Source organism: Myodes glareolus, chromosome 25 (genome assembly GCF_982192425.1).
Source record: "Myodes glareolus chromosome 25, mMyoGla1.1, whole genome shotgun sequence".
Taxonomy (NCBI): Eukaryota; Metazoa; Chordata; class Mammalia; order Rodentia; family Cricetidae; genus Myodes; species Myodes glareolus.
The window spans coordinates 15,546,446-15,690,624 of NC_142050.1; the positions used below are offsets into that span (position 1 = coordinate 15,546,446).

At 42.8% G+C, this 144,179-nt stretch overlaps 1 protein-coding gene and 1 long non-coding RNA gene across 6 annotated transcripts; one reads left to right on the forward strand and one right to left on the reverse strand.

Moving 5' to 3' along the window:
* The first annotated feature begins 6,901 nt into the window (after window positions 1-6,901).
* Window positions 6,902-119,777, forward strand: Met (MET proto-oncogene, receptor tyrosine kinase). 5 transcript variants are annotated; one of them, XM_085683709.2, is made up of 22 exons: window positions 6,902-6,922; window positions 34,402-34,450; window positions 37,803-39,019; window positions 59,293-59,484; window positions 68,544-68,678; window positions 69,921-70,094; window positions 74,718-74,878; window positions 76,938-77,040; window positions 77,148-77,284; window positions 77,962-78,123; window positions 78,893-78,992; window positions 82,915-83,133; window positions 92,223-92,369; window positions 93,982-94,138; window positions 94,314-94,454; window positions 98,699-98,929; window positions 100,731-100,811; window positions 104,371-104,552; window positions 106,682-106,791; window positions 107,954-108,119; window positions 117,183-117,319; window positions 117,420-119,777. In XM_085683709.2, exons 3-22 carry the CDS (start codon window positions 37,817-37,819, stop codon window positions 117,628-117,630), a joined length of 4,149 nt encoding a protein of 1,382 aa, XP_085539835.2. In that variant the 5' UTR covers window positions 6,902-6,922; window positions 34,402-34,450; window positions 37,803-37,816; the 3' UTR covers window positions 117,631-119,777. The 5 variants fall into 5 exon arrangements, with proteins under 5 accessions (XP_085539835.2, XP_048304951.3, XP_048304952.3 ...); XM_048448991.3 differs by lacking the exon at window positions 6,902-6,922 and adding an exon at window positions 7,434-7,747; XM_048448993.3 differs by lacking the exon at window positions 6,902-6,922 and adding an exon at window positions 7,434-7,638.
* LOC146889709 (uncharacterized) lies at window positions 33,715-35,116 on the reverse strand. Its single transcript, XR_014999920.2, has 2 exons — window positions 34,722-35,116; window positions 33,715-34,408 (listed from the first exon to the last, which is right to left on the reverse strand). It is a non-coding gene; the product is annotated as an uncharacterized LOC146889709 (long non-coding RNA).
* Window positions 119,778-144,179: the final 24,402 nt, after the last annotated feature.

Consider the following 144,179-nt stretch of genomic DNA (forward strand, 5'->3'; position numbering starts at 1 on the left):
CCGATGTGTAGGGAAAGCGTTAACGAGATGTCTTTGCTAATTCAGGTTACACACTCCTTGAAAGTTCCCTCAGCATACGCTTCGAAGTTTGCAGATGATTCTAATCGCAGCTGACGGTTTCGTCTCGAGGTTAGCTTGCAGTTGCCTCCCTTGTGTAGCTTGGTTGGATTCTGCTGGATTTTGTTGGAAAGGCAAGGGTGTTTACAATAGGCCAGTGAGCGCGACGTGCTGTGTCACTGCCAACTTTCTGCTCCTGACCCTTGCTTGTGGACTTATTTCTTTAATTCATCATTGACGACCCAAGGTTAATCCGGAGGTACTGCCATTTCTCTTGTGTGTTTGAGTATACATTAATGGTAATTATGTTTACACTCTAAGGCTGTTAAACAAAAGGCCAAACTCTTGCCAATGTAAAAGAGTTGGAAAGCCTTCTCGACACAACCATGTTTATTATATTTCAGAACATATCAATCACGTGCATTAGTTTCAGTAATTCTAACCAAACCCTTCAAACATTCTACCATTTTTCAATTCCATAAGACTTACATAATTCCCCTTAAACTGTTCAGCTTTGTAGCCATTTTTGAATTGCCTAATTTACTTTTGGACTCATCAAAAATATTCGATCCCTAAGTTGATTATTTAATTATTTGTATTGGAAGGAAAATGGGATTTTATCATATTTGGACTGGACAGTAGTTAATAAGAACCATGCATTGAAGTGCTTTGTTTCTCATAGATGTTCTCATTCTCCTCAACAGAATTCATACAGGAACTGATCTCTTTGCTCCATATGAAGTGGCTTCTATAAAGTTTGGATTGGAACTGAATATTTTAAATATCATTTTCATCAGGATTTAGTACCAGGTTTATAGTTGAAGAAGCTGATCCTTGGGGGATTTAACTGCCCAAACATTCGTGTTAGCAATAAAATCCAGAACTGCAGTAATTATGCAACGACACAGAGACATATTTTTAAAAGACTAACGATAAATAAATGCTGATCCACAAATGAAATATCTGTTTGTGTGGAAGGTGGGTGCACTGCATATAGAGGGCAGAGGTTGAGGCCAGAATTCTTTCTCAATTATTTTTACACCTTGTTTTTTGAAGCAAAGGGTCCCACTGAATTTCAAGCTCACTTACTTCGTTAGGTTGAGCAGCCAGGAAGCCAAATATCTGCCTCTCTTCAGTTGCTCAGTGGTAGGAATATAAGTGTACGCTGCCACACTCCGTCTTTTCCATAGGTCTAAACTCAGGTCCTACAACTGCACAGAAAGCTCTTCACTAATTCTCCGTATTTATTATAATTGCTACATTATTTTCTTAACTAAACCCTTTATGTAAGTACTGAAGTTCTAAAAGATCATTTATTTTTGAAAATGTCTGAGAATCTGCGCGTGCAATATATTTTAATATCCACCTGCTCCCCATCTCCAGCTCCTCCCAAATCCCTCCATATAGCTGTCCCAATTTCATATTTTTTTTTCATTTTTTAGTAAAATACCCATGAAGTCTGAATAGTGCTACCTATATGTGCATGGGTGTATGGCCACTGACAAGAGCATTGACAACCAGGAGCTACATTACCGAGGAAAACTGACTCTCCATATCCCCCCCTCACTCCAGCAGCCATCAATGACTTCTCACCTAGGGATGGGATGTTAGGAGTCCTCTCATACTGGTACTGGAGTGTTGACTGGCTTGATCTTATGCAGGTCTTGTGCAAGCAACCTCAGCTGCTAAGAGCTCATGAGTACAGCAGCAGTATCATGTCCAAAAGACACTGTTTTGCAGCAGGCCTTCCTAACCTCCGGCCCTTCCAATCCTTCTACACCATGGTGCTTCCTGAGGAGGGTGAGGAGGATGCGAAATGTGGGGTTTGTGGCTGAGTGTTCCATTCTCTTCTCTTTGACCAGTTATGAGTCTCCATTTTAATCATCATCCACCGCTAAATAAATAAATAATTAAATAATAAAATATAAAAAGAGAGAGCTTCTATGATGAGGTTTACTACTCCTTGGGCATAAGGATTAATTAGTATTTAGAAAGCAGTTTGATACTCTGTGTATTTAGCAAAACAGTAGTAGTAAGTTCTTCCCCAAGGACTGTGAGTTTCCCGGCATAGGTTCTTGGTTAAATTTATAGTACCGGGCGGGAGTGAGGAGTTTTAAATCAACTGGTGGATCGCATGGACTAATTAGGAAATGAACATTCTCTAGTGCTGCACTGGATAAAAATGAAAACAGTCCTTTCCAAAAACACCTTCACCCATTCACCACAAAGTAGAAGAGAAAAGAGAAAAGAAAAGAAGTGACTATGGTTTTGAAGTGGGAGGTAATGACAGGAGAAAGGATTGTTGGAGCTTCTTTCCAGGGCTGTTTCCAAGTCTTGGCCTTCATTTCTGATCTGCTAGAGGACAGACTGGCCAAAGGCCCCCTAGTCAGGGCTCCCAAGTCTGCCATGTGGTCCTTTCTTTCCTCTCCCGTTCCTTGTGTCCTTGCTGCAGTTCATGTTCAGTTTGTCACTTACAGATCCATGAACTAGAAACCTGGTCTCAGGGTTGTGGCTGTGCTACACTGTGCAACCTTTGGGAAATATCGCTTCCCTCTGGTGCTTAGTTACTGGAGCACTAGCTCCAGAAGGGATTAATACCTAATTTACAGGAATTAATACCTAATTTTCTCGAGAGTGGACTGTTATAAACCGGGCCATATCATGTATTTGATGCACCTTTTGCATGATGTCTGATCCCTGTGAATTTCTCTGCCAGATTGTGATACACAGTCAAGATGTCCAAAGTTGAGACCACCCAGTCTTGAAGTTTTAGCTTTTCAACTTTGATAAAAAGCAAGCTTTCATTTTTATAAGGTAGGAAGCCTCCCATGTTTTGACACAGCAATAGAAAGTGTGCTAATACAGCCTCCAAAGGAGAACTCAGAATTGATAGGAACAAAGGCCCAGGAGGAAAACAGTCCTCTTCTTTCTCACATTCAAGTCATCCCTGCCCTCGGCCTGACCGCCCAGGACCTCTGCTCCAGTCTGTGAAGTGTTGTTCAGACAGACAGCATGGAGGAACCAGCACCTTTGGTCCTCACTCTAACCTCAGCCCAGTATGATCAGGCAAGTGGCAGAGGGCTGGTCTTGTCCTGAGTTGCAGCTGACTTCGTGGCCAGAGAAGAAAGGAAATTAAGAAGAAACGGTAGGCTAGGAGTAAAATGGCTGCATTATTCACCAGCATCCTCACAGTTTCTATTCATTACAATGGGAAGCACAGTCATGAAAACAGCAGCTTGGGCCAATTGTGTAACTTTGGTTGGGCTACGGGAGCTCTCTGAGGCTTGATTTCCTAAGTGTAAGGCAAGGATGATGCATGGTCTGGAGTCTATCATGAAGACATCAGAGAAAAAAAAAACCCAAGTATATGACAGACACATTGAGGACTATTGGGAAATGAAATACCTGCTCGGCAGAGGCAGAGTCTTTATGTTAAAATGAATACATCAAACCACTAACAAAATGTGCGCACCCCGTTGGTTGGAAATTCTCACTTTGAGCTTTCCTACCTAGAGTTTGCTCAGTTTTCTGCTTAAAACTGAGACACTTGCTGCTTGTCACCACACAGTCTTTTTGTCCTCAATATTGAAGAGACTCACTCATATCCTTAGATGACTAAACAGGGAGCATTTTTAGAGATGCGGGCATCGGTAGATGACCAACGCAAAGCCACTCCAAAGCATTCCGTATCTCACTGCAGCCCGCAGTCGAAGGCATAGCCCTCCCTCTGCTTACCTGGCATTGCCTTTTCCTTAAAGTCAGGTTTCTCAAAATATGTTATCTAGTGAACTAATTTCATAGGAAATTATCTCTGAGGCTATTAAGAGCAGAGGAAGCAATCCGCAGTGAGCTAAGTTTGGAATGTGATGGGGGAAGTGAAGCTAAGAAGGATTTTTCTCTTTGTTTTGTTCTCTTTTCTCACATGCGAATTTTCAGAACTTTTATTATTCTGATGTGCAATGTATATGTCCCACAGATAATAGAAGCTCCACATTCCTGAATTTTATTTGCCCTCAGAAATAACACAAATGGGCTGTCATCTAAATCTTCTATTGGTTTTGGCGTAAATGTATTTTTTTAGACGCAGCAGCAGAAACAGCAGGGCAGGGAGGTGTAGAACTGAAGGGGCAGGAATGCAGGGACACTTAGCTACCACTGCCAACAGCAGAGCGTGACGTCACGAGCAGAACTCAGGATGCAGTACAGGAGATGATGGTAGGTTGGTGAGACAGACGGGAGAACTCATGGCTTCCCTCCTGTGATTTGTCTTGCAAAACAAAACTGCGGTAACTTTTTATAAGCCCACATGTGTCTGTGAGCCCTGCTCATAACTCGTGAGTAGTAAGTCCTTATGCTAAAGAATTACCTCCATTTCTACTTCAAAAGGCATACCATTTAACATTGAGCTCGATGCTATCTTAAGATCCAAATTTTGATTAATGAAAATAGGGCAGAAAGAGCGTAGCACAGTTAGAGCAAGAGACGGCTTTCACCATCTCCCTTGACCAAAGCCACCAATAGGCCCAGTTCAAGACTGATATATGAGTTTAGCAGCTTGGCTTTGTGCTTTGTGTATTTTTTTTTCTTTTTTTGCCTAAAAACACTCAGACAAAGGTAGTTCAGTTCTTTTGTCTACTTACGTTTTGCCAGATGCTGGGGCACATGCTTTGTTTCTGGCTCCATGTTTAATCCTCTTTTAGCCAAGAGTTAGCTAGCAGCAGAGAAGGGACCGAATTCTTGACTCCAGACCACTGTGCGGACAGTTTAGGGACACCTTGTCCCCCATTTCAAGGGTGTATCCATTTTGAGTTCTTCGAAGACTACGGGTGACAGAAACCCTGGCTGTTTGTGTCTGGTTGAAGGGCTTTCCCCACAAGCATGAAGTCTGGGAGCAAGCATGTGTGGGTCAGTGTCAGCACCAACTTCTTTCCCGGTGACAGAATGACTCGCTCTCTTTTAGACGTCACTTTCGAACTCAAGAAAGCAAGGAAAAGAGGAGGTGGACCCAGCTTATTCCTTCCCTTTACAGAAGACATTAACCCCCTTTCCAAAGGTAGCATCAGATTTCTCTTGTATTTCATTACCAGAGTGACAGATAGCTTCCATCCACATCTGGCTGCAAAGGATTCTGGGACATTTTTTCAAGCCTGTGGGCCCAGTGCAGGGAAGGGAAATGTGCTTGGGAACAGGTGCTGGCTTAGCCAGTCAATAATATTGGCCACAGTGGTTTGGTATGGTTAGGAAAATACCAGGAGAACTTCATCATGCTGTGTGTCAGCCAGCCTCAGACCCTAAGAAAGTAAAGGAACAATTAGTTTGCTTCCAAAGAATGGAATTATGGAAGTTCTGTAATCTTTAGGAAGTATCTGCTCCCATCGTTCTAAAGATGGGACATAATTTTCCTAATAGGCCAGTCCAGGCAGTGTGTAAGTTCCACAGTGACAATGCTCACGGTCATTCTTTTAATCGTGTTATTCTTAGCTCCCTTTACAAATTATTATATCCTGGTTTATGGTTAGTATGTCAAAATAATAATTTCAATTCAGTTTAGAAACTGAATTGGAATTTGCTCTTGAGTAGAAAAAAAATGAAAATCCAATTCTTAAAAGCATAATATATTGCTTGCACGTATAATCTAGTTTTCAGTTTGTTTGTACTGCCTTTTCTGGGTCTTTATACAACTTTAATTGTTTTTGTTGTTGTTGCTCTGTTTTTCTATTTTTATCATAGCACTCAAACTCGGAAAACCTGTTAAGGCAACTACATGTGATGTAAAAAATCCAGTTAACATATTGCTATGGAAACCAGGAAATAGAAACAGCACTCTAATCATTCATTTAGACAACTGTGGTTGTGTGTGTGTGTGTGTGTGCGCATGTGTGTGTGTGCACGTGTGTGTGTGTGTATAAGTCATCTATGCACTTTCCTTTGTGAGATGTTATACACTTTGAAGCTAATCAGGATGCCCTTTTACAAGTCCAGTGTCCGGTAACCTGGAACACCGGAGGTTTAGAGTGAGCTCCAGCCTGCACTAATGACACATGATATTTAGAAGGGCCGTGTTGAATCAGGCTTGCCTGAACTGGAGCTGCTGTAGACCCTTGAAGGAGATTCGAGAACTGAGTTTTGTTCTAACTCTGGGTTTCTTAAGCTCTGTGGCCTTGCGAGGAACTTGTACGAACTGTTTTATTCATCTGCAAAATGATTCCATGCAGGACTCCAAAAATGTAATAGGAACTTTCCTTTTCCATCAAACTGAAGAGCCGTGAGGTAAACAGCTCTGGGGACTGAAATAGCTCTGTCTACTGTCTGCTAACATACGGGGCTCATAGTGCAGCAATAAGAAATGTTTGAGACAAGGGCGTGTTACTTTCCCAGTCTTCATTCTGTGTGTAGTAGGTGCCACCTGTCAGTGGAGTGGCTGGCGGTGACTAGCGAATCCCTACCTGTTTCCGTTGTCAAACCAGCTCTTAGAACAGTCCTAAAGGAAGAACTGGAGTCCTAAAAGGCAATGATTCCTTAGATTATTTCACCTTACTGTATTCTGGTAGGTAAATGTGAATTCTCATAAGTTGACTGTTGCCCCAAACCCTTCTCAACGATCTGAGACTTGAACTTTCGTGTTGGTTTTGTTAATTGCTATTTGTCTATTTAATCACCCTATGTCCGGCTATGAGAAAAAGTGAAAGTTAAACGGAAGCCTCTGCTGGGTTAAACTCCTGGGGTTCTTCCTCTAGAAATCTCGAGTTATTATAGTAGGGGATAATGGTTGCAAAATGAAATCACTGGGACAATCCGCCCATGCACTCCCACCAGCGTCTGTGACAAAGAGCGCCTTGTTTCAGCCCAGATTTCTGTCTCGCGGGTGAGTGCGTGGCCGCCACCGCGGGCGGGAGTGGGAGAGGCTGCATCGCCCGGGTGCGCCTGGGGTGCGTGCGCTCAGTGCGGGTGACACTCGCTGCGGGAGCACCAGGAGGGGGAGACTCGGGGCCGCTGATCTCCCGCTGTGTTTGCTTCAGACTCCAGAGCGGGGGAAGGAGGAGAAAACAAGTAGCCAGAGAGAGGGAAACTTTGCCACCTAGAAAGTTTCACCTTGTCGAGGGCGGAGGTGGGGCGGGGCTTGAGAAAGCGCGACCCCCCCTTCCCCCCAAGGCCAGGCGCACGGGCGGCGGGAAGGGCGGAGACGGTGTCCCCCACCCACCCCGAGGGTGGTGCCAGTTCCCACCTCGGCCCCTCGAGGGACCGGTGGGACAGACCGAGAGCGACAGGGACGAACGGACACGTGCTGGGGCGGGTGCCTGGGTCTCATCGCCTCCAGCCCGGACGCGCCGGGGCGCCGCCAATGCCCGGCTGAGTCACGGGCCGGGCAGGGCGCGTGTGGGAAGGGGCGGAGCAGTCCGAGGGCGCTCGGCGGGGTTCGGCCCGGGCCGCAGGTGACCGGGACAGCCTCGCCGCCCACAGCTCCCGATCCCGGGTGACCTGGTGCCGAGCCAGATGCGGGGCGACCGCTGACTCGCCGGAGAAGGGCGGAGCGCGCGGGTGGTCCCGGCCGGCTGACTTCGCGCTCCCGGGCACCGCAAGGTACAAACTCCAGCCGCGTCAATCCCGCACCCACCCTCTCCCAGCACCTCCGCTTTCTTTGTTCCACTAAAGCGAACTGGTTGCCGCTCCGCAGGGCAAGACCACCGAGGTGGGTGCGAGCTCCGGGGGCTTGGGAAACTGAAGGGATAGGGTCGGGGAAGGTGCAAACTAGAATTGAGCTTGTCGCCTTAGGAGAGTGTTGTTCACGGCCACCTGTGTGACTCAGGGCGCTGGGAGCAGTGGGTGCTCAGGGACTGCTGTGGCTCTGCAAGTTTTACCGTCGTGATTTGACTCAGCCCTTACAAAAGGGATCCGGTCACCCTGTCCAGGGTGATGTAGCCTTCAAGGTTTGAGCTCAGCTATTTCCTTGTTCCCAGCCCTGCTTTATCTGCCTTGTGCGGGGCGGGGGTGGGGGGGGCGTCTTTCCAAAGGGCAGGTGTTTCTGGGATGGTCTGAATTTTTTATTCCTGGCAAACACGCAGAGTGTGTGATCCATCATTTTTGATCCTACTTGATCTTTCTGCTGGGTCTCTGTGGAGGTGAAATACATTATAACCAGAGGTCAGGCTGTCTGGCTAGTACTGGTATAATTACTAAAACACTAATGAAAGTACAATGCAGAATTTATTCCAAACTGTGGTTTTCCATTTCCTATCTTTTTATGTTGTAGAAAAGCCATTTGCTAATTTGGCAGTTGACAAGGGTTTCAGGGGTTCACGCATGAATGCTTGTCCGTGGGTTTTTGCCTTATCACAGGCTGTGTTCAAAGCAGCACTCAGGCAGAATGAAATATTGTCAACTTTTTTAGGCGAAAGAATCAGGAATCTCTAATTGCCAAGTTAAAACGGTCCATGAATATGAGGAGATTGTAAAAGCTGTAACTGGAGAGAATATAGACCGCATGTTAAGAAGACTGTTCGCATTTTGTAGCACTGGGTGGAGGTTTGTTCTGTCGCTTCCAGCAGCCAGCCACACACACATTGCGATGCAAATGGATTCAGAAGAACATTATTTTCCTTTACAGCTCAACTATTATAGCTGACTAATGAATTTTTTCTGCATGAAGATGATCTGAAAATGATGTGCGTGGTGTTTTCCTTTGCTACTGGGATATAAATTGTGCTTTTATGGGAACCCTGTTAATGTTGCTCAGATTAGTTACAGGTATATAGCTTTCCTCTCCATCTGGAAGCCGACTCGGCTTTGTTCTCAAGGGTAAACTTCCATTGTGGAACAGAAATGAGGTGCTGTGCTCTCTGCCATTGCAGACCGTGAGATAGCCAGTGTTTCCCTCATTTGAACAGATAAATAACACGCATGATATGTACATCTTCGATAAGAAGTTTTATGGCACCGAAAAATGTGTTCCTACAAAGTGTAATAGGTGCTTTAAATCTCGTGGTCAGTTTCCAGACTCGGCAGGGCGCTCGTCAATAGTTATTAACTTAGGCATAGTCCACTGCAAACAAGATGAATTTAGAGCGTGTCGAGGATGATCAGGCTACTGCTGCCTTTTCCCATACTGCTTTGTTCTTGATCATGTGCAGCAAGGGGTTTACACTGGGGATGCACTACAGGCTCTGAGAACCTAGGGCAAGCTTTATCTGTAAAATAGAAAAGTAAAACTGGCGACAGGCCGTTAACATGAAAGTTTAATATTGTGTTATTTTTTAAGTCTATAGTGAGAGGAAAATAATTTTCTCAACAAGGTAAATAGCTACAACTTACGATTTCTAAGACCATATGAGCAAATTCCCTGTGTTTGTCCTGAACTTTTTAAAAAAATGGTTTCAATGAGGACTGCACTTAGAAATACACTTTAAAGGTCAATTTGCAGCACTGATAATAGAAATAAATAGTTTACAGTAGAGTTAGTCGGGTTTTTTTGTTGTTGTTTTTTTTTTTAGCAAGTCTGTGTAATAACCGCAGGTACAGGTTTTCTCAGATGTGGTTTTCTCAGAACAAAGAGAAGAACTCAGGGGCTGGCACTGTGTGGCTGTCCGAGTGTCCCTCTCTGGTTCACACCCATGGTCAGGCTTGGCTAACCACGCATCCAGACTCCCTCTCGCTTCTGTCCCCCTTGGCTTTTCATCTCGATCCCTTGGCTTCACCCCCATTTCACACAGTTTCCTGGTTTCTTCCTCACTGGCATTCGGCTTGGTGATCGTCAGCAGAGCCATCTCTCCCGGTTTTTCCCTATCACTGCAGGGGAAAATGTGTACAGGTGTTTTACCTGTGTGCGTATCTCTGCACCATGTGTGTGCCTGGCGCCCATGGAGGCCAGAAGAGCACATCAGCTCTCCTGGAAGTGAAGTTACAGGTAATTGTCAGCGTCCTCTGATGGAGCAGTCGCTGCCCTTAAAGGCGGAGCTATTTCTCCAGCGTCCCTTTGATACCCTGTGGCCTACTGTGTTTGCGCCTGGGATACCTAAAGTCCTTAGCATTCTCCCTGCAGGGACAAAGTGAATACAGACTCTCAAGTGCGGGAAGTCCTTTCCTGCATGGTTAGTTGCAACTCTTGTCTGATACTGGGCCCTCAGGACAGAGTTTCATGTTGTTTTCTTAGTGCAAAACAACAGCCAACTCTCAGTAATATGCAGTAGACACCGTGATCAGTGTCTGTTTGGGATCATGTTAGTTATGAGCTCCTCACACTTACTGACTCACTACCGAACTCAGATTTTTCTCACCAAAACGAGCAAAGAAGCTTACTGTGATCATTATCTGTGTTGGTTCTAGGAGACTATCCAAAAGTGGAGGAGGGAAATAAAAATGTGTCTGCCCTTGAGAAATTTACAGTCTAAGGGTGTAGCCAGATATCACGCATACAAAGTGAAGCTCGAATCCGTAATTAATAAGGAAATGTTACATGAAAAAGACATTCAGTCATCTCACTTGCTGAAGACTGAAACGTCAAGGACTTCAGATGCCTAAGGTGCTTCTGCTAACTTCCTTCTTCACGTCCTCCACGTTGGGCACAGCTCATCTTCAGGCCTTCACAGCCCCACAGTATAGACTAGGGCTGGCTTGAGCCAGCTGGTCAACCCCCTCCCAGCCAGCAGCAGAGGTGATCTCCTGCAGGACTTTCCACCGCGGCACTGGTTAGAGACCAAGACGAGTGTACTATTTCTACGCTCTGGTAATACACCCAGTCCCCACCCCCCCCTCTCCCCACCTCCCTCTTTGCCTCTCAATTTCCTTTTTTACTTTTCTCTTAACTCCAAAAAAATAAAAAGCCTTTCTTGATATGTGTGGGGTCTTCTGCCCGTGATCAGATTAAGAGCGGTGAGTGGCTTTGTAATCTGCCCAGTCCATCAGAAAGCCCGTCCTCAGATATTTCTTCAGCTGTGCTAAATTGTTTAATGTTTATATTCCCCTTGGGTTTGGCTTTAATAAAAACACCCAGTAAAATCAGATTCCTTTGCCTTTCAAGGGACAAAATGAAGAACGTTTTTATAAGCTATAAAACATAATTGAGAGAGAAGAATCACACGTGTGGCGTATGTAACAGGAGGTGTGAGCACTGTGAAATGGGGGACCATCAACTTTGTAATCACAGACCCCGGCATATGTATTCTTTCTGTGCTTGTGTAGACGTGTGCAAGTATGTTTAGACAGGTCTCCGGTAGCCGCAGGGCCATAGAATAATGTGTGAAAAGCTATGGTTCATATAGATGATATCATAAGGGTGAGAACCTGACAGTGTACCACTTATGAGATGGGGAAAACAGTTGTGGGATATGGCCAGAGGGCCACAGGTGCTCAGGAAAGCCAAGTTCCTTGTCTCTTAATAATGTGGCTGGGGAGTTAGTACTTCACTGAGCATCTACTAGGCATTGCTCTAGTGTGTGTAGTTTCTATAGGGGAAGAAGCCTTCCAAGACTGTGACCTCACGACCCCCTGTTCTGTTGAGGGAAGCAAAAAAGAAATTGTAATAAAATGCTTGTTGTATGCTAGTGAGGAGAAGAATGGGCACTGTTGAAGGTAAGCCGGATAGGAATGGAGATTGAAACCCAGCAGTGAGATGAGGGAAGGACCTCTCATCAAGGATAACCTTAGCCGGAACCTTAAGGAGTGTGAGATCACCGAGAGTCCCCTTCATAGTATCCTTGTGTCTTCTGTTTTTCTGAAAGTTTGCACTGCCCAGCTGGCAGAGTCTCTCATTTAGAAGGGGTTGGTCTTTAAAAAGTAAAATTAAAAGGCCTCTGTGGGTCGCTCCATTCTCAAAGGCAAAGGTACAAAGGTATCCAGGACCTTTTGTTTATAACATGCAAACAGATTCATGGCAGCTCCCTACAGTCCTCAGGTTCAACAGCAGAGCTATTGGCCATTAGGCTATGCAGGCTTCTTACCTTCTACCCTGAGTCTGGCTCAGCGGAATTTGTGAGCAATAAAACCCACATAGTCATCCGGAGGTCCTCTCCAGGGTGTCAAGTGGGTGCCAGCAAGTAAGGCAATTAATTGCTATAGTGTAGAGTCTGTGTGCTGGGCACTTGTGTCTCCCCCTCTCTCTGTGTCCTTCTGCCTTCTGTGCGAAGACACCATGCTGATCTCTCTCCTTCTCCTTTTCTGTTCTGCATGTGTCCTATAGAAATATTTGCCAACAAGTATCTTAGATGAATGAAGCTAACCATTTTTTCCCAGGGGCTGGCAGACGTTCACCAGAGAGGGGACAGTCATCACTTGGTATCCAACATTGGAGCTGTCATGTGGCCTTTCTGTGTGTCATGAACCAATGTGGCAGCTGTCCTGTAAATTTTCAAAAGAACCCACGCAGATCCCAAGTTTGAATTGTTAACTTGGTATAATTAAAGCACTATACATCCAAGAGGGACTCAGAATCTGCAAGTTAGATTTGTGGCCTTGACAGTTTGTGCACGTGGTGTGGGTCCTCAGGGTACTGTCCAGTGGAGCAGCACACACAGTCAGACTGTCTTAGACGACCTTCTAAACAAAGCACTTAGTTTTTCTAGAATTCTCAAAAAAAAAAAATCTGCTGTGGAAAGTTAAGTCAAAAAAGAAAAGGTTGTTTTATCATCCATCACTTATTAGAATATGCTTCTCGAAACCGGCCGCTCCACATGCTTTGCATCAGGCTGTGAACGTTTCTAAGTAGCAGGATAATCTAGTTATTTCATTCTTACACTGAGGCGCTGATTTTCTGAAAGCCGAATCCATCATAAGTTTGTGTGTGAACTTCATTTCCAAGTTCTCCCCTTCAGACCAGGCTCTCTTCTTGGAATATTGTCTCTTTATTTTGGATCTGGTTGAGCCTTCCCCCTTTGTTTTTTCTTTCCCTACTATTGAAACTCAAAACGTGTGCTGCCCTGCTGGCCTTGGTGGCTTTGCGTGCCCTTCCAACGCAACGAGCTCTGTGTTGCAGTCTAGTTTTCCAAAGGAAGAAAGGCTCACAGGTTATGTACGGACATGTTTCCTCTAATCCTAGAAACTAGCTAAAGTGCCCAAGCTAGCAGCCTTCCGGAAAGCTATTGTGTACAGAAGGAAGATTGTGTACTATGTGTTTCCCTACTATTTTAAATACAAACGTAATCGTGCACCATAAAGCAGTGCATACATTAAGATCGCAGACCTTTTCCTGCTGTGAAATGATGAGGTGTTGCCTGCAAGTAGGAAATCTGAGATAGCACCTAGGATTGAAGTTGTATATTACAACAGAATCTCTTGGAGATCCAGAAATGACTCCAACTGCTGACTGTTGACATAAGGTAGTTGTCCAAACTCTGAGAGAGAAAAAGAAAGAGAGAGAGAGAGAGAGAGAGAGAGAGAGAGAGAGAGAGAGTAAATGTCTGTAGCCAAGCTGCTTATGTGGGAAAGAGAAGCCCAGCCAAGTGCTGGGTCCATAAGACTACTCAAACTGACTTTAAAAACTAAGTCTTGGCTTAGCTTGAGGCCAGAGTATTTTCTCTCTTTGAGTTTTAAACCTAGGGGTCTTTTAAGGGAAATTTAATCCATGTGTTTTTGATTCCCTAAACCTTAAACCATTACCCATAAACTGAATGTCCCTCGTAGCTCTTTGATGTCTACAAATTCTTTGAAACCATGAAAGTACCCACTGATTTTGGGGGGAAATATGACGTTGGTTTTTGCTAAGAGTAAATCTTTTAAAAATCTGGAATAGGTGTAAACTATCAACAAAACTCAGTGAACGGACACTAACACAATGTGAAAACTCTTGGTACCAAAGAAATATTTTTGACACCCCCTCTTGCTAACATTTTATTTATATACCAAATATTCATCTCTTTCTCTTTTATCACAGAGTAGGTATCCAGCAAATACTTACTTGAGTGTTAAGTGAATGACTTTCTTCAGCCCGGAACCTTTTACCTAATGCCAATCTTTATATCCAATATCAATATTCATCTGTCATGTCTTAGAACAAGATCTATTCTGAGTGTGTTGACCTGTTTCGGCAACTTTCAAATATAAGCCATCTAACTAAATATATGACATTTATTGAAATTCATTTTGTGCCGTGAAGCAAATGCCTTGCAAAGAGTTCTGAAAATAGGAAGGAATTTCTAGGCTAATTTGATTAAATATTCTGGTGTTACCATATGCTTTCTGAAAATTGATTTTCCCTCTTTTACTATTCCTGTCTTCCCTCCACCCACCTTGACACACTTGCTGATTGAAAGCTATTCCCAGAAAGGGGAAGGTATACGTATGCCTAGGAAGAGCAGCGAGTTCAAAGAGGCTTAGGAAACATATACTATAGGTATGAACTCCTATCATGTACAAGGGTATGAGGGACGCCCAATGGTAATGGTACCATTGGGTTTTACTCCAAATAACATTGAACTCCATTGTGTGGAGAAAAACACTTCCTTGCTGGTAGCTGTGTTTGTGTGTGATTATCTGCTGACTCTGCTTCCCAGTTGGACTCAACACAAGCATGTCGCTTTCCATGCAGCTGAGATGCAAATGCATAGAATGCATGGTTGCTTTGCAGAGAGTGGAGGCGCAGAACTGGAACGGGCCATGTGGTCGGTTTTGATGCCAGACTTAGATTTCTAATTGCCCATCGTATCCTATCCTCAGAAACACTTCCTCATTCAGAGCATGCAGCATGTGAAGTAGCAACGATTGGTCATTTCTTATATTTGGGGAGATGGCAAAAAGGGGGAAATTCTGTTATTACAATTATAGATCTCTTTCCGTTGACTCTGAACATTCACTGCATCCAAACATCTTCAGTAAGGCTTGTTTTGACATTTCATTACAGATAACTTTGTAGAATGAGCAACTTATTTATATAGCTTAAAATACTCTGATGTTTTCGGGCTTGGCTTAATCATTAATTAAAAATGATGCATTTTGTTTTTCTTTTTGTTTTACACAACTGTGTTGCAAGCGTTTTAAAATTCCAGTTAAAGGGCCTTGTAGCTTGATAAATGAAGGAAGTTCCTTTGAGAGAAAATGTAAGACTGTTCAGTTCAAGACATTTTTTTTTTTGGTGTGGTAACTTTTATGCCACAGACACAGACAATCAATACTACCTGGAGGTTTTGATGGGTGTTGGGTCAGTGAGAAAACAGAGGTGAATGATAGGAAAACACTTGAAGGGTCAAGGTTCACTGTAAGTCAGTGTCCAACGAGGAACAAGCTGCCTGCTCGCTTGCTTGCCTTTCCTGCAAAGGTATTTTTATTCTTGATAATTTCAATGTATTTTAATCATGTTCAGCCCCTACTCTTCCTCTTAACGCCTTACAGATCCACGTCCACCTCTTCATACCCTACTTCATGTCCTTTCTTTAAAAAAAAAAAAACAAAGCAAAACAAAACAAAAAAAGCTAACAGTGCATCAATTCTGACGTGTGGTATCAGCGTACTAGAAGCCAGACCCTTAAAGAAAATGGACTTTTCCTCCACCAGAGCCTGTGAACTGGTCATAGCCCTCCCCGCTAGGAATGGAGCACATAGACCCCTCCCTTTCCATCTAGAATGACTGGCTTGGTCTTCTGCAGGTTTTGCGCAGGCAACCATAGCTGTTCTGAGCTCCTGGGTCTAGTGTCCTCTCATGTCCAGAGGAGACTGTTTTGTTCTGGTGCTCCCCACCTCTGGCTCTTAGAATAGTTCACCTGTGTCTTCCACTGTGGTTCCTGAGCCTTAGGGTAGGGGTGTGGTATCGATGTCCTATTTGTGACTGGGCACTTCCTAGGCACTTTGGATGATTGTGTTACATTATTACCCACCATCCACTGTACTAATCCATAGGGTAGAGAGATGTCAATTTAGAGGGAAATTTGATACTATGACCATTTATTAAAAACAATAACAGTTGGTTCAGTGGTTGAGGCTTCACAGGGTGAAGGATCCACAGCCATGGGTTCTTGGCCGGATCTGCAGTTAGCAAGCATGTGTTTCCTCCTCTAGAGTGAGCCTTCAGTGCAATCAGAAAGCAGTTGTTTACCCCCGGAACGTGCATTGCGCTCGTGACTCTGTCTTGCTGGTCACTGTTGTGGCTCGCAGGGTTCACAGATGGGGAACTCTGATGACGTTTTTCTCCCCCAATCAAAAGTAATGGCAATAGCGTAAATTATTTGGGGGTCTTTGGGACTTCTCTGACCAACAACACAAGGGGAGGTATCTCATACCTGGCACTGGGATTTCTATTTGACAACATAGGTCTTCTGGGATGAGAATGCTCTGCTGTGTAACTCCCACAACCTTGTTGTATGAATACATACATGTACTACGAAGCTTACAAAATAGATTTCTACGTAACTGTCTCAAACATCCCCAGAGTTATTTGTCCCACCCCACTGCCCTCTCCCGCTCTACCCTCCCATCCCTCTCTTCACTTAAAACTTCCTCCCCGTTGTTAACCCTTTCCCCCTCCATATGGTCTCTGTTCTGTTAGCCCTCCTCCCTTGGGATCTTTCTTTGCCCTTCCACATCAACAGCCCCTTTCTTGTTTCCTTATTAGATAGGTACTCCAAAGTCAACACAGAAATCTAAAGATTTGACACTAGAGTCCGCGTATCGGTGAGAACATGCAGCATTGTCTTTCTAGGTTTACCTCATTCAGCATTCTGTATTCTGGATCCATGCATTTACCTGCAAATTTCATCCTTTCATATTTCCTTCAAAGCTAAAGAAAATTCCATCTTAATACAGGCATCACCTTTCCTCACTCCTTCCTTCGTCACTTGGTCGACATGCCGGCTGCTGTCATGTTCCAGACACTGAGTAAAGCGGCCACGAATGAGCAGGTATCTCTGCAGCAGGAAGCGGGGCCCTTCTGATAGACGCCTGGCAGTGGTCCGGTCGGGTCAAATAGCCGAGCTGCTGCTGCACTGAGGCCCACAGCTGCTCCGTCAGTTTTCCCTCTCACAGCAGCGCACGAGCGCATTCTCCTTTCCCACAGCCTTGCCAGCACCCATTGTCTTTGGTTTCCTTAATCTTAGCCTTTCTGACTGGGGTAAGATGAAATCTCAAAGAACATTTAATGTGCATGCCTCGGAGATCGCTAAAGATAATGAGGCCTTATCAAATTATTTCATAACTATTTGCATTTCTTCTTTTGACAACTTTGTAAGGTTCCATAGCCCACTGTTGAATTGTTGACTTCATTCTAAATGGGAAAGAGGCAGCTCAAAGTGGGAAATCAACAGTGGAAGCCCCCCCTCTCTCTTGCACACACACACACACACACACACACACACACACACAAAGTCAGGCTGTGGGCAAAGCCTCCTCTTCTCTTCCATCACACACACTTTTCTTATTACAGAAGGGAGACTATCACCCGCATTATTGTTTGAACATGGCTGTGTCACCAAAGAAGCCCATGGATAAGGTGTAAGCAAGTGGAGGTGACGGAGATCTTTAAAGGGTGGCTAGCAGGAAGAAATGTGTTGCACACTGGAGCCTTATGGGACACCACTAACCCTCTCATCCCTGACTTCAGACGTGAGCACGCAGCTTAGTATACCCTAGCCACTGCCATCTGCTGCTCACCATGACTCCCGGCCCACGAGGCTCCAAAGCTACGAGCCGAGTAAACCTTTGCTCTGTGAAATCGGCTGCCTCCCATATTTCATTGCAAAGCTTACTAATAGAGCCATCCAGATGTAAACCGGCCTCCACGTTTACCCTGTCTTTGTCTACTAGTGGGAATCGCAGGGATGTAAGACAGAAACTCGGCTTTTGTTGTCCGTGGCATGTTCTAAGCACTCTGCAGCCAGCTCTCGTACACTGTGTCAAGTTCAGCTTTTCAGAGACAGTTGTGACATTAAACCCAACAAGTTTGTAAGGTTTTTGTTCCATTTTCACAGAAAATTTTTCTATCATACATAATCACTATAATATAAAAATTATTATTGTGAACAAAAGCTATGGTCTTAAGAACTATATCAGTAATCATTTTCCACTGAAAAATCTCTGTTGTGGGTATGAATTAGCTTCCCTTGAGGATGTATCTTGAAGTCTTTCTTTGGATGTTCACTACAATGGAATCCATGCTAGAGTGAATCTGGAATTAAAATTTCATATTTTCAATAAACTTAGACCTTGATCTAAAGATTTGAGCAAAATGCATTACTTCCTGTCTTTTTGTCTTTACTTCCTGTATTTTTGTTCATCTGAGATTGTAAACTAGGCAGCTATCATCTGACCTGGCTTCATGTTTGGGCATGACCCTCTCTTTCCACCTCCAAGTGGAGGCCACAAAGTCCAAAGAGAGCCTGTGGCTTACACAATATCTGGCAAACACAAGGACAGCAAACAAGCACATATCATTTAAAAGCTAGAAGCATCTTTAGGTTTAACCATTCATTAGCTATTGTTGGCTGACGAGGGAAGAACTTCAGGCAGAAATGAATGTGCATTTTGGACTTCTTAGAACTGTTTTTCTGTCATGTCAAAATTAAGAGACTTGTCAATTTTATTGCAGTCTGATTAGCATATAGATTGTCCATTGAAATCTGTGTGTCAAGGCCCATTGACTTTTAAGCACTCTTCAGGTCTTTACGGAACTTTTTAAAAATACTCTCTAAGTCGCCAGAAAAGTACAGATAAAATCCCAGGCAGTTTCGCTAATGGCACTGAAAGGTTACAGCCCTTGGATCCGTGCTATAAGATGATTAATTACTTTCCAACTCCTATTAAACATTCTTAGTGAATAACTAGACTGGAATTCAGGACCAAGGCTCCCTCACAGTTCCTAAAAGGGCTTTACTTTTCGGAGTTAGATGATCATTATTTTTGATTCATTTCTTCAACATCTTTATGTCATTGGCTTTATTGAAGAGAGAAGTGTATCTGTTTTTGATGTGTTTTCTTTCCCCCAGAAGTTATTTCTTCCAGATTTCAATAAATCTCATTCTGAAATAATAATAATCAGAGCCCGGCATTTCCTCTTAATAGGCCCATATATCTGATGAATTATGTAAACATTATGAGGAATTTGCTACAGAGGTCATAATCGTGTAGCCATCTGCTCCTCAACTCAACCTTGCTCTCTCTGGAGAAGCTCAATGGAAGCAGGCACTACGTGCTTTAAGATGGGAGCATCATGAGACATAGTTTTGTTCTTGGTCCTTCCATCTTTGACCCGTCCACAGTGAGTCCTCCCCCTACAGATCTCTATTCCATCTTTCCCCAGGCCCGCTTCAATGACTCAAACTCTCACCATTTTCTCAAGCTCTCAGCTGCCTCTGGCTTTCTTTATTCTCGATGTAAGGTCTCCTTTCAGATGTAGAGAGTAGCAGAAGCCCATCTGGTCTCCACGTCACTCATTATTACCTCCTTGGGTATGTCTCAGAGAGGGAAGTGGTCTTTCCAACCTGAAATCCTGATCCCTGATTTGCCTGCATCTTTGATCACCTTATTCTGCCTGCCCTGCCGTCGTTTTGGCTCCTCCCCTCCCGTCTTTAAAGTCTCCTTAACCATTTTTCATTCAGCCCTTAAGCAACCAGCTGCCTCTTCAAGAAAGAAAGAAAACACAGATGTAAGGCGTGCTGATAGGATCTTAAATACACAGTTGCCTAAGAAGTTGCTCAGATTTGTCTTATCTTTCAGTAAGAGTTCTTGAAAATGTATGCCTAACCTGTTTTCTCCGCTTTCTTTTTTTCCTATTTATTGCCTAACTCATTTGATTCAAGTAGTCACCTCCATATACCAAGAAAGTCTCCTTGTTACCAAAGATAATGGACATTTGTTTTATTCCCGCTGTCTCCCCCTGTGGAATACACTCTGATCCACGATGTATGTCTAATTTCTTCCCCCACTTCTTGACAGTTCTGCCTTAGCTTTCAAAACCCATCCAAACTCAGCCTCTTGTATCTCCGCGTTTCCTTTGTTTACAACTTTTATTTATACCTTTGCAATAAAGGCAGTGCTAGCCCCTATCTGAAATGCTGGGGTCAGAAAAGTTTCAAAATTTAGAGGTTTTTTCCATCATTTTTTTTCCATCACGCAGATACTAGAATATCTAGTAATATGGGCCGTAATAAATATCCAAAATAAAAAATGCTCCAGAACTCACAACTTTTTAAGTGTGCAGGTACTCAAAAGATGACAGACAATAGAGGACTTTGCGTTCTTGGTTTTTAGATTATGGGTGTTTATCCTGCAGAACGTTTAAATGCATTGCTCTCCAACAGTGAAGACAACAGCTTTTGAAGTTCAGATGAACCAATGGAGCGCAAATTTCTGTCTTTGACTCCATCTTTTCCTTAGACTACCATCTCAGGTTGGAAGGTACTTCCACCTGAATGATCAGCAGGTGCCTTTGAGGTAGTAATTAAACTATCTTGACGTGTCAGTCTCTCTATTGATCAACAACTATGCTAAATCATTAGCACATAAGTGTTTTCTCTCTCTCTCTAGTATCTTCCTAGTCCTGTCATCACTTTCGATCTAAATTTATGAACTCTTTTTGGGGGATCATTCTTTCAGATATTAACTTAATTGTCATTTATTTTTTTGACATATGTGTTTACTAAGTGCCATGTAATGACAATAATTTAGTAGTTGACAGCCAAGCACCCGGGCTAGTAGGAAACACACATTGCAATGCAGTGTGATGAGGGCGAGATGAGAGGAAGACACCTGAGAGAGCCCCTGTTTCCCTCTGGAAGACGAGAGAGGCATCAAGATTTCCCAGACGGATCTCCTAAGGCGAGACTGAGAGTTATTCAGGTGAAGCAACTCAAGACTGCTCAAAAAAAAAAAAAAAAAAAAAAAAACGCATATGCCAACACCCAAAGTGAGAATTGAATGGTTAGTCCAGCAATTGCAGTAGTAAGTCTGGAGAGATCACACGTGTCTTTCAAGATTTCCTAAGGTGGTGACTCTTTGTTCAGTTCAGAAACAGCATAATCAGATTTTCCGTTCAGAAGAAAAAAAAATGTCTCTTGTACTTTGGAGAACATATCATGAAGACAACAGTGGAGAGGGGAAACCAGGTAGAAAACTGTAGCAATGCAGGTAAGAGGTGACACTGAGCAATGAGACAGGCATGTCTGCCATTCCTGCAAAGGGGAGTGGGAATGTGGGAGATGTGAGGCACAGATAAGATGCCGGTGGGAGAGCAGGTGTCCGGAGAGAGAGTGCAGGTTCCACAAGGATCTCCATCTGTTCTTTTGGCTACACTTCCTCCTCCTGCTCTTCCAGCCTGTTAGCTTAGTTGGCCTTGCTTCTACACTTCTTGTCGTCTCCTTTCTTTTTCTTTTAGGTTGTATTAATTCTTTACTCGTTGTTGTAACAAAATGCATAACAAGAAGCAACTTAAGGGAGTGTTGGGCTCAAAGTTCGCTCAGGTCATTGTGCTACGGCTGCAGGTCTGCCGAGGCCTGCCTGGTTCTCTCAGGAGAAGGGGATTATTTTGGGTGGTGGTTAGTGGTTTGCAACAAAATAGCCCATCGTGGCAAAGAAAGCATGGTGGTAGAACATGAGACTGATCGATTGTCACATTGTGTCCATAATCAAGAAGCAAAAAAGCCTTGAATGCCCGGTGTGCAACTTGCTTTCTCCCCTTTCCCTTTCTATTTAATCTGTAACACTTTTGAGGTAGATCTTTCTGGAAACATGCTCCCAGACATATTCAGAGGTGTACCTCCTAGGTAATTCCAAACCCAATCAAAAGGACCCAGACGATTAACCATCATGGTGATCTCACCCAACTTCCTATCTTTCCACACCATGTACATGCTGATTGCTTCTTAATTTAAATCTTTGCTCTAGACCTTTATTCTTTATTCTAAGACCCAAATATTTCACCACATGCCCAACAACTCTTGACTGTGTAAGTAGTACGCCAACTGTGAACACAACCAAACTGGTTTCTTCACATCCCCTGATCTTCAAAACTCCTGGTCATAAACCCTACTGGTTGTGCTAACCCTTTGCATCACCGTATCTTCAACTGGGAAGACCATTTTCCTTATTATAAAACCTTTAGTTTTATTTCCCTTTTAAACCACACACCTGATATTTTAATTCCATTCTCTCCATCATCAAACTACAGCCACAGTTCAGCCATTTCAACCCGAAGGAAATTCCTTATTTCCTTCTAGCCCGGGCCAGTCCATCAGGTGGGATCGCTTCAGCAGTCTGCCACTGACTCCATTGCCTCCCCGTTGGGCCACGCTAACCCCTACTATGGGTGATCTTCCTTCACACATTCAAAGGGATTCCATTCTTCTTACCCCTGCTCAGAAATCTCTTTCCACATTTCATTTGTCTGAGTTCTCCTCCCTCAACCTTTTTCTCAAAAGTCACCTCCACAGATTTTCAAAGCCACAGATTTCTCCCTGTACCTTCTCTTGAGACAGTTCAGATCTCCAGACGCTGTCAACTTCTAATATACCCTACGTCCTGCTTGTTTATATATCTTGAGGGAAGTAAGTGCTTCCCACAAGAACTGGAGTGTTTGTCTGTTTACTGATGTAGTTCAAGCATAGTAGGGCCTGATGAACATGTGCTGTATTCAGGCTAAGTAGCTGTTGATAGACAGAACTAATGCAGAGAGATGGATTTTTATACTCCCTGCTGATGAAGGTAAAACGATACTGATCCAGGGAGTCCCCACTTTTTTCTCCTTGAGATCCTCACTCTTGTGCTGAAGCAAGCTTTATCGTCAGCACCACCAGCCTGCAAATAACACAGAGATTTATTAACTTATCATAGCTTGACTTTAGCTTATACTTGTTTTTAACTAGCTCTTATAACTTAAATTAACCCATTTTTAATAGTCTATGTTCTGTCATGTACCGCCCACTCTGCTTCCTTCCTGTCTCCTAGTGTCTCTCTCCAGCCTAGATTTCTTCTTCTTCTTCTTCTTCTTCTTCTTCTTCTTCTTCTTCTTCTTCTTCTTCTTCTTCTTCTTCTTCTTCTTCTTCTTCTTCTCCTCCTCCTCCTCCTCCTCCTCCTCCTCCTCCTCCTCCTCCTCCTTCTTCTCTTCCTCCTCCTCCCCCCCACTCTCTCTCAGTACCTCCTGCCTAGCTATTGACAATCGACTTTTTATTACACCAATCACAGCAAATACATCTTCACACAGTGTACAAATATCCTACAACAATGTGCCTAGGTGGTTGAATGACCCTCTGCACTGTTTTATACTTTGTCTCCTTCCCACTTCGGTGTGCTCACCCCATGGTCTCCAAAATGGGATGTATCTACTAACTTCCATATCCATTGGCTCCCAACAACACACAGAATGCAGAGCCTTCAACAGAATGCACGAGGCTTTCTGTGAATGTGATTTGACAGTTTCAACCATGTGAGCCCCTCCCATCCAGCCTCTCTACTGCTGTATTTAGAAAAGCTATGTACCTTGTCCTCCAAGTGTCTGCATCTAGCTTAGCTGTTCTAAGACCTAGCTGAGGCCATCCCTGCTTTCTGGGATGCCTTTAGCGGCCCTTCTCTTTGTGTTCCTCCTATGACGGCGCTACTAGGAGTGGGTGGGGAATACGGCACCTAGTCCTCTTGGCAGTGATTCTTTAAGTGAAAAGGGTCATTTAAAAAGGCCATTCCCTCTTCTTACACTTCTTCTTCCTCAAACATACATCTTACACATAAGCAGGAGCCTGTGTGAGTAACACACACACACACACACATACACACACACACACACACACACACACACACACACAGTCCTGAGCTGTTTTCTCTTCAATTGATCAGTTGTATAAATGCAATGCTGAGCACTGTTATTTTTATGTTGTCCTAACCTTTAGGTTTATTGATTTTTTTTTTCAAGCATCCAGGGTGTTTACTGAATGTTAGAAATAGGGTCCCATACTTACTCTTCTGCCCGCTCCTATTTTCATAGGGTTTGACTCGTTTAAAGGCATTTAATTTTTATTTTGTAGAAAATGTGCTTAGTTCTTTATTTTCTGATGATATATTGATCGCAACATGTTTTTTTATGCTTTTGATTTTTCTACCAACATAATTGCTTTATGTTCACCCATGAAAATCCTCACCTGTAGAAAATAACAGCCAAGTCTGGTCATTCCATTCATTCACAGTAGTACTGCAATTTCTACTCTGCCTAGAGAAGAAACATTTGTGTAATTCAGTCTCAAAAGGGAGACGTCACTCATTCAGTTTCAGAGGCGGCTTGCTAGTGTCAGCTTCCTAGATGTTCTCGGAGTTGAGAACCAAGTGAAAAGAGTCCTAGAACAAAATGTCCACCCGGTGTGACACCTTGTGTCCCCTTTCTTGCTAGATAGTGGTTTCCTTCCTTATGGCACAGCCACCATGACAAAAATGGACCTACTCACTGCCTGTTTCCCTGCGCAGCTGTTTAATTTTTGCCCTGTGCCAACCCAGAGGAAATGGACCAATCAGTAGTGTGACCTGCCTTTAACCCTAGCACTAGGAAACAGAGACAAAAAGAAGACCCTTTGAGACCAGCCTGAACAACATACAAGATCTTGTCTTATTCCAGTGATAATGAAGGGAGGAAAAGGAGTGAGGAAAGAAATGGATTAACCCACTCCTGAGCACAGATTCCCCCCATTTGGAACCAGAACATGCCTTGTGCCCAGGACATTTTCCACCTCCACCCGCAGACAGGAGGGGATGTCTGATTCACTAGTGAGCAATGTAGCAGCTTCCTTTCCTCTGGATGTGTCTCCCTCTCGGCTCCCATTCTGACTGCCCAGTCAGGTTCATGCTTTCCAAACTCTGCGGATGGATGGAGCAGGAAAGGGTTGCTAAACTTAGTTTATTTTAACTTGCATGTAGAAAGATGTAATCTGTGAATTTATTTTATTCAGTGTTCCTGGCTTAATTGAACAAAATCTGGTAGAAAGTCTACACAATCTGAATGACAAACTCCCATTCATCTATGAGGCTGAATAAAAAAACTACTTTTGATTTCAAGCCTTTTAGTATGGTCTTAACAATGAGGAAGTTCAACCTCCACATATCCAAGGATAGCAAAATGTTCTTGTTTGAGCTACCATTTATTAATGGGGTATATGCCTGTCCATCAGTCAGGACTCTGACAGTTCAATGAATGCTCTGAATGGTATTTTATTTTTGCAACATGCACAATAGTAAAACAAATGTCCATTTATCCTTTTTTCCCAGAAGTTGGATGTTTTCAGCCATTCTTAAAAGAACAAAGATGTTTGCTAACGGTTTATGAATTTATGAGACAAAAATCTTGAGGCTAGAATGCATTCTGTTCTCTTAATCTTTACTCTTGCCATATCAGGCCTGAACAAAGATCTTAATCATATATTGAAAGTGGAAAATGCACAATTCGCTTTTTGTTAGGCTAAATGTCTGTCATTTTCAACTTCTAATATGATGGTCAGGAGAAAGACTGAGATAGCCACATAAGAATGAGAACAAAAGCACTATATATCTTTAAAGAAGCGTTTGTGTGATGCCAAGCAAGTGCTTAGAGCCACCCCTAGTCCATTCATTGTAACACATGTACTTTATTGTAGTGCTAAGTTTAGCATGTTCTTCTATAGCCATCTGTATCTGAATCTTTAATAAATATGCAGATCTACGTTTTTTATGAAATTTCATGTAATGTGTAAGTTGTTATCTTCATTATAACTTTTTTCTAGAAAAAATGTTCATGCCCTTTGACAGTTACACATTCATATGTATTTAAAATCACTTGATGAACTCAGTTGCCCTACTGATCACATTTAAAACAATGTTTTAGATATATGACAGGAACAAAACAAAAATAAAAATAAGAAATTGTTCACAGTTTGCAAAGATAGATAGATAGATAGATAGATAGATAGATAGATAGATAGATGTGTGAGAGTGTGCGTGTGCGTGTGCGTGTGCGTGTGCGTGTGTGTGTGTGTGTTGGGAAAACAAACCCTTAAAAAAAAACATTGAATCAGGCCCGGTGATGCATGCCTTACTCCTAGCTACTGTAGCTACTGAGAAAACTGGAATAGAAAGATCCTAAATTTAAGGTATGCCTGGACCACAGAGGAAGTTCAGCAAGACTGTCTTGTTAGCAAATAAAGGGCTAGGAGTGTAGCTACATAGTAGAGCACTTGCCTACTAAGGCATTTGGTTCAAATCCCAGTATAAATAAATAGATCAATAAATAAGGAGGAAATAAGGGAAAGAAGAAAGCAGGCAAGCACAAGACAGAAAATAGTTTGACTCCCAAGATAAATAGATTCCATCCAAGTCTATTCATTCCAGGTTCTGTTTTTTTCCAGAAGGTGGCCCCTCCCTTATTTTTCTCTTTCCGCTTTACAACTAGGATTGTCATTTGAATGCATTCCTGGAACATACTTACGCTAAAAAAAGAACCCCATATTTAAGATTCAAAGTTAACTGGGTCTCCTACACCTTCACTTCCTAAATCTCTGTGGGGATATGGGCTTACTCTTTAAACTAATGGTTCCTGTTTGGCCCTTACTGTGGCCTCTGTCTTAGAAGAACTTTAAGGGTTTCAAGGACTTGAAAGTGAGTTCAAGGAAAACCACAAGATGACCAAGGGTGGGGAAATAACAAATAGCTCTATTTAAACTGCAGGGAGAAATAAAGGAATGAAACACTAGGCAGGTATTCGGAGTAGTCTTTCCCAGAGCACTGGCCAACTTCCTCATTTCTGTGGAGAGCACGCTGAACTGGCTAACGCATGGTTCAGGATAATAAGCAGGGGTATTGCATTTATTAGATGTCAGTGTGTGCTGCATAGATGGGTGCCAGTCCATCCCATAATTTATTTAAGACCTTCATTGGTGCGGGAGAATTATCTGTATTCTGTCAATCATATTTTAATAAAACGCTGATTGGCCAGGCAGGCAGTATAGGCAGGAAAGTCAGACAGGAAGTAGGGGTGGAGCAAAGAGACTGGGAGTATTCTGGAAGCAGAAGCTCTCTCTCAGCCACTCCTGCACAGACCACCGAAGAGGCAACATGTAAGCTGTCACACTGAGAAAGGTACTGAGCCCATGTGGCTAAAATAGATAAGGATAATGGGGTAACATAAGTTATAAGAGCTAATAAGTAGCCTGACCAAATGGGCCAATCAGTTTATAACCTTATGGAGTCCTGTGTGTAATTTCTCTTTGGGATTTGCCGGCTGTTGGGGTACCGGGCGGGACGGAAACCCCAACAAGCCGGCCCTCATGTTACATATGGCGCCCAGACGTGGATAGGTGAGTCCACGGAAGGCCTGGGAGAGTTTGGGAAAGAGTAGAGTGGGGTATGTTTTCTTGGTGGCAGCAGTTTTTCGGTTCTGCTCTGCTTGCTAGAGGCGGGCAAGTGCTCTCATCTAGGAGAGGCTTCTTGACTCAGCCTTGGCTGCAAAACCTTGCAGCTCATTGGGAGGTCCTGCCACGAAACACTTGGATGCTGTTGGTGGAGAGCTGAGCGCATGCTTTTCGGTCGTAGCAGGAAAAAAGCTGTGCTGTTTTGAAGTGCCGGCTTTCTGGGCTGTCCTGCCAGGACAAACTCTGACTCTTGCAGGCAGGCAGTCCGACTGAGTGTGGTCTGTGAGCAGAATGATGCAGCTTGCTTGCTAGCAAGGACCTTGAAACACGACAAGTTGTGGCAGTGAACACAGCTGTGGCTGGTATCTCAGCTATGAGTCTGGAAAGCTAAGGAATGAGCTGGATCTAGCTGTCAAAGCCACGGCTTCCCATATTGCTTTGTAAATTAAAGGCTCATGTGGTCAGAAAAAGAGAGATAAACAGTAAAGAGAGATTCAAAGATGAAGAAAACCTCTAAATGGTTTACAGTGTGTATATGCAGGCTAAAAGTTAAAATTCTTAAAGTTAAAAGGAAAGAAAGAGAGTAGTTGGGTGTGGTGGTACACACCTTTAATCCCAATGCCTGGGAGGCAGAGGCATATTGACCTCTGTGACTTCAAGGGGTAGAGGTAGATTGACCTCTGTGACCTCAAGGTGTGGTAGTACACGCCTTTAATCCCAATGCCTGGGAGGCAGAGACAGATCTCTGTGAGTTCAAGGTGTGGTAGCATACACCTTTAATCCCAGCACTGGGGAGGCAGAGACAGGAGGATCTCTGTGAGTTCAAAGACAGCCTGGTCTACAGAGTTATTCCAGGACAAAGATATACAGAGAACCTGTCTCAAAAAGTAAAAGTAAAAATAAAAGAAATAGAAGTTAAAATAAAGATGGAAAATACACAGAGAATCTTGATACCGTATGTTATTATGCTCTCTTTGAATTGTTTGAATGCTGAGGAAGGAGCAACAGCTGCTAAAAGACTTTTGTTTATAAATGCTGCTGAATTAATCCAATATAGATATTTTGAAAATACCTTGGCTTCAAAACTGAAGTCAAAAGGTATGTTACTTTGGAGAAGAGATTTTGTTTTGTTTCCACAGAAAACGAGAGGCTTTGGATTTATTCTGAGTTAAGAAAAATCCAGTATGATCAAGGAAGGCCACCTGAGAAATCTCCGACAGGAATAGATGGCCCAGATGTCTGAGTTCTTCATCCAGAACAGGTTCAAGACTGCTGCCTGAGATGATCAAGACTCACAGGATACTCCAGTCAGGACTTGATGATAATTCTAAATTTTCTTTAGGTCCCCTTAAGACTATCAGCGCCCCCAACCAGCAGGAAGTAGCCTGAAATACTACGCCCACATTCCCAACAAATGGATTATGGGTATTTTCCTTTGTTTTAAAAAAAAAAAGAGGGAAATGGTGCGGGAGAATTATCTGTATTCTGTCAATCATATTTTAATAAAACGCTGATTGGCCAGGCAGGCAGTATAGGCAGGAAAGTCAGACAGGAAGTAGGGGTGGAGCAAAGAGACTGGGAGTATTCTGGAAGCAGAAGCTCTCTCTCAGCCACTCCTGCACAGACCACCGAAGAGGCAACATGTAAGCTGTCACACTGAGAAAGGTACTGAGCCCATGTGGCTAAAATAGATAAGGATAATGGGATAACATAAGTTATAAGAGCTAATAAGTAGCCTGACCAAATGGGCCAATCAGTTTATAACCTTATGGAGTCCTGTGTGTAATTTCTCTTTGGGATTTGCCGGCTGTTGGGGTACCGGGCGGGACGGAAACCCCAACAAGCCGGCCCTCATGTTACACTTCATGGCTAGCCCGCAAGGTAGAAACAAGAGTCTGACCCTAGGGCCAGTCTCTATGAAGGGGTAAAGCACATCCATATTGACCTATGGCCTAAGCCTCCTCCCACTCCTTTCACTACCTCCCACCTCTTTTCCAGAAAGTTCTATATGGTATTAGAGTGCCAGAACTCTAATTGGTACTCTGGGACCAATTAATCTGTATGTGTTAAAAGTAAGATTGTCTTATGGGAACTCTGGATTGTTTAAATATGATCATACAAAAGAGCAGTTGGGTGGGCTGAAGAGTCTGGATGCTTCCTTCTATCCCTTCAACCCATCATTGGAAATCGCTGTTGTGAGAGCTGTGAGAGGCTCTTGGACTTGGGATGTAGGTCTCTGGTAGATCAGTTGCCTAGCATGGTAAAGGCCTTGGGTTTGACCTCTTGTGTGGAAAGGATGGAAAAGTAAATAGGGGAGAAGAAGGGAAGAAAGAAAAGAGTAGGTGGGGTGGGGGGAGGAAGGATCTAACTGCATTGAAAAAGATTTTGATGTGGTGTATTGTCTTTATTATTATGTAGACCATGGCTAATATGGAGGCCTAGGGAAAAAATTCAGAAGAATAATTGTAAATTTTTATTTCTTTGCCTTTTTGTTGTTGTTGTTGTTTTGTTTTGTTTTGTTTTGTGTGTGTATGTTTGTGTTTGTTTGTTTTTTGAGATAGGGTTTCTCTGTAGTTTTGGAGCCTGTTCTGGAACTAGTTATTGTAGAACTGGTGGGCCTTGAACTCACAGGTAAACTGCTTTCTTAACAGTCCTGTGGTTTCATTTATGTTTTAATTTTGGCTGCAGGCTTAAGGTATAGAGTTTATCCTGCTGTCTCCAAGTCAACAGAAGTTCTCAGTATCTAGACTTCAAAGATCTGTTCCATGTTCTGTAACACCATGTACTGTGGCTGTTTACAAATCCAGCACTAGAGATGTCGTCAGAAACTGCTTATTGGAATCTTGCTGCTGTAACTTGATTATTATGGTCCACCTTTTTTTATCTGGTGAAGCAGGCTCTTGCGTGATGATCGCACAGGGGTTGGCAGCCAACCCTGGACCTGATCCTAATCTTCGCTCTTCTTTGAAGAGGGTCTCTGTTGTCCATCGCTGTGTATCCCAGGCTAGCTGGTCACCCACTTCGGAATAGTCTCCAGGTTCTGCCTCCTGTCTTGCAGCAGAGGCTCTGGTAATTACAGACATGCACGTTACCTCGCCACTTCATATGAGTTCCATGGACTCCCCTAGGGTCCTCAAACACCTACATCTAAGTACTTTACCTACTGGACCATCTTAAAGGTATAGTCCTACCTTTCCTACTTTTAAAGCTAATGGAAAGGTGTAGAATTTTCCTTAGAATATCATTTTTGCACACCCCCTTATATGAGACAGTGACTGGTTTTTTGGTTTAGCTTCCTCAATATGGCATCTCAGCCATTTTCCAGAATTATAAATTCCCTTTTACATACAAATGTATTGTTGAAATCTTTTATAGTTTTTTTTATTTTAACTCACCACTTAGGTACATTATTTTCACCTTGAGTTCATGCTAAATGTTATAATTGACTTCAGAAATATGCAATAGGAGAAAGAAAAAAAACAGCAAACCACCTCAAGAATTTCAGTTAATGAATATATTCCCAGGTGTCACGTGAAATATTTACAAGTAATTGTTGAAGAACACAAAGAAACTATTTTGTCCCACTTTATTTGAATATTTTATGTACCATACTGAGCATGTCTGATCTTTTCCATTTCATGTAAAGTTGGGGTATTTTTGTATTTGATCTTGTGTATGAACTCACAAGTTCATATTTTTCTTCCTGGATATGATTTGCTTGTGGTTTGCAAGGAGTAAAGGAATCATTATGAAATGGCTGACAAAAAGGAAGAAGGAAGGAAACAATTTCGTTGGCTCCTATAAGCTTAAACTATGGTGGGAGTCAGATTGCCAAACGACAGTGAGAACCTCCCTCCCTCCAAGTCCGAGCTCCTCTGCCCACAGCATCCGCTTCAGCTCTGGCTGGCTCGGCCCACATGGTAGCGAAGATGGCCCTCAGAATGCTCCAGGTGGTATCATCTGTATGTCTGGAATCTCTGAACATGAGCCATTCTCGGCCAGCATCCATATGGTTGTCCTTGCTTTGGTCACGTGCGCTCCCTGACTGAGCACTGGCTCAGAGGAGTGGAGCTCCTCGACAAGCCAGTCTGGTGCGCATACTCTCCCTGCAGTGAGACTTGGGCAATATGATTGATAGGCAGTCTCAGTAGACGGGGCAGAGAGAGTTCTCAAAAGAGCTTCCGGGGAAGAAATAATGGGTGCTAAGCAAGTGTAAATAAGTGTTCGTGTGTCTTCTGAATGAAGTCTTTGCCCTAGAAATGCAACTCATGAGAAACACTTCAAATACGCATCATATATTTTAAAAATTAGAAATACCGAGGAGACCTTGATATTTTTTGTGTGCATTTAGCTAACATTTTATTCTCTTTACACATATGTCCTCGAAACAAGATGAGAATAATGTTTACCTTATGATTACAATTAGAAAAGATGGTATAACTGAGTGTATCTCGCCAACTGGAAAGTGTTTTCAACATAGCTGTACATCATTGAGACTTTTGAGAAGAATCAGTTCCTAAAGCAAAATTAATTGTGTCAAAATTTACAAAGTCTTCCTCTTTAAGAAGTGTGTCATTGTGCCTGCTGTGATTGACCCCGAGGAACCAATCTTTGAGGACAACACTATGCTTCTCTTGCTGGTACAGTTGCTGGGCGGCACAGATGCTACTCAACAAAAGCCTGAGAACCTACCCCATTGCCAGGTTTGGGAGGGTATTTTCATGAGAAAACTCAAAGCCGAGAAGTGGCAGAGAAGAGTTGAATGGCAACTTGGAAGGTTGGGTGAGCCTGAACTCATAGTTAACAGGCTGTCTCTAATACCACAGGTTTATGACCAAGATGGCACCGAGGTGCTCATTTACAGGAAATGCTTGTTTAGTGAGAGTATCCTTGCTACCAACGGCAGGGATCTAAAGAAATGCTTTATAGGTGACTCAGTGCCATCTGCTATGTGCAGAGACTTCAGGAGAATGAATTAGTCAGTCTGTTTGAATCATCTTTATCTGTTCCATTTAATAAAAAGAAAAAAAACGTGAAATGACTAGCACTATTTCAAAAGGAAAAATGGGGCAGAAGTGGTGAAAAGACATTCTGTGTTGAAAGTCTCATGCAGACACATCACGGGGATAAATGTATCAAGACAAAAATAGATGGGAAGTGAGTGTGTCTGGAGTCACTGCCGTTATAAACATTACAATTTCAGGCATAGCCAGATCTGGCATAGACCTGGGAAGCAAGAGTAATAGGGGCAAGTTGGTGGCACCGGCGTGACAGGTAACTGCAGCAAAAATGTCCCTGAGATGAGAATTGTGACCCTCAGAACATACTTTAGAGTTCAGTAGTTGAGTTCAGGAGTGCCAGTAAATATTTAATAACCATCCCTACGTGGGAGGACAGAGCTCTAGCCTGCAGTAGTTGCCAATTCCTATTCTAGCAGTCCCATCATGCTGATTTTGGTTGTCAAGATAAGGTCACTGAAACAGAAACTAGGAAGAGACACACAAAATAGGTGTCCTAAGCCAGTACCAGGGGACCCTAGCATGCTGCTGGCTCAAAACTCATTTGACAAATTAGGAAGCTGCCGAAGTGGAAGAAACTGAGTGACTTGTTTGGGGTCACATAGCTTAACTCTATTGCCACAACTTTATTCTGCTTCTCAAAATTATGAATGCATAAGGAGGAAAGGATGGTAATTGATTGCCAGGCCCATTTAACTCCATAGCCAGGCTACGTTTCTCTTCTGTGAACTTCTTGCCTTGAGTTTAAACTATTGTGTGATTGCCTACCTCTCCTACTAGCTTCTGTTCCCACTGACAACTGGAAAGTAATTTAATAATCTTTGAATCGTCAGCCCTCTTCTTGGTATCTTGCACATTCTAGGTGCCCATCTATGTTTTCTGGGACTATGCACAAGTAAGGATAATATAGAATAATCGTTGACCTACCGTGGGCTAGGCACTGCATTAACCTGCCTCTGTCATCAAATTCACAGAGTCATCCTCACAAATGGGCTGAGTCCCACAATGCACCTGGCCAGAGTATGTGGTTGTACATTTGGCACCAGAGTCTGTGCTTGGCACTCTGGTCTCATCAACACACCGCTTTGTAAACAGAGACTAGTCTTAATTAACTGGATGGTTACGAAAGTGGGATGTATTAAATGATTAATTACAGTCTTCTTCACTTCTGCATTTCTTTTGCCTTGCTGTCCCACCCAGTGAGATAACAGAACGTTCCCTTGTACATTTGCTGAGTTCTCGCGAGTTCAGCTGTAGCGCAGAGAGTGACATTGGTATAGACCTTAGAACGTGATTCTTATTTCTAGAACATTACTTAATCCCTCAGAGTGTATAAAATAAAGATCATTTTGAAGTTTCTTTCTCAAGAGAAAAGCTAGAAGCCAGGCACACTCAGTGCAGCTTTAATGGGCATCAACTTGGATGCAAATGAATTACAGTGTTGTTTGGACTTCCTTTTGGAAAAATGCATTCATTTATTTCCCTCGCATCATACTTTTTGGAGAAAATAAAGAAACAGTGTTCCCATTCTTGGAAGACATACTGATATATGTCATGTTGAGAAAACATTTAATTTTTCATATAGCACACTCTGGACTGGTGAGACAATTTATCCATAATCCTTTCTTTTTGTTCATTCTTGTTCCTTTCATTGGCCCCCAAAATGTTCTAGTATATTTCAAAACAACTGAGAAGTATATGTTAAAATAGTAAGTTCAATTCCCAGTCTTTCTACATATACTTTAAAATGGTCATATATCTTCAAAATATCTTCTCTTGTTGATACTTAAGAACAATCACATGAGGGTATTGGACAGTGGCCACCGAGGTAGATGGATGGCCTTAAGTCACATGGCTAGACAGGGAAGGGCCAGGGTCAGAAACGTGATGCTGAAACTTCTGCTCCACTCTGACCCCTCTGTTCTGGAGGCTGCTTCAGTGCTGAGGAAGCATCCGAGGGTGGCTGCTCTTCTGCTAGGCGTGGAACTGGGTGTCACACTGGGTGACTCCTGACAGACATGCTCATCCAGAGGAGGAGGCTAACCATTCTTCCTTCTTCACAGGATGTTTCTGAAGAGAATTGAGACGGTTTAACAGAATGCCCAGCACGTGGTAAGCACACAATGCATGTTAGTGTTGCTTTTATGATTCTGTGGCTTATACCTCTCCCAGTAATTTATCTTATTGAGGCTTTGCTTTGCTCTCTGGCACATCAGTGATACTCTGGCTTTGCAAAAAAAAAAAAAAAAAAAAAAAAAGCCTGTATCCTCAACCAGATCCCTTAGTGTGGACCCTGAAGACAACTGTTTTCAACTGTCTGCACCAGGTTTCTTCTCTTTCCTGAATGTGAAGAGGTAGTCAGAGAATGTTGATTGTATCTTACCTTAAAGGAGCGCTGGGGCTCAAAGGAACCCTCAGAGCTGTTCTTTCGTTAATTTCTTACGGATCTCAGTTTACAGGCTCCGCTTTGTTATTTTGAAGCTCTTCATCCAGCTGAAGTCCTTAGTCCCTCCTCTCCATCCATTCTTGAAACACATGTCTGTGCACTCTGATTTGCTTTTCAAACACGGGGGTATCGTGTTCTGAACCTCTTGCTGTTCCTGTACTGTCATGTGACTTCTCCTCTCTGGTTGTATGGGAAAACATGACCTCTTTTATGTTCCGGGAATCTTAGAAATACCTGTTTGGAATATTGCATCATCAGCTTTGTCTCTCCCTTGTGCCTGTCACCCCCCTTCACAGAGTCTAGTACTTGCCACTGTCCTGCCCACACCTTGTGCTCTCCACCGGGTCTCTACTGTGCACAAAACTGGCTGTCTGTGAGGCATCTCCATTCACTCTCGCCTTGAGGACTGATTCTAGCCTCATTTGCTGTCTGGTTTCCTTTCTACTCACACTCATTGCCTCTGCCAAGGCACCTTGAGCTTTCCATGTGTCTTTCTACTGTGTCTTTGTAGGCAACCAAATCAGTGTTAGTAGAGGAGAAGCTCTTGCAAATAAGCACACATCTTTCTAATTTAACGATGAACAACTGCCGTTGCCTTCTGCTAGTCCTTGCTTAAGTGGACAATCTACTTCCTCAAAACACAGATTCCCTGACACCTTAACCGTATTGGAAGCTACTGCTAATTCTATTGAAACCTCTCTTGAAGGTCAACAAGTAGGTCTCACCTTTCCAGACTGTGTTCTTCTTGAGACCTTTGCCTGGCCTCTGTAACAGTGAAGCAGTGCTGGCTCTTGATGCCTCAATGCCTTCTTGACTCTGTCAGTTCTTTTAATATAGGTCTTTGCCCCGATATAATTCACTGGCCACCTCTTTTCCTTCTAGTCCTACCACAAGCACACCAACCTAGGTCTTAACTCTCACTTCTATGCATACACCTGAAGTTTATTTCACTTGTGCTAAATGAAGTACCAAGTACCCCGAGTTTTGGATTTGCATTTCTTCCTCATTCTGCCGGCTACTACTGTGTCACCGGAAGCAGATGTGTCTCCCCTGCCAGGCATGCTCTCATCTATAAAGGCAGCTTTCCTCCGAAGCTTTCATTATTCACCTCTCTTCCTTGGCATAATGCTCCGTCTGCTCAGAAATTCCATTCGTCACGTATTCCAAGCATCTGCTTCCTGATGAATGACGAGAGCCCTCCCAGCCATTCCTACAGCAGAACCTTTGCTCAGTTCCCATCACTTAATTATACTCAGCAGGCTTAGAAACCATCTCTCTCAGCCAGCTTCCTATTGCTGCCTGCTGCATAACTCCTTCTACCTCGGCCCAGATGACTCCCGATCGTCCCCACCTCCCCTTTCTTCCGTCTAGCCAGGTGGCAAGTCTTACTTACTGAATTGTGCCTCTCACTGCCTCCTTCTGTTCCTGGGGCCACCATCTTGCTGATTACCCTCCTTTGCTTCATGCGAGGCCACCGTAGTTACTGGCCAACCATCTCTTTAAAGCTCCCAATTTTAAGATTCTTATTAGAACCAAAGTCGAAACGTTAGGACCCGGGTTCTTGTTTTTGAACCTGCTGCAGAGCTTCTGCTTACACACAGGTTCAGTATATATCTGTGGAATGCCAGCTGCGTTCCAGGCTCCCCAGCATCCAGTTCTTGGAGTACAGTAATGATTGAGTCAGACAGCCGCTGTCCTCCTAATTGACCTCCTAACGTAAGGAGTATGCTCTGTGTCTCATGTCATGGTCCCATACAGAAGCCGTCTCTCCCTTTCTGGATGCAGGTAGCTTGGGGGTTGTGCTATGTGGGGTGCTGTAATGACAGGTAGTTTAGTCATCGGTCTCTGTGTGTTAATTATTAGCCATTTCTTAGGCTCACTGAAAGGCAGGAACCATGTCCCATTTTCCATTTTCCTTAGTGTAAACACAGAGCCAACTACATATTAGTTGCTTGGTGATATTGGATGTAGTTTCAGAGATCCAAGGTTAGTCTTTGTCATAGCCATAATGCCAAATGTAGTTTTAAACACCCTTCAGTCCTGTCAGAAAACACAAGTGTTAGGTAATTAGTTGCTTTCATCCTAAGTACTCTCTTTGCAAAACAATACCCTACCACTGCCCTTAGCTATTATTAGCAGAGTTTGCACATCTTTAGCCTGAATAACAAGCCAGTCATGCTTCCTGGGAGAAATACTGGTCCATGTGTATACCACGGAATGCTGAAATAATGTTCTTGGGACTAAAGAGCTTTTTTGACTTGATAATGAACAATATGTTGTTTTTTCTCCTGGGAAATAGTTCTAAAACTTTAGTTCCGAAGATTAAATTTGACTTCACACATTCCAGTCGGCTGTTTTTTGAAGTCCTAGTGATCTGGCATCAAGCATTTGTCTGTCTGAAACAATAGGTTAGCCATAGCCAATTATAACCATACCTTTTCCTCGCACACAAAACCCTATAAACAGCATGTGACCGCGCGCTGCTAGGATTTATGATTGGTTTCTTCCACAAGGAAGCTAAATTTAGCCTAGTAATTCTACATGCTCCCGAGGAAACAAGCCTGCTGTGATTTCTAGAATAAGTGACTCTGAACCACAGTTCCTTTCCTTGACTAACCAAGAAAGTTTAAGCGTCAGCCTAGTCATTAGCCACAGATATGAAACCACATTAAGCAACCAGCAAGGGGTTAAGAAAGAATGTGTTGCGTTTCTTATTCAGCTGCTGAAAGGCTCTCGGTTGCCGCATGGGCCTCAACACAGAACATTGTTCGCATCCTATAATGGCCCTTGAAAACTATTCGCTCGTGGCATGACTTCTAAAATTAAACTATGTGGAGTCATGTCCAGTCCTACAATGCGTCTTTATGAGAAGCTAGCTGGCAGTTTTTGTTTCCATTCTATGTAAAAATTCCAAGGAGGAAATGTTATTTCTGCCAGCGAAGCTGGAGCAGGGCTTCCATTTTTCTTCTTTGTTTCTCATGACGACTAAGCAACTCCTGCTTGAATGTGTCTTGGCAGATCAGCATCTCACAATGAAGGCCCCCACCGCGCGATCACCCGGCATCCTGGTGCTGCTGTTGACCTTGGTGCAGAGGAGCCATGGGGAGTGCAAGGAGGCCCTCGTCAAGTCCGGGATGAACGTGAACATGAAGTACCAGCTTCCCAACTTCACCTCAGAAACCCCCATCCAGAACGTCGTTCTGCACGGGCATCACATTTACCTCGGAGCCACAAACTTCATTTACGTTCTAAATGACAAAGACCTTCAGAAGGTATCGCAGTACCAGACTGGGCCCGTGTTGGAACACCCAGATTGTTTTCCATGTCAGGACTGCAGCAGCAAAGCCAATTCATCGGGAGGCGTCTGGAAAGACAACGTCAACATGGCTCTGCTCGTTGACACGTACTATGACGATCAGCTCATTAGCTGTGGCAGCGTCAGCAGAGGTACCTGCCAGCGGCATGTCCTTCCTCCTGACAACCCGGCTGACATACAGTCCGAGGTTCACTGCATGTTCTCCCCAGATGTGGATGAAGAGTCAGGTCAGTGTCCCGACTGCGTAGTGAGTGCCCTGGGAGCCAAAGTCCTCCTGTCTGAAAAGGACAGGTTCATCAATTTCTTTGTGGGGAATACGATCAATTCTACCTACCTTCCTGATCATTCATTGCATTCGATATCGGTGAGACGGCTGAAGGAAACCCTGGATGGTTTTAAGTTTTTGACAGACCAGTCCTATATTGATGTCTTACCTGAATTCCAGGAGTCCTACCCAATAAAGTACATACATGCCTTCGAAAGCAAACATTTCATTTACTTTCTGACTGTCCAAAAGGAAACCCTAGACGCTCAGACTTTCCACACAAGGATAATCAGGTTCTGCTCTGTAGACTCCGGGTTGCACTCCTACATGGAAATGCCTCTGGAGTGTATTCTCACAGAAAAAAGAAGGAAGAGATCCACAAGGGAGGAGGTGTTCAATATCCTCCAAGCTGCATATGTCGGGAAGCCTGGGGCCAATCTTGCTAAGCAGATAGGTGCCAGCCCGAATGATGACATTCTCTATGGTGTGTTCGCACAAAGCAAGCCGGATTCTGCTGAACCCATGAATCGATCGGCAGTCTGCGCGTTCCCCATCAAATACGTCAATGAATTCTTCAACAAGATTGTCAACAAAAACAATGTGAGATGTCTCCAGCATTTTTATGGACCCAACCATGAGCACTGTTTCAACAGGGTAAGTCTTAAAATTATGTGTAAAGCAGAAGAAACGCCAATCTAAAACTGGGGAGGGGGATACCAAGGCATTTCTGTGGTTAGCCAATGATTTGTATTCAAAATATTTACAAATTCTTTGTTAGGAAATTGATCTTCATTACTGATTAAAATAGTATCTTATGAAATTTATGTGGGGCTGGGGAGGTAGCTTGCTCAGTGAAATGTTTTTTGTGTAAGCATGGGGAGTGGAGATCAATTCCAAGAACCCATCTGAAGAAAACAGGTGTGGCGGTCCATGCTTGTAGCCTCAGCACTAATAATAGAAATGTCTTGGGTTCACTGTTCAGCCAGTTTAGCCTAATTGGAACTCTCTAGGTCAATAAGAAAGACCTTGCCTCAAATAAGTAAATTAAAAAAACAAACAGGAACTGAGGAGTGCTACCCAAGGTTCCCTTCTGGTCCCCATGTACCCACACAAGAAATGCATCCAAGAATGTATGGATGCGGGCGTGCACGCACACACACACTGGGGGGGAGGCGATAATATAACTAAAAGAAAAAATAGTTTTAACACTTAGATGTGCATTCCTGCATAGCTCTTTTTGTTTTGGGTTGATGATCACTAAAAATGGTGCTTTCACAGAAAAGCATAGGAAAACCACTGGTGTTTTAATTAAATAAAGTAGAATTTTTTTCTGCTAGTCATTTGACAGAGGGCGAGCGCCAACCTAGGGAGTCCATTGCCTCCTTGGAAGTTGTGGTCAGCCTAGATTTGCACATATAGCATGGTTGTGCCTCCTAACTTCGTGACCCCCAGTGACCATAACTGAACAGATAGTGTTCTGCTGAATCCTGTCTAAAGACATTTGGGTTTTGGAAACGTGTGTCTTGTCCGGACAGCTTTCACTCTAAGAATTAAAGGTTCTAACTGCAACTAGGAGAAACATAAATGTACTTGATAAGAGAAAGCATATAATTCTACCACAGCACAACCAGGGCATATGCATTCACAACATCAGGTTGGCTCTTGATGGGACACCTGAGATACCTCCCTTCGTGTAAAATTGCTTACCTGTTTTATGGAACGCAGAAAATACATTCTTTGCTGAAACAAAGACGAAACATCCCTCCTTTCCCCTCCAAAGTCTGATAATGCATATAACACGCCCATGCCGGTCCCAACTAAGACATATTGCCCCCTCGTGTTGAATAAACATTGTCAACTCTGTAAGACCCAATGGAGTTCTTCATCGGGTTGCCCTTTTCTTCAATGGAAAATACTGCAAAAGAAGAGAAGAAAGCCGGAGGGCTTTCAGAAACCTGGGATGCCAAAGTGCAAGTGTGATATTCAGGGCATCTCAGAGAGCACACTTTCCCTGCATCCAGCAAGCTAGCTGAGCATCGTGACGTTAAAGAGCCTATCGGGAGTTCCTCCAGGGCTTCCAGGGCTGCTGGTCTTGATGCTTGGATTTTGTCCTGGAAAAGCTAAAAAAGACAGTCGACTTTGTAGGGGCATACTGGTATCTTATCTCGTTGTTTTATTTTGTGCATTTCAGCCTCCCAGTTGTAAATGTTCTTACTCACTTTAAAAAGTCTCAAAACTTCCTGAACTTTATCTTACCTGCTTTGACATTTTTTAGTTTTCCAGAGGGAACCAAAAGGCAAGGTTATCCAATAAAATGCAGGCTAGTTTTATCACGCAGGAAAAATGCCCCAAAAGCCACACCTGAAACCATTATCACTCCCATCTCAAAAATTCTTGTGGGAAACGAGATGTAACTTGCCAACAGTCTCCTTGTAAGGGGAGCCAAGTTTTGCACTGGCCAAATTCCATAAAGACAAATACCTGCGAAGCTCCATTCTTTATTTGCCTGTTCATCTTCTCCGCTTACTAACGGCTTAAATTCTTCTGAAACCGAAATACTCCCTGCTCTCACACACTGGTTCACAGAAAGGGTTCCAGTGAGCAACGTGCAGTCATATCCCAGCTTTGTCCTCAAATGAGGGTGGCAACATGAGAAAGATTTACAGGACCTGAACAGTTAGGGAGTCTTTAAGACGTAAGACAAGTCTGCTTTGGTTGGACTGGATTAACTTGGTCAGATATCAGATGACCATTCTCATGAGATCTTGGAATTGAGTCTTTATTTTAGCATGAAGCTTCATTACTAGACACACATTGAGGAGTTTTGATATTAATATCTCTAATATTGCATGGACAGACTTAAGTGTTCTTTGGACAAGCTGAAGTATGCTATGGTGCTGGAGTTTTGATAATATCTCGAATATTGCATGGACAGACTTAAGCGTTCTTTGGACAAGCTGAAGTATGCTATGGTGCTACTTTTCTCCTTAGGTTCCTGCCCAGTCCCCAGTTTGTGTGATAAGGTCCATCAGAGCGGCTTTTACCCTGCTATCTCCCCAGCGTATATAAAACATATCTCTACTGCAGGATAAGCACTGGGTACCAGGAAAGACTGTTGTTTGGGGGATACAGCAGGTGTTTCGGGCTTAACTTGCTTATTGATGACGTTCTGCAGCTTTATCTCCGCCCACATGTCATGAATGTATCTAGTCACGGTCTTTCCAGGCATCTTCTCACATCTGCAACAGGAAGGCCCCTTGGAGTCATCCGACAATTCTGAGAGAGAGAACACATCATTTTCACGCGTGCCTTATTTGTACTTCTGAGCTAGTTTCTACCTATAGTTCCGTTTCTGGGAGCTTATCTCAAGCCACAGGGGCCCATCCATGGAATACTAGTGCTGCTGGCTATAATAGACCTTCTATAAGAATATAGTCTTAGGCCAAACAGCAGTGGTGCATGCCTTTAATCCCAGCGCTCCGGAGGCGGATTTCTGAGTTCAAGGCCAGTCTGGTCTACAGTATGAGTTCCAAGACAGCCGGGGCCAAGAATATAGTCTTGATTTGCGCTTTATTTTTGTTTAGTTTGAATGTGGCTTTTAAAGGACTTATTTTTTAATCAATGTGTATTTAATGTTGTTTTTATGTCTAATTTTTTTTGCCTTAAAAATCTAGTGACATCCTATGAAAGGTTTAGAAGCACTTAAAATACCAAATATTAAGTTTTTTACTAAATATATCAGTAAATTCAACAACAGACAATAAAGGGCTTATTTATGACATCTAACTGTGAATTCTATTAGTTTGCCCATCCACAATAAGTTCAAATTCATTTGAAATATTTTTCTTGCCTTTTTTACCCATTCATTGATAAATCTTTATAAACATCTCAATATAGTATGGATTCATGTTGTCTTAGGCTAATGCATATACTCTTAGCTATTATTGAGCAAAATACAATCATTGAGAAAATGCCCCTGTAATATGGAAACTTTGTAATGACCCAACTTTAGGAGGAAAAACACCCTCTTCCTTCTATTTGGAGATAAATGGCATTATAAATCCCTTAATCTACTTCAAATTACTAGAATCCCCACCAATCATGCATAAGGAACTCATTAACTTGCAAGTCCAGGGAAAAAAGTAGTTTAGTGAGCTTTACTGAGACAATTGCTGCAAATGTAAGTGAGTGTTGAGCAGGAGAACCATTTAAAAATCGCACAATCAGCAGCAGTCTCATTCTGTGAGGATGCTGTGGGTTTCAGCTGGAGACTTGTAATACTACATTTTAGAAAAGATTCTTAATGCATGTTGAGATGGGAAAGTTTCTTTATATAAAATTCCCTTACTGCCTTGCACTCTTTAGAGTCCATTATCAAAGTTTTTCTATATTGTGTAAACATCTGAAAAAGTTAACATGTAGTAAATATTTCCCCAACATCTTGGTCATCCTTTTTTTTTTTAGTTTTTTTTTATTAAAATTGTTTTCATACAATATGTTTGATCTTATTATTTCCCCTTTCCCAAATCATTCCAGATCCTCCCCACTTCCCTACCCTCTCAACCTCATGTTCTCTGCCTCCACTCTCTCTTCCTCAAGATAAAAACGAGGAAAAGCAAGATGTAAAAATAAAAAGCAGTAAGATAAAATATACCAGAGCAAAACAAAATCACACATTAAAAAAAAAAAAACAAACGAATATAACATAGAGTCTGTTTTGTACTCGCCAACCGCTGCTGGGCATGAGGATCTGTCCTGGATGTGGGTGATGTGCTCAGTGGCATCTTGGTCGTCTTAGTAATGAATAGTAGGGTCCGCTGTGGGGGTAGCAGGTGAGATTTGGTACCAGACAGTCCTGGGTGGCAGGCCTGGTGTGCAGAACATGTGTGTAACTTCCACCTGCTGTTAACTTCTGGCAATCTGGATTTCACCGGCAATGTGTAAGCAGCACAACCTTTTCACAGGTGTTCACAAAATGTTCAGTGATTCCATCATCGGCCTGGCACCATAAGATGACTAGAAAATGAGCTCCTTAGAAATCAGTATAACCTCATAGAAGGAGCCTTAGGTCCAGGTTCCAGGTTCGGTCTCCGACCTGGTGTCCTTGAGAACTTTCTTTACATTCTCTAGACGGTCTAGCCTCATGTGGAACCTATCACATGGGCAAGCACAACAGTCCCAACAGTCCTGGCTTGGTCCCGGTCTCCTATTAAATAGTAGCTTTACTATAAAATGCTTATGTCAAATGATATATCAGATGATCAGTTTCTTTTTTAAACAGGGCATATTGTGGTTCTGATTCTCATGAGAGGCTTCACTTCTTTCTATACGTTATGAGTGATCAGACTCCACACATTAATTACTGTCTAGTGGGCTGACGCTAATGGGGACAACAACCGAATCAAATTGCATGGCCCTTAGGAAAATCTGCTTCATTCTCTGACTTAAATTTTAAACCGGCTTTGATACAGCAAGATATCCTGCTTATATACTTAGAGTCAAATTCTGCATTAAGAACTTGTCTGTTTGTGGGACCCCTGGCGTGGAACCAGGATACTATCCCTGGTACATGAGCTAGCTTTTTGAAGCCTACACCATATGGTAGGATGCCTTGCTCAACCTTGATGCAGAGGGGAGGGCCTTGGTCCTGCCTCAACCGAATGTGGCAGGCCTGTTGACTCCCCATGGGAGGCCTTGTCCTTTCTGAGGAATGATGGGGCTGAGTTGGGGGGAAGTGGGGCGCAGCAGGAGGAGGGGAGGAAGGGGGAACTGTGGTTGGTATGTAAAATGAATTTTAAAAAGTAAATATATATTGAAAAGTATTAGGCAATACAGCTCCAGAAAAAGTCGGCCAAGTAGGTTGTTTTTATTGAGCTTCCTTGTTTCTCAAATATCACTTGTCCTCCAATTCAAAGAGTAGCCAACTGCTTCCCAAAATAAAGGAAGCTAAAGGTAGTAATTTTCCATCTCCGCTCTTGAGTGCCAGAGCTAAAGGGTCACCACTCCAGGCAGTCAGAGGGAGAAAGGAAAGGGACTGCAACAGTTTTCAATAAGAAGGAATAGCGAAACATGATGCAAACAAGGAATTAGGCATGAGCAGAAAAGCAAACATTCAAGGATGTTTCTTCTCACTATCATAAAGATGATAGATGGGTAAAATTGAGTTACATTTAAGTTGTAATGGAAGAAAATAATTGCAGCATTCCATCAGGAAACCACAAGGTCCATTATTGATCTGTCCTCCTCAGGGCATGTCTTGTAATATTTAATAAAATAAACAGAGATTTATAACTCTCTATAGGCCATGTATCTGTAATCTCCCACACTATTCAAATTGTAGATGTGGAGTCAGCATTAGAACTAACAATCTGATCGGTTTGCCATGGCTCATTTAGACAGCGTAGTGCTCTCAAGAGAATGCATTTTATATTAGGAGTGAAACGTGTAAAGTCACATTCCAAAGTTGTTTTCTTACTTCCTGTGTCCAGAAGTGAGGGAACATTACCCTTAGTGTACTGTTACTGAAGAGTCTTCATTCTGGATATTCAACGTTACTCCAAAGCAAATCTTTTAAGAAAAAAAACTCTTGAGGCACAAGGATTTGATGTATTTTACTTAAAAAAATAATTAACTAAAACTGTACTAATTTTCACCTGCTTCTTTTCCATAGCTGTTGACTCCATTCTCTTCCAGACTGGGCGAGTTGCTGCTTCCTGGCTTGTCTGAATTCTCCTTGCTGTCCATTGCATACAAAATGGCACAGTGCGTTTTTTTTTTTTAATCTAAGAGAAACTTAAAATGAATTTCTTTCCAAAATTTCATAATATTCTCTGAGTTCACTGGGCACACCCCAGGGGTGTTTTTAAAAAGTGGCAAATGAGCCATTAGTGCCTCCTGCCTTTTCCTCATTCCTGCTAACCCCATTAAACCATCACATGCCTGTCCCCCAACCCATCCCCAAAAAGACTCTAAAATGTCACCGTATAACGCTTTCATAAACTAAAAGCAAAAGGTCACAGTTCAAGTTGGAACTCTGGTGATCAATGCAGGTAGCCTTTACCTGGGGAGGGTACTTCCTCAGGATATGAGTAACAGCATCTCCCATGTGTCAGGTAGCTGAGGTTAACCACGTCCCTGCATTTTAAAGGTTCTTCCTGTTCATACTCTCGTTTAAAGCATGGCATGACTGTGTTAAGTTGCTGATCCCTACGTGGTGATTCATTTGAGGAAACTGCTGTATTACTTATTGGATAATAAGTCCAACAGGAGAAGAAATGGATTTTAAAGGTGACTATTGAAAAAGGTAAAATTCTGAAGCCAAGGCACCCCTATGTGATGATTCCAGTCCCACATTCCTTAGTAACAGATTACTGGAACATGAGGAGCCCCATATGTTGATAAGGATAATAGCCTATTGAGTAATAACATTTTTTTTAACTTACTGTAGTATTTCAAATTTTGGGTGTTGCCCCCTTTCTCCAGACTTTGGTCTTATCAGTGGCCATCCCTCCCTGTTTCCTTATCTCCTCTTTCAAACAAGAAAAACAAGGATCTGCCAGAATGTAGAGAGGACTTACCAGGAATCTCTGCTGGTACTTGTCTGTGCACTGGCACAAATATCGATAAAGTGGACACAGAATGACCAAGTGCTCATGTTTGTGCTGTAAGTCACACCCCAGTGCCCATGGAGGACTCAGAAGTATCAGAGAAAAGAAACCAAAGGCTTAACCACTCTTGGAGTCAAAACTCCCTTCCCTTGACTTTTTTTTGTATAGATGTGGTAACTGATTCTAGGATCCTGGATACATTCCAATCTGCTAATTATATTTTTTTCAAACTAAAACGTTCCAGGAGGGCTCATTCGCATCTGACTCACTGGCTGAGCAGTATTGACTTCCTATTCTATAAGCCAGGCTTTTCCTTGGGGAAGCAGTTTCTGCACTTACCTGGGACCTAGGCTAATGTGATAGCAGATGGAGTATGTGTACCCAGCCCTTGAGGAAGATTGACCCATCTTTCAGAAAGCAAAGGAAAGGGGAATGTCTGACTAGTGCATGCGAACATAGAATAAGAGTTTGTTTTAATCGTTCTCCGTGTTCACACGTGGGGAAAGATGGTTTCCAAGTCATCTATGTATAAAGTAAACAGATGCACTGCTGTACCTCACTTATCCCATTTGGACATATTGTCAAAACGTTCATCAGTCAGAGACCATTAAATGTCAGGTGACACTGCAGACTGCACTCCAGGTAAAAGGGGTGAATCAAGGTCCTGTGGGGCTTGGAAAGCCTCCTATTGTAGAGCCGACTTTATGGAAATTCCGTTTGTCATGTTGTCAGGACAGAATACAGAGATGATTTACGGTGGCCTAGAATGCAGGTCTGCATACCAGAAAAGTAGACATCCGAAGGCTAAATTTCCTGCTGATAGTTTACATCTGAAATGTCTGATTAGCACATAGCATCTCACGAGCAGCCTGCTCGCACTGAAGGTGAAGAGGCACTCGGTTTGGGGGCAAAGTGGGACTGAACTGTCCCACCAGCTCTGAGTGAATCAATAGTGTTCAGCACTAATGCACTAAACAGGTTACAAGCACTAATGCAGCGGGAGTCAATAGCAAAAAATGAATGTCTCTGAAAATTACCTTGACAACAAAATGTGTAATATTTTCCATTTATTTTCAGCTAATTACGTTGCAAGCTTGTTCTTTCGTCTTATTAGTTTAAGCTAAGTGCCAGAGTCTAACTGTTTTATTTAGGGCATAAGATGGGCAGATTCTTGTAAACACTCTTTTCAGCAAGAGTCAAAAGCAAAGGAGTTTTTGTGCCACCAGGATTCAGTAGGAAGCCCAATAATTACTTACTGAGTATTCACTCTTGATAGGAGGGCAACAGGAAGCTAACTGTACCTGACACTTTCCTCCCTGCAGCCCTGGATTAGTGGAGAAGACAGTAAATGACCGAGTCACTCTGTAGACAAGGTGTCCTGTAATTCATGAAATATGACATAATTTGTGAATATAAATGAAAGGCAGTATTTTTTACAGTTTAATCTTAAAAGACTGCTCTAGAGTGATAAAAGTTAACTTTTACATGAAAGTTAACTATAACTAACTTATATATAGTTAACTTATATATAGATAACTTTATAAATAGTTAAAGTTATCTCTAAGACTATAGATAAAGCATTATATCTTTAATATGTTTACTTTTGGGCAAACATATGCCAAGTGCCTAATACGCTAATAATCAAGAGCCATTTCATAGCCTTGTGTCTGAACCATAAACTGCCACATTTAATTTTAACTTTTTAAAGTAGGTTGGGGCCATGAAAGCACATTATTTTGTACTTAACAAAAATATTAGAAGGTCCAGTGCCCTGTTGAGAGTTTAACTTTTTTAAAATACATCCTGTTATACAAAATTGTCGATGTGTTTTAATAAAGATTAGCATGAAGTAGGTAATGTGTGCATGGCTAGGAGCTACAGCAATGGTTTCAGCTGTGCTTGCCCACTGCCTCTCCTAGCCTAGCACCCCATCAGCTTCTTTGGAAGTAGATAGGTTTTCTGTTGGGCTGGATTACTTCTTCCTTGGTTCCCTGCCTCTCTTTGGTGTCAACACTCTGTATTTCTGGAGATATTTCTTCTGCACATGAAAAGGGCTCTCCCATTACTCATGAGTCCTGTGACGAAGAATCATGCAACTCAGAGCACACGAAAATAAGTCCCTTTGAAAACCTCAGCATTATGCACATTAATGGAATCCAAGGCAGTGTGGTGCTGAGGTGGCCCGAGTCACATTGTCCTTCTGAGTCGGCAGAATGTACCCTTCATAATTATATCCCTTTTCAGTGTTTCCTGCTCATGAGGATCATGTGACTGAGAGGCCAAGTGGGAGCCAAGTTCTCCCAGGACTCATGCTTGTCTCATGGGCACCTCCTGGATGTCCTCCCAGTACCCATGCCCACCTCATGAGCACCTCCTGGATGTCCTCCCAGGACCCATGCCCAACTCATGAGCACCTCCTGGATGTCCTTCCAGGACCCATGCCCAACTCATGAGCACCTCCTGGATGTCCTCCCAGGACCTGTGCCCAACTCATGAGCACCTCCTGAATGTCCCCGTGTGTGCTTTCAGACCAGGACCACCTTTGTGTTGTCGATCCCTTCATCTTTGCTGCACACACATGAAACCTTTCTCTTCCATGTTAAGCATCTGCATCTGCTTGTGTGTATTTAATTGTGCAGATATCTAAATGAGGTAAGGTCTCAGAAGGGAGGCTTCTGCCATGTGTTACTACCAAGCATCTGCATCATAGATCACAGACAAAAATAGTGTTGATTTGATCTCAGAAGTCTCCAGAAATGAATCTATATATTTAAACAGTAAAGAAAGAACATAGGAATCAAAGGCGTATAAGATCTTGGGCAAATTTGTGCAAGTATTTTTATGAATAAATCGCAAACAATGTTGTTTTCATCATCTGCACAAGCCGCGACGGTCTGAAGTGCAGGTGTAAAAATATGTCTGAGGGACCCAAAGAAACCTCACCTTTTTTCTGTGCTTGTTTGTTCGCTTTTGTTCGTCCAACAAAGACGTGGTGTTTACCAAGGGAATAGGAGGCATTTAATCTTCGGAGCTTGGTCCTGTGCCTACAAGTCAGCGAGGTCACTGGCTTGTCCCTTCCTGCAGCTGGTAATTACAGGCAGAGGACTTCTGTTTTCCAGTAAAGTCACCACTGTTGAGTGTAACAGACTGTTTATAAGAGCAAGTGGATGTCAGAAGTATACACACTTTGGGAAAGGATAATAGGAAAGTGAAACTGTTTTCTTCATATTTTCAACAATACGAGACAGACTAAGTGTCTGGAGATGTCTTAAAGTACAATAAGAGAGGTGAACCTCGGGTCACATTAGGTAATCCCGGGACTTAGCAACTTGAATTACTATGGGGAGTTTGCAATGGGATGGAATACAGCTGATAATTTATTAAGAAGAAACCAATTTCTGGCTCCACCATCATGGCAAACAAGAAGCAGTAGCTATATTAGTAAGAGTGATTGAGAAATAATTTTACTTTGACGAAAAGCAATTACATTGGATTTATCTGGAGACATTGTGGAGAAAGAATTAGCTGTTTCCTACTCTCGACTAAACTCAGACTTTTTTTAAGTATAATTGCTGTGAAAGTGGTTACTTCAGGTAGAGCTAGGCATATAACATACAATTTCAACTCTATTATTGTCCCGACGGTAGGAATGTCCGTCGGGATTTGAAAACATGTTATCTAAGCGGTAGTTTAAAAGAAGTAGGTGAAATTTGTAATCGATGTTAAAGGTCGAAAGTTTAAGTTTTCAGTTGGTGACAGATACACAAAGAACTTAAACGCATTCCAGCCTTACAGGTGGTGTCGTGTGAGACAATTTTCCCACCCACTGAAAAGGAAGTTCCTTGATGAAAAAGGAAAAACAACCCTTCCAGTTTTTCTACTTCCAGTTTTCATAGGCTCTAGGGTAGCAATGGTGAAGGCCATTGCTGTCAGGCGGCAGGAGACTCAGCGGGTGGGGGGGGAGACAACAATCAGACTGAGCGCTCCTCAGTCCATGGAGAGAAGCATTGGGGAATACTGGGAAAGTGAATGCCTACAGTTCCATAAAAAAGCATTGCTTTTGACTAAAGCTTTCCCTGCATTTTTGGCCCCAAGAAGCCCCTGTTATAACCCCCAGAACAGGATTTAATGCTCTATATATTAGGGGTTCAAGAACTAGCTGAGAAACAGTCACATTTTCTATCTTGTCTGGGAATATAAACTAAGATCTCCTTTCCAGTTATTGGGTGGATAATTACTTTACTCATGATGGCAGGATGGCTGCTTTTACCTGTCTTGCTTTAGTGAGGCTTTGTTTCCTACTCTGAGCTGCAGGCAAATCACAGAAGAAATCGAACTATTGTTTGCTTAATGTTCTGTTTCCTCCTAACCTTGTTCTTGTCTATCAACCTCAGCCCAGTTCCCCAGTGGCTCAGGAAACCCTCCCCTGGGATTAAGTAATCGTTTACACAACCTCTCTCATTCATTAATCCATGTTGACATTCTCCCGCAGTCCAGCCTTGCTTAAGGATTCCTTAAGCACCTTATCCAGCTGCTAGTGTGTATGCAAACAACACCTATTTAATCAAGAAATTTAATATGTCCAAGGAATCATTTGGCCTGCCTCAGCCTTCTTCATGAACAGTCTCTTATTTTCTCTCTTTCTATGCATTCATAAAGCAGAAATAGAAAGTGTTATTGTTTATGTCAGATTTGTTGTTGTTGTTGTGTTAAAAATGATGCCAATAAGATAAAATTAGATCACCCTGGATCTGTCCTCACCTCTACTGAATCTGTCTCCAGAATGATGTGGTAATCTTTCTAGAAATCAGCCTGTTTTTATAGCTGCAACCCTAGCAACACTCCAGGGAGTCCTCAGTGGCGTAGGGTAAAGTCCACACTCATTAGGATGATGGTCAAGGAATCCCTTGCTTGGGTCCTGGTTTCCCTCACATGTAGTAATATGCCAAGAACGAACTCTTGGTAGGAGACAGTAGACGCCCCCAGCTTTCACTGCTGGCCAGTTTCTGGAATTTCAGTATCCCATCCCACCTATGCCAAGTTATCACAGAAATAGATTTGGCCATTGAGTACAACTAGGAAGAAAATTGCGTAAATGGCTCCGTGAGCTGGTACAAACTGGCTCACGGACATTGCTGAACTCTGTCCTACACCCTCCATCAAAGCCGTAGCCCGTAGGGTCTGTGAATCTCCCGCCTAACCCAGTCTTCCACTACCTGTTCCGCGAGCAGTCTCGGGTTTCCTTCAGCACCCGTTTGTCAGATTCACACTGCTTCTCCATTTCTTTTTAACTCTCCTATTCTCCAGCTTCCCTCCCGTTCCTTCTCCTCTGTGTAGTCTTAAATGTCATGGCAACTTCCATTACCCATTTCAAGCACATCTCTTACTACTTGTGGAGAGATATATTTTCCACTCATATTGCTATCCCTTGATATGGAATGGATGATAGCACCATATAGCTGGTACTTAATATAATCACTTGAACAAAATACATACTTATCAAATAAATGACTATAACACAGATCCGTGTTTCAAATCAGCTATTAAAATGTTTATTTGTAAAAGCACCATGTTCTGTAAACTACCTTTTACAAATAAACATTTCCAATCTCAGAAACCTAATTTATAGAGTAGTGGTTTTTGCAGAGTTAACAGGGAGGAGAAACGAAAAAGTTCTGTTTCTTCTAGCCTATGTTTCCTCCTTACTTTAATAGACGTATGTGCACTGTGATCTCAACACACTTTGGGAAAATGATGAATCAAAGACAGGAAAAATGAAAGGAGATGAAGAGAAAGATGAGGAAGGTGGGCACCCGGACAGAAGTTACTGAACTTGGTAGTTAATTGAAACCAGAAACAGAGAGTTAAAAGCAGTAGGAGGCTTCGGGGGGAGGACATCTCTTCCTTCGGACCTTCTGGAACATTCCCGGAACTGAGTGATACTGCTGGGGAGAGGAACGTTGACTGTAGTGGCTGTGGCTTTAGCAGTGATAGTCACAGTGGTGCCCGCCCTTGGCATTTGCCTTTGAAATCCACAGGTTTTCACTCCTAGATTCCAGTCGCGGTGTCACATTTAAACAAAAAGAATAAATGTCTTCATCAGTACCATCTTTCACGGCCACAGGATTCCCCTCACTTAGCATCACTTGACATGAAGTACATGAAAGGCAGAGAAACACTCTCCTGAACAGGATAGACCCAACTGGATACGAGAGATTTGGCTTTGGGCTTAGGACTTGGAATGCTTTGCCCACTCGCGAAGTCTCTGATAAGTAGTTCACATCTGAAACCAGATGAGAAAACATGAAATGAGTCTCACTCCTTAGTGCTAAGATGGCAAAGGGGGATAAGAGCTATTGACAGGCAGATGAATGGCGGCCTAGAGTGTAGTCATGTGCTTCAACAGTACACCAGGGCATGACTGAGCCCTTCCATTTTACCAATCTTTTGGCTCCTCTGGTCTTCTGCTAAGACAGTCATTTGTACTCCTTGCTGAAAGGCAGCCTCCCCTTTGATTGGTTAATGTAGTATAGCGATTGGCTTTGTGACTTCTGGTCTTCTAATTTCTCTATGAAATGAATGCATTTCAATTTGGCTTCTCTTAGCCAAATAGAGAAGGACAGAAAAACCTCCTCACAGCATCAAAATCTGCCATCCTTGGAACGGGTTTATGAATCCCTGCCACTCCTTGCTGAGACTGAAGCTCACCATGAAGACTGCTAAGCAAAACCACATGGGCTCAGCCTGTTTTATATCTGGTTCACCTTAGGAAATGATAAAGAAGCAAAAGCTTTCACCTGTCCAATTCCAAAGACCATGTCATTGTAGACATTTGAGTGTTCCAATCCCGAGCAGATTTATATTTATGTATGAATGCAAGCATTTGTACACATGCAAATGAAAAATCATACACACGTGTACATAAAGTATAATCTGTTTCAAGAATTTTCTCCTCCTGTAGTCCCACTTCTGTCCAGACCTCCTCGCCATCCGTGTCTGCTGCGGGGTTGCACAGCTGCAGAAGCCCACACGCTCTCACCCGCACTCCTCTCCACACTTACAGCCCTCGGGCCAGGGCAGTTTTCACCCGCAGGTCTGCTGAGTTCTTCCTTGTGCATGACGAGCTCCCTGTTTTCATGTGTCAGTCTCTTGTCTCCCGATGAGCACGGTACCTTCAGAAGATGGGTTGGGAAGACATTTTGGCTCCTGTGTCAAGAATGGATTTTTCCATTTTTAAAGAGTTACGTATGTACGCGAAAAGTAAAATATGCCACAAGGATTCTATGACCTTCAAAGCCTAATGCATTTATTACGTTTCTTACAAATTCTTTGAAAACTTCATAAATACATGCAGTGCATCCTATCAAACCCAGCCCCTGCCCCCACACTCTAGGCCCCCCTCCCCCAGCTTAGATCCCTTTTGGCTCCATGTCCTTTTACTTTTATATATAACCCATTGAGTCTGTTTAGTGCGGTTTTATATGGAATGGGTGTGGATCATCCATGAAGGCATGAACACAGTCTCCTTCTAGTTTCCTTCAAAATAAAAGGACTCAGCTAAGGGCTGGCTTTATGAGCCCCTCCCCTCTCCGTGCTGGAATCTTGACAGGCTTAGTCTTGAGCAGGTAACTATAGTAAAAACGCAATACTTTCTTGATAAAACTATGACTGGGGTGTGGTTTGGCCGGAGAATATGTGCTTGGTGTTTGCAGACCTTTGGGTTCAATATTCAGCAGCAGAGGTGGCAGGGGCTGGATGAAATGATTTATGGAATTCCGACACTCAAGCAGAGAAAAGCTGCCCTCCCAAATGGGGAAGAAAAAATGATGGGTTTGAATCAGGCCTATCCACATATAGCCTGCAGGCAGATGTGGAGCCGTGCTGGCCCTGAAGGGTACAAATCCAGTATGTGTGTTGAATTAGGTCATCACGGCTCGCGACTCTGGCTGCGGCATTGTCACCTGGTGACTCACCAGTGCTGAGCCAGCAGCAGGCCAACCAGAGGCCTGTTTGTGCTGTGTTGGTGGCTGGCCATGTTGGTGACCGGCCAGACTGAAAGGGTGTCTTTGGCCAGCTTGCCTTCAGCTCTGCACCCAGCTTTGCTCTTCTGCTACACTCGCAGCTAGACTAGGCTTCAGGCGGACATGATCCCAGGGCCGGTGAAGCCACATTTCGGGATGTCTTCATCTAGGGAAGTCAGCGGAAGCAGAACTAGTGGGAAAGCATCTTCCTTTCACGCTGTGCCCTGAGAAAAGCAGGCTTGAGTTCTCTTCTTAGCACAGGACAGGGTTCAGACAACACCAGCTTTGGGCATTAAAGACTACCTGCTCTGCCCGGAAGCCATTCTTCTGCACTATACAGGAAGCCCTAGCTGTAGTGTTGATCACTGAGAAGTTCAAGTGACTGGGGAGTTAAACTTCATTTGTAAGAAGCATAGCCAGACACTGAAGTCCAGAGCCCTGTGCATCTGCCGGCAGCAGTCCCCACAGGAGTGGCACTCAGGGAAGAGAACTGAGCAGAGCTCCTGACACTAGCACAGTTGAATGTTTAGCCAACTGGCAAAAAAGTCTAAGAAAGAACACTTTGCATTTTGAAAGTTGAGTCTCCCACAAAGCCATTACTAGAACTAATGCAAAATATGGCTATGCATAACCTTTATATTCAAGTCTTTTGTTGACTAACTTGCCATGGTCAGGGATGAAAGCATTGGTATGAGTAAGCTGGAATGATTTTACAAAGCTACATTTAAAAAAAAAAATCTACATGACTAATTTAAATTATCTATAGGCGAGCTAAATCTGTCCTATCGATCAATTAAAGGAATCACTATTTTAAATATATCACATCCTTAATTACACTGAATTAAAGATAATTGCTTACTCGCTGCATATATCACAGTGTTAATTGGGGGAAACATTTTGAATCAAACCTATTGAGGTTTCTAGAACTTCAATTTTCTTTTTATAAAAAAGAAAAAAAATCATATGTCTGAGTCAGGCAAAAAGAAAAATACCTGGCAAGTACTCATGATAATCAACACACGCACACTAATAAAACAAAACACTGAATTAATTAGGTATAGTGCAGAGTAACTGCTGTAATCTCTGGGATGAGATGTAAGACAAGAGCTAGGTAAGGGAGTTTACAACAAGTTTTGTGTGTGTGCATGTGCACACATGCATGTATATACGTGTGTCTGTGTGTGTGTGTTGTTGAGGTCAGACTGAGAGTTATCTCTCTTTGCATATTGTTTTGCAATATGCAGAGCTTAAACCAAGGCTCATTATCAAACTTCCATTGCTAAGGCTTAAATAGCATGCAGTTCTGCAGGCCTGCCCCAATCTCTGGGTTGCCCAAGGCTCTCAGCAGGAAGAGAGATAAGAAGAGACCTCTCTCCTACAGTGAATGTTGGCACATCACTTCTTTCTGGAAACCAGTGTTCTTATTACCTATAGCTTTCTGCTATGGGAAAAGATGAAAAAGAAGTAGACATGGATCCATGCATTGTGAAACCTAGAATGTTCTCGCCCCTGTTTATTCCTTAGCTCCAAATTGCGCAATCTTTTGAGATCAAGGCGTCCTGCAGATCCTGTCCTAGCATTGTGCAACGTCTCCACAGAGCAGTTTTACTGGGGAGAGACAGAGACATAACTCCTTGTTAGTAATCCTTACAGTCATGAGTTTTAAAGACTGGTTTCCCAAAGAAAGAGCCTTGAAGTTCACAACATAGATCCTACAGCAAGGTTGATGCAGATTTACATTTAACCTTTACATCGGTGGAAACGGGTATATAGGGGCTGAAGTCTGGGTTGCAGCACCCTCATTCCACTGAATAAACAGTAAGCAGGCTTCTGTCAGCCTGCAAACGTTCCGGGAACGTTGCAGAGATCACCTGTCCCAATGCCCTGCTCGCCCCACCCAGCAAGGTGTACCTTAAAGCCAGCTGCTGCAGAGAAGGGCCTTATCGCTAGTGGGTTTTGCAGATACAGATACAAGGCTTATCACCTAGGCAGGAGGGAGAGCACTGGGGACAACAGATAATGAGAACTCCTGGGTCTTGATGACAGAAAGCTGACAATAGTTTATGATCCACGATGACTCCACACCCTACGCCTTGTGTTTATATCCCAGAAAACACATTAAGTAACTCTGTGCCCTATGTCAAGTTGGAGATTTTCAAGTTCCCAGATATAGAGGAGGGAGCGGAGCCTAAGAGAAAAAATAAGGCAGCCCCAGAAGCCTGGCCCTGCAACAGCCTCTCTTCCAGTAGATGGCCTAAGAGTTTAAACTGTTCGCTGCCGCTTTAAGCAGCCTCCCTCAGCTGCGGCTGTCTCTACAAAATGTGATCATCGGTAGAAACTCAATTATCAATTAATCGATCTCTATTGAGTGGCTGGTACATCCCAGTTACCTGCTGCGCCTCAGAATAATCTATAGTACTTTAGCGAGGAAGAGTTTCTAATTAAATAGTGAGCAACTGCTCATTAATACATCAAAATAAGTGTCCAGATCGGGAACATTTGCTTAATTATAAGATACAATAGATTTAGTATCTCTAAGACTCTCCCAGTTTGCTAATTGATTGCCATTTAAAGTGAAGACATTGTCAGGGCACGGAATAGAATGCGTTAGGTGACTTTTAAGCACAGAAGGAAAAAAAATATAAGAACTTTACAATCCCATGTGATGGGTGACCACTGTTACAGAATGGAGTCATTATCCGCAAATAAAACTGAATTTTCTGTTGTTCTTAAACAGTGAGTTGGAGGTCAAGTGCTTTCCTAGTGTGTGCAAAGCCCTGGGTCAGTCACAAGCACCACAAAAAAATGAAAATCTTATGATTATGATAATAAATTGTAATAAAAATTACTGTAATAAATTATAACAATAGAGGATTTCTGGCTTTTCTTAGACCTGTAGCTGAGTATAAAGATGTCTAAGAATGAACTTCCATGTTTTTCCATTGCTTTACATCTAAGGTAGACTTCATTTTTCTTAGTGTTTCTTCACATCCCTTCATCGTGCCCAGATTTATCACTTCCCCAGTTGTCACCAGGACAATGAGGACTTAAGTATCCCTTGCTCCTCATGAAATCCTAACTGCCCCATTCCTGCAAAAGATAGTTTTAAAAAAAAAATACTAGCTCACTGCTCCACACTCACGCCCCTCCCCCTTGTTTCTTCAGTCATTCTATTATTATTTATTAGCTCTCTGCTTTCCATGATTTGGTCTACTCTCGCAATATAGTATTGAAGGAGCAGAGAACCAGTGCCCTAGAAAAGGAAACCATATAAGTCAAGGTCGTTAACAGGATGATGTCTGGAACCCGTGGACAGTTGAAAGTAGATCTGCACACTGAGACACAGAGAATACAGACCTGCAGAAGCTGGGTAGAAACCACATGTTATGAAATCTAGCAGGCCACATTTAAAAATGACTTTCCTACGAGCAAGGATGTGCATTAAGTGTTCCACATAGAAAGGAAAAGGGAAGAGGTATTGAATCATTAAAAGACAAGACATGAAAAACAGTCTACTGTACTATTACCAGCTAACCTGGCAGTGGCTAGGACAAAGAGCATGGTGCTGGAGGCAGAAAGACCAGGGCTAGGTCTCAGTATAGTCTGTTGACAAAAACTAGCACAAACTGGAGTCTCTTGGGATCAGGGAAGCCTGAAGGGAGGAAATGCCCCCATCAGAATTGGCCTGTAGGCAGTTCTGTGTGGCATTTTCGTGATCGTTGATTGATGTGGGAAGGCCCAGCCCACAATGGTAGAATCATCTGTGCAATTAGTCCTGGGAGGAATCAGCAAGCCAGCCAAAAGTGACCCTGGAAGCAAGTCAGAAAGCAGCCTTTCTCTGCGGTTCCTGCCTCTGCTTGAGTTCCTGCCCTCAACGATGGACAGTGGTTTGGACATGTAAACCAAACAACCCATTCCACCCGGAGTCCCCTCTGGTCAGTGTCTTATCTCAGCCACAGAAAGGCTGCTGGGACAGGTAGAAAATGAAACTGCTGGAAACGGAAGGTAGATGACCTGGGTAGGGCAGCCGGAAAGTGAAGCTGCTGGGGACTGAAGGTGGTTTCCGTGGGAGGGATGAAAGAAAAGGAGGAATCTCGAAGACCTTTGGATGACTGAATTGAACATAGATGAAGGGACGGAAGAGTCATGCTGGGAGGTGTGTAATGGCATAAGGTCGGGAAGTGGGAGTCATGTTAAGCCTGGGATCTCTCTGACATGTGGGTGGGGATACAAATGTTGAATCAATGAAACAGATATCACAGGAGACGCACAGTTCCAGTATGCTTAGTCCACAGTCCAGGCATGAGCCTAGAATACAGCCGTGGATGTCCTGGCATGAATGGCCCTGCACAGGAAACACAGATGCCTAAATGTGATAGGCAAAAGAAAACCCAGGGGTCTGAAGGCATCCATAGTGCCAGGGATCATGGCATTGCTTGGCATTGCCCTGCATCAATGAACGGAAGTTTTTGAACCCTTCCAGTTGAATTGGAACATCACCAGATTGGTGCTTGTCTCTCAGGAAACAGCTCACTGAGATACTTGACGTCCGCTCTTTTTCGGCCTTTCTCCCGGGGTGGCCGGAGCTCCGTGGACTGGTTCTCTTCTCTGAGACTCAGTGAGCTAGTTAATTTTCACAGCAATTCTTGTGGAGGGGACATTTCTCTGTAGCAATCTCTGTTTTACAGATTGAAAGAGTAAAACAGAGATTAGCTCAATTTCTGAGCACGGGAAGACTGTAGGAGTTGTATAAAATGCTTGCGTTCAGGACTTTGATGGCTGCGGTTGTCTTGTGCTCAGTTGCCTCCCGTGAACTCTATAACCACTACTTCCCTCCACTTCTCTGGCCCCAAAACAAGAACATATACTTGAGTTTTAAGATATTTCATAGTATGACCGTGAACGGCGAATATGTTATTAATAATATTAATATTCATATACCTGAAATTCATTTCACCGGACTTGCTGCTAGGAGGTCCAGAAATGAAATATCTTAAAGTTTTGTTTTTCTTTCAACAGCATCTAGGTTCTGTCTTCATGAGTGCCCATTTGAACCACAGTGTAAAACTGAGGTTTTACACTTGGCCTCCCATTTTTGAGAGCCTGTGCACACAACAGTACGTAGTCAAACTGAAGCTGTTTTGGTCACTCCGGCATTCGTGCGTGGTTAGGGCTGTTTGTCTGTTTGCCCAGCTATCCTTGATATTCGGAGCAAGCGCCTTAATGAGGCACAGCAAGGTCTCTCGTCCGTTGGTTCGCCCTGGATTCACCTTAACTTTGTGGCCGTGTTTTCTTCCAGACCCTGCTGAGGAATTCGTCGGGCTGTGAGGTGCGCAGCGACGAGTATCGGACGGAGTTCACCACAGCTCTGCAGCGCGTGGATCTATTCATGGGCCAGTTCAAGCAGGTGCTTCTGACGTCTATATCCACCTTCATCAAAGGGGACCTCACCATTGCCAATCTCGGGACATCAGAAGGTCGCTTCATGCAGGTAGGTGCTTTCTTGGCGTAGCTGGTTTCATGTAATTCATTTGTTTCTGTTTTCACTGTCAGATATTTACTAGACAGGGAAAACCACAGTCGCAGCTAGAGACGAACCTAAAAGACCGACGGTGAAACATGGCCTACTTTTTATGAAGCAGGTAGATTGTTTTGGTCAAGTTTTTGAACCTTTCAACTCGAGTGTGGTTGCTTTAGTTTGCTTGTCTGGAACAGCCTTTTTTTTTCCATTCATAACTTCTGTCACATGATTGGAAAGTAAAAATGAAACAATGAAGCCCTTCCAGGCAGTGTTTTCCTCTCAGGGGAAACTGTGGATCAAAGGAGCGCTATTGTGTGAGCCGTGTGTGTCCCTGAGGAGAGACATTCACACCCCGAGAGACACTGGCAGGACTCAGCAAGGGGTGTTACCATTAAAATCTCTCCTCGTTCTGCAAAATGGTGGAGCCCCACACAGAGAAGACCAGATACTTAATTTGTTTAAGCGCAGTCTTTATTAAGAAGTGCTTCTAATGGCCAGCAGCACTATTTCCATATGATAAAGGTTCACATTTTAGACTTGATGGAATTAGTGTTCCCGAGCTACAAGAATCACAGCACTTTGCAGAAATTAGCAACCCCTCATGTTAGACGTATTTTATCGCTTTAATAGTTATTGGTGCTTTCACCATGAGTTCGTGAGCAGATTCTCAATTAATGCAGAAGGACAATGACATCTGTGGAATTTTTATGAATATTAAGAATGTCTTATAAGGCAAGATGCTTATTTTTTAGTTGCCTGATGTAGTTAATATCCTGATCAGAGGATGGTTTCTAGTAAAACGCTGAGGGTGATGAGATTTTCCTCGGAGGTACCCGTCTACACATCGTGGATCCGTATTATTTTACAAAGCATAATTTTGAAAGTTCTCAGTGTTTTTAGAGTAATCTGGATGTTGGTCATGGCTACAGTTTAAGAGGTGCAAATCAATTCTCTGATGCTCTTGAGCAGAGCGGGACCTTTTCAAAGTTGCGGTGTCACAGTGTTGACAAAGGTCCTGTGTTGTGAGCATTTGTACATGGCGTCCCCGCTGCTACTCCCCCACTGCCGACCACGCCTCTTCTCCCCGTCCCCCTAGCTAGTCTGCAGTCTACCTGATCCCAGTCCTGGTGACGTCATTCTGTTCTCCACTGTGAAGGTGGGACATATGCTCCTTCCGCGCACTTACACGCTGTAACATTCCTATGTGGCTGTCACCTGTTACACTGCTTGTGTCTGAATGCATGCTTCATTCACGCTGATAGTTGCTATGATATTCCAGAGAATCTGGAGGAGAATTGGAAACCAAGACCTTCAGGGAAGATAGGGATTCCGGATGTGCTCATGACGATGGCTTGCTTCCCCCTCATCTTCATTTCTGCTTTCTCTTTTTTTCTAAGTTGACCATTATCTTACCAGTCCAGGTCCTCACTAATACACTTTTTACAGTCACTTTAGATTTTGAGAGATATTTTTTTATTTTTGCAATTACAACATTTCTCCCTTCCTTCCTTCCCTCCAAACCCTCCCATACACCCTCCTGCTCTACTTCAAATTCATGAACCATGTTTTGTCAGTTATTTCATGCAATTACATACTTATTTACATAGATACATATATATGTATATATACATATACATATATATATTCCTAAATGTAATATGTTTTGTCCATAAAGGAGTAGTTTCTTAAACATCAAAAGGGTCATAGTCTATTTTCACATGTTCAAATTATAATGAAATCCCACTTTTCAGTACGTTTACTTTAATAAAAAAGTTCATACCATCCAAGGAATATATCATGTATATATAAAATCATATACTCATTATAACTAAAATTCTGCAGTTGATGCTTTATTCTTGTTCCTTAGTATGTATGGGAGTAAAAAGCTATCTTCTGCAATTCATGGCACAAAGATAAAAAGGTAAATTCACAAGCATGTATTAAGAACCTACTAATTCTTCTCTACTGGGCAAATGCATGAAGCAAAGGAAAGCTGGAACCTGCTTTTGAGGAAAGACAATTTGAATAGAGGAGATCAAACACTTGCCTGGCAGCGATAGTGCACACAGACAAGGGGCCTCTGGAACCACGGGGGCTGTATTTCCATGATACTTATGTTCCATCAACTTTCATATAAATAAACCTAAAATATTTGACAGTTAACTGAATCAGGCAGCCAACCACACTGAGGTCCAGTTTGTTTACATCAGATACAGTGGAGGGAAGAGGGAAGGGGGGCTGGGAAGATAGGAGACCGTCAGCTGGCCTTGCCAGAGTGACTCCCTACCAGGTTCTGTGAGTGTTTTGACTGGCCTAAAACTCTAAATCCACGGCCAGGCTAAGTTTCTGCAACTCACCGTTTTAATAAATACTATAGCGTTTCTGTCACAGAGCAGAATCAACATATTTTTTTTCCCACCCAAGGCAGCTGCCACACATGAAAAACACAGAGAAATGATTTTACTTCCTTCCTACCCTCCAGCCTAATGGCAGAGTCGCTGAGCAATTTTTTTTTTTTTTTATCCCAAGAGTTTGCAGCTGTTTCTACCCTTCCTATTGTGTTGGTGTTGGGCTCGGGCTGGGAACCCACGCCACGGCCCCAGCTGTTGGGTGCAAAGTGAATCAGGTATTTCACAGTGGCTATTTGATTAGGAAGAATTATATTGTTTAGCTAACAATAGCCTGTGCGTGGCAGAGAGGACATGTCTGACATGTTGCTAACGTTTAAACGAGTGTAACTTATCTCATGCAGGTGTGACAAAACCTAAATCTACTGTCGTGCACATGTAGATGAGTCGAGATCAGTGGAAATATGGTAATAATAGAATTCAAAAACGGTTCTCATTTGTATGATCACTCTCTTGGGATGCTTTGAAGTAAAGCACCAAGTAGCATTTGAGACAGCAGAAGCAAGCAGTGAGGATATGCACCCTTACAGGGAAACCTAGCCCAGTGTGCAGGGCCTTGTGGGAGAAGGATGGATTCCCATGAAGATCACAGGACTAATCACAGGGATTGCCCACGTCTCCCCTTCTGAGCTCCTCATCCAATCTACATCTAAACAATGCCTGCTTGATTTTTTTTTTTACAGCACTTGTATAAGGCCTTTAATCTCTAAATGCAAAGGATTGCTATTAAAATATTTGTGCATGACTGTCAGGTCAGGGAGAGTGAGTGAATCAGAGATGGGGGAAGGGCTGGAAGCCTTTCCAAGGCTTGTTTCAAATTCAGCCCCACAAGCGTTTACTGGGCAACCGCACTGTGTCTGCTAACAGTGCCCGCTGCCTGGGCACAATTACGACGACCGTTAAGTTCTTTGTTACCACCCGGGTCTTTCTTCAGCACCCTCCCCATTCCTGTTCTGTTACCTCCAGTGTTAGTAACACCCACTACTTTCTTTCTCTTCTGATCTTATCTGGACTAGTTGGGTCTAGCAAGAAACTTAAAGAGGAAAAATGTCTTTCGGTCATGATCATTCCTTATGATCATTACTTAAAGGATTATGTCGGCAATCAGTGAAGTTGAGAATAATTACTCCCTTGCCGTAAGATCAGTTCATCCACTGACCTTCTGTCATCAGATTGCTTGTGGCTTCTACGCCGCCACTCTGGTGTGCCACATCAGTGCTGCCCATTGGAAGGCAATGGCATGCATGGTGTTTAGAATGACTAGTGCTTTCTAATATACAGACACATACAGGCTCAGCAACGTGAGCATTAGATGGAGATGCTTCTGCATGAAGATTAAACTCACGCATCATTTCTCTGTAGGGATTGTTAATTTACTCATCTCTTACAACATTTTCAGACAGAGGCGTGACTAAAAACACTTAAAGTGAAATGCACAGCCTTCACCTAGATATAGTCCAAAAGAATATTATTAGCAGTAGTCAGTTGCTTTTGAAGAAATTGTGTATAGTGAGTTCAGAAGTCTCTTTGTGCTAAGCAGGAACTTATTGTGAATAAGAATTTCAAGGTAATGACCATAGCTAAAAATTAAGCTGGGTTCATGTACAGTCTCTTAAAATCAATGCATACATGCTCTAGAAGGCATGTATTTGGTTCACTATCACACATATGGAAATTTAAAGCATCATAAACGTTTGAAACCCTGGGGAAATGTGAAACGTTTGTTTGGTTGGGTTGTATATGACAACGAGAAACTAAAATTAATTTCATGGATGAAATTCTCTAGGGGATAGGAAAAAAAGCAGAGAGACACGTAAAATATGAAGCATGTGTAGCATTAGTTTATGAACCATTATTGTTTTTAACTAGCATTGCAGATAAACTCTGTGCACTGACTGGTTGTCCTGTAGTCGATGTGTCTGCAATACTAATCCGTGAGTTGCTTTAGTGACTTGTCTCGTCACTGGAACAAAATGCTGACAGAAGCCACGTGAAGGGGAAGGGTTTATTTGCTCTTGAGAATGCAGTCCGTCACAACGAGGCAGGCATGACAGCAGCGATGGCTCGTTGTTCTCCATGGAACCCACCCTCACCCATGCTGATCTAACCCCACTGCCCCTCCACCTCCGCTGCCCCACACCCTTCCCCAGGTGTCTGGGGAGTCTGCCGCCTCTGCCACTCTGCTTCTTCAGGGAGCATCTACCCTGCTGCTTACCAGTCTCTCTAGGACCCTGCACCATAGAAGCTTGCTCTGACTGTGAAGAAACCTTCTTCAAAGCCATGACTATGGGTGCTGAGCAGGGATGGCAAAAACTTTCCTCTGGGGAAAGAAAAGCACTTGGTAATAAACATAGAAATGTAACCCAAACTACAATAAAGTACCACTACACACCCACTAAAATGGCCATAATTAAGAAAACCGAAAATAGGGCCAGATATGGTGGCACACATCGTTAAGCCCAGAACACCAGCACTTGAGAAGCAGAGGCCGGTAGTTCTCTGTGAATTCAAGGCCAGACTGATCTACATAGTGAAGTTCAGGATAGCCATGGCTATATAGAGAGACCCTGCCTCATAAAAGTGTAGAAGAAAAGAGAAAAGGAAATGCACGTGGAAGCCCTAACTTGTAGGAATGTAGAGTAGTACAGACACCACGGGAAGAAGCTTAGCAGTTCTTCTGAAAAGTTAAAAATGGGGCTACCAAAAGGTTTTAAAAATCTTTATCCTAGACACAGCACACAGGAAAAATAAAAGTATATGTCCACACAAGAAGCTCACATCTATCCCTAGTAGCATTATTCAGAGGCAAAGTGTAGGAGCCACCTAAATGCTCGGTACCTTATTTGGTGAGGCAGTCACATCTTGCTTCTCTGTGGCTGGGTCACAACTGCAGACTTTCTTCTTCCCAGAATTCTTCTGTTCTCATTGATCCTCCTCTTCTTCCTGTCTGGTTGTCCCGCCTATACTTCCTGCCTGGCTACTGGCCAATCAGAATTTATTTAAAATATAATTAACAGAATACAGACCATTGGTCCATACCACACTGAAATTCCTACTGATCCTACAACCACCACACTCCCTCTTCTTCCTACTCCTCTTTCTCTTCCTCTTCTTCCTCCTCTTCCTCCTCCTCCTCCTCTTCCTCTTCTCACATGAAATTTTTGAATTGTCTACTTTGAAAAAGAGCAGCAGAAACATTTGAGGAAGTAAATAGCCACAAAACTGATTTTATATTAAATTGTGTTTATCTGTTTTTGAACAAAATTAAATTGTAAAGTTGTCTAATTGAAAATAAATCTATGTATATGTTAGGGAAATTCAGTTTTTATGAATTATAGTATCTCATATAAAATTATTTTGTTCACATTTACAAACTTTCCAGGTGAAACCATACTGTTTTACTTTATTTATTTGTTCATGCATTATTTTCTCACATCCTCTCTCAGATATTTTATTGAGAAAGTTTATGTGGTCTAATAACTGCAATGAGCAAGTAAATTCGACTTCTTCCCTCACCCTCCCCCAAACAATGCATTAGGGCTATATTTTCAGGATCATTAAAGAAAAAGGTTTTGTGGTCTAAATGCTAAACATTAGTCATGGACACAGTAGAAATTCAAAAGATAATTTCAAGTCTTCTATTTCATACTAATTGTTCTCAGATTGCCAAGTGATTTATCATAAGAATTAAACTTACATGCCAAATTCTGATCTGTCCCTAGAAATATCTCCATGACAACAAAAAGCAACTCCTAATTCTTGCAAGCATTGCTTCAGGGGTAGTTTGAGGATTTTAGTGGTTACTCAATTATTTAGGATTCTGGCAGTGAGAGAGAGGGAGGGATTCGTGATAGAAAAAGCATTCTTGGCATTTCCATACAGTGGGTGTTCCTGCAGAGAAAAGGCTAACGATGAACTGAAAAGGTATTTGCATGTGTGATAAGGTCTCTGCTCATCAATGCAAAGGCAGAGATTCACCCCTTCTTCTCATGGCCTTCCCGCCTTCTCCTGCTGCCCAATCTCTGTAGCAGACAACACCCATTCTAGTCCATGAACTTTGCTGGCTAGGCTAGTTCAGTGTCATGTGAGCTATCAGTGCTGCTCAAAACAGAGAGACCTTCTTAGGCACGCTTGACTCATGCAGCCAAGGTTCCTGAAACAAGGAACAACGGGCAAGCACACACTGCTGAAGACTGTTCTAGCTTCAACTCCCCAGTGCTCTTTGGAAGTTCTGACTTTAAGCTTCAGATTGGTACTTACTCCTGGACTCCTAGAACCAAACAGTTGGGTTTCTAAGGAGGGGTCAAGCACACGGATTCTGGCATTAGGTAAAGCCTCTGGGAAACCTGACTCTTGCACATTCTAGCTAAATTCTCCCTTGGAATTTATTGACAGCACAAAAACAGTATCTTATCACTCAGAATAATTGTGAAAGGCCACTCTGATCTCTTAAAAAGCACTTAGAATCATGTCTGACGTGGTTATCTACAGTGACAGTGCTATGTGTACGGAGTCTCCAGCTGAAAAATCAGAGAAGGCAACAACAAATCCATCAACCCAAGCCCAGGGATGCAAAGAGCAGAGCTTCTCTATGAAAAGAAAGGGAAGTGCCTATAATCCGATATGTGATAAAGTCGAGATAACAATCTAGAAATTAAGAAGGGATTGCTTATTATAGACACAAGAAATTCTAAACAGAGCAAGGTTATATATAGAATTACCATACGGCTCCGCAACTTCAGTTCTGACATACCACGTGACAGCAGTATGAAGAAAATGCAAGACATCCTTTAGAAAGTGTTCTGGGAGATGATCGCTGTGTAGTATGTCTGAGGAGCACTGAGGAAACGGAGAAGGGGTGAAAATGCAAATAGCCAAGAGTTGATCCATAGTCATCAAGGAAGTGAAAATCGCGAAGACCGAGTGTTAACAAGCTGATGTTTGTGTTAGTTTTGGACTTGTGAATGATAAAAGCAGATAAAAAAAAAAACCTTTGTATTCAAAGAGGAAATAATGGGTTGAAGAACTATAGAGAATAGAAGGAGCTAAGCACCCAAGGGGTTTAAGATTGCAAAATTGAAGAGCTGAAATTGGGGTGAAGTGGTCTAGAGGGTTGAGCAGCCCAGGGGTGCGGGTAAGGGACTGGAAGTTAAACTCCTCTTTGCTTTGCCCACAGAGGTCACAAATGTCTATTGAGTCCTAAATGTAGGAAATAACAGTAATTTCCATCCTGACCTCATGACCTTTGAGGTCATGACCACATGACCTTTGAGTCATCATTAAATTTCTGTGCAAATATAACTGCCCAGTTTAATGGAGGTGTTTTCAATGTGTTGAGTGTTTGGAGTAGAACAAAAATGTCACGATGTTAAATTTTTATGGCTCAATGTGCATTTAGTTAGTTTTGCTATTAACAGTTCACCCCATGAGAACAAATTAAACACTTGGAAATCATCCCACATTGTTTCAGGCTACTTGGCCTTTTCATTGTGTTAAAGAAGAAAAAAAATGGCTATTTTTCTTCAAAATAAGTGTATTTTGTATGGTTTTGAGTACCAAGCCCTTAATCACTACTCTAATCTGCACTTCTGTTTTGTCAATGAAAAATTATGGTTGAGGGAGTGTTTTTGTTTCTTTGGTGGTGGGTTGGCTTTTTATTCTAACTTCGGGGTGCCCATAGCTGTCCTAGGATTTCATATGACGAACCAATACGCTTTGAAAATGCAGCTTGAAAAAGTTTCTTGGAAATGTAGGGCAGTGTCATAGAAGAGTGGAGCCCAGTTCGCACCAGCCTCCTCCCCCACACCCACTGCGCGCACAGCACATTAACGACAATGGTCTCCCTGAGCATGCACAAGCCATCCTAAGCGCTGCACTCAGCTAAGAGCCCTCCTGATACCACATCCCCTGCCGATCTGTCTCTGAACTTCCATTATCACTGGGGTCTGGAAACAGGAAGGAGGGACATCATATCGCTGGAATATCCCAAATGACAAATCCCTGAAAGCAAGAGCAACACCGTTTCTCCGTACACATCATTCAGACATTGTTAAAGCCACCAGGCCTTAGTTTTCAGACAGGACAAAATGGAGAACTTTATTTGTAACAGAAATAATATTATATCATGAGACAGTGTTATTAAAAAATAGAATTCAATCCCAATAGCCGGGGTCTATTCTGACCTCATAAGATTGATAAATACAGCTTAAGAACAGCCCTGGGTTTCCAGACTCCATGTCTTCTGTTTTTAGCATGATGTCAAGGGAAACTGCCCCATGGGGAAGGTTGAAAGGGCAGATTAGAGAATAATCCAGTGACGATGTAGCCTATGTGGTAGCTTCCTTCTGGGGAGAGTTTCGTCTCTTCCAGCTGCCCACACACGTGTAAGGATTGATTTGAATGTGCCAGCTAATTGTTCGCAAGATCTTTCCCTATAAACTGCTGAGGCCATGGGCAAAACATGAGGGTTCAGAAGAATTGGCTTCAAGGCAGGTGATGAAAAGACGTGGCATTGATTTCTAATGGGGAACCGCCGGTCTTTAGTTGGAACACTAGTGCACTTAGCTGGTCTATGTTTGAAGCTAGTCCCTTGGAATGAGTGTGCTTGCTTTCCTTCCTCAGGTTGTGCTTTCTCGGACCATACCTTCCACCCCTCATGTGAACTTCCTCCTGGATTCCCAGCCTGTCTCTCCAGAAGTTATTGTTGAACAGCCATCAGACCAAAATGGCTACACACTGGTTGTCACAGGGAAGAAGGTAAGGCCTGTTCCCATTGGAATTTCTATGGGTTTGGTTCTTTTTAAATAGATACTGTGTGCTGTTGTTTTAATAACCTCTCTCTCAGTCTTAGATTCATATCTCCTCCGTCTAGTTCTTTCTTGAGTCTTCCAGAGACTGCCTGAAGTAGAGTTATCTATTGTCCAAGGGAGGTGAGACCTGAGGGCATCTTCTCTAGATTGTGCTCTTCTTCAGTCCTGTTTATCAGTGAAAAAAAAAAAAAAACAACCTCGCAGAATGCAAATTACAGTCCTAACACAGAACCCAAGAGCAGGCAGATAAATTCTGGCGACACACACAGGAATTTAAGTCCAGCCAGAAATCCCTGTCCTCTAAGAGAGAGATGTGTGTCTTGATACCAGAATGGTCTGTGACCATACATAGAACTTTCCAGGGTTTCAAATGCTTCCCCTGCAGCTTCAATTGGTCTCTCTTGTTATTTGAAAATCATCTCAAACAGAGACCTGTCTCTATGCGCTGTATAACGTCTAGCGTTATAGGCCTAGACAGTAATGATGTTTCTTGAAGTTGTGGTTGGGGTGTTAGTGAGTTAGTCCAGGCTATGCTGTCAAGATCCTGGAACTCATAGCCCTATCTCAGCCTGCCAAGCAGCAAGTATCTCCGGTGCCCAGCATATCCAGGAAACAGCGTTAACCTTTTATCATGTATGTGCCAATAGTAAAAGGAGGAGTTTGACTTTTTAGATCACTTAAAACTATTGTTGTGGGGTTTTCAAATAGATGCTATCCTAATTAGATGCTATCAGGTGATATTTTTGTCTTTTTCCTGTTTTTGTTTTTTGTTTTTTTGCTTGTTTATTTTTGTTTTTTGAGATGGGGTTTCTTTGTAACTTTGGAGCCTGTCTTGTAACTTGCTCTGTAGACCAGGCTGGCCTCGAACTCACAAAGATCTGCCTACCTCTGCCTCCTGAGTACTATGATTAAAGGTGTGTGCCACCACCGCCTGGCTTTTTTTTTTATCTTTTCTTTTCTTTTCTGCGTGAGGGTGTCCTCCCCTAGAACTGGAGTTAGACAGCTGTGAGCAGCCATGTGGGTGCTGGGAATTGAACCAGGGTCCTCTGGAAGAGCAACCACAGCCCTTAACCGCTGAACCATGTCTCCAACCCTCAGGTGATATTTATATGAAACTTTTACAGATGTAGCTCTCACCTGAGCAAACTGAAACCCTTCTAGAAACTCCTTCTGTCCCTTTTCTTTGCAGATCTCCAGGATCCCACTGAACGGCCTGGGCTGTGGACATTTCCAGTCTTGCAGTCAGTGTCTCTCCGCCCCTTCCTTTGTGCAGTGTGGCTGGTGCCACGATCAATGTGTGCGTTCTGACGAATGCCCCAGCGGCACATGGACTCAAGAGATCTGTCTGCCTGCAATTTACAAGGTAGGAACATCTGTCAGCTCTCAGGAAGATTTTTTTGATTTAAACGCAAGTTCCAAAAACGAGAAAAGAATGCAAAAATCAACTTATTCATTAAAGTGGGGGGGGGGGTCACCAGCCCTCTCTATCTTAGCTTTGTCCCTAAGGTGGAGTTGGGACACTACCTCACTCTGCATCTGAAGTGCTCCCGAGGTCCTCTCTAGGGTGGCTGCTCTCCCTTAGCTCCATGTGTGATACACAGCGGGGTAAGTTTTGTTCTTAAAAAATAAGATGGGGTGACCGCAGCCACTAGTCCAGGCAGAGACAGCTAGAGCGGTGCAGGTTCCCTGTGATGAGCAGCAGCGGGTTCATCCCGGACAGGCTGGTACCAGCCATGCGGCCGGGAGAGTCAGGCGGGCCGGTGTGGCAGATAAAAGACTTACAGGACATAGTAAATAGACGTAAGGCTAAACATAAAGGTAAGCATTTATTACTTAAAGAAGAGGGAGAGAAAGAAAGACATGGAGACAGACATAGAGGAGACACAGACATAGACATAGAGGGGACAGAAGGAAAGGGTTAAGATGGCTACAGAGAGGTCAAAAGTGGCTGGGAGTGGGCGTGGCTTGCCCCTTAAAGGGACCAGAGATCAAAAGGAATAACAGTAAGAGTGAGCAACACTGCTCCCCAGTTCAGCTCTGTTCCCTCCTGAATCACCCACACTCATTCCTCCTTGCCTGCTCTAGGCCAGGTGCCCAAGCAGAAGCCTCCAACTCCACAGAGAGAGGTCTTAGGTCCATGGCATCCATGGGGGCCCCTGATTTGAGCCACGGAGACTGACCATCCTTACACATAGACGTCAGTTCCCTTTCCGCCTGTGGGTGGCTTAAATCTTGTCTCAACGTACTTGAAGGAGAAATGATGACTGTAGGAATAGCTGTACTGACATCCACACGTCTATAAGTCATCTCCTTCCTTTAATTCACTTTGAAAATACTTCCTGATCATATAGTTCAAAAAGAGACACGTGTACCCTGCCCTTGAAGATCCTAGTTCCTGGCAAGGATGGCAGCCTTGGTGCTGAAGCCTTGCAGCACTGGCATGGCATAGCTAACTGTTGTTTTATTTTCATAAGGATTGGTTTGAAAATCAGGGGTAGTTTTTTTTTTTTAACCTCTTGGCCCGTGTACATTTTGCTTGAAAATATTTCCTCAGCAAGGACCCAGTATTGGCTTTTTCTGTCTGCATGTAGACCAGTTGGACTTTAGTAAAAGCCTCTCTCTTGTGAAAGATTCAAGTTAAAGGACTGGGTCACCTGGTTCGCTCCAAGTAAACAAAGTAGCCGAGTGGAAACCCTGCTGGACTTCATGGCTGTTTCCATTTAGCCACGGTTTGCAGCGAGATTTGCAGTGGTTAGCTGGCTTTTCAATAAAACCATTTTCTGCTAGGTGTGATGCCATTCTCAATTCTTGACCAGCCAGAGAATGCACTGAAAGCACGGAATAGCAACTCTGGATCCTTGCTGTGCCCTTCTAACACTCACATGAAACTGTATACTTTCCCAAACAGCCTTGGGGATTTCTTCACAGTCTATAACAACTTTCCTGAGTGTGTGTGTGTGTGTGTGTGTGTGTGTGTGTGTCTGTGTGTGTCTGTGTGTGTCTGTGTCTGTGTGTGTCTGTGTGTATATGTGTGATATGTCTGTGGTATGTGTGATGTGTGTGTGTGTGCACGCGTGTGTCTGTGTGTGTGTGTGTGTCTGTGTGTCTGTGTGTCTGTGTGTGTCTGTGTGTATATGTGTGATATGTCTGTGGTATGTGTGATGTGTGTGTGTGTGCACGCGTGTGTCTGTGTGTGTGTGATGTGTGTGCGTGTCAGTCAAGTTCCAACAGCTTTTCAAAGCTATCCGCATTAGTATTTAAGAAGGCAGACTGATAACCTGACCAGGAGAAACATTTCTTCTTGACCATTGTGCTTCTTGTTACTAATCATGAAAGGCTTGTTTTTTAAAAAGCTGAAAACAGAGTAAATAGCTTAGAGCTTTCTAGAACCACGTAGTCTCTCATACAAGCCTTCCTCCTCCCTCCTCTTTCTGAAGTCCAGCACTCTACAGTTGATTTTTTTTTAAACTTTTTATCGATTCTTTGTGGATTTCACATTATTCATCCTGATCCCAGTCCTCTCCCTGTCCCCTTGGTTCTGCCCTCTGCCCTTGCAACCCAACCCCCAAAACAAAACTTAAAAGTAAAAGCAAAGTAAGCGTAGAAGCTTGCAGAGTATCATGCACAGGCTGATGAGGCCTGGGCCATACAGTAAGAGGAAAGCAGCACAGCTGAGTCTATAAATCCCCCCAGCCCAGCCCACCCCGCCCCCACCCATCGCTGTTAGAAAGATTTCATGCTGTACTAGACCGTGACATTGGGTGTTCTTACTGCAAAAAAACAAGACAGATTGTCCCTTTGCTTTGCTGCCCTCAACTCTATATGCGCAAATCCAGCTGATGTATAGACTTTCACATTCTGATACATATACATCAACCTGCTTCTCAAGGTACACGGTGTTCAGTGGCTGAGAGTCTTTGCACTTTTAGGTATGAGTGATCTCAGGATTATAACCCCAATCCATTGCTTCAAATATGCCATCTGATCTTTGAGAGCAAGAAGGAATGTTCAGAAAATGAGGGGCCTTTTCCCAATATATCCTGAGGGTGTTGGGCGGGGAAGGGGCTTGCCATGCCTTATAGGACTTAAGATGGTCTCAGAGACACAACAGAACTACATCATTGATCAGAATCCCAGATACGGAACAACAGCAGACCGGGCAGCAGTGTGTTGCCATCGGCTCGTCTGTGGCTTTGTTTTTCCTGCTAAACCAGAACGTGGCTTCAGTAGTAAAACTTAGTCTCCATTTTTTTTTTAATGCTTTCTCATATTTTATCTTACTGGAGTGCAGTAACAATCTGAAAGTCTTGTTGGAATGCCCTCAGCAGTGATGGGATCTTTCACCTGTGAGAACCAGACAGGTGGGAGTTCTGACTTCTGGGGCTCTATGCAGGACACTCCTTTCCTGCCCGGAGAGTTTCTCTGCACTTCAGGCTAACTCAGAGTTTGCCAGCCCATTGTTGGGGCTGTGCAAGGGTGTGTGGTCTACGACAACTTCCTTCCTTTTCCCCTGGAAGAGCGGCAGTTCCTCCATAAGCCGCTGGGACCGTGTTCAGCTTTAGCGAAGGCTAACACAGAGCCGTCCTCTCGGGCGGGACTTCTTGTCACGTTGTCTCTGGCCCGTGCAGCTGCCGAACAACTCTGTGCCTTTTCTCGATGACGGTCAAGTCTCTGCCTCTTCGTAGGGAGCGATGGTGTGTGCTGAGTGACAGACTTTGGTTTGGACGTGGAGCAGGGCAAGGGCTGGAGGCAGAGGAGCAGGCCTACAGCAGCTTGAGCTACTGTTTTGGATCGAGGAAACCTTCTCGTTAGAAGGGGCAGCAGCCGTGTGGTAGTCTTGGCCAATGCTTCTTCTCTTCTGCTGAATTTCTAATATCATAATAAACAGACTTTTCCCCCCAGCAGTTCTCATTTGGCTAGACAGAGATGAGGTGAATTTTCATGAAAGACACAGCTAGGTAATGGATTTTTATGGCAAGAATGGCAATCATAAAAGCTTTAAGCTAAGACTTTAGGAGAGTTTTGTAACGAGGGTGAGTTAGGACATTGGTTTGTAATTATTTACTGAGGGAGGATGCGAATGTTTGCAGATTTGAGTTGTTCTGTATGTTCTTTCTAACTGTAAGCTGGTGCTGGACAGACTTTCGTGCAGGCCTAGGCGGGGTCGCCGTTTCTCCATCTTCACACTTCATTTTCCCACCATTGTGCTTTACAGCACAATTTACAATGTGTCCCCCCAAAAGAGCATTTCCTTTCTCAATTGTCACACGGCTCCCCACGAGAAGCTTATTTTTAACTTGGAAGTGTGTTTTGCCTAAATAGTTTTAGCCTCGGGGCTGTTGTCTTCCAGACGACACAGAAGCCTCATGTTATGGTTTATCATGGCTGCCACCGTCTTTCCAGTACCGTCAGAATTCACTTCTAACACGCCAAAGATGAGCCTCTTATTCACTGAATGTTGCATATGAGGAAAAATATCTTTAAAATGAGGTAAAATAATGTCAACGAGAATTAGAAAAATTACTACAATTCTGATTTGTGGATCTCTTAGTTTTGATTTTTTTCCCCAATGGAAATGTGTTGTTTGTATTAAATATTACATAATTTTGTGTGTGTTATGTATCAAATAGTTACCATATTTAAAAGCTACTGAAAATCTTATGTAAGGAATACAAATGGGTACGTATCAAGCAGATCCAGGGAGCTGGAGAGATGCCTAGAGAGGACCTGAGCTTAGTTTCCAGCACCCATATTTGCTGACTTCCAGCCAGCTGTAATTCCTGGACTAGGGAATCAAATGTCCTTTCCTGACCTTCATAGTCAATGTGCTCACAGGCACAAACCCACACAGAGAAACTTATACACATAAATTTCTCAAAATGAAAATAAATATTAAAATATAATACGTAGTTTGCTTGGTTTCCACACTATGAGAAAAATCACATTATGCTGTACTTTCCTTCTAAGTTCTGTTTCATCCTTGTAGGTTTTCCCCACGAGTGCGCCCCTTGAAGGAGGAACGATGCTGACCATATGTGGCTGGGACTTTGGATTCAAGAAGAATAACAAATTTGATTTAAAGAAAACCAAAGTTCTGCTTGGCAATGAGAGCTGTACCTTGGCCCTAAGTGAGAGCACAGCAAATACGTAAGGAGCGCCGTGGCTTTGCTGGGCTGGGCTTGGAAGACAGGCCTTTTAATTACAGTTTCTAAAAAAGAATGCTCAACATGTTCATCATGAATTGATAAGGGTCTTGACCGGTCTCTGCACTGGAGAGACTTGGAGAAAGAAAAAGGTGACGTGGCCTCAGTAAAAAAAAAAAAAAAAAAAAAAAAAAAAAAGATCGATCCAGCAGCCACTGACTGTTTTTTTTTTGACTTGTTTGCTTGATTTACCTTTTATGCACAGTTGGAGTTTAATACTTGCATTTTCAGTGGTTTTGTGTGGTGACAAAAATCTAGGCCTACTGTCGTACACGGAGCATCGCGTGTGGAAGTCGGGAGACGACTCCAGGAATTTGGTCACCTCCTTCCATTGTAGTTCCCAGGGCTAGGATTGTATGGTAAGGCCAGGGCATGAGGCTTGTGACCTGACCTACTGAAATGTCCTACTAGCCAGGCTCCCAGGAGCTATGAAACGACTGAAATGAAAGCTCTGCAGAAGCTGCCTGTGTCACTTGAAATAGTGGCCCTTCCTCTTCAGACCCCAAACCCTGTTCCCAAAGCCTCCTGTGGACATCAGTAAACAGTGGCGTCTGTCCTCTTATCACAACCCACCTGCTGGTCCTCGCAGCAGGGGTGACACCACCCATCACACCTTTGAGACACTTTCTTGGTGAACTTAGATTTATATTCAGGTAATAGTTATTGGCCCTCTGTCATCCGGGCATCTCCCCCAAACACTGAGAGGTGTCAGTTCCATTCTTCCCTAAAGTTCAGAAAGCTAGGGTGCAGCCTAGCCAAACTAAGGGATCAGAGCCGACAAACTGCCAAGTTCAGCCCTCTGATCAAGGCCAGTGCTTGTTCCACTCTCTCTATCCTAGGTAATCCTTCTACAGTCTCTAAATTCTACAGTGAGTGGGTATTGAAGGAATTACTTGTTACATTGTAGTAGCAACAACTGAGGTTTTAACGGTTGAATCTTTTTGGTTGAATCTGTTCTAGAGAGTAAATGCATCTAATGGATTTCATTCCAGTGTCATAAAACTCCTTAACATATACATTTTAATGAAACTAAAACCAATTAATGTCAAGCTTGCTAGCCCGAAGACAAAAGCAAGTTCACCCTAAAAACATCCCTTGTTCTCAAAAACTCATTATTGCAAGATGAATTAAGATCTATAAAGAAAAAACACAATGCATTCTTTTTTAGGAGTTACTTAGTGAAATAAATTATATTCAGCTTTGTATTATATATTAAACTATATAAGATTACTGATGAAGAATTGACTCTGTTGGCTTCTAAGGAAATGCCACAGTTGCCAAAGTGCTTGCCAGGCAAGTACAAGGACCCAAATTCAATATAGTGCCCAATAAAAGACTGGGCATGATGGTGCACACTGGTAATCCAGAACTGGGGAGGCAGAGACAGGAAGATCTCTGGGGCTTGCTGGTCAGCCAGTCTAGCCTAATCGGGGATGTCCCAGTCCTTGTGAGAGAGCCCATCTCAAAACCGGGTAGATGGCCTCTGAGAAATAACACCCAAGGTTGACCCTATGGCTTCCACATGAATACTTATGTGCCCAACATGGTGCAGTAACATTAATAATTCTATGGAAAAACTGCCATAGTTTTGTTCCTCTCAGTGATTTAAATAGACTTGTCATAACTACAGTCACAGAAATATAGCTGCTGGCATACATTGATGGAGAGAGTTGGCTTGTTCGTCGATGGCACATTGCTTCATATGCTGGTGAGATAGCAATCATTATCTTACATGTGCCAACCATGGAGTTTTACAAGCTTAGATTATCATGCGCTTCTTAGCTGGCGAAGTCTGCCATGGTGAGGTCTGAAGTTTCCTATTATTGTCGGTATAAAGTTTGGCATAATCACTCAAAAAATAAAATTATGCGATTTTTGACCTAATGCTTCCATGAAACTGAGCTTGCTGTTTGCGGTCATGAGCTCAGAATCACAACAAGCAGCCAGAAAACCAGAAAATGCATGTGCATTTGAAACATATTAAGTCTTGCTTTTTTTTTTAGGTTGAAGTGCACAGTTGGTCCTGCGATGAGTGAGCACTTCAATGTGTCTGTAATCATCTCCAACAGCCGAGGGACAACACAATACAGCGCATTTTCCTATGTAGTAAGTCCAAGCATTACTTTGTTCATGACCTAGGACATTTGATCTTTATTTCATCTGCTTAAATGGTGGAATTTACCAGTTACATTTTTGTTTTGCTGCCCACTCAGGATCCTGTAATAACAAGCATCTCTCCAAGTTTTGGTCCTAAGGCTGGAGGGACTTTGCTCACGTTAACTGGGAAATATCTGAACAGCGGGAATTCTCGACACATTTCGATTGGTGGGAAAACATGTACTTTGAAAAGGTATTGGAGCTTTTTTTGTTGTTGTATTAATGTCTGTACCTGACACGTCGCACCAAGCCCTTTTGCGTCTCTGCAAACAGATCACAGTAAAGATGTTTATCTATGACTTCCTCTCCTGCTGATGGCTCCCTGCTTTCCACATCCACCCCCTTTGCTGATTTTTCTACCCTTCCTTTTTTTTGCTTTATCTCCCTCCTGAGTTTTGTCTTGCTATCCACTCCTTTTCTGTGCTGAGTCTTATCCCAGCTACAGAGTGAGCTTGAGGCTCTGGTTATTGGCATTACATCAAAATAAGCATTGCTATCAAGATTCAAGGCAGAAGAAGACATGTGGGGGGAAGAAATGGGTGAGGTTAGATTTGGAAGGTGGTCATGTTTCTCCTTCGTATAGTGGAAGCAGCTAAGTTTGCCGCAGTACCAATGTACTTTGAAGGTTGCCTGAACCGCCAACTGTTTTGAAGTCACGGATGGCCTTTCAACAAGGCTAAGTGTGGGATCCAGTTGAATGTAAACAACCTAGGAATAGCTTGTCATCTAAAGCACCTCAGGAAACTCCACAGGGTTATGTTTTCTGACTTACAGATATAGTTTTGGATTATGTATATTATCACTAATAACTCATGTCTGTTTTTCTTCCTTCCCTCCTCTCTGTTCTTTTGTTGGTTTGATTCTGGTCAGTGTATCAGATAGTATTCTTGAATGCTACACCCCAGCCCAAACCATCTCCGCCGAGTTTCCCGTGAAATTGAAAATTGATTTAGCCAACCGAGAGACAAGCAGCTTCAGTTACCGGGAGGACCCCATGGTCTCTGAAATCTACCCGACCAAATCTTTCATTAGGTAAGTGAAAGCTGCCCATGAGGAGAAGAAGAGCAAGAACAGACGGGTGATTTGGCTGCGGAAACAACCAAGCAGCCTCGCGTTTTCACTCCTCACTTAAATGCAATGGTGTTTCTTTTGAAGGCACCTTTCTGATTCAGTGGGAAATTACATTTGGAATTTAGGGACAGCTTGACTTTATCGCTGGCACCTCATGCCAAGAAACATTCTTCCTATCCAGTTATGCTTTAGACAACTTAGAGAAAAATGGTTTAACACGGTGCCTTAGTGTATACACACCTGTGTCTTCTAGAGCGTGCGTGTGCGTCTGTGTCTGCTCTCGACTGAGCGCAATTCCTGACAGCAGAGCCACCTCTCCCTTGCCTCTCCTCACACCTTGGGATTTCTCTACACACACTTTCCCCTCTACCAGACTCTGCACAGCCAGTGTCTTGTTGGACTGAGTTCAGCTTCTCCTGTTTGTGCCCATTCTACCGTCTCACAGCAATGATCACGGACGTTTTCCTTTGTACTTTTCAGAGTGTAAAACCCATTTCTTTTCCGCATTTAGTCAGTAAAAACATAGACTTTTCTACAGCTTACAAAATTTTCTTTAGAATGTTCTCACACTTCCAGAGAAGTGTTACCCCGAGCTCCCATTCAACTCTGGCTAGCCCTCTATCATTATCATTGAACATAAAACCTTCTTACTCGTTATCATTGCGTATAAACCTCTAAAGACTTGGTGGAAAACCTCTGAATACTCCTGTTTTCTCTTTTATTTTGCCAGTGGTGGAAGCACAATAACAGGGATTGGGAAAAACCTGAACTCAGTCAGCATCCCGAAGCTGGTCATAAATGTGCGTGAAGTGGGAGTGAATTACACTGTGGTAAGTCCTTGGAGTGGCTGCTCGGAGTCGTGTGTCCACCACCAGGCTTCCAGTGCTCAGGGACATTTAGGCTTTGCCTTTAACACTCACTAGGAATCTTTGCAGCAGAAGTCAAAAGGCACTTTTTATTCAACATAGAATCTTGAACTGACATTGCAGTCACATTCATATGTACACATGTGAGCATGAACACATACCCACGTGAACACACACGCGCATGCACACACCCATTTATATGTCAAAGAAGACCTTCAGTTTGAGGCAGCAGCTTTCAACATTGTTGGTACAAACACAAGCTTGTCTCAAGCCGGGTTCATCTGCAAAGCGGGAACCACAGTTGAGAGACCTCCTCCATCTCATCATCCAAGAGACCTTGGCCTGCAGGCAAGACTGGGAGGGGAGAGGGCATTGTCTTGATTAATCATTGATGCTGGAGGGGCCAGCCCAGTGTGAGTGGTGCCCGCCCTCTGTAGATGGTCGTGGGAAAGATAGGACCACCTATAGAGAGAGAACAAGTCCCTATGCAGAATTCTTCCGCTGTCTTTCCTTCAGTTCCTGCTTGCATACTCCCTCCTTGAGCTCCTGACCTGACGACCCTCAGACGAAGTGTGATTGGTTCATGGCACTTTCTCACAGCAATGGAAACCTAACAGAGCTTTTGATACGTTTTTTCAAGTTAAAGATGTGAAATGGACATTTTTATGAATGAGAAGTGCAAATACTGTGTTTTAGTCATGCTAATATGTTTTTATTTTCTTTAAATACATACTACATGACGCCAATAAGCAAAATGATAAGTTTATATCATACATCGAATTATACATAGAAAAGCTTTATATGTAGACATGTATTACAGATCAATGTATTTCCTGTAACATATATATAATCAAAGACATGATTTAGACTAGAGAAGTTAGGAAATTTTAAATTATTACACACCTCTTGATAAAAAATAGATAAGTAAAATCACATCTGCCCCACCACTCTGCGTCTTAGGCTGTGAATCTAAAACCTGTTTTCTTGCATCTCCGTCCCAATGCCTTTGTCTCTATTGGCACACACGGCATGCTAATAAGATACTTTTATCAAGTAACAAGAAAGCATTAGAAATATTAATCCCAGATGTGGGTGGTATTTTTCACTTCTCTACATATCCTTTTTTATTTGCAAACTCAACCGTAATTTATCCTTAAAGGTGATAGATCCATTACAGTAGGTCACATAAGGCCTGCCATGGTGGTATGTGTCTATAATCACAGCATCCGGAAGAGGGATGCAGGAGGACCAGAAGCCTAAGGTTGGCCTCGGCCATATAGCAAGTTCAAAACCAGACTAGCATTAAATAAAACCCTGTTTCAAAAAGAAAAACAAACAAACAAAAAGAAACAGCCATAGATTTAATATAGACCTCAGAAAGGTCTATATTTTGTTTTAGTTTTTCTGTGATGAAATGTCACACTCTTGCTGGACATAGGCACTCTACTTGGAGTAAAGGCTCCAAGCGCCCTCTCTCGCATACACTCTCAATTAGGCAAGTGATAGATTGAATTATAGCACTTTCTTTGAAATTTCCCATCCAATATTTCTTAAAGACTACAGCTACTCTGTTCCTTAATTACAAAAAGCAATTTGGGACTAAAAATGTCAAGCTAAGTCACCAAACAGTAAGGTCATCCCAAATGAGATTTCCCTTGACCCTCTCAAGCACCCACATTGCATCACCTCTAACGCGTGTTATTAGATTCTTATCATATTTCCGAGAGATGGTACTCCAGGGAGTAACAGCATGAAGTTAAGGACCTGGAAGCCAATCCCCATACGTGGCCACAAACAACGTTAGATTACCACTGATATTAATTTGGGGACATCCGTTCTCCACAACCAAGATACAATTTTACTTTAACCAAATAAAAATAACAGTTAGCCCCTTTGGTGTTGGCATGTGACTTTTTAAAGTTGGCTCTGATAAATGATTCATTTACTGAAGAGCAAGCCTCCATTATTAAAATAATGGGAGAGATTGCTTTCATCTCCTTACCCAAAGATGATCTACAGAACAATTCTCAACTTCGGCCATGTATTTATAATTAAATGTTTGCTTGAAGCCCTCCAGGTATCTGATGTAAGAGAGGCATACCACCAAGAAGACTCAGACATACAAGTCTTACCTGTCTTGTATGTGGAAATAAAAGAAACTTCCATTGTTTGAGTCAGAAACACAGCGTACAATAGCTCTGCATGTTAGTACTGGATAGTGTGAACTATCTCAGGGATGTTCTACTGTTTGCTCTTTCGTTTTCCCTTCCTTTACTGTCTTTTCTAAACACTGCCTTATAGAGAGGTGTATGCTCCTTCCCAGTTCTCTGTGGCTTATAGAGTGTAAGGTTGACTATGATGAATTGAACTCATTTATTATTTAGCAAATAAAAACTTAATGGTGATGTCTGATGTAGATCTATATCTAGCCAGAATATTTTTTTAACTCCAGTAAACTCACAGCATTAAAATATAGAAATAATTAACGTAACAAAGATGTAGATTAATTTGTTAATGCATGCTGTGTACCAGAATCCTGCAGATTAATCTGTGGTTCCTAGGTTCTTGTTATTATACAGAGAATTAATATGGTAGCAGTGAAATCTTTTATTTCCATTTTACAAGATGATGGGAATAAATAGTTCTTAGCACTATGGCATTTTATCTTATATAAAATTAGATAGTGCGATCTACTTTGTTCATTTTTATCTCTCCGTCTTATCTGATTCCAACATAGATTTTTTAAATACTGAGTAAGTTTTAAATTATTAAGGAGAAAACGTCACACAGCAGATTCCGTGCTTTTTATGTATATCCTGAGGTCATTTGCTATTGTGGGCATAAGCAATTGTTTTATCTCCAACTCTACTTGTCAAAGAAAAGGAAATCTAAGGGATGTTGTTGCCTGTTTGTCTTTTCCTTGGGGGAGAAACGCAACCCTTTGACTTTAAATACACCACTTTGTGTGACTGGCTTTCGTCTAAGTACAATCAAGAGGAAGCTGCATTTTCCAAAATTCCATAAATCAGAATTTCAAAGAGGAAGATTGGAAGTGAGAGATGAAAGGATATAAAATAATAGCAACAGAGCCATTGTAACGTGGACAGAATTATTTAGAGAGGCTACGGAGTGAGAAAGACGCAAGGCTCAGTGGTGATGATAGTGGCCGCTGAGGCCAATGGCCTTGGTTGCTGGCACTCCACCCCTCAGATGTGTGACCAGACTGAATGAGGTATGTTTTCCTGAGCTCAGTGTCTTCACCTAAAAATGGCACAGAATGGCACCTCCCTGTAGGAATAGCAGGAACATTGCAAGAGACGAACTTTGTAGAGTTAACACACTATTGAGATTCCATGAACATTGTCAGCTGTGATGTTAACCACATGGAACCTGGCAGCGTACGAAGCCCTTTACGGTGAAGCTTCCCACGCTGTGAAGAAAACTTCAGCCGTAGTTCCTAAGTGGGGAAACAGTTTCTGAGTGATGCCTTCACCTCACCTCTCATAACCTAAAAGTGAGATCTGAACCAAGGATTTCTAAGTTCTCAAAGTCCAGCCCTTGTTCGCCCATAGCTGCTTTACAAAATGTGAAGGCAGTTCCCCCAGCAGACCGCCTTGTCCTAAGCAGTTACGAGATGGAGGGAAGGCCAGCTGCAGCTACATCACCATAGCTTCTGCCCGGCACACTCTGGGTTCCTAAAAAAACAGTTGTTTGGAACATTGTACACCTATCATGTTTCCTGAAATGTGTTCTTCAACGTTAGGAAGTTAAATGGAGAATGTTTTTGACAATCAGTGTGGTTTGGGTGGATTCTGAAGTTTCGCAATAGCAGAATCGTGTCAAAGCTGCCTGTGTCTTCTGACGGTGGGAAACTGTCTTCCTGCAGGCATGCCAGCATCGCTCTAACTCGGAGATCATCTGCTGCACCACTCCTTCCCTGCAACAGCTGGACCTGCAACTCCCCCTGAAGACCAAAGCCTTTTTCCTGTTGGACGGGGTCCTTTCCAAGCACTTTGATCTCGCTTATGTGCATAATCCTGTGTTTAAGCTTTTTGAAAAGCCAGTGATGATCTCAATGGGCAATGAAAATGTACTAGAAATTAAGGTAAGAATTTCTTAAAATACTTTCTTAAATGAACTTGAATCGCTTTGTTGACTTCATAGCCATGTCAATAGAGTCATTGTGTTTGGGCATTATATCTTATTCTATACCAACAAATATCAAAGCACTGAAAACTGATCTTTTTGGCATAAGACTAAAAGATAAGTGTAATTATGCGTTGCTTTTTAATGAAGCATTTAAGACCCCCTTCCTTGTGTATATATTTAAAAAGTAACGAATGCTGAGCATAAATCTGTCAAAGAGGCTCCCTGTGATGCTATCCTGATGATGTTTTACGTTCCCTTGTGTGGCTCACCTAAACGCGCTCACTGGAAGATAAACAATGAGAGCCTTGATAGAAATGCATTAGTTGCAGCTTTGTACTTCCTTATAGTATGTAGTTTCTGAAGTTCTCTCTCTCTCTCTCTTGTGTGTGTGTGTGTGTGTGTGTGTGTGTGTGCACGTGTGTATGTGTATAGGCATGCATGCCATAGCAAATATTTGAAGATCAGAGGTCAACTTTTCAGAGTTTTTCCCTATTCTCCTTGTACCTTGTTTCTATAGCATTCTCTCTCTCTCTCTCCTTATGTGTGTGTGTATGATATTTTCTTAATTCTCTGGTAGTTTTGTAAACATATGGTGTATGTTTACCATATTCATTCCCCCAGCTCTTCCTTTTAACTCCCACCAGATACCTGCCCTCCCCCTCTTAATTTCATATCCTCTTTTTTTAAGAACCTAGAAAATCCAATTACATATATTCACAGACGTGGGGCCATCCACTGAAATGTACTTGTGGTTGACCTACCAGGACCACACTCTTAAAAAAATTGATCATCTATCTCCAAAACGCCAACAGCTGTCAGTGGCTTCCAGTTAGGGGTGCAGGCTCATGTACAGGTTTTGTTCAAGCAACTGTGAGTCCATGAATGAAGAGTCCCACCATGTCAGAAATCACTCCTCCCTAACTCTGTCTCTGGCGATCTTTCTACCCCTTTTTTCTGAGATGTAGTCCTTGAAGCTTAGAGAGGAGAGGGTGATATAAATGTTCCATTTGTGACCAGTTCTAAGTTTCTCTATGAACCATTATCCAATGTACAAAGACAGTCCCCTAATGAAGTCTGAGGGCTACAGCCTGTTTAGCAAAATAATGAGTTCCCCCCCCCATATGGGTTTTGGCCACTTTTTTTTTAGGTGTTTGTTTGTTTTTGTTTTTGTTTTGTTTTGTTTTTTCCTTTTTTTTTTTTTTTTTTTTTTTTAGTTTTTGAGACAGGGTTTCTCTGTGAAACAGTCCTGGCTGTCCTGGAACTCTGTAGACCAGGCTGGCCTCACACTCATGGAGATCCACCTGCTTCTGCCTCCCAAGTGCTGGAACCAAAGGTGTGTGCCTCCACTCTACATTCTGAGCAATTCTCTTGTCTCTTCCTCCCAGCACTTAGGAGAGCCGTGCTAACAGATGCTTGGCCACAGCCTCCAGTTTTCTACACTGACTTCAGAGAGTTAACTTACCTTCACCCACAGGGCCATTTCATAGGTGTGGTCAAACATAAGCTGTTTTATAAATGGATCTGGATTCCTACCACCTTGGGAATACATTAGTGCCTAAAAACACAGTAACAGAGCACCTTGTCCAGGCAGCCTGCTGCAGACAAAAATCACTAAAGGCAGGCTAAGGCTTGAGAAGTAATGGACTAGGCAGAATACAGAAGGAGGACTCCAATCAGCTCTCTGGCGTCATTTCAGTTATTTTTACTTCGGATAATAAGAAAAGTGGCAAAATGATCAAGATTTGGATTTTCCATAGTCCACCTAATTAGCAAAATATTCATCCTCCACAGCCTGTTGTCTGAGACACTGGAAATGTTTGTCTTCAGGGAACATTTGAGTGTGAGTGTGAGCGACACAACCGGCCGAGTAGCCCTTACTCAGGTGTGATGTGGGCAGCACGGGTCGTCTCCAACCGAGTGACGTTTCCGCTGCAATCGTTCGGCTCTCTCGGGGAGATTTTTGTCTCTGAACTAACTCACGCACAAACGCACACTCGCACAATCGCTAACCTCTCTGTTGCATTTTGTACAATAATTAAGTAAACCCAGCATGAAATTAAATGGAAAAACCTGCTTCACTGAACAGTGTGTTTGCCACACCAAAGTTCTTTCATCTGCTGCTTTAATTAGTTTTAGAGAAAGAGAAAGAACTTTCTATCACTTCCTCTTTTTTTTTCCTCAATAAAACTAATCTAGTGTGACCTTTTGCTTCCAACAATTACTGTGTTTGCGGTTTGAAAGATTCCATTTGGCTTTTCTTGGTGAAAATAAAGGTTTGTGTGTAAATAGTCTTAAGCCCCCACCACCACCAAAAGCTATATTCCTGTCCTCGTGTCTATGAGGACAGATTAGATACAAGGGGTTCTTTATCTACCCTCTCAAATCCAGTGTTTGGGAGAAGAGAAAACTTCTTTTTTCTATAAATTAAACAGCAGCAATGCCCTGTGAAGTTGTTGGACCAAGGAAAGCATGGCTTGACATCATCCTTAGTCTGTCAATGGTGTTCCTAACATGGCCCAGTGTCCCCGGAGACCGGCACAAAGCAGTCCCTTTTCTTGACTATGTAAAGTTCACTCATTTTCTCTAACAAGTCTATAGCACTTGCCATGTCCCTACGCTGTGCTCCCATGGTGACAGCGCAGCTTGGGGGGATTGTTTTAGTGACATGCTTTGCTCTTTTCCCATACTCCATTTTCTATGCGTACAGGAGGAAATCTAAGGTGTGTGATCCTATTTGCTGTGGAAGCAGTTTAATCCTTTACCAATTTCTAAAATAGATCACTTTGAAACCTCCGCCTCTCTTGGACACCCAGTGGAGTGTTTTTGTTAAAGCGCTTTCTTGTACTTGTTTTACTGCCTTTGAAAGCATGGGTGCAAAGTGCATTTGTCTCCCATTAATGGAAATGATGTGGTGCTAAAATGTGGTTTGGCTGTAGGGTGCCTAGCTAGCTGAGTACCCTGGCTCAATCGTTAGCACCTACTAAAAGAAAAAAGAAAAAAGGGGAAGAAAAAAGTGGAAGCTGGAAAAGTGTTTCAGTGGTTAGGGCTATCTACTGCTCTTGGAGAAGACCTGAGTTCAGGATTGGTTCCCAGCCACGCCAGAGACCTCACAATTACCTGCAACTCTAGTTCCGGAGGATCCTATTCACTCTCTGGACAATGTCAGTACCTGCACTCAAAATACCCACACTAAAAAACACACATATGCACAAAACTAAGAAAAAAAAAGAAGAGGGGGAGGGGAGAGGAGGAGGGTTGGGAGGAGGAGGACAAAGAAAAAAGAGGAGAAGGAGGAAGAGAAATAGAAGGAGAGAGGGCAGGAGGAGGAGGATGAGGAAGGGAGAAGAAGGAGGAGGAGGAGGAGAAGAAGTGATTGATAGGGGCAGTGCTCCTGAATGTGTGACTGTCACCCCATTGTGGGTAACTGAGATAGGAAGAAAAGGGTTCTAGGCCAGTATGGGCTACGTATTGAAAGCCTTTCAGGAGCAGGTGGCAAAAGGAAAGCAAGATCTATGGGGAAATTATACCATGAAATGTGTTGTTTACTACCAAGAGGAGCTCACATTCCTCAACCAGATTTACTGAAAAGAATCCTTGGTTTTGAAGGGGATCTGATAGTTTTCAGTCCCAGAGGTGGGATCTGCCTCAGTGCCTTATCTGGCCTGGTGACTCTACAAAGTGGACAACCACATCCAGTAAAAGAACTCAATAAGACGAATTATTGGTCTCTCCTGGTAATAGATCAGGAACCCATAGATGTGAGAGGTAGTTCGAGTCCACCAGGACGCCTGTGAACAGTGTCATAGAGCAACCAGTCTCTTTGCGAGTTCACATTGGGGTGCTGTCAACCATAGTGCACATGTTTAGGAAGGATTTTGCAATCAACAGAAGGATTTTTGTGTATGGTATTTCATTTAAATCTTATGTGGCCCTTGGAGGTTAGGAGGTCAGTGAGTATTGTCCCCATTAATAAATAAATCAGCAGGTTTAGGAAGATTGAATTAATTGTCGTGGTGTCCCCCAGAGAGCTAACAGCAAAACTCAAACTCAACTCTCCTGAGTCCAAATTCCATGAAATTCACTGAGTTAGTGTTTCTCATTATGTACCTTCATTTAATGAATATAGTAATACTTTTCATAATAGAGAAATTTTCTATCATGTGACATAGATTCCACGCCCTTATTTGAGTGAAATAGCCCTAAACTTTTTTATTTTATTTTTTTAAAAAAGAAAACAAACTATCTTTTTTTATTTTACACACCAATCCCAGTTCCTATTCCCTCCCCTCCACTTTCTCCCCCATTCCACACCCTCCCATTCACTCCTCAGAAAGGGTAAGGCACATTGCTTTGGGGAAGGTCCAAGGCCTTCCCTACTATGTCTAGGCTGAGCAAGGTATTCCTCCAAAGAGAATGGGTTCCCAAAAAGCTAGTATAAGCAGTAGGGATAAATCCTGGTGCTGCCAACAGTGACCCTGCAGTCTGCCCCAGCCATACATCTGTCACCCACAGTCAGAAGGTCTACTTTGGTCCTATGTTTGTTCCTTCCCTGTCCGGCTGGAGTTGGTGAGCTCACAATGGCTCAGGTAGACTGTTTCAGTGGGTGAACCCATCATGATCTTGTCCTCTTTGCTCATATTCTCACTCCTCCCACTCTTCAACTGGACTTTGGGAGCTCAGCACAGTGCTCTGATGTGGCTCTCTGCCTCTGTCTCTATCATTTGCTGGATGAAAGTTCTATGGTGGCAATTAATATATTCATCAATCTGACTACAGGGCAAGGCCAGTTCAGTCACCCTCTCCTCTACTGCTTAGCATCTTTGCTGGGGTCATCCTTGTGAATTCCTGGGAATTTCTCTAGTGCCAAGTTTCTTGATGGCCCCATAATGACTGCTTCAATCAAGATTTGTAGAAGGAGCAGCGGGCTGCGTTCTCACTGCCCAGCTCTCTGGCTGGTTTACACCCGAAATAATTACATGGAAACTGTATTCATTTAAACACTGCCTGGCCCATTATATCTAGCCTCTTCTTGGCTACCTCTCGCATCTCAATTAACCTATTTCTAATAATCTTTATATCAATCACCACGTGACTGTGGCTGACTGGGAAGATTCTAACCCACGTCCATCTCGGATCGGAGCTTCATGGCGTCTGCCTGACTCTGCTTCTTTCTCCCAGGGCTCTTAACCACTAAGCCATCTCTCTAGCCCTGCTCTAAACTTTCTTCAAGCATCTAAAATTTGAATAAAGAATCTTTATGTTTTCCCCTAGTCATTCTATTCGAGTTTTTGCACATGAATAGATTCTATAAGAAGAAGTGCCATATTCAATGCTGGAACAGGACTACCTCTGGCTGCCCAGTCCTGGGGGAGTTTGTCTTATCCTAGAGCTGTGCTCAAGGTGCATGTAGTGATAGGCATGCTTCAAAAGTCATTTCTGAAAACTCAGTTCAAGGAGAGAGGAGGGCAGGAACCTCATAGAAAAAAGAAGTAGTTCAAGATGAGCCACAGCGAGATTTAGAGACTTGAATTGATACTGTGAACATGAGAACAAGTATGCGGGTCACAGGTAAAGAACCAGACATCACTGTCTGGGCATCAAGGACATATAGAAAGGAGTACCACTCTGGGCCAATCCAATCAGCCTGATGCCCCAGCCAGCTGAAGGTTGGCCTATTCCCTTCTCTCAGTAGCTTACTGCAGGCCAATCCCATTGTGCTGGCGTGAGGTCAGATCTCCCTCCAGGCAGGATGGAAGGGTTCCTTTCTTCTCATCATGTGGCCCAGCATCCAGATGTACTCATGTTGATGGTGTTCATACCTTATTCTCAAGTAGTATTTCCCCGAGATACACACATTGATAGGCATTCTATCGGGGGAAAGGTACCCCAGGGCACATAGGAGGTGCTTGTGTTAACCCGCTTGTAACATGAGGGCCGGCTTGTTGGGGTTTCTGTCCCGCCCGGTACCCCACAACCGGCAACTCCCAACAAAAATCACACACAGGACTCCATAAGATTATAAACTGATTGGCCCATTAGCTCAGTTTCTTGTTAACTCTTATAGCTTATATTAACCCATTATTCTCATCTATGTTAGCCATATGGCTTGGTACCTTTTTCAGCTGTCAGCTTACATGTTGCTGCTTCAGTGGTCTGCACAGGAGTGACGAAGGGAGCTTCCTGTGTCCCAGAATACTCCCAGTCTCTTTGCTCCACCCCTACTTCCTGTCTGCCTTTCCCGCCTATACTGCCTGCCTGGACAATCAGCGTTTTATTAAAATACATGATTGACAGACTACAGATAATTCTCCCGCACCACCCGCTCTCTCAGGAAGGGTCTCTAAATAAAGACTCCCAAGTGGCTAGTGATGAAATTAGTTGAATTTTGGTCCATCCAGCTTTTCTCGTGTTTCCTAGACACTATTCCCCCAGCTCTCTGCAGATTTCCTGTGGGGTTGGTTTGACGCTTTCTGAGACAGAATTTTGGCCTGAATTCTGTAGAGAAGGGCTCAGAATCTCTAAGTGAAGTGTAATGCCACCACAGCAGTCACAGGTCTCTGGTTGCCTGCTGCCGACGCCCTCACTGCACGGCTTCTGTCTAGCTAGCAGCCTGTACCTCATGCTGTCATTGGTGAACTCTCCTGTGGGTACCTGGCTACAAACACTTGCCGGATCTTTTCAGCTAGAGTGCTGCTTTAATAAATACTACCCACCTTTACTCCTTTCTATTCTGTTCTGTAACAGTCGTGAATGAGTGGCATCCCAAAACCTGAATGGGGGTAAGGGGATTGTAGCGTGATTTCTAGCTGGTCTTTGGAGAAGCAGAGCTGTCAGTCACTCATTCTTACCTCTGTGAAAAGCTCAGACCGAGTGGGGTATCCTGTCTCTCTAAGTCCTCAGACTGAATGTCCTGGTCTCCTGTCTCCTCCCGCCTTATATTCCTCTCTCCACCGAGCCATATCCCTTTCTGACCCCCCCCCCCCCAGTGCTGGGATTAAAGGTGTGTGCCACCACTGCCTGGCCTCTATGGCTAACTAGTGGCTTACTTCACACTCTGACCCACAGACAAGCTTTGTTTATTATAGCACAAACAAGATATCAGCACAGGGGACAAATGGGCAGTCACTGGCGTTTGTTTTAGCAGCTCAATGGCAGGCAGAAGCTCCTATCCATCTACATATCTGCAGTAACTAGACCTGGCGCTAACACTCATTGGGTGGTAAGTAGATTTTGTGCCAGATAGAATTTGCTTAGCTTTGTGGCTTAGACCCTTCTTAAAGCTTAGCTCCCCTCATGTCAACCAGCAATGACAAAATCCCCTCCGCGTCTTTACAGGCTAGAAGGAGATCGTTGGCATTCGGAGCCGCTCTTTGTGTCTCGGGAACTGAAGCTCTCACTCCCGCCATTTTATGTAGAAACCATATTTTGTCGCTTGAACGCCTGCCGACCTGAGCTGATTCCTCTACTTAATAACTAGCCGATGTCAATAATGGAAGTTTGAAACCTCTCTTCCCTGGCTTCATAAAGCTACATTTACTTTAGATACAAAAATGAAGCTGCATCTATTTCTAGTCTTCCTGCTTTGATATCAGTTCCTCTGTTCTGGCCACAGCTGCTGGGATTGCTCTTACTGAGATGCTAAGCCTGAAGGAATGAGTTCTGGAGGGGACATGCATTGCGGGCCTCCCTTCCCCCACCCTTAGCTATTACCTAAGCCCACAAGGCACATGTGAGTGCTTCTCCCATAAATCAAGCCCTCCAGCTCTTTAATCTCTTTTCTCTGTCATTCTCTGAATTCCCTCCACTCTGTGAGTAAGGCCTGCGCCCTTCCTAGACCTAACCAACAAGTTGTCATTTCAAGCCCCAAAGTGACCCGTGAGATTTATGTGCTTCTCGGTTGAATTACCCTGTGTGGCTGACCTAGATCAATAGATTGCTCCTCCCGCCTCTGGAATACGATAAGGATAAGGTTTGTCTGCATTCATTTCTTCCACGGGTTCTCGGAATATAAAGAAGCACCTTCTTTCAGGTATTCCTCTTTCTAGAAAGATATCTGACCTTCCCACCTTAAAATCCATGAGATACTGTAAGGGAAGCAGTTGGTGGACACACTCAGTATGTAAAACAAAGTTGCAGGGCTGGGCTGTCTCTATTAGGAGCTGTTCTTTGTCCATAAGAAAAATAGTAATAGGTTTTGATAGCTCTCTCCTCCAAGTAACAACCTGTTTAATAAATAACTACTCATTAAGTCTTGATATGAAAAATTGTATTTATGTTTGCACTTCTTTCCCGAGGCTAATGATTGGTCTCTTGAACAAAATGTTGATATTTTAAACATTCCTGATGCTAACGCAAGTTAACTATGTCAAGTTGGGTAATGTTTAAAAGTCCTCGAGTAACTATATAATTGTTCAAAATAACGTAATTGTGCTCTCAAGTCCTAATGATTGCATCTTCAGGGAATTTCTTTGAAATGAATTTACTTATGTACAAGGTTCAACCAGGCAAGAAGAATGAAAAGGAATTTCCCAGCCAAACAGCTAAAGGAATGTATCGATGGGGCAGTTATATTAGCTCTCTGGAGACGAGACCTTGGCATTGGTATTTTTCAAAGCGTTCCGCGTGATTCTAAAAGTGAATCATTACAGAAGGCAGTGTGAAGCAATTCAACAGGCTCAGCCACGAAGCTCAAAACGGTTTTCTTTTCCTCAAACACCCATACTCGGCCTGAAGACAGTAATAAGACGATCATGCTTGACGGTTTTCAAAATAAGGACATACGCAAGATCCCCTTTTCTTTTCTCTAAAATTCAATCTGTTGGGATGGCACATCTTCTCATTCCTGCCTTGCTTGTGTTCTGAAATGCTCACACACCCTTTCAGCCGGCTCAGCTCCCCTGAAAATGGGTACCGTAAAAATCAGACGTCTTGGAAAACATCATCAACGTGCGCTGTGTTCTTGTGTGCCTTCTAAACTTGCCAGCGTTCCTGCTGACCTGTGAAGTGTTAATGACCTTTTCTTTTTGTTTTCTCTTTCCCTTCCAGGGAAATGATATTGACCCTGAAGCAGTCAAAGGTGAAGTGCTGAGAGTTGGAAACCGGAGCTGCGAGCGTATACACTGGCACTCCGAAGCTGTTTTATGTACGGTCCCCAATGACCTGCTGAAACTGAACAGCGAGCTAAATATAGAGGTGGGGTTCCTGCGTGCCTTTCATGATGTAAATAAGGACGCCAGTGTAATTATGTCACCAGGAGGCTTAAAATAAATCATTAAGGCTCATTTGTGTGTTGACTTTGGCTCATCAACTCAGCCTCAGTTCCTAGCTGTGATTTGAGAAATGTTGAGATGGTTTTTTTTTTTGTTTTTTTTTTTTTTTTATCACACTGTCTCTTTCCCCCGGGTTAGAAGTGTAAGTCTCAGAAGTGATCTTACCAACACTACTTCTCCGCCATCCCATACTCTTGCCAACATGTGCTGTCATTCTCAGAAGGCACAAGGGCAGACTCAAGAGAGCCCCTTCTTCCACTCTTCCCCCCGCCAAGAGGCCTTCTCGCTTCAGTGGTCCTAGTGCATGGAACTCTGTAAATAAAAGAAGATAGAGATTTGTCTGCTTGGCAGAAGAAGGAGGAAACTCAATTGTTAAATACTATCTGCTTCCACGTACACAGCTAAATCAGACAGCACAGAACAAGAACATGCTCTCATCATTTTTAATATTCTATTGTGATATAGCTTACACACCATACAATGTGCCACTTGAAGTATACAATTCAATAGACTTGATATGGCGTAATTGTTAATTTCTTTAAATAGCGGTAACACATGTATATCATAAAATTTGCCTTTTTAATAATTTTAAATGTACAGTTCAGAGACATGAATTATATTTGTCATATGAGTAATAATCAGTGTTGTAGAACTCAAAAGCCTTCCCAAGCAGATGCTATGTATCCAGTGAACAAGAATGCCATTCCCTAATCTCCAACAGCCCACGTAACCTCTAATCTACTCTCTTTCTCTATGAATTTGCTGATCTAGGTATTTCATGCAAGTCAAATCATACCATATTTGTATTTTAGCATCTAGCTTATTTTACTTGGCAAGTGTTTTGTAGTTCATTCCATTCTATGGCTGGTTGATGTCTTACTTTATGTATACCAGATATTACTTGCCCAAGAAAAAGTAGTTTTCAGGGGCTCCTGAAGTCTTCTGAAAATGCTAGGAAATAGAAATATACAAAAGAATTACAAAATCTGAGACTGAATGTGGAAACTAGAGGAGAAATTTCAAAATGACCTTTAATCTTAAAAATCACAAAGCCCTGGGGCTGGAAGAAATGACGACGATATTATTATCAAAGTGAAATAAAGATAATACGAGGCTTTATTATCCTATTATAATATGATTTTCCTTCCTGTGAGAAATCTTTCCTGCTATGCACTCCACCCTCCCAAATGGGACATCATTAATTTTTATTTGTTCATACTTCTTTGTTATCATAATAATTGATAAATATTAGAATAATTGATCCATTTCCCTTCATATATACTTTAGTTCCTCAAGATCAAAGACTATGATTGTTTATCTAAGCACCATAGCTTAATGATAATTAATCAATATTTCCTAATTGCCTGAACACTGGGGTAAAATTGAGGAATTTCTTGTTCTGAATGTCATAATCCAACTTCTAGAATGGTGACCACCAGGTGCTAATGGGAACACAGAGAAACTTTGGTTCCACATAGATAGTATATTTTATATCGGTCTTAAATTCTTACTTTCCCTTCTTATTTTTTTTCTAGTGGAAGCAAGCAGTCTCTTCAACTGTCCTTGGAAAAGTGATCGTTCAACCAGATCAGAATTTCACAGGATTGGTTGTGGGTGTGGTCTCAATATCACTAATACTTTTATTATTACTCGGGCTCTTCCTGTGGCTGAGAAAGAGAAAGCATATTAAAGGTGCATATGTTGGTATTGTCTAAGAAACTGCCGTAGAAGTACAGTGATTACATTTAATATTGCCATGGGGACATGTGGGTTGTATAATAAACAACCATATAGCTTGTGACTTCTGGGCGTGGAGACCTGTGATAACCAAGTCTTTACCAAGTTTTCTCTTTCTCTCTGTTTTAAGATCTGGGCAGTGAATTAGTTCGCTATGACGCAAGAGTACACACTCCTCATTTGGATAGGCTTGTCAGTGCCCGAAGTGTAAGTCCAACGACAGAGATGGTTTCAAACGAGTCTGTAGACTACAGAGCTACTTTTCCAGAAGGTATAATTCAGTTTACTTTCCTGAGAAATATCTATGCATAGACCTCTTTGGGTGATGGCATCGTTCTTGCTTTTTGCTTTTTCTTCATATTTTTATACAAATGGAAAAAAAAAAGGTTGACCTTTGCCAAAAGAATACTTAACTTGATGCAGGATTGCCTGGCCTTCACTTTAAAATCAAACTCATGCAGGTATCATATTGGAATTTTAGCATCCGCAAGCTTTCTGATCACACACAGCCAGATTCACATTAGAATCATTTGAGCAAAGTCACTTATCTCAGAGTAATGCTTAAAAAATCGAGACACGCTCTTTAGCCATTCAGGAAGAGTATAGTTATAAAATACTTCTATCTAAATATAAATTTAAAATGCTATATTTGGGGGAAAACTTTTGAATTATACCATTAGTAGCCTTTTGAAGCTTTTTCAATGGGCATGGCTTTTCCCCACAACCATCTATGACCTGAATATATTTTGAGTCTTATCCAAGAAAAACCTCCAGTGGCGCTATTCATCAACATCACCTGCTTTGCAAAACAGCAGTCCAAAGAATGGGCAGGTTGGCCAGGGCATTTCACATTGTTTTATTTAAACTCGTCTTGCACAAAGCAAAATGTCCATATTGTATCAGGGCCATTATCTTTAGAAGTTCCAGGACATGAGTCAAGTGCAAGCATTTCCCTGGTGAATATTTACCACTGGATAAATAAAGTGAGTCACAGACAGTTGTGGATACCGAGGAGTCAGAGGCTGCTCACCAGGCAACTACACCAGCAGGGAGACAGGCAGCATTCGAAGTTTCTCACCGCTTGTTGCCCTTCCTGAGACTTAGGTTGGTTCTCTGGAGATTTTTGAATGCCCCAAGTGACTCTAGTCACTGTTGGAAAGAAATCCAATCCTTTAAGAATGTGAACAAATCAAGCTTAGTGCATGCTTTTAAATTTTAGATATAATTAGTCTTTTATATCCCTGTTTAATAGCTCTAACCTGGGATTACTGAGGTTTACAACTAATTGCTTCTTTAAAAACTATCCTCAGTGGTGGAGATGACTGCCTATGGAAAGTTTACAGCCCCAGAAAGAGGTCCTGCGCTCCCGAGTTTGTATCTACAGAGCTCACGTAAAAGTCACATGGCCTGGGCCTGTCGGGCACCAATCCTAAGAGTCCGTTGGCCAAGCAGCTGCAAATTCAGTTAGGGAAATTTGGTGGAAGTGATTGAGGAAGACATCCAATGCTGACCTCTGACCTCTACACACATGCACAGTGTTTACACACACACACAAGCACACACATATGGTCTTCTTCACCTTTAAATTGTGTGTGGGGTGTGTGTGTGTGTGTTTATGTACACATCTGTATGTGTATGGACAGAGGAAAGTTCTGTGAGAATGGTTCTTTCCCTCCACCTTTATGTGGGTTCCAGGTATCAAATTTAGCTCACTAGGCCTTTACCTTCTGAGCCAGCTTTCTCACATTTAAAATTATTGGTGTTGTTGTTATTATTATTATTATTACTGTGTGCATGTGTGTGTGCATGCATGTGTATATATCTGCACGTGTAATATATGTAAGATTTCTTAATCTTTTACATTCCTCGCTTGCCAAACATTTGTCACCATGGCTAAGAAAGCAAACTCCTCCCTCCTGCTTGCTTTGAAATCTGCTTCTTGGAGACAGGAAAGGTTAAATGACCAAAGAGGGCTACACAAAGGGAAGATCAAGGGGGCCTGAGGTTCCAAACCTGCCCCATAGCAAGTGCAGACCTTTCTGTAGCTGGTGAGAACAATTTTTCCATGGAGACCCAGAAGTCTGGGTTTGCATGGATGCTCTATATTGGCATCTCTGTGTACTTGAACTTAACAAAGGCTCCGCTCCGTCTGTAGAACATCCCTTCATGAGGACCTTTGTTTCTTAGGCTGGTGGGAACTTACAGCTTCGCTCTCTGGGTGCGGAGGTCTGGAAAGTGAGAGGGAAGGAGCTGGGTTAGAAAAGCCCCATTTGCATGTGTGATCTCTGGGGAAGGTTGGAGAACCTGATTCCTTGCCATTGAAGGAGCAGCCAGGAAATGGAGTCTTCCTTTTTTTCTTTACCCAACCAGCTTTGGAGGAGCCTCTTAAATGTTCTAGAGCCTTCCATTGAGGTTGTATTTGTTTGTTTTGTGCTACTGATTATTATGACTCTAAAGTCCCCTCCGAAATGTTTCTGGAGGAAGTTTTGAGACTTACTGTCTGGCTAAGAAAGTATTATTAACCAAAAGATGTACTGAGGAAAATCCTAAACATGCAAAGGTGGGGTTAGACATGACATCATCAACTTTCCTGTGTTATGATTCTCTTGTTTGTTTGCAAGCAAACAATATTGTGTGATGGTAGAACCAGAGAACCACTCACCTAACCTCCCTTCATCTCACACACGCAAACACGCACGCACGCACACATGCACACAGGAGACCAAGCACACCCACCCTGCCGGCCAGTCGCCGTGATCCTGGTGTCCCACCGTTGATGTGGGAAGGGCAAAGCAGCGAGTGGCTTCTGTCTCATTTGGGATTAAGAGCACTCAGTGCCACAGCCCCTTGACTTTGGCATGAAAGTGCCCTTCCTTTGCAAAAGAAATCTTACTTAAAGTTCTCACAGTGCTTTGGTTGTAAAGATGGGCTAATGGGAAACAGCCATGCTCACATGCCCTGAAATGGACAGTGATATGGCACACTAACACAGCCCAAACTCTCTGCTCTTAGCAGCCATAACACTCAGTGACCTCTACTACAAGCTGAGAGCTTATCACTACTGTTCAAGGCTCTTGGTTCTGAGAATGTAGCTTTCTGTATATCCAGCAATATACAATTATAGATATATGTTGAAGCTCCATAACCCAAAATTTTTAAATCAAAAATCATTTTAAAACTCTATGAGAGCTGTGTGTGTGTGTGTGTGTGTGTGTGTGTGTATGTGCGTGTTTCTGACCCATAAGTGTGTGGACGCGTGTCCATGTGTCTACATGTGGAGGCCAGAGTAAGATGTCACGTGCCTTCTCTATCACTCTTGGCCTTATTCCCTTAGGACAAGGTCTGTCACTGTTCCTGGAGTTCACCTTATTTGCGAGCCTGACTGGAAGCTCTTAGGATCCATCTGCCTTGACTCCCCAATGCTATTTTGCTTTTGTGGGAACTAGGCATATTTGAACTCAGTTCCTCCTGCATGTAAAGCAAGTGTTCCTTCCTACTGAACCATCTCACCAGCCCTTGAGACTTATGATACTTTGAAGTATCGGGTTTAAAAGTTTTATATTTTCCATTTCAAATTTCAGATTGATCAGGGGTGACCAACCAATAAAGTCCATACCAGTACTTCAAAATCTAAGAAAATTCAAATTCTGAACAATTTCTGATTCCAAGTATTTTTGAAATGGGTATTCAACTTGTACTGATTATATGTATTTTGCTACACATATTTTCCTGTCTAGGAATTCATGTAGGTCTCCATAATATTAATAATTTCCATATAAATGGTCATCTCAGAGAGCATTTTTTTTCATTTTCTTTATCACTGGGCAATTGCTTAACCACTTTTACTGCTTCTGGTTCTTTTTCTTTTAATATAATATTTTTATTAATTCTTTAAGAATTTCATACAATATGTTTTGATTATTTTTACCCTCACTCCTTCCCCTGATTTTTTACCCCCCACCCACGTATTTTATTTCCTCTTTTTTCTTCTTAATAACTAATATAGTCCAATATGTGCTGTCAATATATTCCTGGGGGTGGGGCCATATATTTGAGTGTGATCCTCACTGGGGCCTTCACCCTTAAGGAAAATTTACTCTTTTCCCTAGAAGCCATCACTTCTCCACACTGCTTATAATTTTTAAAGGTGAAATACATTTAAAAATGAACTTCAAGCATGACTTTTTGTTATTAATCGAACAAGAAATACTTAAGGAAACCAATAGGATCAACAAGCTTTCCTAGTTAACACTGCCTACTTAAAAGAGCATTTCTAAACACTTTATAAACTGTGTTTCTATATAAACATCTATGCATATGTACCCTTTTCCTAATTTATTACCATTTTTTCTCAAGACATTCTTTTGTAAAGAGTGTTCCCGGCCTCACTGAACTCAGTGATTTCTTTAATGTTAAAACCCACATTTCACTACTTTAGTGATCCCCTTTGCCACCCCTGATGCCTGCTGCAGGGGGTGAGGTTTCACAGCTGTGCCTACATGCTTTATCTTGCAGACCAGCTTCCCAACTCCTCTCAGAATGGTGCGTGCAGACAAGTTCAGTATCCTCTGACCGACCTGTCCCCCATCCTCACGAGCGGAGATTCTGACATATCCAGCCCATTGCTACAAAATACGGTCCACATTGATCTCAGCGCTCTAAATCCAGAGCTGGTCCAAGCAGTTCAGCATGTAGTGATTGGGCCCAGTAGCCTGATTGTGCATTTCAATGAAGTCATAGGAAGAGGTAAGTGTTTCCACTCAACTCTCTGTGAAGTACAATTTTCCAGTAAGTCTTTTATCTCCTGGTTTGCAGATTAGGAACTTAGGGCAATGCCAAGGGCCCCTGACAGAGCGCTGATAATGAGGTGTTCGAGTTTTGTCCTGCAGAAATGCAGACTTACGGCACATCCTTGGAGACTTTCCTGTGCACGGAAACTAATGGATAACATACCCAACATGGGAGAAAATAACCCCATTTCTCGCTCGTATTTCTCACACTAACTACAGTTGCTTGGAGAGTGCCCCTCACCTACTCATAAAAATCAGGCCAATTTCTTCAGTCCTTTGTCCCTTCCGTCTTTTCTTTGAGAACAGTAGCAAAGTCTATGAAGTCCTAGTGTAGAGTTGCCTGTGCACTGCTGGACAGCATCAGAAGCCAGGGAATTTATAGCCCTGCCCTGATCCGAGGCAACATATATTATCTCCACGGGGCACTCCAATTTTCTTCACACAAAGAATGACTATGTGCAGTAAGCTAGCCAGAGCATCAATACCTTCAAGCTTAAACACTATGGGAGGAATTATTTGTCAGGGAAAGAACCCAACCAGAAGCGATGACGTAAAGTCTTCGCTAAAATCCCTTTACACTTAGTACTGAATGACTCCTGGTCCCTTTGATTCTAAATGCTCTACAAGAAGCTAGGCAGGCATCTGTCAGCATGCTGCCGGAGAAGCTGACCGGGCTACTGGCCATGTGTGAACGCTGGTCCTCCGCGGCATCCTCTCGCGCTCCAGAGCTGAGCTGTGAGTGAGGCGCTTCTCCCTGAAAAGTGGCCTCTGTGCACACGCGTGCATCTGCGTTTTATTAGTAGCCTGTAAATCCAGTAAGTGTGCCTGTCCTGGAGGATACAGCTTCACTAATTGTCTTCTCGCTCCAGGCATTGTAAAATCAGAACATTCTTTATCATGGACGGTGTTAACATGGTCATTATTTCTCTGAGGTCATAGTCATGAAGAAGCTATCAGTATTAACTACTGCTTATTTATTATATGTTTCTCGAAAGAAATTGTGATCACTCGTGAGCACGGGCTTATTGTACGCATCTTTATGTCATAAGAGGGTAGCCCATGTCTGATACTCATATACTGAGCACTCAGGACAGCTTGCATGACTCCATGAATTAATTGAATGACTTACACAGCTATCAGACATTTGACACCTCTGGGAAAAATTACTGCCGCTGTTGAAAGGCTTCTATCGGGGAAGTGAGTGGGTAAAGTCAGAGGGAAGGGCATGCGGTGACTCAGAGGGGATCTACTTCATTTAGGCATCTGCCTCTTGATTCCTGCCAGCCCGACTTACATATTAACCACTGACTAACAGGGGAAATCCTTGCTCTGTAGCACCTTATTTATAATCATTTACAAGAATGTAAAGGACTTATTGTATGTTTATTCAAGTGGATAAAATTATTTACATGTTTTCTTAAATAGTATTTGGCCCTTAAAAATAATAAACCTCTTTCATGCAGAAGCTATTTTTGTGTTCGGTGATACCACAATGATTCAATGTTTTAATAGATTAACCTTTAAAAAACCATATTGCCCTATATTAAATAACCTTATTGTTTATACCATGGAAAGAAATGTATTGCATCTATATTTATATCCAAACACATTTACCGCACAGAGTGATATTGTTAATGAAAGTGTCATCAGAAATGTTACTTCTTTTGTCTTACAGAGGAAGGAGATTAAGGTCCTAATAAATAATTATTATATAAGCCAGTGTCATATGACTCTAACCAAGTTCTCTTTTTTAATAGGGCATTTCGGCTGTGTTTATCACGGGACGCTGTTAGACAATGACGGCAAGAAGATTCACTGTGCTGTGAAATCCTTGAATAGTACGTTGCAGTTAATCGTGACGGGCACATTTGTGGTTTGCAAATTGACAGCGTATAATGAAGTGTTGATTTACACTTTCCCCTGTGGGGAAAAAAAACCATCTACTGCTGAAATTGTGGAATTAATCCTGGAAATTTGTTTAGTCTAAACACTTACTGAGGTAGTCCCTCTGAAAATACCCCACGGACAACTACAAGTAAGGGAGGAGGAGCAGTGGGTCTCTCAGATGAACTGAGTCTCACTTAGCCATGTTAGACTTATAATATTTGTTTTTGCAAATGACATTTGTGGAAACTATTGGAAGCACGTTGGCACATACCATAGTAATGACTCATTTTGCCCAGAGACACTGCCATAATTACTTTTTAACCACAACTTCCATTAAAAAGAAAAAAAGATTAAAAGCTGAAATAATGCAAACTGGAGAGAAATGCACTGGCAGGAAATTGAAAAATCATAAGTATGGTAATTCCTCATTTATCCACATGTTTAGGGAATGAGGTGTTCCACAGAAACAAAGCAACCTACTCTCTTTTTTATGCATGTTTATGATGCAGCATTTCTTAAAAATTTTGCCTGTTACTGAGAAAACTCTTAAGGTGAAGTGCACACTTTCTTTACAAAAAAAAAGGCATGCTTTTAAACATCAGCTTAGTCTTTACTGATGCAGAGACATAATTGCAGCCCAAGCTTGCTATGCTGTACAACCTCTGAGGGGACTCCTGGCTCCACCCTTGTCAACAGACCTCACATGCCTGCTTTTCTCCTCTGTGATTTTCTGCTTTAGAATTGTAAGCAACCTGAAAATTGTGAGCCAACTGTATTACAGGTTTGTGTTAGAACTAATCATCCTGAAATGTAGAAATGATCGGTTTCCCTGCGCGGTACTCTAATACCAGAATTACTTCTGCCCTTTTCAATATGAACCTAATCTCCATGGTGAGCATCGTTCTGTACGGGTCATTTTGTTGGATATCTGATCCCAAGATAACTAAAGGGACGGTCCTCATGGAATCTAGTAGCAGATTGGTGGATGACGTATACAGACCAATAAACTGACCTCAGAGGAAAGGAGTGCTGCCATTTTCACTGAGAACGATCCTAACCCCAGGAAATCTTTCTGTCATCACTATGTAATGGCTGTTGTCAGTCCACATAGACTTCCCTCATCTCTTCCGGGTCCTAGAATGCCTTATGTTTCTAAAAGGCTGCCAATGTTGTCATGAACACCAAAGATATACTATTGAGATTTATGTTAATGCTGTTAACTCTTCATTTGTGAGCTCTCGTTCCCTTGGTAGGTCTTTCTAGAACTGATTAGAAAGGACTGTGCTAAAAACTGACTAGAGGCTGGGGAGTGAGCTGAGTAACAGCGACTGCTTCTTAAAGCATGAGGGCCACTGTATGATCACATAAAAAGTAGAGATTGGCCATATATGCTTGTAACCCCAGTACGGTGGGGAGCAGAGACAGGAATGGATCACTGGGGCTTAATGGCCATCCAGATTCAGTGAGGGACCCTGAGGGACCCTGAGGGACCCTGTCTTAAAGAATGGTGCCAAGAGCAGTGCAGCAGGACAATGGATGTCATTCTCGGGTCTGCACACACACACACACACACACACACACACACACAGATGAACACACGAATATCCTGTATGCACACAAACACACCCATCCCACTTAGTTGGAAAATACATAGCTCAGTGGTGGGGCACCAACATAAGCAGGGCTCAGTTCAAGCCTCAGTACATAAAGGGGGGCAGCTACTTATATATGCCATGTGGTGATTGATCCACAATAGATCAGTAATCATTGAACTATGGCCACGAAGCGGCTTTCATGGGTAAAGTTTACTGAGACCCAGGCGTTTGCTGTCTATCACGACTTTCATGGTTCAACAGTAGAGCTACGTGTCTGAAGCAGGCACCACATGGCCCATGAAGCCAAAGACTATGAAGCCAATGACAAAGCACTTGACAGCCTGTACCCCAGATGCTATCCAGATGGAGTTGTGGCATCTTTGTTTTGTGTCTGTATAAGACATTCTACGCTCCTACATGAGACCAGTTGTTTCCTGGACTCTGTTTTACAAAGGAGGCTGCCAGCGGTGCCTTGATGGTGCTGTGCAGTGTGACGCTGTGGAGGCTCAGGAAACACTGGGGGCTTTGGTTCGCTGAGATCTTGAACTAAGGAGCATTTGACAGGCCTCTCCCTGACCGTCTCTGGCCCCTTGACTCCAGGTCTCCTTTTTTTCTCAAAGCAGGCCTTAAAAATTAGAACTTCTCTCCACCAAGACAGCATAGAAACTAAAATCCCTCTTCTCAAAACCCAGGCATAATACCTTGAAATAGTATTTGGAGCCTCCCCTTCCTTCCTGTTTTTGAGTTGAGTGTTCACAAAATTTTTCCTGACCTATACTGCCTGATCGCCACTCATAAGTCCCTCATTCTAGCAGGGGTCCTTCTTACACCCAGGAAGAAGAGACAGGTAACAGAGAGGAATAACCTTGCAGGTAAGCTTGGCTGGCTTCCCTTATCATCCATTAGGTCATGGACTTTTGGTCCAATCATATTTTTCACAACTCTCAATTTTTCAACAAATCCAAGAACAAAAGAAATGATTCCCCTTGACGCTCAGCTCTCCGTTTCTGAAGGCGCCGATGCCTATAAAACTCATTTTAAAAGTGTTGTGAAGGGCTAGAGAAATGGCTTAGCAGTTAAGAAAGCTTCCTGTTCTTCTAGAGGACTCGGGCTTTGTTCCTTACATTCACCAATTCACCATTGTGGCTCACAGTCATCTCTAACTCTAACTCCCAGCGGATCCGATATCCGCTTCTGACAGCACTGTTCTCTCTCGCGCTCTCTCTCTCTCTCTCTCTCTCTCTCTCTCTCTCTCTCTCACACACACACACACACACACACACACGAGCACAGACACAGACACACACACACACGAGCACAGACACACACACACACACACACATGAGCACAGACACACACACACACACATGAGCACAGACACACACACACACACGAGCACAGACACACACACACACACACATGAGCACAGACACACACACACACACGAGCACAGACACACACACACACACACATGAGCACAGACACAGACACAGACACACACACGAGCACAGACACACACACACACACATACGAGCACAGACACACACACGAGCACAGACACACACACACACACACACGAGCACAGACACAGACACACACCACACACATGAGCACATACACAGACACACACCTAATAATGAATGTTTCAAAGATGGCATTATGCTGCTCTGTCGTTAATCAGTTCTTAGTTGTAGGATCCTCCGATAGGTAAGGAAAGTAGAAAAGAAAAGGAAATAAAGCTTCCTGCCCAGGACACCATTCACTCAGACATGCTGTAGAAAGAACACCCTAAGGCTGAAGCATCCAGACAAGGTGTCACCAGCTTGTTCTCACATTTCCTTGGGCTTCCTAGCTAAAGTTGAAAGGGGTTCGTTGTCCTGTAGTGGAGTTAATGTCTCAACACTGCATTCCACAGGGATCACGGATATAGGCGAAGTCTCCCAGTTTCTGACTGAGGGAATCATCATGAAAGACTTCAGTCACCCCAATGTTCTCTCGCTCTTGGGGATCTGCCTCCGGAGTGAAGGGTCCCCACTGGTGGTTCTACCATATATGAAACACGGAGACCTTCGAAATTTCATTCGGAACGAGACTCACGTAAGTACTCTGCTAAGCTTATGAATTCACAAATCATCTGTCAGTCAGCCACTCCTTAAAGATGTTGTTTTCATTTTGACAGGTGAGATAGGATTCGCTATACTTCAGGCTAACCTGGTACTTACTCTGTAGCCCAGGCTAGTCTCAAATTCTCTACAGTCCACCTTCCTCAGCCTCTTGAGTCCCGACATTGCAGATCACATGATCCACACTTGGCTTGCCTTCCTTTTTTAAGATTTTATATTTATTTTATGCATGTGTTTACCTATATGTATATGCACAATATATATTCCTGATACCCTAAGAGGACATTATATCTCCTGGAACTATCATTACAAACAATTAGGAGCCAGGTCCTCTGCAAGAGTGGCAAATGCTCACCACTGAGCCCTCTTCCCAGCCCATTTGTTTGTTTGTCCATGTGTTTCTTTGTTAATTTCGTGTGTTTGGGTGTGTGCACATGCAACTATGGGAACACATAAACAGGCCAAAGACTGGCATTGCGTGTCTCCCTCAATTCTTTCTCAACCTTAGGTTTTTGAGTCGAGAGTCTCTCACCAAACCTAGAGTTCACCATTTTGTCTAAATTAGCAGGCCAGTGAGCCCGTAGGATCTGCCTACCTCTGCTCCCTGCTCTGGTTACAGGTGCACCATGATACCTGGCTTTTGTATACCTGGCTTTTACATAGGTGTTGGAATCTGAACTCAGGTTCTCCTGCTTATGAAGAAAGCACTTTACCCACTGAACCCTCATCTCAGTCCCAACACAAGCGTTTGAGTCTCATAAAAAGTTGCTTACCAATCCAGCCTAAGCTACATAGCTACATGCTGCCTTAGAAGAAGGAATATGTTATTAATAATCCTTATATTGATCACATATTGAAATAATATTTTAGAAAATTTGGGTTAAAGTCTATTGTGATCTGTTTCATCTATTTTTATTTAAAGTATATGTGTATCATACTTTATATTATACCGAGTAGTGTTGTACTAGACAATAAACAAATAATCAGCTTAAATATGTATGTTTACATATACACTAGCTCACGGGGTGGGAGTTTTGTGTATTTTGCTCACTCCTGTGGCTCCAGTGTTCAACACATAGGCTCTTAATAAATGTTAGTTGAATAAATGAGTTGCAAAAGAGGACCGTGGCCCATATGGCTGTGAATTTTCTTTAACTGGGCCATAATGTTGAGCAAGCTTTGGGGGCCGGGGTGAGGAGCATGGATGGAAAAGCTCCTAGAACTGAGCCGACGTCATAGCCTCAGTCTTGACCTTGCTGCCCAGGTCCCTGTGGGAGTCAACCAAGTAGCTTTGCTCTTCATCAAAAATGATTTTATAAACATTAAGCTAAATAAGCCCTGAGGCGATAAAGAAATACTTCCTGTCATCCAAAAGAATAGAGCACCCCAGACTGCCAATTCTTTGCCGGTAGTGAAACTGACATTGCAAAGGTCTCACTTTGACTCTCGTCCCTCTGATGAGGCCGTCAGTCGGTTTAGATGAGCTACCATCTCGGCAGCACCTGTTCTCCCAGGATGTGGGAGAGATGCCCTACTGTCCATTCCAGAATAGGAGCTGGCCTCTCAAAACCCAGAGAGTGGTTCCTGGCACCTCACACATGTGTCTTAAGGAGTGGTCTAAGCCACAAGATGTGGCCTGTCCTCGGGCTGTGTGTATAACAGGGACTGCAGCCTTCAGTCTGGGTTCTTGTTGGAATCTTATGCTCACAAGCTCCGTGATGGCTGCTGAGGCAGAGACGGCCTTTTGGAAACTGAGAAGCAAACTATCATTTCAACAGGAGCTGCCTTCTGATCAGTCTGTCTCATCACACACTCCGAATATAAAACCTACATTTTAAAACATCTGCATTTTCCCACCCAGAAAACAGAACCTGTAACACCTCCCGATCAGAAGTGTGTGTGAAACAACAAGAATCTTTATTTAAGAAAAGATCTAGCCCCACGCTTTGTATATAGTACTAGTTCACAAATAGCTATGGCTCTCCATGGAGCATGAGTTATTATTTGGGACAAGATAAGTCATATAAACATCACAGTATTCTAAGAACACTGTTAGGACATCGAGGGCTTAGTTTATGCTTTCCCAACTCTCTTTGATTGCAGAACCCAACTGTCAAAGATCTTATAGGATTTGGTCTCCAAGTAGCCAAAGGCATGAAATATCTTGCCAGCAAAAAGTTTGTCCACAGAGACTTAGCTGCCAGAAACTGCATGTAAGTATGAAAATATCGCCGTCACAAAGTACAAATGAAGTGTCTGTTTCTCACTACTCAGTGCTAGTAAGGATGTTCCTCTTCCCTCTGGAGCAAAGTCTGAATATCCTTGCCGATTTTGAGTAGATGTGCAAGCCCCTGCTGGGGACGTGGGAGGGGTTTTTTAGTTTTATCAAACAAAGCATTTAAAAGGTTGCTCCACGGGGGCTCTCCAGCAGCTGCTCCTTGCTTCAGCCTTCCTGGGCCCTTCCCCCCAGCAGGCTCCAGTGTTGTGGTTTCACACCGTGTTAGCGATGGGGAGAGGGAATTTGATCTTCAGCCTTAGCCAGTGAAAAAGGAAAACTGGTAACAGGAATATCAAGGCAGCGCAGCTCCCAGCAGCAGACGTGCAGTCAGCCTGCAGACGCCTTACCAAAGATGGTATTTGGGGACGAATATACAAAGAACTTTTATTTGTGTCTGGCTGCCTGGCTGTGTAACAACAACAGTCAACAGTTTATAATTGGATCTCTGCTTTGCCGTGCAGAGCGCTGATTCATGGCTCCTGGTATGTGTGAATGAGAAAGCTATGCTATTAATTTTCCACCTAGATTTTGGTCAGGGTAACGTCATAAAACTGCGTTAAACAAAGGCTGCACAGCCTTAGATAGCAGAAGACGTTTTTTGTTTTTTAACATGACAGCTTTCTTAGGCACTCTGCCTTCTGTCTCATTACCTCACTGATGGCACATAGGAGTTTTATGTGATCGCTAGCATGGTTGAGAGCAAAAGAGGGCAACATAGCACTACCATGGCCTGTCCATTCCAGGAAACATATTGTCGGTAAGATAACCAGGAAAGACTAGTGTTGTGGGGGACTGCATTGGATAAGCCGATTTTGCAACCATGGCAAACTAGGTGGAAGGCAGCTTTCCCTTTTCTCCAGACCTGCTGCATTCTAGCAACATGCCATGTCATTCATGATGTCTCTCTCTGGCCAGTGGAATCTGTATGGTAAATGCCAAGCATGTTTACTGAGGAAATCCACCGTAATTTAGTGTTAGTCAATAGGCCAGAGGAAATTGTGGATCTCTAATACCAAAGCCACCTTTCTTAAATCTATAGACACTCAGCACTGTTGTAAGTTGTTCTACCTCAGTCCGTAATGACTTTTCTCCTGTAGGTTGGATGAAAAATTCACCGTCAAGGTTGCCGACTTCGGTCTTGCCAGAGACGTGTACGACAAGGAGTACTATAGTGTCCACAACAAGACGGGTGCCAAGCTGCCAGTGAAGTGGATGGCCTTAGAGAGCCTGCAAACGCAGAAGTTTACCACCAAATCCGATGTGGTAATGTATTCGCCATCCCTAAATTTCTCTTCCTTGACTTTCATTTCCATAGTTGTATCGTAACATGATTTTTTTAAAAAAAAAAATTCTCCAGGCAGTGGTGGCACACACCTTTAATCTCACCACTCAGGAAGCAGAAGCAGCAAATGTTTATGAATTCAAGGTCAGCCTGATCTACAAAGTGAATTCCGGGACAGCCAGAACTGTTACACAGAGAAACCCTGTCTCAAAAAATAAACAACAACAAAAAAAAACAACAACAAAAATTCAACAACACTGATCACAGGGTAGCTTCATTTGTAAAACTGGACTTGATTGTCCAGTAGGTACCAAACTGTATCCATAAATTATCTTATTTATTCAAAAATATTTGTGGAGTGTAGCCATCACACTGAGCTATGTGCATAGACCCTAATAACCCCTCAGAGGTCCCATCTCCAAACATCCTCATCACACACAGAAATCTAGCAATATTTTTATGAGAGTCCAAAAGAAATTATCTGGAAGAATCTACACACAAAAGTGAGGAGGGAGGCAGAGAAGCTGAAGACCTCAAAGGAGAGACGAACACGGAAGCCAGAGGAAGAGAAACCATCAAAAGGGATGTGGGGTTGGGAAGCAAGTCCACTGTTTCTCTCTGGAGCAAACAAGCCTTGGCTTTGGCCTCTTTGGACCTGAGTAGTTTGAACGTCTAGGGCACGCACAGAGCGTGAGTGCTGCGTGAAACCCGGAGTGTGCTTGCTGTTCTACACACATGCAGCAAGTCAGGACGAGTGTGATGTTTAGGTAGAAAACTATTTGATGTTTTACCCTTAAGGATACAACGATAAATCTCTGCTGCCAATACACAAGGCATCCGGGAAATATTCCCGCAGGATGTGACCTTCAAAGGAGAAGCTCGGTAGCAGCTGACAGACAACAGGAGACAGGGACTGGGGGTACTCGTGAGAAATAGCTCACTCCATTGTCAACTAGAGGAGGGGGTGGACTCAGTGATCATGTAGTTTCTGATCCTATAAGGTAGAGGAAGCATTGACAGTAATGTGAGGTGACTAGCAGTTCGTTATCAATAAGTATGTCATAAGTCATGCACTGTAAAGAGAATTCTGGCTACACAAGATCTATACAGGAGGAAAATGTGGTAGCGCATGGTAGAGGTTAACGCCTGAGATTTTGACACTGAAAGACTGTAAAGAAATGAATGCTAGAGAGGCTGGAACAAAGGTGGAGGGTGAATGCATGGGGTGAGAGCTTACCTATCCTTAGAGAACATGTCGTTCACTCAGACTTGATTGCCAGTAAGCCTACACAAGAGAGAGCCAGTGTGAACAAGTCAATAGCAAGGAGACAAGATGAAAAGAACACAGTTTTTAAAATAGACACATCTGAATGGGCATTACACCAAACACATGTGTGACTAACTAGCTAATAAACTCGTGAAGAGAAAACATGCCCACACGGAGGTTTATGTATGGATGGCTGCAGTAGTATTAGTCATAATAGCTCCAACTTAGAAACTTCCCTAATATTCACCACCTGAAGGATGGATAAGGGAAATGCGATGGGTTCTGTGCTGGAGAGATGCCCCAGATAGTAAAGCCCTTGCTGTGCGGGCTTGAGAACCTGTGTAGTTCCTAACACTTACATAAAAGCTGGGCAAGGCTGTACACACCTGCAGTTCCAGCCCTGGGGAGCCAGAGACGGAGAAGATCCCTGGGACTTGCCGTCAGTCCAGTCTACTCAGGTTCATGTGCTCCAGGTTCGGTGAAAATCCCTGTCTCAAAAATCTGAAGGTGATGAGCTTAGAGAGATGGCTTAGCCAGTTATCAGTACCCATGTAACAGCTAACGACCTTCTGTCAATCTAGTTTCAGGGGTCCGCCATCTTCTTCTGGCCTCTGTGGGCACCAGGAATGCAGACATGATATGCATACATGTAGGCAAAATACCCATACATGTAAAGTAAAAATAAGGCGTAGAACAGTTAAGGAAAATGCCCAAAATAGACCTTGGCCTCTGTCCTTCATGCATATGCACATGGACCCGCTTACACACATACCACATATGAACCCCCCAACACACACACAAAGTGATACGCCTATATAGTGCAACACCATTTGGCAGTATACAGGAATGACTGACATTTGATTCCGTGAGGATCAAACTCCAAAAATTATGTCAAGTGAAAGAACGCAGACTCAAAAGATAAAATATTCAATGATTTTATTTGTGGGACATTTCTAAAAAGCAGTAGAAATATAAATAGAGGAGCTCATTGGTTGCCTGTGGCTGAAAATGGGGATGTAGGCTGATTACAAATGAACATGAGGAAACTTTCTGGGGTTCCAACTGAGCTAAAACTGAATGGCAATGGTATCTATAATCTAGCTGAATTTCCCCAGTATCATTGACTAAATCCTGATAATCAGTGAATTCTAAAATCTATAAAGTAGACATCATCAAGAGAAGGCCTCTCCCAAAGACCACAAAAAAACAAACTTTTAAAAGAAATTGTGGAGCATCAACACAGTTTCTTCCCCTCTCCCTGAAAGACACCATGATACTGTGACATGTAAGCCACATGCAATGCGGTTTTGACAAACAAATGTTGATTGCATCAAATCATTTGAGTAGGGTTTCACCTCAAAGGCCACATACACTTTTGAATGTTGACGTGGACGTTTCCAAAAGCATGAAGTAGATTGAATGTATGTGGAGTCCAACAAGCAAAAGCTCACCTGTGTATTGACAGGCTCTGTTTTTAGCCAATGCCCAGGTAGAATTTGGCCTCATCAAATACTCTAATATGCATTCGCGTGAGATCAATGTCAGTTCCCATGAGATTACTCAAGCCCTGCCTGCACCATCCAATGGCTCTATTTTACGCGTCGCTAAAGTCTGCATTCTCACTTGTTCAGGCCGCAGGCTTTTCTCAGCCCTCATTCTGATGGTCTCTCAGGAGATATTACCGAGGGTCACCTGACCCTTCCTCGGAGTTCCCACTTCCTTTGGTTTCTAGACACTGTACCTCCTAGTTTTCTTCCTGCTTCTTGGTTGTAGCATCTTTATTTCTTACTGTCTTTATTCTTCATTGCCTATCTTCGTTCACGCTCTTCCTGTATGTAGCTTTCCCTCAGGATCGTCTCAGGGATCAAATGCCCTCAGAGTTGAGATTAATCTGTCAGCCCTGCCTGGAGGTCATCGTCAGCATCAGGACTTTCTTATACTCAAAGTTAAATTCTTTCCTCATCCTCCTCTAGCAAATCCTCGACTCAGTTTCTATCAATGATATTACCGTTTTGTAAGTACCTACCACACATTCTTTTCTGTGCCCCTTCTTAGGTCTTCAAGTTTTGACAAATGGAGACAACTGTGTCACCACTGCCATCACAATCTGGGCAGAGAACAGTCTGTCAGCTCACAAATGTTCTTGTGCCATTTTGTAGTTGGCCTCTTCCAGGACCTGAGAATCACTGACTTGTCTTTACAGTATTTTTCCTGGAGTGTTACATAAGCAGAATCATAGTCAGTAGCCTTCAGAGAATGCCAACTTCACTCAGAACAAGGCACTGAGAATATACATATTGTTCTATTGGTAGTTTTGATGGGTCAGATCAACATTCGGATTTATTTTTTTGCTGGCTTGAAAACACATGAAATTTACCATTTTATCCACATTTAAGCATCTACTGCAGTAGTGTTTACTGTGACACCTTTAATACAACAGATCCCCAGAACTTTTTTCTCCCATCAAAACTGAGATGATGTTAATTGAACAAAAATTTTCCTTTTCATTTTCTTCCAGCTCCTGGTTACTCCTCTACTTTTGTCTTTAAAACAAAATACCTCATAGAATCAAAGTTATAAAACATTTGTCCTTTTATTGACTGGCTTGTTTCACTTAATGTGATGTTTTCAAGGTTTAGCCATGCTGTAGCATATGACAAAGACTTCCTTCTTTTCTCAAACTGAGTGAAATTCTATTGTGCATATAATAGAACTGTCTATTAGTAGACATTTGGGCTTCTTACCCCTCTTGATTGTTGTGAGTCACACTGCAATGCACTGCAATAAACCAATTATTTTATCTTTTTAGTTGTGCTAGAAATAGACCCAGAAGTGGAGATTTATTGTAGCATGAGGGGCTGGCTTGTTGGGGTACCTGTCCTGCCTGGTACCTCACAGCCGGCAAGTCCCAGAGAAAATCAATCACACAGAGATCTCTATAAGTTATAAAGCTGATTGGCCCATTAGGTCAGGCTACTTATTAGCTCTTATAACTTATGTTACCCCATTATCCTTATCTACATTAGCCACATGGCTCCGTACCTTTCTCAGCTGGGCAAGTTACATCCTGTCTCTTCGGTGGTCTGTGCAGGAGTGGCGGAGGGAGCTTCCTGCTTCCCAGAATACTCCGAGTCTCTTTGCTCCACCCCTACTTCCTGTCTGGCTTTCCCGCCTATACAGCCTGCCTGGCCAATCAGCGTTTTATTAAAATATGATTGACAGAATACAGACAATTCTCCCACACCAATTTATGAACCATCTAGTAGTTCTATTTTCTTTCTCTTTTTTTCAGTACTATAGTCTATAGAAAGTAGTTTGTCCTTCTGAGTAGTGGGTTATTGTATACATATACTAAGTTTAATCTGTTCACTCACCATCTGAAGGATTCTATGTTTAGGCAGTTACCAACACATAATTATAATTGCCAATGCATTTGCTTAAAAGTTTTGTATGAGTATATTTTTGTTTGTTTTAGATATTTAGGAGTAGTACACCTACATATTCAAACTTGTAAGAAAGTGCCAAGTGTTTTAGAGAATGGCTGCTTGATTTCATTTCTCCACTGGTGATCCCATTGGGTTCCAGCATTCAGCATCTGCGCCTGCACTTGGCATTGTCAGATTTGGGGAGGTTAAGTCAATCTAGTAAAGTTGTGTTTCCTTTTTCTGAATTTCTCTGATGAATATCAGCATTGAGCATATTCGTGTGCACCGCATCATCCTTGGATCTTTTTTGGTGGCATGTATAATCAAGACTTACCCCCCTTTTATTTTGAGTTGTTTGAGTCAGGTGTATCTTCCGGGTACAGGTGGGCCATCAGATAAGTGTTTTTGTTGTAGTCTAGTACAGTGCTTTTATGTAAGCTCTGACCCTCTAACTCCTGTCCCTTGCATCTTCCAATTCCTTTCTGATGCCCTTGCCTAAGGTATATTTTGCTCAAGGGTCTCTCTCCTCCATTCTCCTCCCTCTCCATTTCAGATCCTGGGTCTGATGGCCTCTTCTTCCTTGTCCTTACAGCAACTGTAAAGTCATTTACATTTCGAAGTTATTGCCATTGCTAACCCATTCTAAGGATTAAATAAAGTAATAATTTGGGGAGGAAGTGATGCTAACACATGCTATACTGTATGACAGACACTCTTCCGCCATCAACTTGGAGTCAAGCTCCACAGGCTTCCATGACTCTTATCCTGAAGTACCCTTCCCTGTTCTTATTCAGAATCCTCCACTTGAGGATTTGTGAGCCAGCTTCCCCAACCCCAACCCCACCCCACCTTTGGACAGGATCTCATTCATGTATCCCAGGCTGGTCCCAAACTCGCAATAGAGCTGACGAAGACCTTGAACTTCTGATTCTCTTGCTTCCACCCCTGGGTGCTAAAATTCTAGGCCTACTCCACCATGCCTGGTTTCATATATGCTGGGAGAGGAACCCGGGGCTTCATGCACGCTAGGAAAGGACTCTGCCAGCTGAGCTACAGCACCAACACCCAGATTCTCCGTTAGCCTGGAGCATTTTTGTGGTCACAGTCTCCAGGCACACAAATCAGTCCTGTCACCTCAGTTTCAGTTTAGCCCATTTTCATCATTGAAAACCTTTCTGTCCTATTTTAACCTTAACTCACGTCCCCTGCTCCACAGATCTAGAAATGTGACTTCCAGTATAGACATTTAATAAAACAAATATCTGGGGGTATTTTGGAGGGAGATAGGGGCTCAAAACAGGGTCCCTAGCAGTTCATACTGGCTTTGAATCCATTATACTCTGTCCCAGCTTCCCGCATCCAGGATTGTAGGTGTCTGCCACCATCCCCAGCTTCATGCGTATAGTCTTGCCGCTGCACCACCCCATCCAGAAGTCTGATGTCATGAACCCCTGAGACAAATGTTGCCAGTTCCGTGGGAAACTGTTTTCTTTCACTCTTCCCATATCTATGTGGGTGCCCTTTGACTTTCAACCACAGATGTACCTCTTTTCTCTCATCAGTCTATAATACAGTCATGTTCTAATTGCGCAATACCGTGAGCACTGTTTGTCAGTCCGGGACCTATCTAGTAGCTTGGACAGTAACCTCCTTGTGCAAGATCAAAGGTCAATAGATTCCTGTTCTGTGGACTTAAATTTTCACTCAAAGTCTAGAGCTTCAGCATTGACACCATAACTTGCAAGAATAAGATTGGCATGAAAACTTTGATCTTGAGAGATTGAGTTGACAGTGAAATTACCTAGCTCCCTCCCGGGGGTGGGGTTGTGTTCTCTACTTTGATCAAAGTACCCAATGATCTTAATGACTCTTGGATCAGACAGGATGACTCATATTTATAACCCAACTATCAGGAAGCAGAGGTGGGAAGACTACTGCCTATTCAAAACCAAACTAGACTACAGTGTGAGACAGTATCCTCATTCCTACAAAAATAAAGGGACAGGGGAGCTCTTAAGGGCTGACAAGGTGGTTTGGTGGGTAGAGGTGCTTGCACACAGGCCTGATGACCTCAGTCTGCTGCCCATCCTCATCTCACAAGGTGGTAGTTGAGACCTAATTCCTGAGAGTTATTCTCTGACCTCTACACACTTGCCATGGCAGTGTGCACTTGCACACACACCACACACACACACACACACTTTTAGTTTAAGAAAAAAAGAGTAGTGACTAGAGAGACGGCTCAGGTATAAAGAACACCTACCACCCTTCCAGAAGACCCAAGTTCAGTTCTCATTATCCACACCGGGCAGCTCACAACTGCCTGTAATCCAGCTCCAGAGCATCCAACACTGTCTTCTAGCCTCCAAAGGAGCGTAGACACGCAAAGCATATCCAAGAGTCATCAGCACACACAAATAAAAATAAATGCACCACTTGAAAACAGGATGGGTGGCTCTTGTAATTGGGCAAAGGTAAAGATCCGTTAATGTGACTGCATCGGCAACTCCAACAACTGGAGCGCTGCCCTGGGAAGTGGACACTTTCCTTCTGTCTCTGGGTTCAAAGCTATGCATTATTCTCTTTGCTAAGTATTCAGAACTATATTCGGTTCTAAACTCCTTCTTTCTGGTATGGATTCTCTTTCTCTAACACACGCACACACACACCCACACCCACACACACACACCCACACACACACACACACACACACACACACACACACCAAGCTCATGCCCTGCCCATTGATTCTTTCGTATAAGAGTGGCCTGAAAGCATTGCCTAGCAAGAACTGGTATTCTGGGTCCTCTTCAGAGTGTGACTTGCACACACTGACTTTTCTGCTTGTCACATTCAGTACACGTCTAGGGGAGAGGGGTGATATGCATGACCCGTGCTGTTAGAAAATGCATGCCTGTGTAGTTCAATAGACACAGCAAGGCCTGAGGGTCAAGAACTCTTTAAATGTTTATGCTGGTGTGAATTCAGATATATTGGGGAATTTTTAGAATTCCCTTAACCCCACCTTCTATCTCTGGTCTCCCCATAAAACACTGATGTAGCTGTTTCACATTAATCTGGCACTTTAGATTTTCAGGTTTATTGAAATTAGTTTTCAGTAGAGAACTTAGTTGCCTAGCAATTTGATTAGTTATGCTTTTAATACAGATTTTTGCTTGCACTAATTTAGACCTTTTCTTTTAACATTAGCATTTATATATGGTTACATTTTCCCTTTGGGGTGTGTGTGTGTGTGTGTGTGTGTGTGTGTGTGTGTGTGTGTGTGTGTTTGATGTGTGTGTCTATTTGATGTGTGTGTATTTTCACTTGTGTGTGTGTGTTTGTGTATATGTGTATGTGTGAGAGAGTGTGTGTAAGGGCATGTGCACAAGAGAGCTGCTTATGGAGGCCTGATGTTGACCCTTGGTGTTTTCTTCAGTCTTTCTCACTTGGATTTACTGAAGCAGAGCCTCTTGCTGAGCCTGGAGCACTCTGTTTAGCTAGTCTAACAAGCTAGTTTGTCCCAGGGATCCCCGGTTGCCACCTCCATGGTGGAGACTTCCATGCCTGCCAATCATTTTGTGGTACTAAAGATAAGAACTTTATCCTTAGATTCAGTTACAGTTCCTGTCTTTTCAATTGTATTTGAGTTTGGTGTTTTGCCTGTGTGTGTGCCTGTGTACCACATGTATACCTGGTGTCCACAGAGGCCAGAAGAGGCTTGGATCGCTAAAACTGGGGATGGCTCAGCAGCAGTTAGGAGCACTGACTCCTATTCAGAGGACTTAGGCTCTGTTCCAAACACCCACATCAGGCAGCTCACAACCACCTATAATAATAATAGTTCCAGGGGATCTAATGTCCTCCAGCCTCTATGGGCATGTGCATCCACGTGATACACATTAGTTCACACAGGCATGCAAGCATACATAAACAAAATGTTTATTCATTTTTTTAATTTCTTGGAGGCCACCTTTATTTATAAAAATCTAAAGTTCTGAGAAAACTATTGAAGGAGAAGGTAGGAACATGCTGATATTTTAACCCTACAAGAAAGAACTCAAAAATGTACTCCACTACCCACAGATTAAATCTTAATCGTCGTGTAGACGTCACATATTTTTTTTCTGGAGACTCTAATTACTTGTAATGTTTATCTCATCTCATTCTGGTTTAAACAGACCATGAAACGTATAGCAATTACTAGTTGTCTTTACAGAGATTTTTGCCGTAAATAGCAATGGCGTTAAATATGTCAAGGCAGGATTATTTACGGAGCCCTACTGATTTTCCCTCCATAGCTATGTGGTTACAGTCCTCTCACCTGGCTTCTCTCGGTCTTGTGTTTTTAGTGGTCCTTTGGTGTGCTTCTCTGGGAGCTCATGACGCGAGGCGCTCCTCCCTATCCGGATGTGAACACATTTGATATCACCATTTACTTGTTACAAGGCAGAAGACTCTTGCAACCGGAATACTGCCCAGATGCCTTGTAAGTAAGAATCTAGGTGGGGCCCTCCACTGTGTCTGAAATTCGTGACTTTTACGGATGCACTTGAAATTGTCTCTCACGGCATTTCTTTCTGAAACAGGTACGAAGTGATGCTAAAATGTTGGCACCCCAAAGCCGAAATGCGCCCGTCTTTTTCTGAACTGGTCTCCAGGATATCCTCAATCTTCTCCACGTTCATCGGGGAGCACTACGTCCATGTGAACACGACTTATGTGAATGTAAAATGTGTCGCTCCGTATCCTTCTCTGTTGTCCTCCCAAGACAACGTTGATGGCGAGGTGGACACATGATGGGCAGGAGGCCATCAACCCCCTCCCAACAGACAGTGCTCTAGACCTTCCCCACCAGTTCTCACTGCCTGGCCTTCGAAAGGCCACCCGATGGTTTTGTTGTTACTGTTTTGTCTCTGTTTTGCTTTTGCCAAAACTGCACCACTATGAGATATTGATTTACTATTGAAGTTCCTGGATTCTGAGGAATTTCTCATCTGACAGTGCATCAGAAGAGGAAGCATGGTCCCCACAGGCTGAGGACCAAAGGCAACCTATAGCTACGACAACACTCCTATCTCACTGGAGTTCAAAAACCTCAGTTCTGGGTCGAAGTTTTCTAAAGTCTTATTTTTGGTAAGGAAGTGATACAGTGAACTTTCAAGACTTCTCGTAGAAAACTCAGAAGAGGGAGCCTCGTGCATGACAGATGTGGTGGCCCCAGCAGGCTTCTTGTTGGGATCTCAGTGTTTTTAAACATATTTTGTTGTGTTGTGGTCATGGAGATTTCCCATTTTTGACGTTGTCCACCCATCAAGTGAACATTCCCTTTTAAACTTTTATATGCACATTCCTTTGGTTGCAGGAACATCCACAGACAATGTACTTATTTTCAATATAGCATGACATGAGATGTATTCATAAAGTATCAGGGATTTTATGGATTGTACATAGATGGCCATAGGAAGGTTTTTCAAAAACAAACTTTGTTACAGTAAAATATTGTCATTTAAATCTCATATGTTTAGCCAGGAGTAGTGGCTCACACCTGTAATTCCAGTGTTGGGGAAGCTGAGACAGACAGAGTACCACAAGTTCGAAACCAGCCTTGGCCACATAAGGATTGACAGGCCAACGTGGGTGAGAGTTGTAAGACCCTGTCTCAGCAAACAAAAATTCAACTGAGAGAGATTTTGTTCTGATATAATGAATGTGGACACATAGTTGTTTTTTTTAAATCTGTTTTTTTTTAATGACAACTCTGAAAATAAGTAACTTGTGGTGATAAACCTTTGTAAAGACCACTCAGTATGTTTTTAAAGGACAATAAAACTGAAAGATTCACTATTTCCAGTCATGGCTTGTAAGGAGAGCAAAGAAAGAAAGGATCAATGGGCTGGAAATATTTACTCTTTCTCAGGTGGAGGCTTCTCACCTAAACCAATTGGCGGCAACTCTTTTGGGGAGTCTCATTTTGCATTAGGACACATTGTAGGTTAAGCAAAAGCATATTTTCAAAACAGACAAAAAGCCACTTGAAAACCTTGAATGAACAGCTCCTCTGGACAGGACTTTTGACACGTTTTACTCTGTGGAATCTTGTGCTTTACTACTGTATAGTGCATGTGGCTTAGGTTACTCTAGCTGGTTTTGTCCGTGTAAACATTGAAAGTATTATATTTTTATAGAAATGTTTATTTTTAATGATGTAAGAAAATTGTTGTTAGGCCACAAAAATACTGCACTGTGAACGTTTAGAAAGAGGTATGTGAGAGTACTTGGATCGCCAGCGGCATGATTTTTTTTTCCTACATGGCTGTAAATTGTGATAAGGAAGTGTTCTGACTGCCAGCACACCCCACCCTCATTACATCATCAGGACTTGAAGCCAAGGGTTAATAGAGCAAACGGTGACATGGGTGTGCTCTGCTCAAACCCAATGATTGGACTTGGCTGTTGTTGCAGGAAAAATGATGGCCATCAAAAGGTCTTTGATGGTGGTGCAACATACCAGAATACATAAGGAGCTATAGCAGAGATTTATTTCAATGCCGATATTACTGCTTTGTGAGTATGAAGGGTAGTACTAATTTACAGAGCACTGTCAGGTGGACAGCAAAAAACAACGATCTTCTCTGTAAAAAGAAGGAACTGTCTCTATGAGGGCAAGAAAATGAATCCACCAAGAATAGAAAGGGCTGCGGAAGACACCCATACCTGTACATACATGCGTGAGAAGCGGCAATGTGAAAGTCGCCTTGTCTGTTTATGAACCTTCCTAGGGTAATGTGTCTGGACCGACTGTGCGAGTAAATCATCCTTCTAAGAATTAGATACTTGTCACTGCCTATACCTGCAGTTGAGCTGAATGGTACTTTGTATGTTAATAATTGTTCTGATAAATCATACAGTTAAAATAAAGTGACATAACATCTTGTCTACTGTGAGTCGGCTATAGCTGGTCATGCTTGATTACCTATCTCATTTACATAATGACAGAGGAAGCCTAAGATTGATTTCACCTGGCTCCATGGCACGCCTCCATAGACCAGATGCCGATGCTTTAATGCATGGGCAATAGCTACATAGATTTGCATGCTTGACTCTCTGGAAGCCTCTCTTGCTAATGGTGGTGGTTTGTCCTGAGTTTTTAATTCCCTGCATTGTTCTGGCAACCTTTCTCCCTGCTAGAGTACTTGGCTCTGTTTTAACTTGGGGCTCTTCTCCAGCAAGATGAGTATCCATGGGCCAGAAGCTATGACAAAGGAGCTGCAATGTACAGTTGATAGAAAGATGGATACCCAAGTGGCAGCTGGAAAGAGATGCCTTTTGCCTCCTCAAAACCCCCCTTTTGATATACACGTGTGCCCACCCTTTAGCATCTATACTTACCAGAGAAACTGCATTCAGGTTATCGCTATATTCTTGTAATGATATTTACAAAGATGAGATTTAAGCCATCTATAAATTTTGTAGCCCTTCAGGGATATTTGATTCTTAAAAAAATAAGTCCATACAGATGTTGACAAAATAAGATTGGAGCGCATTTTTTTTCTTGTCTGTTCACAGGCAGCCTTCCAGCCAGGAGATGCAGTCTCACACAAAGCTCTTTTATTCCTGTCTTTTGAAGACATAATCCTGTCATCTTTATACCCTTAGTATTTGGCACTCACAATTACTGAACTGACACACCAGCTCCATTTCCTATCACCCACTTTAAACCACCCAGAAACAGTCCTTACCTATGTATCTCCTGTGACATTTGGTGTACGCTGACACAGACGGGTGGGCAGGGACCCTCTGAGCGGCGATTGCTTAGTTGGGGTTTCTATTCCAGTGATAAAACATCGTGACCAAAAGCAACTTGGGAGGAAAGGGTTTATTTTAGCGTATGGTTACACATTTTAATCCATCATCAAAGGGAAGTCAGGGCAGGAACTCAAGCAGTTCAGGGGCCTGGAGGCAGGAACTGAAACAGAAGCCAGGAGGAGTCCTGCCGACTGGATTTCTCTTCATGGCTTTCTCTGCTTGCTTTCCGATAGCCTCCAGAGCACCAGCCCGGGGTGGTACTGCCCACAGTGAGCTGGGCCCTCCTAAATCTACCATCAGTCAAGAAATGCACGACCGCTTCAATCTTCCCACAGAAAGTCTGGAGGGGACATTTTCTCACTGGAGGCCCCTCCTAAACTGGCACCAGCTTGGACCAAGCTGACACAGAACGCACTAGCAGAGAAAATAATATGAACTGGGGGTCGGCTTAGTGATTGAAGTGCTTGTCATACAAGCATGAAGACTAGAGTTCAGATCCCTAGAACCCAGAGGAATGTTGGGTAAGCATAGCAGCCAGTCTCTAATTCCGGCTTCTGAAGGCACAAGTGTTTTTAGTAAGGGCTGGGTAATGGAAGTCTTGCTTCCAAATGGAATGTAGGAGAGTGTGCAGGCTAGTTTTATGTCTACTTAATACAGGCCAAAGTCATCTGGGAAGAGGAAACCTCAACGGAGAAAATGCCCCCACTGGATTAGACGATGGTACAGTTTCCTAATTAGTCATTGCTGTGGGTAGTCCCAAACTACTGGGGATAATGCCATCCCTGGGCCAGGTCCTCGATGGTATAAGAAAACAAGCCATGCGTCAAGCCAAGCATCATTACTCTTCCATGGCTTTTGCTTCAGTTCTGCCTCCAGGTTCCATTCCTGCTTGAGATCCTGCCCTGACTTCCTCTGATGGTGGACTGTAATTTGAAACTGTGTTCTTTTGGCACTTTGGTCATGCTGTTTTATCACAGTAATAGAAAGCCCAAGAGAGTAATGAACGGTGATTCTCAACGGCCACCACAGTACTCCACGTGCAGACACGTTCATACTAAAGTACATGCACATGCAAAACAGACACAGACATGCACACCACACACACACACACACACACACACACACACACACACACGAAAATAGAAAAATAAAAATAATATTATTTTTCATTGCTTTGTTTGATGCTCTGAATATTTAGTTGTAAAAATTTACCTTCATCTCATGAGCAAACATCAATTATATTTTTACTCTTTGACCTACCGAGAAGATTTCATCCTTGGAAAAAAAGGAAGAAATATATATCCTGTAAAAAGCAATATATCAAATGTTCAGGTGATGATATCTTCCCAGTTTATTTTAAGAAATAAGAATAGTGTGATAACAAAGAAATTATCATTGTTTTCAAGAAATACTTATCAAGCAACTTGTATGTCAGATATCGTTAGGTAATGGGGTTGTAAAATTGTCCTTCTTGTTCCAAGGAATTTAATGGATAAGACAGGCAAAAGTGCACCGTTGGTGAATATTACACCTTGGCTTTTATAGATCTGAAAAATGCCTTCAAAAAGCATCACAATTAAACACACAAAAACTGGTAGGCTCTTGTGCAGAGGGACAAATCTCTCACTCAACCTACTTTAACCTCCCTAAACCTGACTCTTCAATAGACTGATCCTGCTTAACTCACAACTTTGTTTCAGGTCACAAAATGAGCGTGCAAAGTCTGTGGTGTAGCTGCCACTGGGTAATTGTAATATTATTATGAACTTTAGTGCGGGACAGTAAAAGCCCGCGTAAGGGTAGCCTGTGGTTGGTATGAACGGACCTCAGAGGTCTTTAAAGGCAAACTTCCCTCACACTGTGCGTCTACCCATCCTTGAGCATAGGTAGATGAGAAAGTGAGGGTGCAAATGGGAAACATGACCAGACAGTGACCATGTGGTGGCGCTTTCCTCCCAGTGCCGGACCCCTGAAGGACATCAACACCCCCTAACACTCCGACAGTGGCTGGTCCCCCTTTTGCTTGGCTAGACCTACAATCGACAAGAAATATGGAAAAGAAAACATCCACGTAAAATTCTAGAAACGTCGCACAAGACGCAGTGATGGAGTCGGAGTCCCAGCATTGTTGCCTAGAGATCATTCATGCTGACCGCTCCAGTTCCATTAAGGCAAAGTAACTTGTATCCCGGGTTGTTTAAGTGGGTGGTATGTGTTGGTAAGCTAAAGAATACTTCGTGGACATTCTTCTCCACGCAGATGACTGGACACAGGACTACCCAGACACAACTCAGTCTGGCACCTCAGATAATGTCATGACACAGAAAGGCATGCAGACATTGTGCCTCAAAGGGAACAACACCTACCGCTGTCTTCCCTCTTCGGATCTGACCTTTTTCTTCGAGACTATCTTAATTTGCTATCTATCACAGAAATGGAAGAAAACTTCCGTCATAAGCCAGTGAAATATTTCAGTTGGTGAATTGAAGGTAATAAAACAGCGGCTGCCCAAACTGTCCTTTGTTGTAAATCAGAGCAAAGGTCTAGATTACATCAGTCCAAGGGTATTGATCACTGGGCTGAGAGGTTTATAACTACTATTGACTTACCATGTGACCCTGGAGCAGGAATCTAGGCAAATTGAAAAGGCATACCTTTGGTAATGAAAAGTCCATCCTTAACAGGGTTTGCTGTCCTGTCATCTGGCTAGGACAGTGTTGGCTTCAAGGCAAATACTGAACAAATACTCAAGACGGAAGGAATGTCTGTCCTCTCCTGTTCCTTCACTGATGCTTCTGAGTTATTCTGATGCATGTGTTCTTATTATTAAAAAATATGGATTCAAAAGGCTCATATGGATTACTTTTTTCATTTTTACTTATTTATAATAATGTATTTTATTTTATCTTTTGATTGTCATACAGAGTAACAGGTTTCCTGATAACATTTTTCTACAAGCCTGGGTTGGATTCTCCCCTATACTCAGTCCTCGCCCACCTTGTCCCACTCCTCATGTACACCCTTCTCCACAGTATTGCCCCTTCCTCATATGAATTACTTATTCAATCATATAATTAATGTCTAAATAACTCTAAATCCTTTATTATTGCTAGGGTTTAAAAAAAAGATTGGGGGTTCTGGAGACAGATCAGGGATAAAGCGCTTGGTGCATATCAAGAGGACCTGAGTTCAAGTCCCCAGCACCCATGTTACCAAAAGTAAAAAGAAAAAAAAGCCTTGGACTCCCTGATAGTTTACCTAATCCCAAATGATCAGCCCTAAACACTTATACATACATGCAACAGAAAATGAACTCAGTAGTTTTGGTTTTGGTTGTTGTTTTTTTTTTTTTTGGTGTGTGTGTGTGTGTGTGTGTGTGTGAGAGAGAGAGAGAGAGAGAGAGAGACTATCATTGAAACGACCAACTTAGAATAAGTTTCAAATAAATTTCATGTAGCATTGAAGAAGAAATTCTTCGATGAAAATGGTCGTATTTCTTATGAATAAACAGAATTTTCAATCTTAAATAAATAACAATCCCACGTTATTTTGGAGTGCTGGCCTGAGCCTGCAATGACCATTCCCACCCCTTCTGTGGGGAGAAGTCCTTTGTCTTTACGCATTCACTTCTTCACTGCCACACAAGTACATTCTTCTCACTACACAGAGTTCCAGACTGGCAGAAACATCCAGTAATCCTTAGACCACTTGGCTGGAACTACAAAAATGCATAAAATCTTACCAGGCCGAAAGAGATCAACTCTAAAAATCTTTGGCATCCAAATATGTCAGAACTGTTTTTATCCCCGAACCATTTGTGTTCCTCACTTATGGTCTATGGAACCATAATATCCTATTTTTAAATTCCATATTTCATCTGCCTTTGTGGTTCCTCTTAATTTTCTCAGTGGCTTTATGCCTTTCGGCTGCCCGTCTCTTGTTTTATTTTTTGTTTTGCATATTCTATTCTATTTTATTATTTTTGCAGTGTTCAAAATCAAACCCAGGGTTTGGCACTTGGTAGGTAAGAGTCCACTACTGTGTTCCACCCCTGCCTCTGGCCCTGATGCTGAGTGCTAGGAACTGGTCATGTGCTCTCTGCCAGATCAAGCCCTTACTTTGACATCTGCTCCTTCCATTAGAGACAAGCTGGAAAGGCCTTTCCTTCTTCACAGCCGTGACTAAAAAATCGCCATGTTCCTCAGTGGTAAAGATGAAATACTCAATGTAGGGTCGTTGTAAAACCCGCCCCAAGAAACCCAACTTCAGTCACATGATCCTCAGAGATAATTTCAGAAGCCCCAATAAAGAAAAACTGCCCAAATCTCCTAGTGCCAGCCTTCTGCAGAGCTGTTTCTAATTTGTTATGCTGCAGGAATTAGAACATTTGCCTTAGCGTCTGGGGTAGCCACGGGGGCTCTGAGAACACCTGGTGAAGAAGCATCAAATCACTGCCCCCAAACCATTCAGAAAGAAAGCATCCCCTGTTACAATTAACTATACAGATAGTTTTTCATAAAATGAATTTGGTATAGAAATAAAATAAAATTAACAAAATAAATAGTAATAGCAATAATGATGTCATCCCGGGACGTGTCACGGGAATTAACGGCTGTCTGGAAGCTAATGGGCTAAGGTAATACTCTCAGGAATTAGTCTCACTTAATGGGAAACGCTGTTGGTTTAGTAAATGAATGTTTAAAATGACGGAAGTGAAACATCAGGGCTGTCTGACTCACGGGAGGAATAAGTGAAAGCAGGACATGCCACATACTGTGCTTACTGAGTTTATTATTGCTATTATTATTATTATTATTATTATTATTGATCTGTGATTCAGAAAATAGATATGCTTTACAGTTGCTGCCTTTCACACATCTGTCCCATAATTTTACTCTGGGTATATGTGTATTTATAAACATTTAATTGACAGATAATGAATGTTAATAAAAAAATATAACTCCCTCTAGTGTACGCATATCGAATTTCTACAATTGGATGATTTTGTCCTAAATGCTCTGACCTGAAGACGATGTGGATACTCTATATGAGCTTTACAGCATTGTCTCCAAGTTACACTAGGTTTACAAGGCTGGAATTATTCCAACATTGACCTCTCTGATCTGCCCACTCTATATTGCTTTCCCTTTTTAACTTAAAAGGCAGCTGCCAAAATTAAATATCCTACCTGATTCAAAATCTACTTTTAAACTTTTCTGCATCATTCCTTTATACTGTTTGGGTTTGTTTATTTTATTATAAATTAGATCCTCATGGGATAGAAAAATATTTAACTGGACCAAATGCCATAAAGTGGACAGAAATGTCCTCTGACCACTGTCTCTGCCCATCCAGCCTAGCTCCCCCGGAATGAGTCCTGCTGAAAGTCTCCTCCGTATGTTAGCCCAGGAATGCTCCACCCTGGCAAGGGGTCCAGACTAAGCCCGATGTGTCAGTCTGTTTTTCAAGAGTTTCCATCATCCTTATTAAACTGTTTGTGACTCAGCTGGAGCTCCGCAGGACAGAGGTTGTCTCTAAACCTCAGTGACTATGAACTCTGACCACTCGGGATCAGAACTGCATACACAGAGCTAGGATAAGAAGTTAACTGTCCTTTCCATCCACAGCAGTGGTTTCCCAGCCTTCCTGGTACTGCGACCCTTTATTACAGCTCCCCATGTTGTGGTGATTTCCAGCCATAAAATGATTTCGTTGCTACTCCATAACTGCAATTTTGCTACTGTTATGAATCACGATGTAAATATTTAATATGCAAAACTTCTGTTATGCGACCCTGATGGTAGTCGAGACCCTCCGGTTGAGAACCACGGCTCTAGTGGCTTACAGTTCAGGGCTCCTTCAAACCAGGGCTCTTTAGAGAAGAGACTGAAATTATTTCCTCCTCCAAAGCAGATGTGCTTATTTCTACTTACAAAAACAGTACAAGGTCACTTCTGAAAGTTAACAAGCTGTTACCCTTTCTTAAACTGTTGCTCTCTTTTGAGACAGAAGTGTCAAACTGCCCAGAAGTTTCAAAAAATTTTAAGATGACATCGTGAGTATAATTCGCTGCCTCCTTACAAAACGTATTCTGTGAGGCATTGCTGCAGGCATGCAGCTCACAGGTGACTTTTACTGACTGGACTAAGCATGTGCAAGCACACACGGCAGGGATGGGCTGTTGACTCCAAGTGCCCCTGTGGCGCAAGCACACATAACCTAATTTTATCTGTTACATAAGGCGACACATGTAGAAACTTGAAACCCCTGCCATCATGTTACTGGTTTAATCCTATCGTAAGTCAGAGCCAGCAACCTAAGAGGGCCACCACTCACTCTCCTTCTGGTCAGAATGACTGGGGCACACGTTTGATTGAGCATATTTTGGAAGCCCATGTGCTAGGTTTGAACCAATTCGCCCGTGAGGAGTGGAGTGATTTTTCAGACGAATCACTGAATCTTCCTCGATCTTAGTTTCCATTCTAAAGACCTTGATTTTTGATTTTTTTCTTAATGTTATCTGTAATCTGTTCTGTACGTCAAGAAGATTCAATGGAGAAGGCCTACCATAATTACCTCCAAATAAACAGAACAAGAGAGACAAACACAGGGTGAATGCAATCAAGATACATTATGTACATGTCAGGTAATCGCTTTAGGTTGTATTTTCCTTGTCTATAATTATATGTAATAGATTTGATTGCAAATATTAAATATTCAATGGGCTATTCTTATTGCTCATTGGTTGATTGATTGATGGTTTGGTCTTTCTCTGATGTCCAGGCCAGCTTCAGCATCTCAGGCTCCAGGATCATTATGTCTCAGGTAATCCTTCTGATTGTCTGGGGCTATCGGTGGGCTTCACCTTGCCCAGGTAGCATGATTATGCCCTTCTCAATAAAGTCTTTCCTTCAGAAGTCTCCATACAACACACTGATTCCCAAAACTTCCTCAATGAGCCCCATGGTCTCACTCAATTCTGTGTGATCGCTGGGCTCATTCCCAAGATGCGGTACTCAAAAGAGCTAAGAACTAGAGGTGTCATACAACTGGCAACAGCTCTCATGGGAAGGGTCTCGTCCTTTGTTGCTAGCTAACCCTTAAATTGCCCCATGACTTTTCTGAGTCCAAAGTTTGGAGCCAAATAATAGCTCGTTCTCAAAGACAAACACAAACACTGATCTGGGATGCTCACCAGAGGCATGATGAACTTCGTCTCACTGGGACAATGTTTTTCCAGCATAATACATCGTTCTTTGTTTAAATCAAAACTTCAGTTCATTTCATTTTCCAAAAGCAACCCTGCCAGGTTTCCTTGATTTAATTGTATCTTTTTTTGTCTGATGACAATGGAAAGCAGAAGAAAATATTCTTGCTAAGGAAATGAAATAGTACCAAGAACAACAAGCCTTCTCACACTATAGGAGGTGATTTTTATAAGTTACAAAAAGAAGATAAAAAGTCTTTATCCCTTAAATGAGCAGTGTTATCAGGGCACATTTGCACGGCCCAAAGTAAATGTTGGAAAGAAAGTTAACTAATTCATAAGGGTGCAGATAACATTATTTTTAAAAGGAAATGGTTCTTCACACATAGAAACAATACAAAATGATAGCAAAACAAAGTGAGAATTTGGACAATTATTAAAACAATTCAAGAAAAAATGTGAGGCTCAGGTAAATATTGTTTATGGGGAATACAAATGAAATCATTTCTGATTTTTTTAAAATTTTGTCTAGCAAAAATTGCTCTCGCCTTTATCGCAGAAAACTGGTTGATCAGTAAGGACTAACAGCGAAATTTCGCAGAGGGGTTGAAGCTAGATAGGCCCTGTTTCCTGGCCCAGCTGTGCCACCCTCTCCCATTTAGCCTCTGGTTAAATTTGGTTTTTAGTTTTCAATCTATTTTATAATAATTTTATTATTCAATTTAAAAATATTGTTGAGGGTGTGCTACTTAGTGAGCCCTGTTCTGAGGAAGGGAGGTTCGACAGGGGACACCAGCTGACTCTGCTGTACCCAGGAGGCAGTGTCCCATAGCCCCTAGAGTCATCTGCCCATAGAGAGGGATCAGCTTTGGGTGATACGAAGCTTAGGGCCAGGAGGAGAGCAGCTAGAGAGGAAAGATGCAGGGAGCCAAGGACATAGCCTCAGGGCACCGTTAAGAGGTTCCAGGGCTGAGACTGAGAAAGAGTTACTTATTTCAGGCTAAAAATGCAGGGTTGCTATCTGAAAAAGAGTAACTAAAACTATGCATGCTTAGACCTAGTTTGTCCCTATTTTAAGTCTCTTAACCCACTCTCCCTGTGTTAATAGAGTAAACTGCTGGTTCTAAAAGCAGAATGTAGCCACTACTGACTCGAAGGAATTAAAAAGCAAAGCACACCTCTTCCAGATCATTTTATCTACTGAATGCAATGGGCAAAAAAACACTGCCCACTCTCAAATCACCCCGCATCACAACAGTCGCCTCAGATGACAGGGTCCCTCTGATGTGCCTCATTTCATTCGAATTACTCTGCAGTTTGCACCACTACTGGTGCAAAAGTATGTCTGAGATGGTCTCCGATTTCAAAATAGAAAATTATTCCTTTTGTGTTTGCCTCTTCCCATGAGGCATCCTCACTCCTCACTCCTGCCGATACTCAGATGATAAGCCTCTGCAACCACCCTCCTAAATTGAGAAGGTTTCTCAAGACAATCAAAAGGGACTGTTCCAAACGTACACTCAGAAAACCCAAACCAGCATGATTACCCACGATCAGAGTCTTTCAAATAAAGCAGGTGGCGATGTGCAACTAGGGGGCCTGGAGGGTGTAAGATGTCGTCAGTTTTGCAGACCCCAGCTCTCTGCCCTGCCACCCCCGTGTGTGGCGTCACCAACCACTTTGTGCTGCTATGACAGAATGGTAAAGACTGGGTGATTTATAACACACAAAAATTTATTAGTTAATGGTTCTGGAGAAGTGTGAGATAAGAGGACCAGAATCTGTCACGGTCCTTCATGATGCAACATCCCACGGTGGAGGAGCTAAGAAAGGGCAAGATGAAGAAAAGGGGGCCAAGCACATTCGTCTATAATGAACTCACTCCCTCTGCAGTGCATGACGATCCATATGTGAGGGCACAGCCCTCCTTTCGAACCATCTTTCATTAAGCTCCACTTGCCAACCCTGCTGCGTTGGGGGTTTTCTTTCCAACACAGGCAACCCCCACATGTGCTTTCTGTCGTCAAGGTCATCTCGCCGTCCAGACGGCTTCCTGAGCCGCTGGAAGAAGGAGGAAGGCCTGGGTCAGCATGTTTTGAGAACCTTCCTAAAGAGCCTCAAAACCCTCCCCCTAACGCGCCTGACCAGAATACAGTCTTGGATCTACCCCTCCTGCTAGGAAAACGTCAGAAAAGCAGTCCTTTCTTCTCCCCAAATCTGCGGTGTTAGGGAAGGAGCAAATGTGGAAAGGCAAGTGGTGTCTTTCCCAGTGTGGAAGCCCGACCAGGACCAACAGTGACTGTGGTGGAATAGAAGACAGAAGAATCTTCCCGCTTTAATGAAGATTGCTCCAAAAGGAAAACATCCCTGATACAGCTATCCATCCTGGTTCCTTATAAAGATCTGTACTATACATTGTTGGTAAACTGAGCATTTGCAAAACCATTTGTGTTGGACCAGGCTTTTGGTTATGCAATGCAGGGACTCCAAAGATTGACAGATCCTTATATCACTTATATATTATTAAAAAACAAAACAAAAAACAAAAAAACTAAGGCTAGATAAGTAGTTGTGGACTGCTTATCCAGCATACACTGAACCCCAGGGTTTACTCTTCTACATAAAGCTGAATGTGATGACACACGCACCTATATCCCTAATACTTAGCCAGTGGAAGCAGAGGTGACCAGACTTCAAAGTCATCCTTGGCGACTTAGCCAGCTAGAGGACCACCTGGGCTACATCAGATTTTCCCCAGAGAGAGAGTGAGGAGTAGGGAGGAGGAGGAGAGACAAGGAGGGAGGAGACAGAGGGAGGGAGAGATAAATAAGAACAAAAATCTTGATTGCAGTAAATTATTACAATAGGCATGTAAGTTTTTTGGGTTTTTGTTTGGTTGGTTGATTGGTTGGTTGGTTGGTTGGTTGGTTTGATTTTTCGCGACAGGGTTTCTCTGTGAACAGCCCTGCCCTGGCTGTCCTGGAACTAGCTCTTGTAGACCAGGCTGGCCTCGAACTCACAGAGATCTGCCTGTCTCTACCTCCCGAGTGCTGGGATTAAAGGTGTGTGCCACCACTACCACCCAGCCCGTAAGTTGAAAATTTTAAGAGTTTCATATGCAAGAGTCTTCATTATAATACGAAGCAGTTTAAGGAAGACTTTACAAAAGAAAAATGCCCCTGGGTTAAGCCGAGTTGAAAAGTCAGGAAAAACACATTCCCGATAAAGGGGATCATGCCAGTAAAGAAGTCAAAAAAGCGTGAGAATGAGTGAGGCAAACAAGATTAATTTGAATATGATAACGCTGTGGCAATAAATAAGCGTCTGAATTGATAATATATCTCAGCATGTAATCCGATGTAAGCCTCCTCTGCCTACAGCATAATCGCGTTCCTTATTTTCTCATGATGTGGGGAAGTGGGTTTGTGAAGTCAAGGACAGAGCAGGGTTGTAGAGGGACAGAGTCAGAATGGAAGAGTTGAGTCCCGTGCTCCTTTTGGCTTTCAACCTGCCAACTCCGACAAGGTCAGTCCATCTTTGCCATGGCAGTGAGTCATCCAGAATCGTTTGCTCCGAGTTATCAACTCTCTTGAAGGAACAGGACCAGAGCCTGCCAACAGGAGCGCCCATAAAACGTTGTATGTGAAGAATCGCAGGGCACCCCCAAATAAGGGCACCAGGGTTGTGTGGTGCTCTAGGAATGTAGAGAAGACCCAGATCTTACAGGGTTTGGATATCGGCCCGTGGTGTTAGGAAATGGTCACCAAAGGCTTTCACACAGAGCGCATTGAAAGCAGAAATACTCAGAATTATATGAAATAATAACTCCATGAGTGGAAAAGGAACGTCCTGAAAGGTCGGTTAGGAGGTTGCTTCAGAAGGTCGGGTTGACTTAAGAAGAAACCACAGCCGCACCGAAGGAGACCAGGGGTCAGTGGCCCGGCTCTCATTGCAGCGTTGCTTTATGATCGCGTTTGATGGCACAGTTGTTTACAACCCTTGACTTTCTCCCCTGACTTATCATTAGTGTTCCTTTAGAGTAATGAAGCCTGCTCCGTCCATTAACTCCACTAACATTTGCTCTCCCTGTGGATGGAGGTTAAAAATTAATTACTCTTCCAACATATTGATTACACGACTATAAATATAAAAACAGCAACTACAGGGACCCTTTGTTTAAACAGTTTGTTTGCTCTTTTTAAAGGAGAGAATTACCGTAGACGGAACAAGGACGCCGGAGAGAGGCTGAAAAAGCAGCCCTAGAGTGCCACCTAGTGTTCATACCCTACCGACACATGAAATCTTACTGCTTTTGTGGCTTGCCATCCCGCTATAAATGAATTTTACCCAAACAAAATATTTATTTTGAAACTGTAGCAAAAATGACAACTCCCATTCAAGTTCTAGGTAGTGGTGAATGAACGGAATGGGAGGCTGTTCTTTACAGTTTGGCCTCTTCCCCTATTCAGCATTTTTTCATCATGCCAGCAAAAAGTTGGACCTAAGGTAGAACTAGCTGTCTTGTAACTCTTTCTTTTCATCTCTTTAAAGGGGTAGTTTCTGATTAATCAACACAGTAAAATGAATTTCTATTTTTTTAAGTAAAGAATGGTTAGCATGGACTCAGCTGGGCTCCGGCGTTGAACTCTGCTGCGATGGAAATGTTTCATTCCTGGGGTAGCTCGTTTATCACAGCTCTGCCTTCCACAGACATTAAAATTCACTTTGTTTCACGTCCCTAATACTGCCCAGCCTTTAGGAAGCACGATTCTAACATTACATTAGGCAGTTCACACTGACCTTGTAACTACCAGCCCTATCACTGGTCACTTAAAGAGACTACACTCCGGGAGAAACGGAACCTAAGGTCACAGTTGTAAATCTTACACAGGAAGGCCAAAGAGTATCATCTTGATACCAAGTGCCGTGGACTCCTTTCTGCGTGAGGAGTGTCGTATTTCAGAGAGCATGCGTAGGTGGTACTGACTGTAGCAGGCCTGACTCAAATGGCTCCACAAACGTCCTAATGAAGACTGGATAATTGGCGGGGAAAGGCCAATTGCATATATTAGAGCTAAAGTTCATCCATAATTTTCATTTCGCATCCTAATGAAGCCCAAGTACGATAGATAATTTTTAGAAAGTCAAAGGCTAACCTGAAATAGTGTGTGAGCCTGTGCATTTTTAAATACTTTGCAGGAGGCCTCCAAGCTCTCTGTAAACAGGGACTGCTTATGGCCGCAGAGGGTGCTATGCTGGAATCAAGGACAAATATTTGACTCATAACTGGGACAAAAAGTGGCCCTATTGGGTACCTCAAAAGTATCTGAGCAGTGTGTTTTCTAGGGTCAAGGATCTTTCTGAGGGAAACATGGACGCTAACAACTGCAGAGGGAAAATGTTTGTACCAGGTTCCATCTGTGACTACAACATAGGGTTTTATATAAGAAAAAAAAAGTGGAGTAAACCTGCCTACGAAAAAGAGAGAGAAGAAATCAAGAGAGAGAGAGAGAGAGAGAGAGAGAGAGAGAGAGAGAAAGAAGAGAGAAGAGAGAAAAGAGAGAGAGGAAAGAGAAAAGAGAGAGAAAGATGAAAAGGCTTTTAAAATTATTTTCTTATTTGACTTTTTCTTTTAGAACTAATGCATAGATTACATGTAATATGATGGTAGAATGTCATTTGCTTGAAAGCAAGCATTCTGGCAGATTCCAACCTCCTCACCCAACCCTCTGCTGTAATGTAGTCTCTCACTTTCACGCTTGCATGCCTCTCATAGGATAGCATACATATCTGTGGGGTTTAGAGTTTAGAGTTTAAAGTGGTGTGACCCTGCATATACAATCTCCAGTCGTTTATTTTCCCAGGCAACCTTCCCATAGACAACCAGCCTTGTTTCACTGTACCTATCATCTTTTAAACGGATGTTTTGAAACTATTTTAATCAAGGCTGGAGAGTTAGTTGGCTCAGTGGTTAAGAGCACTTGTTTCTCCTGCAGAGGACACCCCCATACGTAAGTCTGAAGACCTGTTTCACGAATTTCATCGCTCTCTCTTTCGAAGCCTTCAGGTTGCTGCCACTATATCCTTGCTTTTGCGTCGTTTGCTCTGTTGTGTTTACCACTACAAACAATGCTGGAAAAGGGTACCTTTTACATTATCCTGCCTGCTTATTCTTCTACAGTACAGCTCCAAAGTAGTATTGATAGCTAAGACACACAGTTATTTACTAGATAGAGGACATTGTTTCTCTCAAGCACACCTCTTCACTTTCCCAGCAATATCATGCATACTCATAATGTTATCGTTTTATATATATTATTCTTATAATATACAATTTTATATATTATTATATAAAACATATATAATAATGTTTTTAATTATTGCCAATTTAGTGGGTCAAAATATTGATTTCTCACTTTTTGGAATAATTCCATGAGAAGTTAACTTTGTGGATTTATTAAAATTTCTTCATTAAAATCACCTTTTATTTGATCCCTGTCACCTCAAAAATTATAATAATGCCCTTTCCTAGCCCTTGTGCTATCGTGTCTTATACTTAATTTTCTCTTTGTCTTTTTCTTGTACTTGAAAAATAGTCTTACAAAATAGCAATATTAACTCCTAATTTTCATTAGAAGTTATTTTCCTAGTCAATTGTCTTTTGACTGCCTATCTTCTCTTTTTCCTTCACAATATAAAACTTGTGTCTTTTCTAATGTCATGGTTTGTTGTCTCCTCTGTCATTCCAGGGTCTTAGAGAGTTCCTCATCCTAATATTACACATGAATTTCAAGAACATGCCCTGACGATAGAAAGATCCTAACTCCAAAGGTCCAAATAACAAGAATCTCAGACCAACCCCTGCCCCCAAGTCTGGTTGGCAGTAAAAATGGTAGGACCAAGCAATAACAAAAACAGGGCTACGGGACTTGATAAGGCGTGATCAAAATCTTTTTTTTTTTTTTGTAATGTAGGTCTTGTGTTACCATATTCATATTTCATTTTCCCCTCAAAGAAAAGCCAGCAAACCATATCTTTACATAAAGTCTCCCAAGGCATGTCTGTTGACCTATTACTTGGTCAGGCCAAACCAAAGGAATCTGTGAACTTCTGATGCCAGGCCTGGCTCCCTCAGTGTACCGGGTTTGAGAAGCAAGAAGTGCAAGCATTTACTGAGCCCTCACTAGGCATCAGGCACTGAACTTTGGGTTCATTATTTCACTTAACCCTCAAAAGAGCCTCCTGTATAGATGCTAGCATGCTGACAGGAGAGAAAACTAAAACTAAGGATATATTAAAGATTCTCCAGTATTAGCCAGCCAGTAAATGAGACACGATCTGAACCCAGTTTTCCCAGCTCCATAAGTTGTCCCTCTCTACCTTGTCATGCTACAGCCCTCACCAAATTCCCAGGTGGACTCTGGTACTTATGTCCCATATTTTTAGAAAATCGGTCATAAAACCCATAGAGGGCATTTCCAGAATTGTTTGAAATATGGAATGAGTGGTTGCCGAGTACATCAGCTTTTCCTGCATGTCAAAGGCAAGATTGCTGAACAGCCCAGAATTAACCTCAGAATAAATACTTGTTGCCATACATGTGGGAAGATTTTTCGAATGTGGAGGAATACCAGAATGTCATGGCTTGACTGATTCCGACTCTCATTCCTTGATTGCGCTATCAGCCAGAAAAGTAACAGTGACTAAAACCGTGGGCTTAACTAATGTCATCCGCAGGACCTGTTCTTGGAGCTGAGACCCTGCCGCTAACAGCACAATCCTTAGATGGGTCCTTAGAAGAATGTGTGTCCAACCAAGCTGTAGAGATCAGAAGAAAACAAGTGTCTTGATGGTGACCACAGAGAGTCCGTAATAGGATTTCTGTGGCCTGTTAATAGGTTTCTCTGACCACACAGTACGCCAGACCAAGTCAAACTGAAAAAAAAAATAGAAATCAGGTTTACTTGAGCATAACATCTTCCGGGTGGGTTTTCGAGTCCCAGAGACTGAAGCCAGAGAAGCCTCATGCCTGAGCTAACGCAGGGAGATTATACAGCCTGTTGACAGGGGCCGATGATGTGTCCACCACAAGCTGGGTCGGTGCCCAAGTATGGTCAAAAGCTGGAAGGCTTGGGTGGTGACTTAGACTGCTGGCAGCAACAGGAGAACGTTGCAACAGTAGTCAGGGATGGGAACGGGGCTTTTTTTGCACCTTTTGTTTGTTGGAGATTCTCTGAGAGGCGGGGTTTGGGGAGAGAGAAAGAGGAACTGGGCCTTCCCCATCAAGCAGTGGTGAGCTGGAGGTTCCAAGCGAACCATCTGCTAAGGAGACTCCCATTTTTCTTTTTACAGAGAACTGAAAAACTGTTGCAAAAATTAGAATTTTGTCTAACATAGCGATTTGAAAGTTAAGGTATCTACTTGGACTAAGGCCTTTCATTTCAGTGAAGTCAGCCTATAACCAAAGCCACGACAACTTAGAAGTTCCCAGCATTGGGGTAGTGGCTTCTGGTCTTGAGAGTCCCCTTGTTTTATTTTTAATATATATCAACTAAAGTAGTCTAGGTCTTGGAATAATACATTCTATTCAGAAGTCAAAAGAGTATTTTTTTTTAGGTAATTAATAATTAAGGCAGACTCTGCGGGCAGAGAAATTTTGCAGATTAGAAGGCAAACGCCTCCTACGACAAACGGCAAGTCTGAGCAAAGGTCACACCAAAAAGGTTGCATGTGTGCAAGGTCTGAAACTCTAGACAGAAAACTGCAGTCTGAAAAGCCTAACCCTCTGTGCTGAAACCAGGATCTCACTTGCAGTCTCCCAAAATGACCTTGGGTTTCAGATGTGGCAACATCAATCCTTATCGTCACTCTGGAATTCAGTTAGGAGTTACGTAAACGCCTGACATCCTTAGCCTCAGGAGCCCCTGAGAAGAGCATCTTACATTAAAGTCATTCCAACTTTCTTTCCTAAGTATAAAGCAAAGGCTTGAATGATAGAAAGGCCTCTGTAGTTGGGCCCACAAGCTGGTCCAAGGCCTGGCTCAGCCACATTTCAGCAGCTGGTCTTGAGCTCTTACTATGTGTCCAACATTACACAAGATGCGTTGTAGGGATCAACGGAGAGAAAGCTCACAATGATCTGTATTATGTACTAATAATACTACCTCCAATTTGCAGATGAGGAAACTGAGAACCACAGAGTTAGGGACCTCACCCAAGATTGTGTTATCCGGTACACAGATGGACTGAGACTAAGCAGAAGTACTTCTCCAAGCACCCTGGCTCTCAATCACTGTGGTGTACTGTGGGAAACCCTGAACCCTTTCCTTCCTTCATCAGATAACTTATCTCAAACATAAGACATATGCCACCCATTTCCCTATTTTGAGTGATGAGTGCAATGTTAGATGTTACAACATAGCTCTGATACGAACTGTAAGTGCAGAGGAAAGGCAGTTCTAGAAACAGGGATAAGCATCCGGCATGGGATTCAATCACTCATTCTTTGAGCTTGCCATCAGCAACACTCAAAAGCCATTCTCTCAGGTAATCAAAATAATATAGCAGTGTATATTATATTAACTACCCGAAGCTGGCATTTGTATTACTGTGATGGCACAGAAAACCAATGTGCAACCCAAGTGATGAGGAAGAGGGAAGCCGTCCCTGGCAGGGAGTCAAGGCCAGAATGCGGGCCTCAAGGACTTTGGAAGGCTGACCGCGTTGATCATGGGTTTATTGCTTTGGGTGTGGCATCTGATCTTTTGGTGGTTATTTTTCCCACAGTTGACCACCACTATTTGTTTTACTTCTATCCCTATTCCCATTGTTGAGTTATTCATCAATCTTTTACTCAGTTATTAAAATGTTTGTGGAGCACTTACTGTGTGCTTGATACTATGTTAATCATCCTAAACGCTGGAGATACGATGGTAATTAAAGCAGAATCCCTTCCCTTATAGGACTTGCATTTGAAAGGGGGAAGCATATAACAAAGAAGGGATGATCAAGGTGTGAGTTAAGTGCCAGGAGGAACTTAACTGTGATAGGTGGAATGGAGCAGGAGAGGCCCATTAGGGTGGGGTAGTCCTAAAACTGGGATGCTGGTGACAGAGAAAGACAGGCAGAGTTAGGCACTCTCAAAGGAAGAATTGGAATGACTCTTTTGGGGGGTGGGGATTTGAGACAGGATTTCTCTGTGTAATAGTCCTGGCTGTCCTGGAACTCACTCTGTAAACCAGGCTGGCCTCAAACTCACAGAGATCTGCCTGCTTCTGCCCCGATGTGCTGGGATTAAAGGTATGCGCCACCACCGCCCAGCTGGAAAGGCTTCTGGATGGATCCAATGGACCAATCAGGAAAGAGGATTCAAAGACGACACTAGCCTTCTACAGTAAGCAACGAATAAAGACTATGCTCCGCATTTACTCAAATATGGAAAATTGAAAGAGATGGCTGGTTAGGTTAGGAGGCCAAGAGGCCATTTGGGATATGTTAAATTTAGAATGCCTGTAAGAAATTCAAAGGTCAAACTGAGGGTACGAACCCAGAATCCAAGGAAAAGTTTGACACGGAAGAGAACATCAAGGGGCATCGTGAGCTTTCAGACAGTACTTAAGCCGTTGGTTGCTTTTTTTTCCTTTGGTTGCTGACATTTCAATTAATAATCAAAATCTGAAAGCTTACATAAACTTTTTTTTAAAGTTCATTAATAAAATCTTCAGAATATTACACAATTCAGGAAAAAAATATTTCTGTCTGGAACCAAAGAAAAGAATTTAAAGCTTCTGCAAGTCATATTGACAGTGTAATTCTCCCTTCCTGCTGAGAGTCTGGCATAAAAGGAGACAGGGGACAGACCAAGACAAAACTAAGCCTGAATTCCGGTTTTGCCGTTGGCTAGCTGTGTGAACTTTGAATTTTTTTTAAATATCTTTAATCCTATGTTAAATGACTTTTATAATGGGAATACATTGTCTTCTGACTGTTGGGAGAATTGTAAATATCTGGAAATATTTCTAGCATAAAACACGGTTCAGTAAGGAATAGCAACGTTTGAGTTCCCTTCTTCCACACATATTAAACATCTTGAAAGCTAAAACTTGTCTCTACTTCGCTTTCTCAGTCCCTTCAATGGCATTTCCCATCCCTCCATTCAACAGAGCCTGCTCTTGTCCAGGTCAGCCCCACAGCGGCTGGAGAGATGCTTTAGTTGATAAAATGCTTACCTTGCAAGCATCAGAGAGGGCCTGAGTTTTATCTTTGGAATCCATGGTAAAACGTTGGGTATAATGGAGCATGTGTCACCCTGGTGCTGAGAGGTTGAGATGAGAAGATCCTGGGGCTGGCTTGCTAGACAGTCAAGCATAATAGGTGAATTTCAGGCCAATGAGAGACCCTGTCTAAAGGGAGATAGACATTATTCCTGAGGATGACATGCAAGGTTGTCTTCTGTCCTACACACACACACACACCCATAAACACACTTGCATGCGCACATAGATCAGTCACTAAGACGCTGGCTCTGTCAACTTTCCATCACCGCTCACCAGCATCCCATCCAGTTGCTCACTCTCCCCTCCTTGATCGGTTTTGTTTCAGTACCACCAGGTCATCTTCAATTTTGACACTTGTCAGGAACATCTTTTTCAGAATCCTTATGCTGAATCCTTTCCTCCCGCTCAAACTCCGAGTACTGGAGTAACTGTGGTTCTGTTGAGGCACTCCACCAACCCACCATCTGGTTGTTTCTCCCCTCCTTCCTTTTTCTCTCCTATCTTGGTCAATGTCCTATTGCTATGAAGAGACGCCAAGACCATGGCAACTCTTATTAAGGAAAACATTTAACTGGGGGCTGGTTTACAGTTTCAGAGGCTTAGTCCATTATCGTCATGGAAGGAAGCATAATGGAAGGCATGGTACTGGAGAAGTAGTTCAGAGCTACATCCTGATCCACAGGCCAAGAAATTCTTTTGAAACCTCAAAGTCCACTCCCAGTGGACTTTCTCCAGCAAGCCACACCTACTCCAACAATGTCACAACTCCCAATCCTTCTAATCCTTCTCAAACAGTGCCTCTCCCTGATGACTAAAGCATTGACTATATCTTCTCTGAATTCCAAATTTGTATATTCAGCTACTTATTTGATATCTTCTTAAGTATCTCAAGTTCAACGAAGAGAAAAGAAAATCTTCATAGTACCTTCCCCACAAGTCTATTATCTTTTCTGGTTGTTTGTTTTTTAGTTTACAGAAACAGAGGCTTCTCTGTGTATGTGATTCTGGCTGTCCTGGAACTCACTCCGTAGACTAGGCTGACCTCTGTAACATGAAGGGCCGTCTTGTTGGGGTTTCTGTCCAGCCTGGTACCCCACAACCGGCAAGCCCCAAAGAAAATCACACACAGAGGACTCCATAAGATTATAAACTGATGGGCCTTTAGCTCTGGCTACTTATTAGCTCTTATAACACATATTACCCCATTATCCTTATCTACGTTAGCCACATAGCTCAGTACCTTTTCTAGCTGGGCAGCTCACATGTTGCTTCTTTGGTGGTCTGGGCTGGACTGGTGGAGGGAGCTTCCTGCTTCCCAGAATTCTCCTATTCTCATTGCATCACCTCTACTTCCTGTCTGGTTTTCCCGCCTATACTTCCTGCCTGGCCAATCAGCATTTATTTAAAATATGATTGACAGATTACAGACAATTCTCCTGCACCAGACCTCAAATTTACAGATCCACCTTCTTTTGCCTCCCTGCCTCTGGAGTACTGGGATTAAAGGTTTGCAGCACCACCACAGGACAACAAGTCTTTTATGTTAGAGTTGTTATCTTTGTCCAACCATGGCACTCCCAATGCCCTGCCTGATGTGGGATATCCTTCTGTACACTGTGAATATGTGTTCCTCCTATTGGTTAATAAAGAACCTGTTCCAGCCTATGGTAAGACAGAATAGAGTCAGGTGGCAAAGCCAAACTAAATTCAGGGGAGAAAAAAGGCAGCATCCAGAGCAATGCCAATGAGTCACCCATAGAACAGGATGTCAGAACATCTAAGGTAACAGGGTGATTTATGGACTATTGGAAATGGGTAAATTTATAAGAGAGGGCTAATCAGGAATAGCCTGAGCCACAGTCTAAGCAATTATATTTAATAATTGTCTCTGAATGATTATTTCATAAGTAACTGTGGGGACCGAGGGGCAGGAAAGAAACTGGTCCGGGGCGGGGGGCAAGCAAGACAGAGAAATAGCTTCCAACTACACCTACCCATCAGCACACACAACTAACCCAATTCGTAAAACACATGCATGATGGTTACACCGCTGCTGCACATTCCAAGTCCTAGGTACCACCATTTCTCATCTGAATAATGCTGAAACATTTTCAAACTTCCAGCCTAACCCAGTTTGTTCACACCCACTCTAGTGAGCAGGTGAAAACAGAAATTGTCTTCCACCACTGTCGTGCCATCTTAGCTAATTTTCTGTAGACGCGAGGAAACACCATGGCCTAAGAAATTACGGAAAGCTTGTTTTGGGCTCACAGTTCCAGAGGGTTCGGGCCCACAACGGCAGGGATGACAGGTAGCAGATGTGGTTGCTGAGGCTGGAAGCCGAAAGCTGAGGACTCATATCTTGAACCACGAACAGGAAACAGAGTGAGCAGACTAGAAATAGGGAGACTCTTTCAACTCTCAAAGGCCACTCCCAGTGATGTGCTTCCCGTAGAAAGACCACACCTCTGAAGTCTTTCAAACAGTGCCGCTAATCAGGGACCAAGTATTCCAATGTCAGAGTCTAAGGGGAACATTTCCATTCAAACCATCACACACGCCAAAAATCTTTTGATGGCTTCCTATTGCACTTAGAATGTCCACTAGTCCATTACAGCTTATGAATGTCCTCCACTTCCTTCCCACCATCTTCCTCTGCTCACTCCCTCCAGTACACTGCCCTTCCCATCTCATCATTCTGCTTCCGAGGATCACGCCCTAATTGTTGTGCTGTGTTCTGTTTTCCTTTGTTTTATCTTGTTTTGTTTCCAATAAGGAGAACTCTCTGCCCTAATCATGCTGTTCCCTTCTCATTATTCTTAGAGAGGCTTTCCTGACAGCCAGCCCATGGTAGCCTGCTCAGACATGTTCTGTCACGTGACCTTGCTTCACTACTCGCGGTGATTTGGAATGATCTTCTCTGTGTGTTTATTTTTATGAATGTTTCCCCTCTACTAGAAGATGCACTCCAGGAGAGCAGGAACTGACTCTTCTGGTTCATCTCTGTCTTCTCAGCTACTAGACCGCGACTGACACCCAGCAGATTACCCCCCCCACACACACAGTGTTTACCAAGGAGATTCATAGCTGCTGCCCCTCTGCCTAAGGCTGAAAGAAAGGTGCTATGGGACATTTCCTTCCCTTTGGTTTGATTTTTGCTATCTGCCCAGGCTCCTTCTGCTCTATCCAATTGCCTTTTCTTGTCTTGAGCCACTTCCACCCACATTTTAAATCTTAGTGTTTCATTAGATTCAATTAGCTATGAAAACTATGTTTTCTAAGCAGCTCTTGCTTCTCTCTCATCCTTTCCTCTCCATGTATACTGCTTCATCTCAAGTCTTCGTTGTCTTTTACCTAGGAATATCTCTGCTTGGGCTCCTCTTCCCAGCTCAGTGTTGCTCAACACAATAGCCAATCTTTCTAATACACTCATTTCCAAGTAACAGCTTCCAGAGTTTCTGCCTTTTATATTTAGTCCTAAGCCAAATGGGAGAGGTTAGTCTGTGAACAGACCCTGCCTCCCTCAGTGAGAGTCACAGCTCACAGCTCCCCTTCCTTCACCCTCCTATGCTCCAGCCATTCTATGAGTCCCCAGCCCTTCCAACTGTATGTTAGAAATCATGCTCCTGCTTTAGCCAGTTCAAGGTTCTCTTCCGATGAAAGTCCACCCTGTCTGTGTTCATCAGGCCTTCTCGTCTGTGCCATCAGGATTGCCTACGTTTATTATTCACTCTTCACACTCTATGATCTTCTCCCATGACGGGACGTATATCTTGTTCTCACGACCCCAGCACTCTGCCTCAATACTGCGTTACTAATATTTGTTGATGGAAAGAAAAATAAAGACCACAATGGCAGATATATTTAATCACTCAACAAAAATGCACTATTTAACATAGGAATTGAGTGGGCAGAGTGGTTCCTGTCTATATTTCCAGCACTATGGAAACTGAGGCAAGATTGTCACAAGTTTGAAGACATTCTGGGCCGCATGGTAAGTTCTTTATCAGGCCTAATTATAATGTGAAACCTTGCCTCAAAAAACACACACGCTTGAGCCAGTGTGTGGGCATACACACACACACACACACACACACAGAGAGAGAGAGAGAGAGAGAGAGAGAGAGAGAGAGAGAGAGAATGTATGCCAGAAGAGGGTGTGGGATAGTAGCCCATCTGACATAGGCTCTGGGAATCCAAACCCAATCGTGTCCTCCAGAAGAGCAACAAGGGCTCTTAACACAGACTCATCTCTTTCACCTCAGAATTGCTTTGTTTTTATTTTACGTCAACAATCTATTAATGATAAGAGCCCCAGGTTAATTTGGAATTTCTGATCCAAATGCAAAAATCAGCTTTTTAAATAGTCTTTGAAAATACACAAAAACTGAGCAAATACCAACGGAAGGCAAATACCAGCAGGTTTTCAGTGAGGTTTGGCAATGCCACAACCTCTAAATAAAGCTGGAACTGTGTAAGAGAGGCAATGTCCAGTGAGAGATGCACTGTAAATATAAGCCCCTCTGTCTGCCTCTCTCTCTGCCTCTCTGTCTCTTTGCCTCTGTGTGTTTTTGTCTCTTTGTCACTGTTTCTCTGTCTCTCTTTCTGTCTCTCTCTTTGTCTCTCTGCCTCTCTATATCTTTGTCTCTTTGCCTCTCCGTGTGTCTTGTCTCTCCCAAACTGTCTGGAAGACTAAAGGAAGACCTGTATCTCAATACACCTTAGGCCTACTTCTGTTTACAACAAACAGAAGGATCTTCCTTTTATTCTAAGACCTGATCATTCTACCATTGATATCATATTCCTTTTACAAAGTTCCTGTTAGTGTCAGGCATGCTGCCTGGAAGAAGCAGAAAGCAGTCAAGCTGCTTGGGAGATATTAGACCAACTGAGGCACCTGGGAAGGACACTCAGCTATCTGCTGAGCTGCCTGCAGGCTGTTCACAGTGTTCCCGGCTGTGTGGGCTTCGGTGATGCATCTGTCTTTGAGTTATTTTTGCCCCTGTAAGTGACCCCTCACCCATATTCCTGTAAGTAACCTCAATACAATTCATGGT

Bases quoted from the DNA above. Each gene is read 5' to 3' on its own strand.
- Met (XM_085683709.2), top strand. From the start codon at position 37,817: ATGAAGGCCCCCACCGCGCGATCACCCGGCATCCTGGTGCTGCTGTTG. The intron at 94,139-94,313 runs GTGCATATGTTG...CTCTGTTTTAAG, and splicing joins AAAGAGAAAGCATATTAAAG to ATCTGGGCAGTGAATTAGTT. The intron at 94,455-98,698 runs GTATAATTCAGT...TTTATCTTGCAG, and splicing joins CAGAGCTACTTTTCCAGAAG to ACCAGCTTCCCAACTCCTCT.